Source organism: Megalobrama amblycephala, linkage group LG14 (genome assembly GCF_018812025.1).
Source record: "Megalobrama amblycephala isolate DHTTF-2021 linkage group LG14, ASM1881202v1, whole genome shotgun sequence".
NCBI classification, from domain to species: domain Eukaryota; kingdom Metazoa; phylum Chordata; class Actinopteri; order Cypriniformes; family Xenocyprididae; genus Megalobrama; species Megalobrama amblycephala.
Genome location: NC_063057.1, coordinates 48,106,705 through 48,250,883, shown reverse-complemented (window position 1 = coordinate 48,250,883; position 144,179 = coordinate 48,106,705).

Genomic DNA, 144,179 nt, shown 5'->3' with positions numbered 1-144,179 from the left:
GCCACCTAGTGGACTCTTCTGTCCTGTTTGCGGATGCGCTGTTGCATGTGCACCATCCGCGCGGTCTTGAAATTTGGGCTGCATGTGGACGGGGTGTGCGGACATCCGCGAGCCCTCTGGATGAGGAAAATTACATCATGCGGACGGTGCACTAACGCGGACAGCCAAAGTATACTTTGGGATTTATGTGTTATAGCTGTATATGTTATAGCTGTATTTTAGCAGGGTTGAAACACTATTGACCAATCAAAAGCCAGGGTTAGAACTGTCCGTTTTGTGATTCTTAACAGATTATTCAACACTACATAATATCTGTCAATTGTTAAAAATGAAAGTATGACTTATTTCCATTATACATTTAAACATGTTTATATGGAACAACTTTACACTAGGTGTACATTTGTTGCTTCATCACAAATAAATTAACGTTACCATGTTGTATGACTATGTTGTTGTAACTTTAATTATGTTAAAGTTTAAGAAAAAAGTCCCTAGTGACCCTAATTCACCCAACTACACTAAGAAACAGGGAAAGTTTATCTTTAATCCAAACATATCAGTTTGCATACATATTTCATCATGTATTGATGTGTCTTTCATTAGATGCAAGGATGTATCTTCCATTAGCTACTTATCTGTCAATCTGAATTTAGTGTTGTACATTTGCATCTTAATTTAAAATGCCTGATTAATATCTTATCTAGAGTAAAGCATGGAAATACATCCCCTTATGTCTTGATCAATCATCATTTGGATTTTAATTTAATGAAAAATTTCATTGATCTTTTTTAACAATTGATTTTGTTAGTTTGATTTGTATTAACATGCATACACAACTGAAATCTTTATCAACGTAATGTGTTCTCGAGAAGCAGTTAATCTTTCATAAAATCTTTGAGTGCAGTTTTAAACCGGTTTCAATTTGCTTTTGACTTTAATACAAACACAAATACCAAAACCTGTTCTTAACAGCATACTACCTACCATACTACTCTTACTACTGTATACATGTAATACACCAACTAGACCTGTCAATACATACAGGGTAGAGTACAGTACGGTGCAGTAGAGCACCCGTCATGAGGTCAAGCATCCCACAATGCAGTGCGGCCTAATTGAATGAGCGGAAAAAGAAGCAATATCAACTGTTATTTTTGACAACCTTTTACTTATTCATCATGCCACCTTTATTTAGATAGTGCTTTATACAATACAGATTGTTTCAAAGCAGCTTTACAGGGATAAACAGGAAAATAATGATTCAGTGATGCAAACAGAATTCAATTTTGCAGTAAAGCAGCTCTAAAAAGAAAATGTGTCATTGTTTAGCTCAGTGTTTATCCAGTTCTGTTCAATAACTTTGTAAAGAAATGAGTTAAATTCAGATTAGCAGAAAACAGCGACGTCATTGTCCAGCTCAGTTCAGCTCTCATCCATTTGTCCCAGTACAGTCAAATCAATAATATTGCTGAATATTATGTGTCCCCAATTAAGCATGCCAGAGGTGACAGTGGCAAGGAATTGGTGTAGCTCACGTCAAGTATGTACAGTACACATGAACACCTTTGTGGTTAACTGATGTGGATGCATAGATGTTTGTTTTATTGTTCAAATAATAATTTGTTTGTATTATTACTAATTTTATGATTGCCCAGGTTTCTAGAGCACACCCTTACAAACACACTCATGCACACATTCAAATATGCAAATGTATGTACAAATACAGAAATAGCCTGCATTTTTTAATTAGCAAGAATAATAACATTCCTTGAATTGAAGACTTTTCTATGTATTACCATTAATTATGTCGTCCATATATATTGTTGACGATGTATGTGTTTGAATGTTTGGAAAAGAATACTACTAGGTCTATTTCTTTAGTATATTGTATGTATAAAGTGAACATTATGCACATTATGGTACACCTGAGTGGCCTTTTATTACATGAATGTTATATTATCTGCAAGTGCTTCTTTTTTTTTTTTTTTTAAATATTCTTCTAAGTTTTGAAGTACAATACAAATGCACATTCAATACAATTAAGCACACAAGAACACATTCTATGTGAGATTTATCAGTGATATCCACAAAAATAGAAATATCCTATACATAATATTAGAACTTATAGGGTGGAGCAAATGAAATGTTACTTTTGCTCAACTAAAATTGTCAATTAAGTCAGAGTACAATGAATTAAAATTATTTGTGACAAAATATTGAATAAAATTACAATTACATAAATACTGACTACAACGTGCCAGTTCTTCAAATGTTAATTCTTATCATTTATAATAAGTATTTATAAGTATTTATAATATTTAATTTATAATAAGTTTCTTATAATTTACAATATAAGTATTTTTGAAATTGTGAAACTAAATCAATAATATCTAAAAAAAACTTTTGATTTGTATCATTATTGGTTTGTTAAGCAGAGATTGCAACACTTCCTATTAATTTGAAGTGTGTGTTGTAATGTTTATCTGCTGACCTTTCGCAGTGAGAGGTCAGGACTCTGGAGATTCTATCAGCGTGTGCTGACAGCACTGAATCCTGGGTAATGTGTTGCGCCTGTGTTGCGCGTGGAGGATGTGACATCATCGCTACCCCTGGCTTTATCTCTCAAAGTTAATCACTTTGGGAACATTCCAGGAATAACAAGTGCACCTGCACGTCTGTGTATCAATGGCAGTGTAACACGAATGTGTGTGAAAATTACTAATGTTGATGTAAAATTAAACATAATATTTTAATAAATATCTAGATATTTCAAATTGCAATAAAAAAAAGTTGAGCTACAGGTATTATTTTACTACCCCTCCCCAAACAAAAAAAAACAAAACAAAACAAACAAACAAAAAAACATAGAAAAACAAAAATCTCAAAGGAAAAAGCATACATTCACTACAAAAGTAAACAACAATATATATATGTGTGTGTGTGTGTGTGTGTGTATTGATTTGCATATAATTGATTTATGGTATATAAGTATATAATTGATTTGCATAAATCTTACTCTCAGTACAGACGCATATTTGTGTGTGTAACTCTAACCTGTGCTCATGCAGGGCCGGTAGGCTGTAATTTGCCCTCACCTGGCCCCTGCTCTGCTCCCTGTCCCCAGTCATAATTACTCTAATGGAGCAGTATGGAGCCAGGGGTCAGAGCTCCGGCCCCGGGCCCCCACCAAACAACGGGCCCTTCAGCCAGTCAGTGACAGGAGTGGACATACCTAATGGTCATGTTGACAGTCCTGTCTGTGAATGCAGTTACCTGTGTGTCTCTAGTGGACTGTCATTGTAGTCGGCAAGTAAGGTAATTTTCATATGACCTTGTATATGTGTGTGTTGTCTAGAAAGACTAAAAAAGGGTTTATTACTCTGTGGTGATGATGGATAAGGTATATTTATAGGCGTCACTTTTAATGTTGTAATTCAATAACTGCATTGCAGCTGCATTCTGAAATATTTACGTACAATGCCATTAAATTGACTAAAATGTGGAATTGCAAGATTTATAACAATAATATTTTTGCTTAAAATGATTTAACATAGTTGACATTTAGCTAACTGTTTTGAGGCACCAATTTGAGTTGTACTAGATGAACCACCCTAGATGGTAGGTTTGATTTTACTTCTAGAAATTCCCTTAAGCATCAAAAATGACATAAGAATCATCGAAAGTATTCCACATGACTTGATCTTTGTGAGAGGGACAGACCAAAATATAAGTGTGTGACACTGCTGACATTAAAGCATTTCACCTTTTTCTAGTGAAGTACGGATTAGTATGGTGAAATAAAGATGGGTATGTCCAGGTAAAAAAAAAAGAAAAAAAAAAAGTTCTTTCAAGTGACATGAACTATGGCTGCATCTCTCCAACTACAGGCTAGGCAAAAACTGCTACAGGAAAATGCGCACTGTGTTAAATAAAATTTGTGCCATTAAAAAGAATTTGCGTTAACGCATTATTAACGCGTTCATTTTAACAGTCCTCCTTATTAATAGTTAGTAAGGTAGTTGTTAACTTTAGGTATGGGGTAGGATTTGGGGATGTAGAATATGGTCATGCAGAATAAGGCATTATTCTGTGCTTTATAAGTACTAATAAACAGCCAATATGCAAGCTAATAAGCAACTAGTTAAAAGAGAGAATTGTTTCCCATACTAAAGCATTATCATAATTTCCTGTTTGGCTCTGTATGGCAACCCCTAGAACCATATGGTAAATAGTTGTGCAATTTGGCACACTAATAGACAGGAATCTCATCTTATACTATACCAATTTTGAGCTTTCTATCTCAAACTCTCTAGCGCCACCAACAGTTCAAAGTTGCACATACGCTGTAGCTAAGAACTTTTAAACCGAATGGTCTAGAAACAATAACCCAATTGACTAAAGAATATGGATGGTAATTAAATATTCTTAGCAATCTCCTTCCTCTGTCATTGACGTTTTTTGTTCATCGCTTTTCATTCTTTTACGAAAATGGTTAAAATAAAGCAGGAGGAACAAGTGGTTGAGCTTGAAGGAAAGGGAAAGGGAAAAAGCGGGAACAATAAAAGAGCGAGAGAGAAAGGGGGAGAAGGGCAACAGATTTGGTCGTGTCTGTGTGTGGATTTGCCTTTTGTTTGAAATGAAAATTCAGAGTGTTTGTAGGATTACTCTGGATTGGCAGGCCCTCAGGAGCCAACCACTTATCTGTAAAAGTATGTGTGTGTGTGTGTGTTAGTGTGTAAGTGTGTGTTCCCTGAGGAAGACAGCACTTATCTGTACAGCAGTAATGTAGAGTATGGTAATCATCTGTGAGTGTGTGTACGTACACGTGTGTGTGACACCACTGACTTTAGGGCATTTTGAAGTTTTCTAGTGATTTGCCAATGAGTCAAACAGACCTTATGAAACAGCATGGGAATGTCCAGGTAGAAACAAAACCTGAAAAGTTCTCTCAGGTGATTATTTTTGTACTGCCTCTTACACTTCATTTAGCAAACAGTACATTTTGACTCAATATTTGAGACTTTGGAAGCCCTGCCTGGAGATTATTAGATAATTGTCCTTTTATATTGCATGGATGTGTGTGTTTATTTAACATTTAGGATCAAAACTGTCCCAAGATGTTAGCTAAATATGACAAAATCTCATTTATAAAGTAAATAATATATGTACTAATTTAGTTATATTTTTAAAAATGTAATTATTTTCTAATAAAAACATACAGTATAGTCTTTGGTTTGTGAATTTATAAATAAGATTTTTTAAAAAAATCTCACGAAATCTCAACTGATGATGAGCAGCAGTAACTGTTTGTTTTTTCTTTTTTTTCATTAAAAAAGGTTTTTATATACATTTCCAATTCATCATATTACAATATGTATCACTACAAAAAAGGAAAAAAATAAAAATAAATAAAATTGTTTGTATAGATTATAATCAAATAGCCAAATCAAATTACACAAAATATTAAAAAAATGTATATGTACAATATGTAAATAATTTATTCACTAAATAATGATTTTTTTATTTTATTTTATTATACTTTTCTAATAAAAACATGGGCTTCGGTAAAAAAAAATTCTGATTTGTGAATAAAATTTCACTACAAATTGATGACAAGCAACAGTGACTGCTCAGTTTTCTATTTTATTTTTTTTCAAGGTTTTTGTATATATTTCAATTTTTATTTACATATATATATATATATATATATATATATATATATATGAGATGTTAACGATTAATCGTTGTTTTAACAAGGTTCATGCGCGTGCTGCTCAACCGCGAATCAAGTAAAGCAGACACGAGGAAAAACGGACTTGTGTTTGGGACCATTTTACACCTTCATCATGACTATAAGTTTGTGTGTGCATTCGCAGCCTTTTGTTTTGTGCAAACCCATGTTGTAATATTGTTTTTATTTTGTGTAGGCCTATCTATATCTTATTTATCTCATATAGGATGCATTTGGTTAAGAATTAATGCTGTAGTAAAGCGTGCTTGTGATCAGCTTCAGCGCATGCAGCTCAAACAGCAATGCACAGCTAATAATGATTGTGATTGGGACTGTCATTTTACATAAAATAATAATGAGAACAATATTATAATAAAACATTGTGAATTATTTGGGTTTAGTTGCCGTTTAGATGTTTCATCGTGTTGCTCCAGGAAGAATGTGTCAACAACATGACTTTCTGAATAGCATTTTTTGCAGAAATAATGTGTAATATTATGTTTATTTTGTATATATCTGATTAAACTCATATAGGATGCATTTCTTTTAGTTAAATAATGCGCTAGCAAAATGCTCCAGTTTACCGGTGTTCATTCAGTGCGCAGTAGTGCACGATTAATAATAACTATGATTGGGACTGTCAACATTAATGAGAACGTTAATTTAATAAATTGGGGTTTAGTTGCTGTTTTCAGCGTGTTGCTGTTGGCTATATGCCACTGCAGTAGACGCATATTGCAGTATTAAGGCTAGCAATTAATCGATTAATTGATCGATAATTTAAACGACGATCAATCATGGGAACTTGTGTAAATTGACATCCCTAATATATATATATATATATATATATATATATATATATATATATATATATATATATATATATATATATATATAAATATATATATTATTTTTTTCAGTTGAAAAGATCTGATTTGTGATTAAAATCTCACTACTGTATTATTACTGTACCACTTTCGACTTTTTTTACCCTGTTTAAATCCATTCCATGTCAAGTATAGGGATTGTTAATCCGTACAGACCAGACACCAACCACAGTTCAAAACGCACGTGACTCTCGGATTAAAAGATGCGAAAGAGAACTCAATTCTGAACACACACACACACACACACACACCAGAGGTCGCGTTAACCGAAAATTTTTCGTCATTTTTTTGCAGTGACGGAAAAATCTGAAGGCCGTCCGTCATTTTGACAGATTACACTGAGGCTAATGTAACATGTAACTGTAATTCCCACCCCTTTCCAGTTGGTGGTGAGTGCGCTCCAGTGTGGCAGCAGAGCGCGAGTTCAGTCTCCACAATAAAATGAAAACGATGCCTTTGATTACACACAGGCAAGCACCCAATTTAAGTCCATTTTATAATAATAAAGTTATAATATTTATACTTATGTAATTAAGTTTCTAATCCAGTTCGTTTTGTTTTAAATGGTTTGTTTTGTTATTTTCCCTGCTGAGTATCAATTTTATGGTCAACGAATGGCTTTTCTATGTTACGTGACATTGTTTCCAACACTGATTGAACTGATTAGGACGTGATACAGATTTCGGTAAGCTGCTGTGTCTTGCAACATATTTTCTGATGTTCATTCATGATTATTTCGTTCTGTAAAGTAGTAAAGAGGAAGAGATGATCGCGTTCAGTCATGATGCGTGACAAGTTTTCAAGATGAAAACTGGAAAGTGACGCATAGTCTTTGTTCAACTTTCTTTTCATAATATAAATAAATGCATAGCCTATTTGCTTATCCTGTAAGCTTGTGAATAAAAATGTGGATGAAAAAAGAAACTATTAAACATCTTATCATTAAAATCTAAAAATTAAAATGACTGCTAATAATTGGTTATGACGGAATTTTTACTATCCTGTCCGTCAAAATGACGGAAAGTGCGAAAGTCTAATGCGACCTCAGCTGTAATCCTATTTTATCTTTGCCACATATTTTTCATGCTCAAACCTACTAAATCATTTGCAACGCTCATTTTATTCTGCGTTTCAGTCAAGTGTGTCAGTTGTCGCCGATTACGACCCCCTCCAATGCATTTCTTATAGTAATATGACCCGTTGTGCTCTGTCTCACTGCCTGTGTCCACTTTTGTGTCCTTAAACATTTGTTTTTTGGGGTCGACAGCTTATAAAAACTTATTTCTGGGTTTTTTAGCTTGTTAGCTGTACACCCTGTCACACAGCACCTTTTAGGCATTGTTCTGTTTTTTGTAATGAGTCAGAAAAGACAAGAAGGCAGCCTGGAGACAGTTGGATTGTTTTTCCCCCGGTGGGCGTGGTTTTCAGATTATAATAAATGCGCTCTGTCTCTATGCTTGATCTGTTCTGTTCCGATCTGCGTCTCCTGCCGATGACGTGTTTCGCGGGGGCGTGCCCCCGTTTCTTGACTCCACCCCCAAGTTAAACCAGTGCCATAAAGAGAACCGCACAGAAAAGTGCAGCGCAAAGGAAAAACGGTATCGTGAGCGCACGCTTGACTGAAACGCAGAATAAAATGAGCGTTGCAAATGATTTAGTAGGTTTGAGCATGAAAAATATGTGGCAAAGATAAAATAGGATAACAGCTGTCATTGATTTTTGTAATTGATTATATTTTTATTTTTGCACTACGTTATTTTATTTTGCAATTTATTATTTTTGTTTGCAAAACTTATTTTTTTTCTGCTCAATACTTTATTTTTCCTTTGCAATTCTTTAGTTTTGTTTGCAAAACATTTTTTTATTGCTCAATTCTTTTTTTTTTGTGTTGCAAAACTTTATTTTTGTGCAAAGCTTTAAGGCATTAATTTGACTCCATAAGTATGTTTTTAAAGCTATTTTAAATATGAGGACTCATGAAATGTTTTCATATTTCATGTTTACGTCATAATGCTAGTGTAATACCCATGTCATTTTACAAATTTGTGTCCTCATAAATCACAAAATACGTGCACACGCAGACACACACACACAGAGATGCGCAGATGCACGTGAACACCGAATGCCGTTCTCTTCCTCTATTTGTGCCTGAATGAACACATACATGCAATAAATTGTCAAAATGCACTCAAAACATTGAGTATCCTCATAAACACAGTTGCTTATGGCTTAGGTGAACTAAACAATTAAGAAAGAAAACTGGATATGTTACAGTATATTATATCGTGTTGCCTTAATAAGTATCAAACATGATAGATGGATAGATAGACAGACAGATAGATAGATATGTACACATCTAGCATGTGTATAGGGGCAGAATGTTCTGCTGACTGTGTTCTCGTCCCCCTCATTAGCTGGATCACTGGGGGGTGATGTTGTCATTAAACATACCTGTTAAGAAGACCTGCTTATAATGTAAACACCTGCTTTCTGTCTTTCTCTTTCTGTCTCTTTAACATACACTCACTTACTCATACCTGCATTCCATATAGCTCAGCACCAGCTTTCTGAGCCATGAGTGTGTGTATGTGTGTACTTGCAACGAGTGGATAAAAGTATCCTACAATTTTAGGATTACATGCAACAACATAATAGGAGATGGCACATATAATGTTTCTATTAGGAAACAATACTAAGCCTGAAGTAATGCTTATAACACTCAAATTGCAAACTGTCACACAAGATAAGGGTTGGCTAAAGTGTAATGTTTTTAATAGACGGTTTTAGGGTTTATTGTTAATTCTTGACAAGAGGAAAGTTTCTTTTGTTATGTCAGAAGTTGTTGGGTGTTCTTTGCTTGGTTTATTAACATACAGTTATGTAGCACAGAGGATAATATTTGTAATAAACTACATTTTACAGTTTTTAAAGAAAATGTGAGTGGTACTTGCAAACCCCCTCAACAAAATGCTAGAGTTTTGTGGTTGCCAGGGTGTTGCTAACATGTTCTGAGTGGTTTCTAGGTGGTTACTTACTGGAGGTCAGAAGGACTCGCCCACAAGTCTCTATGACATTCTGCCCTCTATTGCTTGGGTCCCCCCTTCAATGTAAGTCTATATAGGGTTGATAACATGACACTTTTTCTCAGTTTTGTTAACATTCTATTTATTTGAACATTATAATAAATATTTAATTTCAGTAACCTTAACTCTTTTGGCCACCAAATCAAAGTCATGTGGGGCAACCACAACAAACAAACAAACAAACAAAGAAATAAATAATAATTAGCTATGTTTCCCCCCATTAAAATATCAGATCATTTGACTTCTTGTCAGAAAGCAAGATTAGTTCAGGTTGTAAAATGTCATGTGGTGCAACTTCCATAAAGTCAAAATCACAAAATGCAAACTTTTACTGAAAATTGCTTAAAAGTTTTTTTTTTTTTTTTTTTTTTTTTTTTTTAAGGCGCATGAAACCAACATAAATACAAAGAGTAAATTTCTAAGAACTTGTTACTTGTTTGAAAAAATGAGTTACGGTACATGCCAGATTTTAATGCTTAAGGATATGAGTTTCTTAAGAATGAGCAATAATAATGGTGCTTGAACAATGAAGCACAACTAACAAAATACACTGTAACTGACACTTTTCTAAACACACACACACACACACACACACACACACACACACACACACACACACACACACACACACACACACACACACACACACACACACACACACACACACACACACACGTCAGCGTGAATCCCAGTGGACTCTCAGCACATTTTGTTACTCCAATCACAAATTAAATCCCATTAAAATGTACAGGCCTGTTAAAGAGGGAGACAGATAAACCCACAGCTTTGAAATGTTGTATTTATTAAGATGGATGTGTGTGTGCATGAGTGTGTGTGTTTATTTCCTTGGGCTAAAGAATCCCCCCTTGTCTAGATTAACCCCCCTGCCCAGTTTTAAGGGGGTAGTATGTTAATAGAGACCCTCTGAGACTACGTGCTCTGTGCGTGTGTGTGTGTGTGTGTGTGTGAAGGGGGCAATATGGTAATGGGGGTCCCGGTGTGATTGAAATCTGTGTGTTGGAGATAACGGGTTTATGTTGGGTTACAAAACTGTCATTAGTGAAGATCACCCTTTACCAAAACTCTCTCTCTCTCTCTCTCTCTCTCTCTCTGTCTCACAAACACACACACACTTACACATGCACATCTATTATTAACATTGTACTTTTTCACCTCACCACCCTAATCACACTATCACCCTCCCCCTTTTTCCTTTTATTCAGAAATAGAAAAACTAAAACAGCTTTCTACTACTTCCTCTTATGTCACTTCCTTTTTTAGAAATTCTCTGGCAAAGTGACTTATAGAACTGGTTTAAGTTTACTTAAAAGTCAGTAGAGAGATTCTAACATTTTTTGTCCATTACAGCCACACACACACATCTGTTTTTATTTCATGTGTTTATTTCATTTTTTTATTTCATGTGTGAAACCTTCTATTAGGAAATAAATAAATAAATAAATAAATAAATAAATAAATAAATAAAGTTTATGAAATAGAAAGTTTCTGGAAGCAAATTTAATTATTGTATTTATATATTTGTGAAATAATACAATTATATACAATTATATAATTATACAATTATTATATTATTAGTAGAAATATTTATTATTATTTTAGACAATTATATCATGTGGACAAATTTTCATATGAAACTTTTTTTTTTAATTAGCACCCTGCAATCTTAGTCAATTCTTCAAACATTTTTTTATGATTAATGCATTTCTATCTACTGCTGTCAGTGGAGAATTCCTTTGCAGTTAACACTTGGAATGTATGATGTCACTATGTACTTCATCAAGTGGGCGGTGCTAGAAATAACATTAACACAATCAGTGTGAGCTGAAGTCACGACTCAAATAAACACACAGTAACCGTAACTATAATGCCATCACATGGAAAGTTTGTATTCTCCCACTCACACACACTCATATTGAGTGAGTCACAGTGTGACGTTGCATAAGAAAGTTGTTTATTTTTTTATACATACAACGATACAGCAAAAATCACTGAAAAAGAATAAGAAATTAATGAAAAGGGGGAAAAAACCCACAAGCCCAATGTAATAATGTTACCCAATACAAAATATATATACATGTGGGGCAAGCAAAGTTGTGTTCAGAATGATTTAGCAGTGTTATTTTAGTATTATTTATATAAAATAATACTAAATGTAAAGTGGTACATTTTCTCTAAGAAAATGTACCACTTTATCTTTAGCCCAGCGTCCAAACAACGTTAAAAATGTTAATAGCATTTGGTTTACAGTGTAAGTTATGGGAGTTAAGGGAGATGGACGAGAGAGAGATATGGATGAAATATGTTTGTATGAGAGAGAGAGAGAGAGGGGAGAAGAAATAATAATGGTAATTTAGGCTTGTTTGTGCTCTGTTGCACTGCAGCTCTTGGCAGGGCTAATAGCCTTTCATTACACGTTTCCTCTTTAGCCAATTAGAGCTGCCCTCTTCCTGCCTGCCTGCCTCTCAGCCAACCAACTCCACCCTTTCATCTGCGCTTTGGTCACTGACGCACGTCTAATGACACACACACACACACACACACACACACACACACACACACACACACACACACACACACACACACACACACACACACACACACACACATTCCACCTGTCTGACACACCCTGTTTCATGAACACTCTTGCTATTTTCAGAATAACATACTACCACATTTCTATTTCTGCTGTATGTAAACTGTGAACAGTATGTGAATTTGGAATACCCAAATGTCAAAATCCGAAAATGAAGTTGTTATTGTACTATATAAAATAGTTTTCATCAATTGCAAAAAATAAAATAATAAAAATTACCGTGTTGACCAACAGAATGCGGCTTGGTTTGAAAGTGTCTTCTATGTGAGCTGTACTTCATACACTATTACATGAATGTTGTATGAACATACACTATTGTATGAATTCTATTTTGTTGCACTAAATTTGTGGAAATCTACACGTGGAAATCTTTTGCCCTCAAGCGAAATTCCCAATCACATATTTAAAAGACCATTAAGTCCACGGCAATTCACCTAACTGTCAATGTGGCCGCACCTTAATACAAAAGCATGTCTCATACTATTTCATATCGACCTTTAGATGTCCTTTTTCCCTCACTTTGACACAACATGTGAACTGTTCAATATCATTGTGTGTATTTTTGGGTCAAAGACTTTGTTTTAAATAATTCTTGTTTATTTTACATTCAGCGGTTTGAAAAATGTTGCCGTTATGCCATAACCAGTTGAAAGAGTGACCTCTAGTTTTATGAACATGAAAGAAAAAGATAAAGGCAATGGTGGTAGGTAAGAGAGAAAGAGAGAGAGAGAGGGAAGGAGAAAGACAGTATCCTTTCTCTTAGTTTGACCTTCACTCTTGGTTCTTATGAAGTTATTCATCATTTACACGATGCGTGAAGTTCACCTTGTCAAAAGTACCCACCCAGCCGCTGGCACACAGTGTGTGTGTGTGTGTGTGTGTGTGTGTGTATGTGTGATGATCTGCAGGTGCATTGGAATTCATAATACAGTCACTGTAGACATATACGCGGCCCAGCACAGACTTTCCAATGCACTAAAAGAAATACTTCACACACACACACAAAAAAAATAATTTCTGTTATTATTTATTAATCCTAATCTCCTTCCAAATGTGTATGCTGTTATTTTTAATGGAACACAAAGTGAGAATTTTTTTTTCCACACACGTCTTGTACATACAATAACAGTTCATTTAAAAAAAAATATGACCAAAACAACAACACCAACAAAACAAGTAACAAAATTAGTTCACATGACTTGTGCACTATATCTCAAAATGTCTTCTTCAAACTCTTAAATGGCATTCAATTTATATATTATATGTATTCTTGTTGTTTTATGTTATTTTTTTTTTAATGTACCATTTAAAAAAAAAAAAGGCTAAAAATGTTGTGGTGTAACCATCAAGTAAAAAATAATAACATTTTCATACTCTTTAAATATATGTATAATTTTTAAAAAATTAAATTCACTAATTATTATATACGCTTATTATATATGCTTATTGTGTACTAACTGCAATACAAAGTTAGTACTAAAATTTTAAAAATGTGATGCTTTGAGCGCTGTTGAGCGGATTCGTAAACACCTGATTGGCCTTTGTGTTCACGTGCTCATCAGATATGTCTGTGATTGGCTACAATGATCAACACACAGGAGAGTTTAAAAAGGATACGGAAGTGTTTGAATTTGAAAGTGTTTTAAAAAAAAAACTGGCTGGTCCGCTGATAGATGCCTGCTTTCACGCTCCTGTGTGTATCAGAGACATATCTGATGAGCGCGTGAACACAATTGCCAATCAGAGGTGTTTACAAATCCGCTCAACAGTGCTCAAAGCATCATATTTTTACAATTTCAGTACTGACTTGGTATCGCGGTCGGTACTTTTGACAACACTATATTATGTTTGAGTCACACATGATGTTTTACAAATTGAACTAACCTGATATTTAAACCTGATACCTGATATTTAAAAAAAAAACAAAAAAAAAAACTTGTTGGTAGCACCACGATATTAATGTTTGTTAATTTCTGAGAAATAATAATACATTTCCTTATTTTAATGATTCTTTTTTTTTTTTATCACCTTCACCCCAATTTTAAGATATTTATAGAATGTTCATCATAGAAGAGGTTTAAGTTATTGTATGTAGAGTATGTGCAGTGGAGGGTACGATTTTCAGTCAACCACTTAAATTTTGCTTTGTTTCCCACACAAAATCTATTGCTTGTTTCAGAATATAGAAATTAGGGAAGTTTTATGGAGTAATCTTTGTTCTTGTATGGTCCGTTTTGGACCTTTAAAGACATAGCCACTATGAAATTTTGTTGTATAGAAATTAACTGCATGAAGATTCTTCAAAAATTGCCGTTTCCCACAGGGAAAAAAAAATACCAGCATTCGTGTTTGGAGCAACATGAGGGTGTGTTAGTAATGACAATTTTCTTTTTTTGGGACAAATATTTGTTTAACATTTATGCACAGTAACTGACAAATATACTTTTCTCCTAACCACACTTATCACGGACCAAAAAACTTTTCAAAATATGTCTTTTTCAGACATTTAAATTGAATTGAAATGATTGAAATGAAAGTGTTATAACACGAAAGCGGTTCTAAATTCAAGCTCTTTCTGTGGCTGTGCTGGTGTCAACATAGTTTATCGATGCGTGAATGCCGCTAGTGAGATTTGTGAAATCTTAGCATTCAAGTCCGAGTGTGCTTTTATTTGAATGAACATGCTTCTGAATCGTAGATATTTACAAATATAAATGCACACACACACACATGCAGGCACACAGACACACAGCTTTTCTGGCTGCTGCTCAAACATTACGACCCTCAATTCAGCCACAAAATCAGCTTTTAAAGACGGCCTTTTCAAATGGAAATATATTTGTCCGTCAAAAGGGTTTGTCTGTGTGTGTGTGTGTGAAGAGCTGGGTTAGATTTGATGGTAATCGTTTCCTCTCTCCTGTGCTTGACCTGATAAGGGTGTGAAAGCCCTACTTTTCTCCCTGTCCCCCCTTTCACCTAGCACTCCTCCTTTATTCTATATCTCATCTGCAGATTATCTTTCTCTCTCAACCAGGTATTTAAAACCCCCGAAGAGACTGGGGATTTTACATATATATATTTTTTTTTTGCTTTATTAATTTGGTTTCAATTTAATTACTTTTTTCATTTATTGTTCAATGTAATATGTTATTTTAGAAATTTAGTTTTTATAAAAATAATTTTATAAAAGTTAGTCATATACACTACAATTCAAAAGTATGGGCTCAGTAGACTTTAAAAAAAAAAAAATTAATAATTGAATACTTATATTCAGCAAAGATGCTTTAAATTGATCAAAAGTGACAGTAAAGACATTTATAGTGTACAGTGCTTCCCACACATAGCCTTTACTTGGGAGGGCCGCCCACGTATAATAACGGCCGCCCAAGTATATTCGGAGACACATTTTTGCTTTTATTATTTTTATCCTCTTATACTTTTATATCCGCGCAAGATAATGAAACCATCCGCGATCGATTAACTAGTCGTTTCGAACCTGCTCGTTATATGTGCGTCAGAACTGTTTACTCCCGCTAACATTCAAACGAGCGCTGCATTTTGCAAAGTCACAAGGGGGCGCTGTTGCGAGTTCTACAAGCTTGCGCAACAGCGCTTCAGACTGCTTCAAAGTGATTCTCAATCAATGAAATGTGCAGATTTATGCCAAGCGATTGCTAATGAACTCAAGTTGATGAATTATTACAATGTCTACTTTATATAAAATGTTTTAGACGATTGTAAGAATCTGAAGGATCAGCCTGCTATAGTACAGACATTTCAAAAAACGAGTCCTGGTGTATTTCGGGCTTGTTTATAATTAAAAGTCACACGTTAAGTTTTTTCTTTTTCTTTTGGGCATTATTGGTATTTTGATTACACAATAAATTGTATTTAATTTGATTTCCATTTAATTCATAGTAAATTAATGTAGTCTCCCCCACAGGAAGAAAACACTAAGAACATTATTTGACACATATATTATTCATTTTATAAATTTTACTAGTAAAATCTGTGTCCCATTCGCTGAGAGAGACACTATATGACAGCAAGGAGAACATAGGAAAATGTAAACCATTTAAATGCTGTAATTTTGCATAATTTACAATGCATAATAATGCATAATATTAGTATGTAATTAAATGTAATATGTTATTAATTAAAATTAATTTCAATAAATAAAAATACTGTTAAAAATCACACATTATTTGTTTGTAGTAGACCATTTTTGTGCCGTGGGTAATAGGAGGATTTTTTGCCCGGCTACCACCGCAAGTATATTTCAAACCTGTGGGAAGCACTGGTGTAACATTTGTAAATATTTCTTTATGTATGTCTGAATGTATATTATATATTAATACATTATCATATATGTTTTATTTCATAAAAGTTTTGGTAACACTTTTTAATTAAGTCACCCGGTCTCTGCATGTGCTGTTTGTTTGCGTTTCCAACATGCGCTTTGTGTTATTATTTATTTGTGTGGAGTGCGTCGCAGCAGCTCGGCTAACAAACTCCATCTCTGCATATGCTGTGAGTTTGGGTTGCTTATAACGTTCATCTGGGAAACGCAAATGCAGAACCTGATTTCACCAAGTACAACAATTTTTTTGTTGATCCTGGAACAACATTCCGATTTGAGAGACAAGTGTACAGTTTATGTCAAGTTTAGGCTTAGAACCAGAGTTAGGTGCTTCTACATCAGTGTTATTCATATGTATGTTTTGATGTTCACATGTTCATGGTCAAGAAATCACAGTGGCTGTAGCATTTCTATCATAAAGAAGTGCCCAAATATTCAAGATTAGTATAGGGAACACTTTAGTATAGGCAACACACATAAACTATTAACTATGACTCTTCCCTGAATAAACTCCTAATTTACTGCATATTAATGATTAGTAAGGTTAGGGATGTCCCGATCACGTTTTTTTGCCCTCGAGTCCGAGTCCGAGTCATTTGATTTTGAGTATCTACCGATACCGAGTCCCGATCCGATACTTCTATAATACATAAAAAAGAATAAAGAAGAGTGAAAAAACAGATCCAGGATCCAGGAACAGTGCTTTTCAGGTTTTTCAGGTATCTAACAGTAGTTTTCACGTACAGAAAATGGATAAAGTAATCAAATATAAAATATCACTGCATATTATCTTTACTGTATAAAATAAATAAAGATTAATCATTATTGAAGTTACAAAAACTATTCAGTCAAGAGCAGTGAGTGATTTCTTTGTTATTTGTTGTTTGATTCAACATTAAAAACAGGCAGCAGGAATAGTTTTTTTCCCTGTAAGACATGCACGATCCAGTACATATACTGTTACACATGTGCCTTTCTTTCTCGACTAATATACGTTCACTTAAGACATAACCGACTATGTTTGCTAGGATACTCGCTAAGACGGGCATGTTGACATAATTTCTGTATGAATTTGTCCGCTGAAGCGCAAGACTTGAAAGAGAACTTAGTATTTGCGCGCTGACTGAAATAAGCGTGTGCACGCTTCGGATGAGCGCACACAAATCTTCTCACAGCGCGCGAGCTCTCTTTCGCGTTTTGTTCTTGAAGGTTTAAATCAGCAAGGCTTAAATGAGTTAGTTTAAACACAGATAGCAGTGTGTGCTGTTCAGGTCTCACCTGCGCTCGTGCTATCAACGGCGATGACGGCGTAAATGACTGGACATTAGAGCAGACGGCACTCGCAGTTAACAGTTTACAAAGAGTGACTGTTTTGTCCACGCTTTCTGATTATTGTTGTTGTAACGTTTTGCGCATCCATCGACTGAAACATACATTATCTGAACTCTGTCTGTCTGTTTTCCACGTTGCTATTTTAAACAAACCATATTAACCAATAGATGCGTCGTCATTCAAGATGGACCGTGGTGCAAGTGCGTACCGAACCGTAAGTGGAGAACCGTACGGTTTGATTTTTTACAGAGAACCGTTACACCCCAATACATATATATCCGAGTCCTGATCGGGAGGTAACGTCCGATTGCGATCGAGTCTGAAACCACGTGATCGGGCCCGATTTCCGATCACGTGATCGGATCTGGACATCCCTAAGTAAGGTAGTTGTTAAGTTTAGGTATTGGGTAGGATAAAGAATGTAGAATAAGGTCATGCAGAATAAGGCATTAATATGTGATTAATAAGTACTAATAAATAGCCAATATTCTAGTAATATGCATGATAATAAGAACCTAGTTAAAAGACCCTAAAATAAAGTGTTACTAATTTTTTTTGGCCAATATTAAACAAGGATTTGATCATGCTAAAAAGTGTAACAACAACAATCACTTGGCCGCTGATGCCCTCTGTAGGCATTTGTTATATCACATAATGTATAGTATTATAAAAGTCATTTTGAAGGATATGGTTCACTTAGGTCTATTTTTATTACCACAAAAAAAAAAAAAATTAATTACAATTAAAAAAATAATTACTTGATTACCAAAATACTCATTGGTGACAGCACTAGATTGGTTAAAACATTTTAAAATGCACTGTGACTTATTGTGACTTTCAGTAGAATAAAAATCTATTTTTCCAGTCATATATTTTATCATTAAAGATTTCTTAAAAATAATGTTAAAATATTGTCTTGTGAATCCAGTATTGTGTATCGTCTCATCTTGTGAGTCTATCTTCGCACCCCTAATAAAACGTATTTTCCTAACAACAAAATTGTGGCCAGTGAACATGCTGAGTGGCTAATAGTATCTTGGGAAAACCACTAGCCACAGTGGCTGGTGAGCAAAAAAGTTAATGTCAAGCCCTTGTAATAATGTATTAGTAAATTTCTTATTAATTTTATATTTATGAAGGGATACTGTTAGGTTAGGGTTAGTCTGTATTCCTATAATTAGCTTTATAATATGTTTTTTTTTAGCTTAATAATTTACATAGCTAAGAAATTTTGTGTGTGCAAATTACCAAAATCTTTTTCACTTCTCACACACACAAACAGTGAGGTGTGTTTGTAGTGTGAGTGTACAAATTTGTTTCTCTCTAATTTCTTTGGATTCACAGTTTCTAAACTTTATAATTTATAAACTATAAACATTATATAATCTTCATGTCAGATCCAGACATCATGGTTTTCACTGAGCCTGCATTTAGTGAGTTGTTTAACTGGCAGAACACCAAACACACCAGTGGTTCTCACGCCTTTCTTCTTGCACTGTGTTTTGACACTGGAACATATCCTAGTTTAGCTACCCGCATACATGCAGACAGAAAGATTAATATATTAAAGATCTGTCAAACAGTATGTCAAAGGGTGCCAGTGAAGTGCATTGTCGTTTCATTTTACACAAGAAAGTAGTTTCTTCTGTGTGTTCTTTTGATTTCTTTATTATTATTATTATTATTTTTTTTTTCTTTTTATTGAAAGTCTGGTTAAGAAATAATATTTTTTATAGAAAAGGTTCAAATGGGACAAGAATTTTTTGGGGAGACAGAGAATTGGACCTCTTCTGCATGAGGGCCGCATCTAAATGTGCCTTCAACATGTGCAACATTTTGTATTATTTAAGTCTCTATGAAATCAAAAATGGATTTTTGTGGCTTTTAGGCCATGTATATTAGCTTTAAGCATAACTATATGCTAGTATACTCCTAAAAGTAAAAACTTCCATTATACAACGCCTAAATAAATAGGCAACAGAATTTTGCTTTTGGGTAAACAGACCAAAATATTGATGACTCATCTTGTATTAGAACAGACTTTTGTCCAATCAAATGCACTCTAAATAAGAATCCATTTAATACCACCTGCAACCGATAATGAAGTAGGTTCACTGATATTTAGTTATAGATAGATAAATATATTCTATGGATATATAAACTATATAAAACATGTTATATACTCTACCATTCAAAAGTTTGTGGTCAGTAAAATATATATATTTTTTAATACTATAATTCAGCAAGGATGATTAAATTGATCAAAAGTGACTGTTAAGACATTTATAATGTTGCAAAATTTCTATTCATCAAAAAATTCTGAAAAATAAAATGGTTTCAAACAAAAATATTAAGCAGCACAACTGTTTTATATATAATATGAAAATCAGCAGCAAATCAGCATATTAGAATCATTTCTGAAGGATCATGTGACACTGAAGACTGAAGTAATGATGCTAAAAATTCAGCTTTGCCATCACAAGAATACATTACATTTTCAATACATTACATTAAAATAGTAAACTAAAGTAATTTTAAATAATAATAATAATATTTAAGTATTACTGTTTTTACTGTATTATTGATCAAATACATGCAGCCTTGGTGAGCATAAGAGGTTTATTAAAAAAAACGAAAAAAAAAAAAAAACAAAACTTACCTATAGGGTCTAAAATGTGCAACAGATTTTTTTTTTTTTTTTTTTTTTTTGGGAAGATATGGGCTCATTTGTAAAATGGCCTGTAGGTGACTTTTATAAAGGCAACAGTGATATGATACCAATGTTCAATAAATTAATTACATTTATTATCAATAATAATCACAATAAACATTCCTACCACCAAGTAAAATAGTTCATTCATAATACTCACATGTATAGTTGTGTGCATATTATATATGAATTTCTATAACAACTAGTTTTCAATTAGCCTAAGGCTCTTTGATAACAATAAAAGAAAATGGACTTTTATAGCGCAGTAGTAGCTTCGTGTCCTTGCTCATTGTGCATGCTATCATCTCTCTTGTGTTTGTCTGTCCTCAAGTCTGTCTCTCTGTATCTCTCCCTCGCTGTCTCCATTTACTATTATTAATCAAATTACACCTGCTAAACTTTCTCAGCTCTCCTTTAATTCACGTCTTCTCTTTCATTTCATCGCCTCTGTCCATCCCGTCCTGTCTTTCTTCCCCTCAGCTCACACGCTCGCGTTCTCAGTTGTTAAAATAAAATGAAAATGAGAAAGTTCAGCGGAAATATTGAGGCATCAGGTTAATGAATTAATTTTTTCAATTAAGATAAAGAAGCACTTGTTCTCTTGACCTGCGGGCCATGAAGACACATCAAAGCTGTTTTGTACTTCAGAATATGCATTCATAATGGTCATGTGTTTGATTTCTCCCTCCCTCCTGCTCTCTTTCTCTCTCATTCTGTCAATGCTCGACTCGTCCCAACATTAGCCGTTCAGATATGCTATTAAAAAGAACCTCTCCAGGCCCTTTTCCCTTAAATGAACAATTGCACCATCCCAGTTCAAAGTTTACATTTCATATAGTTAAATGACTCTTCTCTATGATGTAACTAAGACAAATATGTATCTACAAATCATTTTATAGGATTAATTGCTTTTTCACACACATACATATATACCTGTTCTGTATCCATTTGCACATATTCAACGTAGTTCAAAGTTGAAACAGCCAAGGAATTACCTTGAACTGAAGAAAAGTCATTAGAAGAGCGTTTGAATATGCAAATTGCATGTGAAAATTCAGAAGCTGCTGATGTATTCTGAACGCAAAGCGCCAACTCTGCGCTTTTCTTCCTCCTATTGTTCCTCAATCAAACCTGATGGCACTTTTAATCAGGCCGTTGATCTAAATGAAACTTTTAATTAAGTCTACAATAGATTCTAGCCGCAATTTTCCAAATTCAGCAACTTGTTTAAAAACATTGCATAGCAGAGTTTGTGTACAGCAAGGACATTTTTTAAACATTTTAAACATTTTTTTAAACGTTAAAGTAAGATTATTCCCAATATCTGTTTCCCAATATCTATTGTTACCAAAAGTTGAAGTTTAATGCTAAATTACAATTGTATCCAATTTGTTCTTCAATGAAGTTGTCATTTAAGTAAATTTGGGAACTAAAGTTAAATGTTTAAAAAAAATAATGTAGATTCTTATTTTATATTCTACATTTTTTACATTTTTACATTCAACAACTTCCTTTCATTCCTTCATTAACTAACTAATGAAGGAATGAAATCAATCAATCAATCAATCAATCAATCAATCAATCAATCAATCAATCAATCACTTTAATCATGTGGACAAAAAGAGGCCACATAGAGATCTAAGATGAAACTGTTTCTTTGTATTCACTAACATTTATTGGGCACTGACAAATATTTTCTTATATATTTTATGTTGGGAGTGTAGTTCTGCTCACAGTGCATAGCATTGCATTGCCCCCTACTGAAGAATCATCAGCAGAGAATCTCTCTCTATCTCTCTGTACTCTCCATCATTCTGTCTTTCTATTTGTTTGATTTCCTTTATTAATCCTCAGAATTTTACCTTTAATCATCATACGCCTATAGCATTAGCATATTATTTTAGAAAATGGAAAATGTTAGGGTTAGTCTGTATAATTTTATATAAAACAGTGCCTGATATGTCTTCATTAGAAAAGACAGTAGGTTAATGTGTGTGTTGCTGATGTACAGGCATAAGTATTTTTTGTTACATCAAACTATACAAACTCAGTGTCGGTGTTGTTTCAGCTTCATCTTATTGCTTGAAACTGTGATAACATTTTCCTTTAATCTAATAACCCATTAGAATTACATCAGTCTTCACCCCCCATGTTTATTGCATCTATCCACTGTCTCCACCACTTATTTTATATTAAATTTTTACTAATATTATACTTCTGCATCTCAAATACCCCAAACCTCGTTGATGTCACCCACGCATTTATCGGCAGTGCCTTCTAACCCCTATGAATGCCAACAGGGACAAAAAGCAGGAAGTATTGACATTCCTCTCATAATTACACATAATGATAACAACATGAAGTTACTGAGGGGTCACGCCTGGAACATTCTCTTATTGACTTTCTCTTTTCACTTCATGGCCTTCTCTGTCACTGTCAGACTGTTGTATGTGGACATAATGAATACCATTAAAGCTTGTCTGGCAACTATTTTTAAAAATAGTATATGTGCATTTGTGGCACATGACCTCATTACATTGCATCATGTGTTAAGCTAGTGGAGTCAAGTTATCATCTTCAAAAAAATATAATTTAAAAATTATGTATTTACTACTACAACTATTTTTAATAATAATAGTAATAATAATAATAATAATATTTAGAAGGATGATATATATATATATATATATATATATATACACACTATACATATATATATATATATATATATATATATATATATATATATATATATATATATACACACTATACATATATATATATATATATATATATATATATATATATATATGTATAGTGTGTGTGTAAATATAGTAAAATAACACATTTTTATTGTCACATGAAATTGTCACATGACCTCATTTAATTGCATGATAAATTCAGCTAGTGATGTCCACTCAAAAATATTATTTTTTTAAAATTAATCTATTATTATTAGTATTAGTATTATACTTGAAATGTAACATGAAACGTTATTAGTATAATATAATAAGCACATTATTATGTATACAGTCTATTATATAATATAAAACACAACTGATATTGATATTAATGTGGTTGCTATTGAATTTGATTGGCCAGGAAGTTCAAGTCAAGTGCATTGCTTTGTGGGATACATGTATCTCATGAAGTGTGCTGTGACCCTATACTGTACAAATTATGCTAACATAGTTGCTCATCTGCATCTTAGACAGCATTTACAAATTGTGTACATACTGTATACTACTTTCTTTTGGAATAAGAAGACAGTGTGGTGTGGAAGTGTGGCATATGTTAAGTATTTAGCAGCATGCGGTCTTAACAGAATATGGACAGTGCCTGTAAGCTATTCCAAATGCCTCTGGCGTTCTGTGGGTACCCATAATGCTTTGAGGTTGTGAGTGTGCCCGTGAGGTTTTAAACGTGTCTATGAGGTATTGAGCATGCCCCTTGGCTATCCGCGTCTGCTCTGGTGCAGTCTGGTGTCTGGGCACTGAGGGGTTTTGGGCAAGCCTGATTCGAAAATCCTCGCGGTGGGCAGGTGCCAGCGAGGGTGCCAACATGGTCAGCTGCGGTCCAGAGGTAATCCACAGTGAATTCCAACAGCGGCGAGGATCACGGCGACCGCTGCCAGCATATTCTCTCTCTCTCTCTCTCTCTCTCCATCTATCAATCACTCAGTATTTCTCTCTCATTTCCCTTTCCCAACTTGCTTTTTTTATCTCCCTCTTTCCTCTCCTTATTTTCCTCTCCTTTCAGCATCTTCTATGCATTTTGTCTTTCCACTAACTCTCATCTAGTTTTCTCTCTCTTGCCCTCCTCCAATTTCTCCCTGTCTCTGGAGCGAGTCCCAGCGTGTTGGAATAGAGGAGGTGCTCCATTCAGCCGGTGAAACATTTCCTCTGCTCTCATTCCTTTGCCTTAAAACATTCAGCACTTTAACTAAAGGATTGCAGGAAGAAAGGATGAAAGAAGCAGCACGTGTCTTTCCTTTTTCTCAGAGCTGCTGTGTTCTCTGCTTCCTCCCTCTCGATTTTCCATTCCTCCCGTCGTTCACCTGGGACACAGTTCCTTTTTTCTCATGCCTGTTTTAGGGAGGTAAATTTGGATTTTGGATCTGGCCCACTGAATTAAATTTACAAAACATTCTGTAGTGTAGCACTATGTTTAGATGTAATGGATTTTTTTGAATGACCACTGTGATGGTCAAGCAGGGGGACGGGAATGTAGAGCTGTCCCGGCCCGTGACGGAGCTCTTCACCACAACCACCAACTGGTACTGTACACTTTTGGGACTATACATTTTTTGGGAACGCCATGCAGGTTCTGTTTTTTTGAACAAATGTTAAGAGAAGGACTAAGTTAGGATCTGTTCTGTCTTAGGATAAGCAAGAGACATTCCTAGTCTTATTGTGAGCGATTTATCAGTGCTTATTATAAAAGTGTTTGTCTTCTGCCTTTTATTTAGTCAATTTTTATATTCATTTATTGATATTATTATTATTATTATTATTTTAAAGGCATTGTAACACACTAACATTCAGAGTTTGAGGTCAGTAATTTATTTCTGTGATGGCAAAGCTGATTTCCTCATTACTCCAGTCTTCAATGTCGCAGACTCCTTCAGAAATCATTCTAATATTCATTTATTATTATCCTCACAGCTATGCTGCTTAGTATTGTTTGTGGAAACCTTAAAATAAGGATTCTTTGATTAAAGGTTTAGTTCACTTTCAAATGAAAATTGCCCCAAGCTTAACTCACCCTCAAACCATCCAAGGTGTATATGACTTTCGTCATTCTGATGAACACAGTCGGAGAAATATTAATAAATATCCTTACGGATTCGAGCATTGTAATGGCAGTAAGCGTTACCAAACAAGTATGAGCTGAAGAAAGTGTCTCCATCCACATCCATCCATCATAAACCTATTCCACATGGCTCCGGGGGGGTTAATAAAGGCCTTCTGAAGTTAAGCGATGCATTGGTGTAAAAAAAAAAAAATCCATATTTAACAAGTTATGGAGTAAAATATCTAGCTTCCGCCAGACCGCCTTCCATATTCAAGTATCGAAGAAAGTATAAACTGGCATTGCGTCAGTTACACTTTTTGCATAAGTTGAATAGGGAAGGCGTGGGATGTAGCGTAAGCTTTTTGAACTGCTAGAGTTTTACACTTACTTCGTGAGTAGAATACGGAAGGCAGTCTGGCTCAGAATGCATCAGGAAATTTATTAATATTTCTCTGATTGTGTTCATCAGAAAGAATAAAAGTCATATACACCTAGTAGGGCTGCACGATTTGGGGAAAATGTCATATTGCGATTATTGAGGTCAATATTGCGATTGCGATTTGCGATAGCGATATAATAAACAAATAGTATCATGAGTCATCTTGCTTGGTTCTCAATGAAAATACACACACAGATTACTGATAATGCTGAAATGTGTATTTCTCAACTCAAACTAGCAACAACAGCAAACAAATGCACAGCGTTTTCAAATTAAAATATTTTTATGAAATTAAATAACATCTTTAAATCCTCTTTCCTCTTCAACCACTACTAATCTGGGTTTATAATCTTATAGCCAAAATATCGCCATATAACAGAGGTAGCGTTTTTTCTTGCCACCAGTTCAGTGACCGTTTGCTCCGCATCCATCTTTACCCGTTCTCTGCGCTGCACACCGGAAAAGTCATGACCATGCGCGCCACACATGCCACCGCCTAAACTGAAACTGACTGGTCTTCTTTTTATTAGCGGTGTATAAAATGGGCAAACAGCTCTCAGATAATGGGTTGTTGTGTCCACACATGTATTTTTTTATTTATTTATTAACTTATTATTATTTTATTTCATAAAATCGCAGCATTTTGCGTCATATAATCGCACAAGCTTGACATCGCGATTGCGATTGCGATATGATTAATCGTGCAGCTCTAACACCTAGCATGGCGTGAGGATGGGTAAAGCTTGGGGCAGTTTTCATTTGAAAGTGAATTAATCCTTTAATAGAAAGGTCAAAAGAACAGCATTTAATTGAATATAAATGTTGTATAACAATGTAAAGGTCTTTACTGTAAATTTTGATTAATTGAATGCATCCTTGATGAATAAAAATATTCATTTCTTGAAAAAAAGGGGGAAAAAAACTGACCCCAAACTTTGAAATGGTAGTGTACATTAATTCACGAGTCACACTATCCAGTTTAACTTTTTTTAAAGTAAAAATTTGCACTTTTTTTTTTTTTTTTTGAATAAATATCTCTGAAAATTTGTGTATTGTGGCATGTTTACATCAAGTCCAATGCATATACATGAAAATAGTAAATATTCACAATTTGTTTGCACCAAAACTCTTCATGGTTTATTCAGAGTCTGATTTTTAAAAGAAAAGTGCATTATAATGCAATGGTATAAAACTTTAAGGAACTTTGTTTGCTTGTATTCTTTATTTAGTTATTTGGCAACACTAGAGTATTAACACATTTATAACACATTAGTTAATAGTTAATTAACCATTTATATTGCATTGCAATTATTGGTAGCACTTTATTTTACAGTCCTATTCCCCATGTACATACTGTGTACTTATTATAGTAATTTCAATAACTGGGTAATAACTAGGAACTAACCCTGAACCTACACCTAAACCTAACCCTAACCCTAACCCATGTAGTTACCTTATATTACCCAGTATTTTCTTAGGTAAGTACATGTAAGTGCACGTACTGTAAAATAAAGTGCAACCCAATTATTATTACAAATAACTTCAGGAAATGTTTCTTTTATAATTTACTAGCTGTAAATATAATGAGTTGGAGAGAGAGCTAGAGTTGGGGGAGTATTGATGGAATAAGATGGATGGAGTTTTGTTTGCAGTGGGTTTGTCAGTCATCCTATATAATGAAATGCTGTCGGATTCTTCAGAGATTATTGTTGGCAGTTTATAGACAGAAACCTGATCATTATTGAGTCTGGATGAGAGACCTCATGATTCACTGTGTGTGTAGACACAGTGGATGCTGTCTTGAGTTAGATTCACTTGATTTGTATACATCTTCATCCGAACACGCACACACAGTACTGCTATCTCACGAATGGATTTCATTTAACAGTATTTTAGATTTGAATTGAAAGTTAGAGCTTGAGTCATTCTCGATACGAAAACCTGATCTCTATTTTGTCATGTCTGTCCGGCATCCAAAAAAACTTGTTTATTTTGGATTTTGGACTGAGGGACCCCAGGAACCGATCTCTAAATATCCCATCAGTGAGCGTCTGACCATGATATGCTTCTATTGGCCCAGGGCATGACCTATCACATACACACACGACAAGCCCAAACACGGTGACGTAGCCCAGCTACAGGTCCGGTCTCTCGGCTTAGTCTTTTTCAATCATGGGGGGTTTGTATAAAATGTCGGCTAATGCAGTGTGTGCTGGCGCCAGCGCAGTGTGTGTATGAGCATATGAGCGTGTGTGTCAGTGGGTACGGTCGATAATGTGTTTATATAACATCCTTCACATTCCTACACTAAGAGCCTTTCCATTCTCCCACACTCCTTCAACCTAGCGAGACTCTATTCTCAAATGACACACACACAATACACACTTCATCATTACATCAACCAAGTACACACAGTCTCATTGCTATGGCACTGCTTAGTATATACATAGTGCTGTAATGCTGTATAGCTCTCACACACTTTCACTGTATTTACACTTGTGTACCTTCCAAAATGTGGTAAAATCTGTGTCGGCTCAAGAGGTGAAGACTGCTTGTTTTGTGTTTTAATCCAGCCGTTGTTCCACACATTCATCTTTGTCACATTCTTACTTTCTGCATCCTATCATCATCACCAGACAGTTCATAATGCTTTTGTTATATTTGTCTGATTTTGGCACACAAAAAACATTTTAAAAAAGAGATCCCTTCAATATCTCAATTATTAATTATAACTTGAGATGTTTCTCTTGAGAAAAAGAGAAAAGCTCAGATTTCAATATAAACTTGAACATTTTGCATAGATTTTTTTTTAAATATCACATTATTTCAGCTACTTAAGATTTCATTTATTTGTGTCTGTTTTTAATAAAATTCTTCTAAAAAGGTTAAAAGAATCATCTGAGATGAAGGTGATTCAAAGTTGAACTGTATTTTTACAATTTTTGTGTTTAAAATAAAAGATTGACGCAACATTGGCAAAACTTACCGCCATGATGCTAGGGGTGATTGCCATTCAGATTCAGAAACTATTAAAGCTCCTGAACTTTTAAACAGCATTTTAACTTGTATGCAAAAAAAATTAAGTCAAGTCAATCAAGTCCACAATTTTTTTGTTTTTTGTTTTTTTGTGGTCACATAGTGATTTCACCACTACTGACTTTCAAACCGTTCCAATGACGTAGTGATTTTTAAAATTTCAAAACATTTTTTTTTTCTGTCTAAAATGACCAAACAACACTACAGTGTTGAGGCAAAAAGTTGCAGATACACTCACACAACAAACTCAGGATCATATACTGTATGGCCTTCTTTTCCCGGATCTTTGCCGAAGGTACATTACCACACGCTCTCTGCCAGGTGCATCAAGCTGCGAGTGTCTGCGCAGCGTCAGCATGCGTTTCTCTGTGCTATGGAGAGGGTCCACTCTCTGCTGTGTGCTGGAGAGAAGGAAGAAGCTCTTTGTGGCAATGCCAGCATTCGACACCGCCTGCTTCCTGCCAACGTTTCTGCGCCATCTTGCCAGGGTTCCGCTTTCCTTTTCCAAAACGCTGCCCCATCTGTTGCTTTGCAATGGAGGTCTTGCTCTCTTTTATTCACTCCATTTCAATCCCACACTCTCTGTCTCTGGCAAGAGGAATTTTTTTGCTCCATTCTGGTTCTATGGCGGCATGGCAGTCAATGCTGACCCCATCTTAGCACTTCCTGGACTTTAGCCACAACAGAGCGGGAGCCATCTTGGATCCTTGGCAGAGACACAAAAGTTATTTTTTTCCAACATCTCAGGATAAAAATGTTTATTTTACGTGTGAAAAACACCATCTATTCTTCTGAAAGGGAATCTTTTTCTCGCTTAGCAGTGATTCATTTACCCAGAATTGCTTGTTTAGTGAACCATTTTAAAACACTCATCAGCTCTTTTATGTCATGGCTTATTTGAGTCATCTTTAGTTAGAGCAACTTTTCTGAGAGCATGAAGTCCATGTGTCATACAAAGAAGAAACTATGCTTCTGATCACAGGTCAAGAATGGTAGTTTCAACCAAATGTCTTTGTGATGCTGTTTGCAAATGTTTATTGGAACTGCGGTTTAAGGAAACAGCAAATTGTTGAACCACGTCAGTAATAAAACTTGCGACCAGTTTGCTAATGATGCTTTCAGGAAACACAGCCCTTTTTAGTTCAGGAGAGCGTTTCCTTTATACTGACATCATTTCCTGCTGAACTACTATAGTCTGATGCATCATTGGATAAATGAACTAGCTATTCACAACTATTTCCTGAAACAGTGCTATATTTGTTGCACACCTGTCATTCAAACCATGTTGGTTCAACAGTCTAGTTCACTTTAAAATGAAATGTATATGACTTTCTTCTTTCTGATGAACACAATCAGAGTTATATTTTTTAAATAACCTGATGCGTCCAAGCTTTATAATGGCAGTGAACAGGGCCAACGAGTTTGAAGCTCGAGAAAGTGCATCCATCCATCATAAACATACTCCACACAGCTCTGGGGGTTAATAAAGGCCTTCTGAAGTGAAGCAATGTGTTTGTGTAAGAAAAAATATCCATATTTAACAAGTTCTGCCAGACGGCCTTCTGTACGAAGAAAGTGTAAAGCTAGATACGTTACTTTGTAACTTTTTAAATATGTTTATTTTTCCTAAACAAACGCATCGCTTTGCTTCAGAAGGCCTCACGGAGCCGTGTGGAGTACCTTTATGTAGGGATGCGCCGATCCGATATTCAGATCGGTATCGGCTCCGATACTGCCATTTTTGCCAGATCGGGTATCGGCCGGAGTGGACCGATCCAAATCCGATACTGTGCGTGTACTATTCTGTTATTGGTAAGCTCCACAAAAGGCACAAAAACATTAAAAAGCACCATAAAGTTTCTGTGCACTATATTCCAAGTGTTCTGAAGCCATTCCATAGTTTAATTTGAGATACAGATAAATATTTAAGTCGTTAAATGAAAGTTCACGTAAATGCCTCCCTCCGCTGCGGCTGTCAGTCCTTCTCCATTCAGCATTCAGACTGCGTGTCATGTTCGGTTATGACAGTCAACACAATGAAACACTCTCCAAGATGAATCAGTGTTTCTATTATTATACTTCATCAAAATTCTCTTTGTGCTTTGAACTTTTCAATGCGGAGCGCTGTGACTCCATGATGCTTCAAGCGCATCATTCTGCACACGGGATGCGCATAAGCGCTTTGTGCCGCTCTGTATAGGAGCCGTTCATATTATAATACTTTTGCGCAATGAACGATTGTTAATGGCATTTTTTTTTCGTTCTGTCCTATCTTTCATATGTTGCTGCATCATTTTAATTTTTATATTTTAATGTTAAGACATTTAATAGCTTCGTATTTTCATATTTATTCAGAAACTTATAGGATAAACAAATAGGCCTAAGCTATGCATTTATTTATATCATGAAAAGAAGTTAAAGACTGCGTCACTTCTCAGTTTTCATCTTGAACACTTTTTGAGGATCGTGAGTGAACGCGATCATCTCTTCCTCTTAACTACTTTACAGAAGGAAATAGATATGAATGAAAATCAAAGAATATGTTGAAAGTTGCAGTAGTTTACCGAAATCTGTATCACGTCAGTTCAATCAGTGTTGTAAACAATGTCACGTATTTACCTCAGAAAAGCCATTCGTTGACAATAAACTTATAGTCAGCAGCAAGAAAAATAAAACAAACTATTTAAAACAGTGGTCTCAAACTGCCGGCCCGCGGGCCATTTACAGCCCGCCCTCCCCCTCTACCCGGCCCGCAACTGATCTATAAAATAAAACATAATCCGGCCCGCTAAATTATTATTATTATTATTCTCCAGTTGCTACCTGTCTGATATGCAAAGAAAAAGTCGCCGTTCTATGGGGGCATTCACATATCGCGTCACATAAGCGGCCGAGCCGCATTCTCCTTCTTTCCAAAGCGCTTTCGCTCCAGTGACGTCTGTCGTTGCTATGCAACCATGAGCCGCGCTCTCAACCGCGTCACTTCTATTATGAGCGCTCTTGCCCAAATTACAGTAAAAGCACTCGACTTTAAGTCACGAGTGTCGATTTAAACCACCGAAACGCGTCCGATGCAGCCATTAAACGTTACCGATGCTCAAACGGCATCTTGGACAAATGCGCTGCCAGGTGTCTGTCAAGAAACAGAAGAGTGTACAAATGTATTCAGGGATTGTATTTGTTCAGTACAGTGTTGGTCAGTGCAAAATTTGAATGTTATTTAAGCTAACATAAAGTAAGGGAAAATACTTCCACTAAATATTAAAAACTAATAATGTATGTAACAATGAGAGATTTTTATTTTTTGGCAAAATAAAGTTGATATATATATATATATATATATATATATATATATATATATATATATATATATATAGCTCCAGTTTTTTGTTTATTTCTGACCCCTCCACACCACAAGTGTTGATGGTTTTGTTCCTAAATTACTATATTTTTATATGTACCTTGTTGGATGTGAGAAGTTGCACCAGACTATTGCAATTAATAGTATATTAGGCCTAGTAGTATTATATTAGTAATAGTATTATATAATTATATTACACTCTGTAACAATGAGAGAGACACTGCTGTTTACATTTAGTATGGTAAATAGAATATTTATAGTATAGGTATAAAGATATTTTAGTAGGCAAATTTGATGTAAATGAGAAATAATGCAAAGTAAATTTTCTGAAATGTTGCGCTTTCTTGCGCTTGAATGTTAATATGGCCCTCCTATGAGGTGTCAATCACAGAAACGGCCCCCCGCCAATTTGAGTTTGAGACCCCTGATTTAAAACAAAATGGATTAGAAACTTAATTATGCAAGCATAAGTATTATAATATATAATAAAATGGAAAAAACTGGGTGCGTGTAATCAAACGCATCGTTTTCATTTTATTCTGGAGACTGAACTCGCGCTCTGCTGCCACACTGGAGCACACTCACCACCTACTGGACAAGGGTGGGAATTACAGTTACAAGCAATATCAGCCTCAGTAATCAGTCAAAATGACGGACAGGCTGCAGATTTTTTCTGTCACTGCTAAAAAAAACATCCATCAATGACGGAAAATTTTCGGTTAACGCGACCTTTGAGATTATATATACAAGCCACACTACCGCCGGTGACACTCCACGACCGCGGTGGCACGGTTGTCATGCCGACCGTCACAGCCCTATGGGAGGCATACAGTTTATTAGGTAATTTAGCACTTTTCTTATTACTTGAAGATCGGATCGGATCGGTATCGGCCGATACTGAATCCCAGGTATCGGAATCGGTATCGGAAGCGAAAAAGGCGGATCGGTGCATCCCTACCTTTATGATGGATGGATGAACTTGCTTTAGCTTCAAACTCATTGGCCCCATTTTTTGCCATTATAGGGATTGGGCTCGTCAGGATATTTATTAATATAACTCTGATTATATTCATCAGAAAGAAGTTCTTTAAGTCCACATGTCATACTAACAAAAACTATGCCTCTAAACACAGGCTGAGAGCTGTAGTTCCAAGCACACAAACACACCTTTGCAATGCTATTGTGAGTATTCATTGGAACTGAGGTTTTGGAAAACACTGAATCATTGCTTACGACATCTTGATACCATAGTTTGCTAAGGAATGGCATTTCAGAGTTGCTTTAAGGAAACGCGCCCTAGTGTGGTGTTCTGAATGGGTCCTTGGATTCGGTAAAACAATCTAACTAAGCAGAAAGATTAATTCAACAAACTGCAAACACATATCAGTGGATTGTAGGAACAAAGGGCTGATGAAGTCAAAGAGAAAGGTAGACAGAGTCAGGATTGTTCACTCACACATGCTCTAATCCTACCGATCCGCAGCAGGGTTGCGTCAGGAAACGGGATGCCAACATGCCAACCAGATCCACCTTTCATTCCCCCCTCTGATGTCTCAACAGCACTTCCCCGGATCAGTATTTCACCTGTCACATGCACAAATACACACACACGGATCCCTTCACCCCATTGTACGTGTGTATTGTACGAACATCTCTCACACACACTCCTGTCGGCGTGCCTTTTGCCCATAATGAGGTCTTATTAAGCTCCTTTGGTGTTGAGAATGGAAGTTGTCACCGGGACGCAGGTAAGCCAGCCGCCACAAAGGCCGATGTCTGACGCTAAACAAACGGCTGACATCGCTCACGGCTCTGCTCAGCCACGGTGCCAGAATGAGCGTCACTTCAAGTATTTCTGACGCGCATTTATCGTACAACAAGAAAATGTTTTGAGCTGCTGGAAAAAATGGAGTGAGAATAGAAAGGTATTTATTAGAAATCTGTTTATTCCATTATTCTGACTATATCTTATTGTCACCTTGACACGCTTAAAATTCCTGTCAGTGTTGGAGTCAAGCCCAATGAAATGACGGCGGACGGATATGTTTACCTTTCTCCAAACGCGTGGAATGAATAACCTGCGGAGGGAAAGGTGCCTTATTAAATTTGATGAGGAGAAAAGTGTCTTAACGTTTTATCAGAGACAGAGTGTATTTGTGCGCTGCTATCAGCTTCGTTACAGATGCCTCTGTATCCCACGACACACTCGTTGCACCGATAACCAGGCTTCTGCGTGTGTATGCATACATTTTTTTGTATGAAATGATGATTGTGTGGTTATTGAATCAATGTACGTGTCACAATGAGAAAAACGTGTCAGTCAGGATGATGGGTTTGTGTAAGGATGTTGATAATATATTCTGGAATAGTTTAATCCCAATTTTGATTCCCATTGTACCCAGGCAGGTAATGTATGGCTTTGATTGGAGAATTCGGATACATCTGAGGCAATTACAGGCAAATATTTAGGCAAAACTTTGATTTAATTGGAGTTTTTGTAAAAAGCACACAATTTGTGAAGATGGTAACAGTAATTAGCTGTAGTTTAATTAATGCAACTGCATTTTTCAGTTGCATGACAGTATCTCAGCAGTTTTCAGAATAATTCAATTTGATACCTACCCCCAGGTTTGATGCTGGATTCGTTTTTGTACTCTATTAATTAGGGCTGTGCTCAGAATATCGATACAACGATACATCGTCATGAACTCCTGACGATGCGCGTATCGATACAGCAGCTGCCGTATCGAGTCTGTCTTGCATTTAAATCTAGCCAATCACGTGATGTCAATTGACGCTAGCAAGCAATGCAAGCAGACATTCACGTTTCTCTGAGCTTTCATTCGTAAATAATCAGCTGTTTTATCGCGAATGTGAACAGGAAATGCGCTCTCGAACGGAGAAACACGCGATCTCCAAGTCATCGATCAAAGCGTGCTAACGTTTTAGGACAGGTCGATGGTATATAAATCATGCCCGAACGTTAGCGTTTGTCAATCAAGCCAAACCGTCCATTTAGAAACCGAGAAATTTGGAGGCCGATCTCTCAGGTTGACGCGCGAGCTGGCTTGACTTAAGTTTTCGTGAGGATATAGTTTATGGACTGTTTTGATTTCGGTAATTACATCTAGAAAGGTAAAAGCAGTGATGACATATATAATAGAGATATCTGAAAGTGAAACGAAAGTGATATTGGCCTCGTCCAGTGGGGAGGACGCACGAGAGGAGACCTGCGCATTTAATTGGTATGTGTATACTGTAATACTGCATTTACAATGCTTATAAGTGGCGTGCACTTTGATCGTGAAAGTGAAAGTGCCCTTTGCGGTCACATCGCATCATTTAAATCTTGTTAACATTAGTTATGCACTGTAAACCAACATGAACAAACAATCAACAACTGTATTTTTTAATAACTAACATTAACAAAGATGAACTAATACAGTATGTATTGCTCATGGTTAGTTCATGTTAATACATTATCTGATGTTTAATAAATGAACCTTATTGTTAAGTGTGTATTGTAAACTCATGTAGCCCATATTTTGTAGACCACGTTAATAAAAAAAATGTTGTTCTAGAACATATTTTGAGTTGATATCCAAAAAAAATCATTTTTACAGATGAGCACAAACAGGCAGTATAGACATTATTATAATATTATAGCCAATATAATTAACCAACTTAGTTTTCTAACAGTCAACTTACTGTTGCAAGTGAAATTAGTCATTGAGCTTTGTTGATATGCTTCAGTGTCACTATAATTGTCAATTCAGTTACTGAGGGAGTGACTTTAAAAGCAAGCTTTTAAAAGAAGCTTTTTTGTGACAATTTTTTATATTTAATTTAAATCATTGTTTTTTTTTAATGACAAAAACAAAATAGTTTTTCAGTTATCACGACTGTTATAACACTGGTTATTCAATAAACACATATTACTGTTACTAAACTCTGCTCAAAATAAATTTAAATTCTAAATTGAACCATATCGTGATACGTATCGTATCGTGGCTTTAGTATCGTGATGCGTATCGTATCGTGACATTGTTGGTGATACACAGCCCTACTATTAATGTGATGTACTTCTGCAACAAGATGTTCTGGAAATTCAGTGATATTCAAGAAAAAAAATCCATTTTATTTTGAAGTTTGCAGTCAAAAGTGGAGGACTATTCTCCTCCAGGACCAAATGGCCTGAAACTTTAAGGAGGGTTAAAGAATTCTGCCATTAATTACTCAACCTCATGTCTTTCCAAACTTGTAAGATTTTCGTTCATCTTTGGAACACAAATGAAGATCTTTTTGATGATATCTGACAGCTTTCTGTCCCTCCATAGACAGCTGCGCATCTACCACTTTGACAATTCAAAAAGTTCATAAAGAAATCGTAAAACCAATCCATATGAATTTAGAGGTTTAGTTCTAAATTTTCTGAAGAGACTCGATCCCATCATATAATGAAGAGATTGAATTTAGGCTTTGATTCACATATAAACATTGATCATCGAACATAAACAGAAGCTCAACCGAACTTGCTTGACGCGTGAGAAAAAACTCTTGCGGAAGCTCAGACGTGCTGCGTAACACACAAGAACGAACCTCATTGAATCTCGCACGTCAAGCGAACTTTCTTGAGCTTCCTATTACCATAACTGATGTGTGAGTTGATGAATGTTTATTTGTGAAGAAAAGCCAAAATTCAATCTGTTTTACGATTAGTTTATGAACTTTTTGAAGTGCCAAAGTGCCGTGCTTATGGAGGGACAGAAAGCTCTCAGATTTCATCAAAAATATCTTCATTTGTGTTCCGAAGATGAAAAAAAGTCTTATGAGTTTTGGAATGACATAAGCATGAGTAATGAATGACACAATTTTCATTTTTGGGTTAACTAACCCATAAACTATCTTGTTGACATCAGCTAAACCATGCACAATAGAACTAGGAATGTGCACTAAGAAAGTAACCAAACTACGGTTTCAAAGTAGCTTCTCTTACACTGGAGGTGGCCACATTTTTTTTTTAATGAAAAAGTACGGCATAATCTAAAACTTTGTTATTTTAGTTTTACAAAAACTTTAATCACACCAGCTTTTAATTCTTTAATTCCCATTCCCATTGTATGAAAGTGTTTTGGAAGCACATATGTTCACCAACACAGGCATGTAAAAAGTGGTCAAGTTGACTTTATGTAAAATGGAAAGAATTGACTGCCCACAAACTTCTCTTTATCTCAGGAAAACTTAAACTCTTAAAGATGGAAAATGAGAAATCGCACATATACACTCGTTTGACGCGCACGGTTATATCTGTGAGATGCAGCGGCCGGGATTGTGTGTATGGTATATAAAAGATTAAAGTGTGTGTATGAGGTGATGCATTGCCATTGTCAGGAAGAAATCCGGCAGGGCGGCCCACCACTATCAGCTCTGAGATGAGAGAAGTCCTTAATCCTACACACACACACACACACACACACACACACATACACACACACATACATTTACATCTGCAAACAACAAACAATACGCCCACATAATTCATACAGAGAACGACAGGAGGAGAGAGGAAGAGGAGGAACGGAACTCTATTTTTCCTGCTTCTGTCAGAGATTTACGGTTGAAGACTTTAACTTGTGATGTGCTATCACACACTTTGTGTGTGTGTGTGTTTGTAATGGAGGGAATCACTCTCTGTTATCCCCCCAAGAACAGAAACAACGGCAGAGTGCTAAAAATAAACTGTAAACAATAAACTTCATAAATCCACCTTGAACACTCTCTATGTGTAGGTCATTTTTTAAAAATCAGATTTTTACTAGATTTTTACATTTTATAAAAGAAAATATGAGTGGTTTTTGCCTATGCCAGGAAGGTATTCATTCATTCATTCATTCATATATATATATATATATATATATATATATATATATATATATATATATATATATATATATAAAACATCTTACTGACCCTTAACTTTTTAAAAACGGTTATGTATTTGATTCATGTTCAAAATCATAGTCAACTGTAGCATTAATAAATTAAAATTTTAAAATTTTAAACTGACAAATATATAGACATATTTAAAAAAAATGTTTATGTAATTCATGTTTCTACTTTTACATTTAATAATGCAATTAAAAAAAAAGTGTTGGCCAATCAGTTTTATTAATCCATTTGCTAGTTGCTTTTCTTTTTTCTTTTGACAAATGCTTTTTTTTATTCATTTGTTAGTTCATGAGTTCACACTTGGGAGCAACCGATAAACTTTCAACTGCATTTTAAGACACACCAATTTAGCACACAATAGACATTCTAGTCCAAAAATCTACATACATCACATCAGTTGAATTCTATATTAACATGCCATTGCCACATCATGACGTAATCTAATCATTTCTTTCATGGCTAATTGCATTTATTTAGATAATTTTCCTTTATTATGCATCATTCCAAACCTCTCTCTATCCTTGTTTACCCACATTGATCAGTCTTTCAACACATACACAAACCAGCCAGTCCAGATTTTCACTTTTTTCACGATGTGGGACATATTTGCCTAATATTCAAACTTTCTTATGCTTGACCTGCAGAGTACCACATGGCAACTGGTGTAAACTGAAATGCGACCAATCAGAAGATCTGATAACTAAGCCTAATCACCATCATGCCATATTATATTTACTGCAGTACATCTAATACACATATACTTAAAGGACACTCACATTTGATATACAGATCACTCACACTCAGATAAGCATGAGAGACATGAGTGCAACACACACACACACACACACACACACACACACACACACACACACACACACACACACACACACACACACACACACACACAAATACGCAGAAATGATAAGACTTCTTTAAATACACCTTGTAGATAAACACAAATACACAGGACATACCATCAGAGTGCATTAATGGTCTTCCCATTCGGTGTGAGCCTTTTTGTGTGTGTGTGTGTGTGTGTGTGTGTGTGTGTGTGTGTGTGTGTGTGTGTGTGTGTGTTATTTTAATTCCTAGTCCAGACTGCTAGCTCGACACTTCTCTAATTAAAATGTCACTAGGCTGATGATTAGAACTACCTTCTGAAGTATGAGCCCACGTTACTGTGTGTGTGTGATTATCAGCGTGTTAGTTGGGTTGATCAATGGGAAATGTATATAGATGTAATTGAATTGAATACTAATGTCTTTTCAGGATCCTACTCTACACCATGTGTGGGCTCGTTCAGTTAGTGCCCACCTAAATCTCGATGTAAATGAACATTTTCGTAAGAATTACATTGACACTTTCCCACATGTATAGTTTACAAACCAGTTCCCTGTTCCTCTAAGTGGAGCATACAGGTAGTTGGAATCTGTCAATCAGAAGATGCTACCAGAATTTTCATTGGTTGAATAGCAGTGGCCATGTCATCATACCATGAGCCTCAAAAACTCAACCTCAGGTCAAGCGTATCGTGAAATGACAGCTGGGAAATACTAACTGCCACACGTGAATGGCGGTTGTTCTACCATTAAACATTTTTAACATATTTATAAATTATTCATTTTTTACAAATATTTATATAGTAGAAATTGTATACATAAGTGTATATTTGTTGTATATAACATAGTACACACACACATGCCAAAAAAAAATAAATAAATAAAAATAAAATATATAATATATATATATATATATATATATATATATATATATATATATATATATATATATAACGAACAAGCTTATAAGAATATTCTTTTTCATGCATGGTATACGTTTTTTTATATATTTTATACTGTATTTAATATTATTAGTAGTATTACTATTGCTTTAATTATTAGTTACAATTATTTAAATATTATTTTGGTCCCCTTTAATATGTTCTTTGCCTATTTAAAAAAAAATGCAAAAATAAAACAAAAACAAAATATTACAGTAGGTACCTATTGTCTTCATGTTGTATTGCAAAACACAGTAACACTTTATTTTACAATGTCTTTGTTACACATATTACATGTACTTACTATAGTAATAACAGTAAAATATGCATAATCACAAGGTACTAACCTAAAACCGAACCCTAATCTGCCTAACTCTATATCTAAGTAAATGTTGTTAATTAATATCACTCAGTAATTATTGCTATTGAGGTGTTATACGTTAAGGATAGGGACAGGTTTGAAGGTATGGTTAGGTTTAAGTATTGGTTAAGGTGTAGGGTCAACAGTGTAATTTTAGATGTAACTACAAAAATTAATTACAGATGTGATTGCATGCAGGTATTACTAAATATAAGTACAATTTAAAACATGTATGTTTACAATAAGTACAATCTATCAAATTATTATTTTAAATGTTAGTACGTAGTATTTAAATTAAGTACTTAGTACTTAATTTAAAGGCAATCTATTATTTCTAATTATTATTACATTTTTTTAATGTCAATTGTGTACCATTTATATACAATTGGCTGGCCTTATAAAGCATCTTAAACCGTTGCTAGTGCCATGCTCTCCTGATTATAGAGAAACATATATTATTTATTTTATAATTGTCTTTAATTTAGATATTTTTATGAATTTCATATTTTTTGACTAATTTAATGTCAGAAATGCATTAATAAGCATGTAAATCGAATCACTCTCTTGTTTTGCGTTCTCCTGCTTCTGAGCCTACTCAAGATTGAGATATACTATTTAACCCAGCTTAAAACAGCAATTTATACACACAATTCAGCATAGATTGCAACATGAAGAGATTATCATTATCATTACTTTTTATGGCTGAGTAAAAAAAAAGGGATTATTCAGAGTGATCAGTGGATGAACACAGAGATAATTGAATATTAAGTACAGTGACTGATAAAGACACAGATTAACTGGCTCTGAAAATATATATATCTGAACTGTGGCATTATGTATATGAATAGTGCACATATACTGTTTATCATAAAATAAGTAGGCCAGATAACTAGGCAGCTCATTTCCACTGACCCCGGGTTGGCCGCTACAATGGTTGCAGTGTCGTGACAGTTGTGGAATGATAGTTATGTGATTTTCTACATGACTGACATGAGGTGGATGAGGGTGTATATGTGTGACAATACTTTGTGATGTATCCTTAGTAGGACAGGCTTTTACGGGTTTCAGACATATTTGGCAGTCTGACATACAACACGTGTTTGAACTTTCACAGCCACCTGTCTTCAGTACTTTACCCAAATGTCTGTCATTCCTGCTGCACATGGGGTCACAATAAGGTGATCTGTTCACTTTTACATCACTACATACAGTACATGTTTGAACATGTCTTCCTCACAAATGCAACATCTTTTTGGACATTTACTTTTCTTTCGCCTGTTTATATATGAAAACTTATATATCTATTAGGGTGATTACAAAAAAATGACACATTATGTTTTCTTTTTACTTTTCTTTTTTTTTTTTTGGAATATTTGCTATTTTCATCATACAGGAGGACAGGAAATATTAGTTGGAATAAGGTCAGGAAATGACGCAGGCTGGACTCGAACTTGTCAGCTGTAAGAGGACAATGGTTCAACTTGTCAGAGCATGTTCACTTGCCAGTACGATTTATGTTTCAAATCCTATGTTCTTTTCATATTTACTGTCTTTATGTTTAGACTCCCACAGACCAAAACAGTGTTAAATAATAATAATAATAATCATTCTGAAATTATTTTCTCTTTTTTCCCTTCTCAAATATTATTTTATAAATTATTTTAACTCTCCGTTTTATAACTAATATGACTGTTTTCCAGTATTACATATAAATATACATATACACATACCTTTTCCCTAACAGTACCTCACTGGTTTCCAATTGTTAATTTTAAAAAAAAAAACAAAAAAAACAAACAAACAAAAAACACAAATTGCTTAACTACAGATGATAGAGGTGATACTTAGTAACATTAAAAGTGTGAATTTTTTTAAGATAAATTTGTCACCAAGTACATCATTTTTGTATGTTACTGATGAAAAAAAAATGGCTGGACATTTACTTTCAGCTGTTTCCTCTTTTTCCATCTGTATATTTTATTATGTGACCTTTCCATTTGAGAGATAAAGAGAAGGGGGGTGGGGGGGATACAGAGAATAAGGAAGTGTCAGAGCCTCACAGAATAGCACAAAAAATAAACAGTTTTAGCTCAAAGGATAAAATATCTGCAGCTTAGAAGAACTAAGTCGATAGGGGAGGGGGGATAAGCCATGTAAATATTCTTCTGTTTACCTGTCTGCATGTCGCAAATTAATCACTCTCTCTCACACACACACACACACACACACACACACACACACACACACACACACACACACACACACACACACACACACAGAGTCTGTTTACCTGTCTGTGCAGTCGGCATTAATCATGGGAGTGTATGGAACAGCTTCACTGTAAACAGTTCTAAGCGCTACCAGTTGGCACCGTTTTGTTTTGGTTAGGATACAGAATGAGTGATGGGCCCTTAACACTGCACTGAGGGGCTGCCAGCCATGATGGAGGGTCGCGGGACACTAGGGTGTGTGTGTGTGTTGTGTCTGTCTTCAGATATCAGTTATTGAATCCCTACTACCCTTGAGTTCAAAAGTAATGAGCGTAGAGTATGTAATGTGTGTTTAATTGTGTGTGTTTGTGCCATGTGAAACTTTCCAGAGGAAATTTTATAGCTTTTTCATAGCTTAGGGATCTAAGGGGTACCAATTTTGGTTCAGAATTTATAATATTCAATATATTGTCCAGCCCCAGTATACAGAATAGAGTGTATAGTTAAAAGTTTTGACGATTAGTGCATAAGATGCAGGTCGTTTATCTAAAATATTAGTAAATTCTAAAGCATACAAAAAAATAATGTTTAATAATGTTAGTGTTTAGTACTGAGACAGTGAGATCTCAGTTGTGATTTTTCTTTCCAGTAGGTTTTCATATTAGCTTTTGTAAAGAAGTATGTGTGTGTGTTAAAGAGGAAGTTAAATGAAATAAAATTAAAGCTGAAATATGAAAAGAAGTCATAGAGGGCCAAGGTAGTTAGTTCTGGTTCTTTGCTTTATAAGATTCTTACCTGCTGATTACTTTACATTTAAATCATTTGAATTTGGTTCGGCTTAAATATGCTTTCATATGTAGGGGTCTGGATTACCGCTCAACATATCTTTGCAAGGGGGGCATCTTAACTCGGCTCATTATCATAGCATTTCTCCTACCTGCCTCATTAATTTCTCCTCTTTTGGGGGGCAGAATGGTTTAATTTAATATATTCTGCGCGCTTAATCAAAAGTCGCATGTACTTGCGGCTATGGAAGAGCTGGACGGATCGCAGGCCTTTTGATTTTCACAAATCCAACATCCCTCCTTGGGTTCAGTAGTGCTCATGAAAGAAAAATGCTCCGAAATCGGGAAAAAAAGATAGAGGGAGTTGAATAAGACAGGAAAGTGAAAGAAGGCTAAGTATACAAGATCACTTATTCATACTATTTTTTTTTAAACAGCGACATGCATACATAATGACCCGTTCTTTTAAGTATTTTTGAGAGAATATGCAACTTCTTTGTTTTTAATTTTTTTTTTTTATTAAACTATGATAATAAGTCATGTTCAAATGTTATTGAATGTACTTTTACTGGTATTTCTAGAATATTTTACAGGCATTTTCACTTTTTAATGCTAAGGACTTGGCATTAAAAGTGGGCTGCTCTCTTGCAAGAATTTTTGACCCCAATGAATAGCCATTTGTATTTGTAACGCCTGATCAAAAATGTGTTGTTCTTGTTCTAGATAATTAAAATTGAATAGCTAATAGTAGATATTAACATTAAATATTTCTGATTATGTGTTGTTGTATCTTGTACCTACAAGGCGAGCAGGATAACCAGTTAGTACTATGCTAAGCTAGTAGGCTTAACTTGCTAACTGAAAAAAAAAAAAAAAAATGGGGATGTGTTTATTTAACCAGTTTCGGTCATACATATGACATTTTACAGTACATCTCATTTAAAAGCCATCAAGAAATGAAAGGAGAAAAGGATGATGAGGTTAACTTTTTCTTTAAACAAAAGAACATAATCATGAGAAAAACCATTATTTCTGGCCAGTCTTTACAAAGAAGAATGTAACCGTATTAATGTCAAATTCTGTAAATGTTGACTTTTTTAAGAGGGGCAACCCTTGCTTGACAACCCCCTTCTCTAGATGATCTTTTCACTGAGAAAAATCAAGAATTTATTCACACTTGCTAAAAATATTATGTTCATCCACATTTATCCACACAACCTCATTGTCATGAGCAATGGCATTTAATTCTGGTAATAACGTTTTCACGCAGGTTCATTATTAGCATGCGTGTCGGGGGAAGTTTCTCGGGTGAAGTTTGTGAATTCCCAGGTCAGCACTTACATTAATGAGAGTGCCGCTGAGAGATTTCCGTGCCATGTTTTTTGCTAATTCCTCTCAAATTGTGACCTGTAACGTGTCTTCAACCCTCCTGTTTGAAACAGAGGCTTTTAACGCTTAGTGCATGTGATAGATGGAGCTTAGAAGGAAAAAAAAAAGACACTTCCAAAGAATGCAGATGATTAGTTTGACGAGTTGAAGAGTGGGAAAAGAAGTGTTCTGTGCTCTCATTGTGTTTAAATAACTTTAAAATGAAACTAATCCAGTGTACTCTAATTGCATGCCACCTCCCAGATGGGGACCTCTCCTCTTCAGATTCATTGTGGTACAGAATACTGCAGCAACCTCTAAGGATCCCGCATGCAGTGTTCCTGTAGATCCCATAATGAGTTTTTAAAAGATATAATAGTGCTCTATTAGAGATTCTAAAACCCTAAAAAAGAAGTTTGTCTTTGCAGGCATCAGATATTAACGTTGACTCTGGATTAAGGTTTCATTTCGTCGTCTTCGTCCATTATTCGGCCCAGTCGGCAATCTGGCAGATTGACGGGAACTTTTAATTAAACCGCAGTAATTATGGTGGAAATCTCTCATGGAAAAGAAAGACTCCAAATTCATTTCATCTGACTAATTATCACATCCTGATGTCGGCACTGCAGAAGTTCGAAGCGGCCATCTGAGACGCCAATGGCGCGATTGGGCAAGAGAGGTCAGACAATAAGAGGCCCAAAGTTCTTTGTGCAACAAAAACTCGTCGGTTCGCTGTCTTCATTAGATCTTTCGGTTCTAGCTAACACAATGAACGCAATCATCTCTTCCTGCGGTGTGGAAATGAATATCGTAAGTTGCTTTGAATTTGGCTGAGGAACAATCACACAGAGGAGATAGCTCTGTTGATTTTGCAACCGTGGCTGAGCGAGTCAGTGAATCAGAATGTTTGCTGACTCTGCCGAGAAAAGGACGCACGGGACGCTCGGTTTTCCATCTCAACCTCCCCCTCTCTCTCGCTCTCTCCTCCTGGGTTTAGGGCGAAAAGTAATATAGGAATCGCTTTAGGCGGAAAAGAGCATTGCTATTTAGGCTTAGAGGCTCAATCAGTCTGGCTGGAATGATGGCGATGGTGAGTTACCATTAGGCTGACCTGATTAGGGCCGACTTAGGCACCGCAGTCATATGTGCCATTTCCCTGATAGTGCTGGAATCTGGATTTCCCGCTTGGCTGCGTCCGTACGGCTAAACTCAGCCAAGCGCGGTGTCTCTGAGCGCGCAGAGCGGGAAGGTAATTCTCATTTCAGCCCAGTGCTCCGCACACTCGACAGAATCTCACACTACGGAAATCCGGTGTGGAGGGAAATATGACGTTTTGCCGATTTCACAGCACTTTGGTGTAATGTTCAGGCCGACATCAATAATATTGTGTTGGGTCTGGTGGGGAAGTTATCTAGAAGAACGTTAAGAACGTCTACCTGTTAATACGCTTCATAGGCATCCACTTAATGCCTGTAAACTGATGTCCATTTTGTGTTTGTGATCCTGGATGAAGTTAGAAAGAAGTTAGACAGATATCCACCGTGATGCTAAGCAGTCATGTTTGCCTTTTCACACATTTCTATGAAGTCAGAATGGTGTTTTGGGTGGTTCTCCAGAGTCTTGATGTTCTGGTTTTTAGGTATGACTACTTCAGTACCTGAAGTACTGTACCTACTAGTACCTACTTCAATGTAAATTTGAGGTATCATTTCCATTTCCATAAGCTAAATAATAGTATTAACTGCATTAGCATTATCAAACACCCCTAATAAAATGGGTAAGGAATGTGCTAAATGTGAGCAAAAATTTTTTTTAGCATGTGGTTCATTTGTTCTGCATTAGCTGAAGTTTAGGCACGTTTTGTGATATATAGTTGCACAATGTGTTTGTGAAAATTCCAGTGGTTTCATTACATATAGTGCGTCTCATATTCAGACCTGCTTCAGCATGATGGTTTCTACTGGCATTTTTTCTCTCTCTCTCTCTCTTTCTTTGTTTCTCTCTCTCTTTCTCGCAGTGGATGGTGTAATGTCAAGTTGGGCACAGAGCCCAGTTCTGCAGCAGCGATGCGTCCCGTACTGACACACGGTTACAGTTCCTCATTCAGCGCGTCCAATCCTCATTTCAGCATTATTTCATCACCTGCGTGTGTGTGTGAGCATTTAACTGTGGATGGTGACTACAGGTTTCTACCGATGAATCAGCACAAACACAATTGGTCTCTCTCTTTCACGTTCTATTCTCCCGTTCTGTCCGTCTGTCATCGGGCTTCACCCACCCTCTGAGCTGTCACTCCAGAACAGGATGCCCATTTAGGTTGGACACAATTATACACTTATGTGTGTGTGTGTAGCCCATGCATGCCGTAAGACATCGAGCAGGGACCTGGGCCAGTCGGAAATGTGATCCGCCCCATTGGCCGCCCCCTCCCGCTCCGGGTCTGCCCGTCTGGGAGAGGGGAACAGTGGGAATTCTGTGTGGCTCTGGGCAGCCGAAGCCTCTTCCCAACAATTACCTTCAATTAGGGGAGCACAGTGGCACGCAGGCAGAGAAAGGGACCCCATTAGGGGCCAGGCCAGGCGACTGGAGCCGGGCCAGCCCTACTGTCCCCCTCTGCTCTCTTACACTGCCCCGGGGCTAGGGTTACACCACACACACCCTGTCTCTCCACCCCTACCTGTCTATCTCACTTCTTCTGTCTTCCTTGTTATCCTCATCGTCCTCTTTTCCTTCTTAGGCTGTTCTTATCATTACTGACTGAAATAATATTTTAATTTTGTTGTTTAGGGGTTATAGCATCTATCCTCCTTATTACCTCACTGTGACTGGTCAGTCCAAGTTCCTGAACACTGAATAGGCATTTTTGATTTGTAAATGTGGCAGTCATATGTGATTTGATATCACAACCATTAGGATTTTAAAACACATTTGTGAGCATTAATTTGAATATATTCTGGCGGTGGACATATAAAACTCTATTTCATAAAGTATAAGAACAATCATGACATGATCCCTTTAATATACACTGATTGTCAGTTTAAAAACTAATCAGCTTGCCAAACCACCCACCTCGCCCAAGTGTGTGTTTTACCTGGAAAGAGAATCGATCAAGACTATCATGAATCTGTTGTATTCTTCGTTTATAAGTGCATGAGTAATTCAGATGGCTCTTACCTGTGCACTTATTTAACTATGATTTATGAAAGATTGCATTGTGTAACACAAATACACTCAATATATTATGAGGTCAGTGAATATGACGGCCAGTAAATCAAAATGACACCTCACTCTCTTAGTTTCCAAATCTCATTCTCATACTCTGAAAACACAGAAGAAGCTCCTTTAGCTCGCTGACTTTCAATAAATGGACATCTCAAGACAATCCGTCTTCAGGAAACCATCCCGCAGTGTCTTCCAAACACACTTGTCTTGAGAAAAAACCCCTAAGGTTTCTCTTTGCTGGTGTGTTTGGACACTTTTCCGAGACATTGTAATGTAAAAGCATAAGAACATTCTAAAAGTTCCTTTATTTAGCATAAGCATATCAAACTATGTGACTCTTAATTTAGTTTTTCATCTGAATATAAGCCAATTTGCATGCCCCCAATTCATATTACATTTTTGGAGTTCAAAATATTAGCTAACTATAAAGTAGCCGAGTTCTACCTGGATTTTCCTGTTGAATCCTGTTATGCTTTGATATTTCCACCTTTTAAAAATAATCCGTAATGACATTATAATATTAAATCACTTCAAGCAAAAGGTACTGTGCACTTATTTTACAGTTTTTATCTGTATTTTAACTTCAACTCTGTTATGGGAGAAATCTTTTTTTTTTTTTTCCCTCAGAAATATATGGTTCTTTAAAAGTACAAAAAGCACAAAGTACAAAGAGTATTGACTGTGAATGATGTGGTGTAATGAAATGGTATTCGCAGTTATTAGTTATTTTTTGAATGTGACAAAAGTTTTGAAATATCATTTAATAGCAAACTTGAATGCTATGAAGTGTTTAAAAGCAACATAAAACTGAAAGTACCAGAATTCACCCAGTTATTGAAATATGTATTTGAACTCCACTACATTCCATAACAGAATAATGTAGCACTTTTGCGGTACCGATAAGTATTGCTAGCTGTAAACACATATTAATCAGACATGTCAGCCATTAAAATACCATTGATGGCTAAAAAAAAGATGTGTGTGTGTATGTATATATATATATATATATATATATATATATATATATATATATATAATATATAAAACCTTGACCAATGGCATTGAGATTTCCTGAGAATGACCCATTTGTCTTCATTTTGCAGCCTCTGCTTGAGTTTTTCGAATTTTAATAAGAATCTTCTAAATAGATGAGTCTGTCCACTGTGAAAATAAACGCTAAGGACACATGGTTCTGTAATATGCACATGGTTTGAGAATCCATCATTGGGGTCAGCTGTCTAGACCCTTGTGGGAATTAATAGTCAATGACAGTAAAGAAGCCAGAAAAATATTTATCTGTTTTACAATGTATTACAATGCGATCTGTTTGGTTTCTATGGTTGTCATCAATATCATTTATTAAAGCTGACAGTTTGTTGTTCTAACACTGTATTTATGATTTAATTCTGCTTTTATTGCCTCACGGCAGGGTTCACCTCTCACCCTGACAGTCAGTTAATACAGATCACACACATTGAGGCAGAAGATACCGAACACACAAACACAAGCATTCTTCTGCCTTGGGAAAGCACAGGGAGTGTCTAGACAAATCAGATAAATCATACGCATTGTCATCAATAAGGTCTCTGAGAAAAAAAATGCTCTTGGAAATTAATTGCAAGTCTTATATGTAAGCTAAACAAGAGGGAAAAAACAAACTCTGTGCCCTTATGTATATCTTCCAATGGAAATACATTAATTCCATTAAACTATAAATCTGAGTTATTGCCTGCTAAAAGACACATCTTTAATTGAAAGCGCTGCCCGCCTTTCTAGTCAGAATGCCAAATGGCTTGCAGCAATACGTTTTGAGAATCTTTAAAGATGATGCCTGTGTTGACTTGAACCTGTTTAGATGTTTTCATCTATAGATGTCAATACAGTCATGCTTAAGTCATGTTATGGTTGTGTGTTTCCTTGTTGGCTTACTTAGGCAAGTAAGGCACTATTAATGTTATTATTATTGTTAGTATTTAAGGTTTGGTATTAAAACAAAACAAGTACTGAACTTGCCCGTGTTTTATGTTTGTTTTTGCTTTTGCTTTTCAAAGCGATCAGATAAAAACGACCAAAAAAATCCCATTGACTTTCTTCTAGCAACAGCCCAGAACACCCTTACAACGTGCCTAAACCTATTCAGAATACCCTAGCAACTGCATAGCAACACATTATGAACACCTTAGCAACGGCCTAGCAGCCACCCACAACACCCTAGCATCATCGCTGCAAGTTCTGAACAGGCATTTTCATCAGAAATGCAAAAATCTAGCCTAGTTTGACGTCTTTCCTTGTGAAAAAGTGCACATAATTGTATTGAATGTGCACTTTTAGTGTACTGCAAATCTTAATAGTATATTTTTCAAGAACGATCTGCAGGTAATGTAATATTAAATGAAGGCTAATTAAAGGGAGTACACTGTCATGACTTTAACACATAAGTGCACGTTGTAATAATGTCAAATTAAAAGTTTTACTTTAAAGTACATGTTGTATCTGTCAGGAGTTATTAAGTAATGAAGCACACATGACTGGAGTAGCGAACTTCATCCATCTTGTTTTCTCATTCACTTCTGTTTTCACACACATTACATCTTTTCAACAGTTCTGCCTTCACCCACAAACTCAACATATTGCCTTTTTAATGGAAGTAACAGAACATCAGAGCTGCACAAACAATGAAAACACATCCACACATCAAATCCAGAACACCACATTAGATCTAAGTGACATAGTCATTTAACCAAATAGGCTTCCAAACATGACGTTTAAGTCTAGTGGTATGAGTGTGTGTGTAGTAAGCAGTATTTTCAATTGGAATTGTTGAGATAGGAAGCATTCCATGTCTTTCCATCACTAAAAACATATGTACCTACCCCAAGTCTTGAGAGGATCAGTAAACTTTGCCCCTCTTAGGAACATACAAGGGGTTCCCTCAGTTTATCCCCCTCCTGGAAACAAGGAGTGTGAGCACTCTGCTTACTGTAGCACAAGTTTTATTTTGTGTTGCAGCCACGTAACCCTAGTCATGTTAGTTGGTGGGTTCACAGGAGCAGATGGCAAAATGGCCTGCCATAGATGAGCAGAAAGGATGAAAAACCAGTTGCAGCATGTTGAATGGCACAGTACACCTACAAGAAGTTAGTTACCACAGGTTTCCAACGCTGATGTTGCTGGATGGCCATTTGGACAGTGTGTTTGAGCACACGGTTAAACCTCTCTATTAGGGCTGGGCGATATGACGATATTATCATATATCGACGATGTCTTGGAAGTATCACGATGTCGATATTAAAAGTCAGTTACAGACGATAATCGCCAATTTATTTAGCATAGTCCCGTAGTAACATAGTCCCATATTTATTCACATGCAATAGCATAAATAAAATATTTTGTAGCCTATAGTAGCTAATTAATAGGGTTAGGAATAAAAAAAATCTATTCTGTAATCACATTTACTTATAAGGCCAGGAATCGAATAGGCCTACTCTTTATAAAATTAACATTTTGATTTTGCTTATTAACAATGTATTTTTATTTTTAAAACATTCCCGTGAACAGTTTTGTCACGCATGTGCGTGTAACAGACTATATTGGATTCGTGCATTGACATCAACCTAGGCCTACCCGCGGCGCTAATAATGTAGGCTACATTTCTGTTTAAACCGACAAGATTATTAAATTAAAATGAAAAGGCTAAATTAAATTAGAATGGATAGACTAAATGTCTATAACTCGTTAAAAATAACCACATTTGTTTTCCAGTGGTTTCGTTTTACACGCGCAAACAACAGAAAAAGAGGATTCACATTACGCACCTGCATGCAGCAAAAACTCATATAGCCTAAATATAACGAATAAATACACAAAATATATTCACTTAAACAATTAACAGATTAACAAAACGAAAGAAAAAAAACTGAAGCCATATGCTGTTTTAATTTATTAATTTTTTGCGACGCTCTCCACACAAACACGTTCAAAAGAAAACTAAGACGGAAGAAAGTGGTAGGCCTACCTGTTTTCTTTATTTTACAAAAACAAAATGTTTTGTTTTTATTTCGAGTGTACACAGATATGATTAAACTCTTTACAGTTTATGTATGACCAAAAATTAGTATTTTTAGTTGTTTTCACCAGTGTAAGGAAGCAGTTGAAGTGCACGCCGGCGCCTCGTGCGCACATGTCAATAGCACTGCTTGACATCGCAGCCTGTCCATTATCAAAATAAATGAAACATAAAATTCACAAACAACATTAGTAATTACTTATTTTTCCAAATAAATAATGTTTTTTTTATTTTTTTATTATAATTTCGTTATAAGAGGCCTGTAAGGAGGACACATCGGAGCTCTAAAACATGAGAAAAAAAATAACCTTTCCGTTTCTGGTTATGCAGAACGAATCAAACTGTTTTTAATCGCTTTTAGACAAATAACAAATACATTATAGCTTAACTAGACGTTTAAAAAACAGCGCTACGTGTTTAAAATTAAATAAATTAAACGTATCATCATGATATGTGTCCGATGTTTCTCTTCCAAAAATGAAAGCGAAACATCTGACGTCCCTTAAGAAAAAACAGGCAAGACACATTTGACATCAACAGGCATCATTCTTACAATCACCACCAGAATGTCTACCTTCACAATGAACTCCGTTAAACTCTGATCAATTCAACAATTCTCTTCACAAAATGAAATTAATTTCAAACACTTGAGCAGTGTGGAAATGATTAACATAAATCTAATGTTTTATATTAAAGCACGAACTAAGAAAAGAAAAACAAACCTTTAACCTTTAATTAAATTAAGTTTATGCCTACTGATTTGCAGGCTATTGTCAGATAAAGTGTAACCAAACTGACGTGTGTTAACAGTGCGTGTCGGCTGTGTTATCTCCAACGGGGGCGGGGCGGAAGGGGCGGGGCTCGGGTAGGCGATATTATCGGATATCGCGATATTATTTAAGGCGATTATCGTTCAAATAATTTTTACATATCGCCCAGCCCTACTCTCTATAGCACCATTACCTGCCGGATAGTAGAGAGAGGAATGATGGTGATGAATATTCCTTCATTCTAGAAAAGCAGCGAAAGCAGCAGATGTAATCTCAACACCATTATCAATAAAAATACTTAATCGATTCAGACAGAATTCGTAGTGACAGTATGAGTAAAGCAGACCTCAGGCCTTTTGTTGTAATAATCAGTTAATGTTATTGCAAACCTGCAGTTGGATGCAGTAGTGTCAAATGGCCCAACTATATCCATAGCCACTTTCTGCCATGGTCCAGCTGGCAGAAGCACTGGCTGGAGAGGAGCAGGATGTGATTTGATAGTTTTGTCATTGAGCTGACACACGTGGCATGAACGGGCAGCATCATGAACCAGAGCATCCATCTCCAACCACCAATAGAGATCACGAAGGCGTTGTTTGGTACTCACCTCTCCCTGATGTCCTTTGTGCACTATGAAGACCAGCACAGATTAAAGAGCAGCAGGTGCAATCGTCCGAGAGCTTCAGAAAACGAAGTTGTCCTTAACATACAGTTCCAGTTGCAATTTATAGTATGGCAACAACTCGATATTCAGTCCCTAGAAATGTGTGTATAAAGTTTGGTTAGAGCAAGGCAAGAAGCACATGCAGCATGAACAGCAGACAGAGAATTACAGACAGCAGATAGAAAAGGAACAAACTAATCAAATTAATCAACAGGAGAAGAAGCAGATAAAGGCAAACGTGACAGATAATCAGCAGGGGCATTTTGTATCGCCTGTACATATGATTTATCAGGAAGAAGACACGCTGAAACAGTATGATCTAAGAACAGAAAGCTGGTTTGGCAGAAGTCACTTGTCTTTATTGAGCTGCAAGCCAGCAGGTTCTAGCAGCTGTAAGACCACATGAAGTGCTTTGTCATGCATAGACATTTCATGGCTGTGGATGATAATGTAGTCAAGGTAATATTCAACCCCTGAAAAGACAGATAATGATGATGGTCATTATCCTCTGAAATGCCGCAGGTGCTGAAGCCAATCCATAAGGAACACGACAAAAACGGAACAGTCCGTTGTGAGTAATAAAGGCCATGAGGTCACAACTGCCCGCTTGAAGCAGCACTGAAAACAGTAGAACCTTTTAGAGCAGAGAGTAGTTCATCCATGGAAATAGAAAAGAGTCCACCATCACTGCTTTATTTGCCTCTCTGAGTTCAACACACATTCTAATTTTACCTGATTTTTTCTGCCTAACAACATTTGCAGAGGTATTGATGCATTCTATCACCCCAGTTGCTTGCAAGCAATTCAGTTCCTCTGACACGGAACATCCAACCTCAGTTGACTCAGCAACAGTGCACTGAAAGACTGGCACAGGAGAAGTGGGCACAGGAAGGGCATTGGGAGGCAGGACTTGATTGTTTTCAATCCTCACATGCAGACATTAGGTCCCTTCCCATGAGTGGGGTTTCCCTTCTCCACAATGAAGAACGTAGCAGGAACTGATGGTCATGTAGGGAAATGAAACCATCACCTCCTTACAGACACTTTTTAATGTATTTTTATAAACACTGTTTTAAACAATTGTAGAATAGTACTGAATGCATATTAACAGGAAAATCTTGTGAAATAAAACAATTTTAACCTTGTTACACTCACCCCCACTGATTTCACTAGATTTTGCGTAACATCATGAACAGCACACAAAAGAGTAATTCACCATCAAAAAGAAACAAAATAAAATAAAATAAAATCGTACACAAAATATTCAACTCTACAGTTAGATTACTCAGCAGTCAGGTGTAACCCCCAAACATACAGACTGAAGAAAGTCTACCAACAATATTGCTGTCCACTGAAGGACTAGGAAAGGCAAAGGTTAGCTACTCCTTTACCCAACCATAGGAAGACATGCCATATACACATCTTATCAATAGATTACATCCAAGATTGCATAATTGTCTATCTTAATAGACTACACACAAACGTGAATTATTCCTTTTTAAGGAAATTTAAAGTGAAAAACACCTGAAAAAAAAAGAAAAAAAAAAAAAAAGAAAAGAAAAAGAAAGAGTGAAAAAGAAAAAAAAATAGTCATACACGATCTCTGTATCAAGTCATTTCGTTTTCTCCAATGAGATTCACAATGAATAGGTTATACATAGTCTGAATGAGCCTATTTAACGGCTTTACCAGTCTTAACAGACTATAGCCCATTACATCTTATTCCTCTTTAAGAAAATATAAAACAGAAAATGCATCAATAGATATAGTAACCACAGAACAACAAACAAACAAAAACATCAAACAAAAACTCATACAAAATGAGTAACCATCTACCAATAACTCATAGCATCATTTAGTTTTACCCAAAAAGATTCTTAACAAATTGACTAGACATAGTCTGAATGAGCCTATTTAACGGCTTTACAAGTCTTCCATGTCTAGTACGATAACCCTCACTCTGATCAGGTCTTTTCACTGACAACTCCGTCTTTCCAGAGGTAGATGGTTGTACAGTAGGAAAAGGCTCATCAACTGGGCTTTCTTCAACTGCCTTAACCTCAGTGTTACACTCCTCACTTAAAGTGACACCCGTTACAGAATCATCCTGATTCCCATCTTGTGTATTCAGAAGGGTCACAAACACCTTTATCACAGTCCACATGGAAGTCAACATCAGCAAGAGTAACATCACACTCACTGGTAGCAGATGTGACCAACTCCCCTTCAACTTCTACACCATCACTTGCCTGAGCAGTATCCTCACACATCACATTCTGCTAATCCAATTCATCTCTGTTTGCTACAGAGCTGCTAGAGAGGTCAGCAACCCACTGAGTAGTTCTTTCTTCTGCAAGCTGCTCAAAACTAGAGTCCTCAGGTTCATCACCACTCAAACTGGATAACTGTTCCTCGACAGCGTCTGCATCAAGCAATGGCAGAAAGTCAACCGGCATAATCAGGTTCCTATGAACGGTGTTAACAACACCAGAAGGGCTTCTGAGTTTGTACGTGTTCAGCAAGGAATTTTTGTCGATCACTACATAAACTGCACTCTCCCAACGATCTGCCAGTTTCTTTTTACCTCTTTCGCCTTTGTTGGACAATAAAACTCTTTGACCAATGTCAACTGGTTGGCCCTTACTCCTTCTGTTATACATTTCTGCTTGCCTACGTTGTTGTTTTTCTGAATGTGACTGTGCAAGTTTCATAGCTTCGCAGAGGTCTCGCTTGAGTGACTGCACATACTTGTCAATGTCAACTGTTTCTTCATTCAAAAGTACAGGTTCAAAACCCTGTTGTTTCATGAACTGTACAATTATATGCAAAAGTCAAGGTGTTTAACATTTGCGGCCATCTGACTTTCGATCTGGGGGGCAGTGCACGGATCATGTTACCAAGAGTGCGGTTCATTCTCTCCACCTGGCCATTACCCATTGGGTGGTACGGTGTGGTGTGCGTCTTGTCAATACCAGCCAACTGACACAGCTCCGCAATCAACAAACTCTCAAAATTGGCACCCTGGTCAGAGTGAATGCTAACAGGAAAACCATATACGCAAAAGAAATTATTCCAAAGAACCCGTGCCACTGTCCTCGCAGATTGATTAGGACAAGGATATGCACACGCCAACTTCGTGAAATGGTCAGTGACTACTAAAACGTCAACAGACTTATTGTTGTGGTCTTCAGCTGACCAAAAGTCTATACAGACTTATTCGAGTGGTGACGAAGTGGTAATGGAAACTAATGGGGCCCTAGCCTCTGGCTCAGGAGCTTTACTCACAATGCATCTCTTACATCCTTGACATCTTTCTCCATTGTATCCCAATAAAACCTCTGTCTGGCCAATCCCAATGAGCGCTGCTGACCCTGATGGCCCGCATCATCGTGAATGCCTTTCAACACTGCCATTCGGAGCGATTCAGGTACAACATATTGGTAAGCTTTCTGTCTTGTCACTGGGTGCTTGGACACACGATACACTATCCCCAAACGTGTGGTCAGTTTACCCCACTGTCTCAATATCCTTAATGCCCCACGTGATTCATGAACTTTTTTGCGTCTAGAGGGACGACGACCGCGGTCAATAAAAAACTTGACCCGACCGACAACAGCATCATTGACTTGTTTGGTAAGAAGTTCATCATGATTGAACACGGGCACCGGATTCTGCCCCACTGCAACAAGAGATTCTAAGTACTGCACATGTGAAATAGCTCTTATAGTACCTGCATCTACCCCAATGCTTGTGTGTTTGAATGACAGCGGAAATCTCATCACTGCGCACATGTACACTTCCTGCAGTATGCACAGCTTTACTGGTAGCGTCTCCAGACTCAATCTGAGCATTCACACCCCTCATCTCAGGAAGCTCTGCCGAGAGCCGAAACATATTCTGAACATCATCCGTTTTGAAATTGGCTGCCCGCTTAAGAAGGGTAGAATAAGGAGCCCTAGTCAATCTGTGCAAAATTTTAGGCTGCACAAAAGGCTCTCTGCTGAGGGCGTCAGCCACCACGTTTTTAGTGCCTGGAATATACTGGATGTCGAAGTCAAATGGTGCCAACTGCGCCACCCAGCGCTGCTCGCAGGCATCCAGCCTGGGCTTGGTCAGTATGTACTTCAAGGGATTGTTGTCGGTCCACACAGTGAACCTATGACCACGCAACCAATGGCTGAATTTATTACAAATTGCCCATTTCATTGCAAAGAATTCAAGGCGATGCGCAGGATATTTTGCCTGAGCATGATTTAGAGATTTGCTGGCAAAAGCTATTGGTTGCGCTTTGTCACTGTTGTGATGAATTTGCGACAATACTGCACCAAGTCCAGCTGTAGACGCATCAACAGATAAAATGAACGGCTTACTAAAGTCAGGGTGAGCCAAAAGTACTTCCTCAATGAGTGCTGCTTTAAGATTCTGAAACGCCTGTTTACACTCCTGGGTCCAATCATCTGGGCCAAGTTTTCGGAACAGCAACGGCCTTTTTCTGGTTTTTGAATTACGAGGCCTTTTCTGACCACCAATCAGAGCAAACAAGGGTTTGGCCAGTACAGAACAGTTTTCAATAATATGCTGGTAGTAGATTACCATCCCTAAAAAGGAACGCAATTTGGAAGGCGATGGCGTGACACCATCTAACTCCATCAAATCAGTCTCTTCCACCTTGACTATGGCTTCCACTTTATCTGGATCCCTCGAAATTCCGTGCTGGGAAATTATATGACCCAGAAATTTAACTGAGCGCCTCAAAAACTGACATTTCGAAGGGGAAAGTTTCAAGTTATGCTCTTTCAGGCGTTGAAATACCATTTCCAATCGGGCTAAGCTTTCCTCCTCAGACTTGGCAAACACCAACAAGTCATCAAGGTAACACAGTAGACTCAAAAAGTTCTGGTCACCAAATATGGTAAGCATCATGCGCATAAATGTGGCTGGGCTATTACACAGCCCTTGTGGGAGACGATTGTATTCGTGCAATCCTAACGGTGACGAAAAAGCAGTATACTTCCTGTCAAGCTCATGGAGGGGTATGTTGTAATAGCCAGCCGTCAAGTCCATGGTGCTAAAGAACATATTTCCCCCCAACGCAGCCAGGACATCGCTCTGGTGTGGAAGCGGATGGGCGTCTTTAACAGTTCTGGCATTAAGCTATCTGAAGTCTGTGCAGATTCGTAGATCGCCGTTCTTTTTCCACACGAGAACCAAGGGAGAGGCAAATTCACTACAGGATTTACGAATTATGTCTTTTGCCTCCATCTCGTCCAAAGTCTCTTTCAATTTATGATAATGAGCAGGCGACATTCTGCGATACGGTAACCTGAATGGTCGGTCGTCTGTTAGTCTAATACGATGGCAGAAATCCCGCGCCTCACCACAATCCAGATGATGTCTCGAGAAGACAGACTCATAGGTCCCAATCAAATCAACAAGTTTCTCTTTACACTGCAAAGAAACTTCGCAGCCACCAATTGGAATGGAGCTAAGCCCTAGCTTTTCCAGCTTATCATTCACATCACAGATGTCACTGCACAAGCTTCTGGCAGTAAGGCTACCACAGGAACTGTTACTTCGCACTTTCCCCACATTCTGGTGAACAGTCAAAGTGTCAGACAACTGATCAAAGTCCTCTAAAGCCACGCAGGGGAAAACATCTGCAGTTTTTGAGTTTCTGCGAAGAGTTATTTCTGCAGTAGTGGGGTTGATAATCTTCATGGGTAGCCACCCATCTCCCCACAGTGGAGAGACTATTCGTCCAACCATTATCTGCTTGTTCACACATGGTGATGCACATGGCTCAACAAGTACCGTACTGCCAGCTGATAACACGGTACCCGTGGGTAAACGACCCCACACTAAATGTTCAGTCATATGTTGAAGTGTAACAGCATCTTTCAACTTCAAAGTTCCGACCTTATCTGGGATGGACTCCCCTCGCCATCTCTCTAGGTTAGACAGAAGACGGAGAAACTGGCTACTGTCACTCTGGCCCGGTGCATCAGGTTTAGTCATAACTCGCCAAAATCCATCATTTGACTTAAAATGTTGTATAAGTGGCTTAAGCACATTTGTACCCAAAACAACGGGATCAATCTGTCCATCAACAAACAGGACTGGGACTAAGAACTTGTACCCATAAACCTCAAGTTTCAAATCGCATAGTCCTAAAGGACTGGTTTGTTTACCCCCACAACCCACTAAAACAATATCCGCAGGGGCCAGCAAGTTTTCTGTCATCACGCCTGCTTGTTTTAACATGGGTATTATGTCAGCACTGATGGTAGTTGCCATCGACCCAGTATCCATCATTCCTTTCAACTCAATTTTGTCCTGCACTAAAATAGTAGTGTAGAACAAACTTTTACTTTGAGCGGTTCTCATGGTGTTTTGCAAGATTACTTTGCTAGACTTCGGGACATTTTCACAAAAGAAAGTATATACAGACTCAATGTCATCAGTATCAAAGGAGGTTGAACTCATGTGCCTACCATCACCCTCCTTCAGATGGAGGCTCAATAGTTTCCCTGAGAGGGCCTTTGACTGTGACCATCGACAGCAGCAGTCGAGCTGGTTGGCCTAACCTGTGATGTAGCCATCTCACACATGTCACGTGTATGTCCAGGAAGGTAGCAGGTGAAACACAATTTGTGCAATCTACAGTGAGCAACCGTGCTGTGGTCACCGCTCTGGCAGACTTTACACACCTGTGGTCTCTTAACATTCTGTTTGCGATGCACGACTGCTTTGGAGGACTGTGTGTTACATGTCAAAGCTTTCTCCAGCATATTTAGTATCCTATCTATTGTATTACTTTCACATGTTGCATGATCAGGCTCAACTGTACTCCCTGGAGCCCTAACAACTTGGGTTTTACAAGGTGGTGTACCACCCACATCAGTACTGACAGCACTAGCTGGTTGTTGTGAGAACTGACACTCATATACTTTGCGGTCTCTTACAAATTCATCCAAACGGTCCTGTACCTCTGCAGCCGTCCACTCACGCTGTGGTTTGCTCAAAAACATCACGGAGAGACCTTTATCGGGACAATTACGTATGAACATAACTGCAAGCTCCATGTCCCGATTTTGCAATGTTTTGCCCTCACTTTTAAGATGTTGTTCAGCTAAATCAGCAGCTTTGTTTAATCTGATCCAATAATCAAAAGGGCCTTCGTTATGGTATGGCTTGGTAGCGTAAAAGTCAGCCAGGGGAAGACCTGTAGATATAACACCCCCGAAATGCTGCTTGAGGATACGGAACACCATATCTACATCACCAGTCCTAGAGACTGAGGCACTGTTGCGCAACCATATCTGAATAACATCCCTTGCACGGCCCATCAATTTGTTTATGATTTCATCAATGCGCTCTTGATCAGAATAGTTCCCTTTTTCAAGGTAAGCTCTCATCAAATCTTCCCACTCAAAGACTGAGCACTTGTCTGAGCTGTCACCACGAAAGTATGGTGGCTCTTTACCACTTTTCAGTACAAGATTCATCTTTGAAGCATCAATGATGGTGGTACCACACTGATTCACATGTGAGCATCTCTGACAGTCATGACACAAGGTGGAGGTAGGTAGCTGACTGTTAGGAAATAAGCTGGCTTTAATCGACTGACTGATATCAGAGCTCAGTTGTTTTACCTGTTCACTAGATAGTGCTACAGTAGATTCTGATAAACTCGTTTCAAGTGGTGGTATATCATGAGACATTGGAGTAGAAAACCGTACTCTGTTAACATCAGAATCAATGCTATTCGTTTTCCCAGGAGTACATGGACCACTAAATGGCAAAACCCCTCTGCCTCTACCCAAATGATAGCCACCAAAATAACTGGTATCGCTGTTAGAGTGCATCATTAAGTACCATACTCCATAAAAAAATAAAATAAAAATAAAATTGTTTCCACAACTGAATAAATGATTCAGCACTTTGATTTTACATCTCTAATAAATTGACCAATTACTTAAAGCATTTAAGGCGCTATTGAATCAAATCAATGTTTGCTTATATGTCTTAATCTTGCTACGAAAATACCGTAAGCTTAGTCCACGCGTCCCCACGGTGAAGCGGTAAAACAGCAAAGTCCGACGTCTTCTACTCTCGTAACAGTTCGTGCGTCACCTCGACGAAACGGAAGAGCGGTTTAGGTTTAGTGGGGGTTGGGGGGGAGAAACCATCACCTCCTTACAGACCCTTTTTAATGTATTTTTATAAACACTGTTTTAAACAATTGTAGAATAGTACTGAATGCATATTAACAGGAAAATCTTGTGAAATAAAACAATTTTAACCTTGTTACACAATCCTGGCTGTAGGTGGCGACAGCACAGTCTTACTGATATGACATGCATAAATGCTGTCAACCACCGAATCCGAGTCAGAAGTAGATATAGTCAATGTGCTTGTAATGCTTGAAGCACAAGCTGAATATTCTGTGTAGAGTACAGTAATTAAAGGTAATTCAATGTCATGGACCTTGCACGTTTTATTGTGCTGATCGACAGTTTGGCATAATGTCCGGTCTTTTTACACTTCCTGCATGTTGCAATTGCAGCTGCAGCCATGCAGCTTGCAGCATTAGCTAAGTGTGCCTCTGATTCACATCGAAAGCATGACTTCCTCTTCCCCACCTGAGCAGAATTAAGAGGTGCATGTGATGGTTTCTCCATTGTTCTGCGTTTTACTGTGTGCTGCACCGCTTGTACGGCGGTGGTAACTTGGTGGGAATTTGAAATGGATTTAGCCCGATTGGCTGAAGATTCAATCTGGCTTGCTGTAGTAACAGCTCTGTCCAGTGTAAGATCTTTTTCTAGCAAAAGTCTCTCACATATTCATGGGCTAAGGACATTCTCTACTAACTGATCACAAATCATTTCGTCAGTACTGGCATTGAACTCATATGAAACAAGCTCTTGCAAAGCAACAACATACTGTAAAACTGTCTTGTGAGGCGCCTGACAGCGTTTACTTTTGGCATTTACTTTTGGTAGCTTATGGCATGATTCAATGCATCCTCTGCATCCTTATACATTGTACTTGTGTTAGGCAATGAGTAGAAAATCCGCTGCCCTTTTGTGCCAAGGCAGTGAAGCAGTACTGCTCTCCGTCTTTCATCCAGCCAGGCATCCCCTGTAGCATCAATAAATTGTAGGTATTTTTCAAATATCCACAGCCATGTGCTGCATGGCATATCAGGCTCATCAGGACAAGGCAGGAGAAAACTTGGGAAAGGCACATTACACCTTACAACAGCCATCTTCCAATATCTTCCAAGACCAACAATGCTGAAGAAAAAAAGCCTAATCCTTTTCGGCAGTTTGTCAGGACTTAAACTGTCAGGAGTTAAGTAATGAAGCACACAAGACAGGAGTAGTGAAATTCATCCATCTTGTTTATGTCACCAGATGAAGATAAAGACAGATGAAGGCAGATTCAAAATATTTGAAGGGTGTGGAGATGGTGCAGGGATGGCGACAGGAAATGGCAAAGGAATGCAACAGGAGATGGTGAAGGAATGGTGATGGGCGGCGTTGGACAAATGGTGGCATCTGGATGACGATGAGACCCCTGCGGCGATGATAGTGGACGTCCGATGGTACAGAGCCAGAGCCCGGAGACGACAGCCCACGGTGGAATCGAGGAAGGGAGGAGCCAATGTGGAGTAGAGGCTGATGTCAACTGGGGATTGACCAACGGAGGTGAAGTCAATGGATCCCAGGGCACAGATGGAGAGCCAGTGGAACAGAGCGACAACGCTGGCACAGGAGGCCTAGGCGATGCTGCGGCAATGAGTGTTTGAAGTGGAGCCAGAGTGCCATATGCTGTGGTGATGCCAGTGCGATGGAGGACCGAGGTATACCTAAAGGAAGGGAGGATCCCCCTGCAGCTGTAGAAGTGACGGAACAGCATAGCGGAAGATCCGCAAGACTGTGAGAGAGGTGGAGTGACGACTGATCAAGGGGGAGCTGGACGAGGGAACCCAGTGGAGTCAAAAGGCTGAGGGTGTCTGGTGGAGTCGAAGGTGGGAGGAGCCAAGGTGGAACCGACTGAGAGACTTGAGGCAGAGCCACAAGATCCTCTCGCTCAGGCACTGATGGTGGTTGCTTGACCTGAGGCTCAATGTCACAGCATGGCATTCCAGGAGATGGCAAAGGTCTGCAAACCTCCAACAGAGGCAGGGATGGAGGTTCAGAGCAAACGGATAAATCATATTTCAAACAGAACAAAGTTTATCAGCCAGTCCTCAGTCTCTATTTCCACCAGTATACCCTCAGCCACAGATGTCATGGGCTCTCATCCCTGGTCAGACTCACTGGAGGACTCCTCTTCTGGGGCGAGGGTCAGCACTGTCCACTTTTCTTCAGGCTCTTGATGACACGTTGCGGCGGCTCACACGATTCCTCCATCTCAGGTGGTGAAACATGCTCTGGGTCCGGCTGTGTTCTTGACTGGGGGTAGACACTCTCTAAACACCGAATGATGGCATCCCTCCAGTTTAGTCCAGAGGTGTCTGGGAGGTGTATGGGATGATGGTAGTTAGCCCGGATGTAGAACAAATACTTTAGGGTCTTGTTGTGGAAGGGGCTTGTGATGGCAAGACAACATAAGTTTTCAATCAGAGAAAACTTAGCTGTATAATCCATCCATTGGTCGGCTGTTCTGTCACAAAGATGAAGATGAAGACAGAAGAAAGCAGAATCCTATATAAGGTTTAATCCAAAAGCAGGCGATAAGGCGTAAGAGTGTGTCCAACAGAAACACATACAACAACTGACAACTGAAGGGTGAAACAGAGCAACTTAAATACACAGTGATAATGAGATGATAATGAACAGGCGTGGTGATTAGATGAGTGTCCATCCAACTGATGACTGGTGGGAAATTAAGACAAATAATCACATGTAACTGATGAAAACAAACTGAAAGCTATGAACAAACTATGAACAAACAAAACGTGTGAGTGCGTGTGACTGTGAATAGGTGAAGGGATTAAGCGAGTACTCAATTGCAGGAATGAATGTGCTTTTATTTAGTAAAAATTAAAACAAAAACAGACAACAAAAACTACCCTGTGGGGAAAAAAACACAACTGGCAACTGGACTGGGCAAGGCAGGACAGGATCAGGCAAGGTACACAACTGGTAACATCAGACAACGAACTGGCACAGTACTGCAAACACAAGGAGAATAAATAGGTAGCAAACAAGGCAGGTAACGAGGGAGAACAGGTGGGGCAAATGAACCAATAATCAAGTAACAAGATGAGCGGGGTCAAGACAATAGACATGAGAGGACATGGCACAAGAAAACATATGACAAGCCATGTGCTTACACCAAACATGACAAAAACATGAGCACGTGGCCAGCGAGCACAAATCACAGGCTATGTGCTCAAACAAAAAAGAGATGAATACGCAGCTAATGAGAACACTCATAAGCCGCATGTTCACACAAAACATGACAACATGAAAGCACACAGCCAGCGAAAAACACAAGCTGTGTGCTACACAGGACAATACAAAACTGAAGTGCATACGGCCCGAGCGATCTCGAAACCACACACTCACACAACAAGACAAAATGGAGCGCGAGTGTCCTAACCCCGACATAAAACCAAAATTGAACTAGACATGAGCTCCAGGATCCAAACAGCACACTCCAAACATGTAACAAGACATGCTGGCGAGAGCGCACGGCTCGAGCACACTCAAGACCGCACACTCACACAAAGACAAGACAGGAGTGTCAGGGCTCTGTCACAAAACCAAGAATAAACTAGACCGAAGTGACGGAGCCCTGACAGTGACAGTTTACTCATTCACTTCTGTTTTCACTCACATTACGTCACTTCAACAGTTGTTGAAGACTCACTTTATGTCAACAGTTCTGATGTCCCCTTTGTAAATAATAGTCAACATACAATCCTACCCATGAACAGTACATTTTAAATAAGTGTTTTAACAATCTTTTGTTGTGCTTTTAAAAAAAGTACACTTGGCTAACATATTAAAGCACATGTGAAGTACCTGATTTTAATGTTATTGTAACAGCAGTGTTATTTGATATTGCATTTAAAGTTAACATATTTTAAATCTACTAAATTGCAACTTCATTTGTTCATTTGTTCACTTGGCGGCTGCTGTGAGACACTTGTTGCACACTGCAGTAAGCTAGATCGATTTTAGAATATCATTGATAAATGCTGGGTGGCTTGTGTTGATAAATGGCATGCAATTAATTTTAAAACGTATTGCATGATGGAGACAATGCTGTATTAACCATTTGACAAAATAGTTTTTCTCTGAGGCATGGTAAAAGCATGGTACTCTCAGAAAACTAGATTTAAACAATAAGACTATGTTGAGCTATATAACAATAATTAATTTTCTGTCTTTAAATGTAACCAAACAGTTGTCAACTTGTCTAATAAAACATGTAATATATTAACCCTCTGGAGTCTGAGGCTGATTTGGGGCTTGGAGAAGTTTTGACATGCCCTGACATTTGTGCTTTTTTCAGTTGTTCATAAACATATAAATGACAAAAGTGTCATTACACTGTATTCAGCACAAACTAGGCTACAATAATATGTGAGGAACATGTATGTACATGTTTGTATTTTTGAAGGAATAATGTTTATGCGTGGTTTTTGAAAAAAACAAAAAACTTAAGTCACTGAAATAAGGCCAAAAAAAGTATATTAAATCTGTGTTCACAAGACTTTTGGGTATTGGAGGTTGTAGACTAGAGTTTTTGCTTCAGAATTATATAAAAATTATGCTGCCTACTCCTTCATATAAAACAATATATTGATTTAGTTTTTGTAAGACACTTTTTGTCAAGAAACACAGTATGCGTGGAGGTGTGAATCTGCATGAATAATGGGCCATTTACACCTGAGAAGACAAAAGAATCACATAATAATGACCTGAAATGACTTGCATATTAATGAGGCCTTTCAGTCAGGTAGGCTGTGAAAAAAACCCTCTGTAATAATGTCTCAGCTCATCATAAACAGCAATACTGTGAAATATTATTACAATTTAACCCTCAGGGGTCTGAGGATTTTTGGGGCCCTGGAGAAGTTTTGACATGCCCTGACATTTGTGCTTTTTTCAGTTGTTCATAAACATATTAATGGAAAAAGTGTCATTACACTGTATTCAGCACAAACTAGGCTACCATAATATGTGAGGAACATGTATGTACATGTTTGTGTTTTTGAAGGAATAACGTTTATGCGTGGTTATTGAAAAAACAAAAAACTTAAGTCACTGAAATAAGGCCAAAAAAAGTATATTAAATCTGTGTTCATAAGACTTCTAGGTATTGGAGGTTGTAGACTAGAGTTTTTGCTTCAGAATGAAGTAAAATTATCCTTCCTACTCCTTCATATAAAACAATAGAGAGATTTAAATTTTCTAAGACACTTTTGGTCAAGAAACACAGTATGCGAGGAGGCGGGAATCCTCATGTATAATGGGTGATTCTCACCTGAGAAGACAAAAGAATTGAATAATAATGACCTGAAATGACTTGCATATTAATGAGGCCTTTCAGTCAGGTAGGCTGTGAAAAAACCCTCTGTGATCATGCTAATAACAGGATTAAAGTCCACTCAGTACAAAAAAAAACATGATTTTTGTGATCTCATGCATGCACGTATTATTGCACATGATATGAAGAAAATTTTGTATAGGCCTATGTTAAATTACACTACCAGTCAAAAGATTGAACACATTATAATGCCATTATAATGTTTTTAAAAGAAGTCTCAAGTCTCTAACCAAATAATGGTTTTCTATTTTAATATACTTTCAAATATAATGTATTTCTGTGATGCAAAGCGTCTGAACATTCCTACCTCTAGAGCATTTCATATAGGCTACTATATTTGTTATATTATAGAGCCTAAATGTTGATGTGCAGTTGACAAACTATACATCATTAAAAAGATCTAAGACTCAAGCTTCACATTTTGACTCTTAAAATCTTATATTGACCATAATTTCTTAATATGCTTAAAAGCATACACATTTGGAGAAATATTGATGGATTCTCATATGTTTATATCAATTTTCTATACAGAGATAATATTTATTATTCTATATTTATTGTCATTACTATGAGTGCTGGATACTGTGTTTTCATCATTCATACTTGCAGCCGGAGGGCGCTCTGCCCCTTTTGTCCACAAATGCCTCAGTAAAAGAAGAGGAATATCATGTGACAATCAAGGAACTAACAGAGGCAAGAGATCGCTAAATATGGCTATTCAAAACACTTTTGAAGACAATAAATACACGATTGAGACGATGAATGCATGTATTGCCTCTGAATTTGCGTCTGAATAGCGCTCGCTCCGTGGGCGTGGCCACATTAGCGGATAATGAGCTGAATCACAGACTTCTGACATGGCTCTCTTTTCATACAGATTACATAAACACAGAAGGTTTGTTTTCGATTTGACTTACATGTTTTAAAACCTGACATCTTAACGTTTTTTTAGACATAAGTGTAATTTTTTTGTCATTAGTATTCACTAAGTTACAGTTCATTTTCTAAGAACTATCAGATTGGACTTCGTTCAGAGGGAGAGGAGAGATCACGCATCATGTTAGTTTTCTTTATTTTACAAAGAGCACAACATTTTGTTTTTACTCTGAGTGTACACAAATTTCTGTGATGCAAATTGTCTGAACAATTATGTTACCTCTATGGCATTTCATATAGGCTTTTAGCTTAAAAGCATGCACATTTGGAGAAATATTGATGGATTCTTACATATTTATGTCAATTTTCTATACTGAGAAGTAATATTTATTGTCATCACTATGAGTGCTGGATACTGTGTTTTCAATTCATACTTGTAGCCGGAGGGCGCTCTCTGTACACCTTTAGGCCACAAATTCATAAAAAGAAGAAAAGGAACTAGGAACTAACGGCATGTCTTCTAGAGATCGCTAACCATTGCTTTAACATCCAAATAAACACTTTTCAAGACAATAAATACACGATTGAGACGATGAATGCATGTATTGCCTCTGAATTTGCGTCTGAATAGCGCTGGCTCCGTGGGTGTGGCCGCATTAGCGGGTAATGAGCTGAATCACAGACTTCTGACATGGCTCTCTTTTCATACAGATTACATAAACACAGAATGTTTGTTTTCGATTTGACTTGCACGATTTAAAACCTAACATTTCAACGTTTCTTTAGACGTAAATGTCAATTTTTTGTCATTAGTATTCATAAGTTACAGTTCATTTTCTGAGAACTATCAGATTGGACTTCGTTCAGAGGGAGAGGAGAGATCACGCATCATGTTAGTTTTCTTTATTTTACAAAAAGCACAACATTGTGTTTTTACTCTGAGTGTACACAAATAAAAGAAGACATTCTATAGTTTCAATTGATATATTACTTATGTCTCTATGACAAGAAATGACGGAGTATTTTAAGTCTGTTTTGCTGCAATTTGAAAAAAAATCCTGCAAAACGCGCCAGCGCGTTTTCAGACCTCAGGGAGTTAAAGCGTCTTTGGTGTTTCCATGGTTTGTACAAAATAAAACCGGAAACCGAGGGTAATGCAGATATGACGCCATTGACAGGCGACTCCCAGCCACGTCCCGTATCCTTGATTAAAATTGCAATTTTTTTTTAATTTTTTTGATCAACTGAACAAAATATATAACACTGGCCTAGTGGTTTTTGGATATTTTACTGCAAAAATTTTACATATTGGGCCTTTAATAAAAATTTAAACTATAATAAATTTTCTTTTAATAGCAATTAATATGTAGTTGCGATTTTGAAAACATGACATTCAGTTCACACTTAAGTATATTCGGTTACACTTGATTTTAAGGTGTCTTTGTTACAGTGTAATTATACAATTAAGTACTGAATAATAATAAATAACTACATGCACTTTAGGGTTAGGATTAGGGCTTGATTTAGGGTTAGTTGCATCTAATTATGCATAATTTATAGTTATTACTACAGTAACTAGCACGTGTAACAAGTACACTGTCAAATAAATTGTTACAGTTTATTCTTTTAAAGTAAATTATTTCTATAATAAGCACTCTCTTTATAAGGATGTTAAAGGGTTCTTTTTCACAAGGCTTTTCTAGTTTTCTATGTTTCATTGATGTTTTATACTGAAATTCTAACTTCACAATGTTCTCACAGCTTGATTGTATGTGTTGAGGGAATAAAATCTCACATTGTTATGATTGTGTAAACATGGAGACAATGTATCGAGATATGAGGGTATTATCAGATTTCTCATTGTGAGGCGCTGTGTTTGACTCTATCTGTGAAGACATGCCACTGATACCCAGAAAATATCCACAAATGCTTCCGCGAGAAGCAACCTTTGAATTTTATGTGCGTGTGTGTGTACTTGACTCAGCGAGTGTGTGAGCATGGCCTTTGTGCGTGTTTGCACGCATCAGTGAGACAATGATAACATTTGTGCTGTTTCTAATTAGAAGTTAGTGAAATTGGGATCATTAGTTTTTCAATTAAATGATACAGCATTTCACAAAGCCACTGCTAACCAGTTTGTAATGAATACAGAGTTGCAGAGTTTCTTCTTTTCAGTGCAGGTTTACTTACTGCTGTTTTTAAGGTGGCAAGTATCGAAATGCTTCTGCAGATGAGACATGCAGCTTCAAATGGTTTGTGTGTATTTGTGCGTTAAGGTCTTCAATAGGGGGTTTGAGGTGGTACTGCAGGGGTTATCGAATAACACGTTTAAATTTAATATTAATAGTAATTGATTAACTTAAACTAAACAAACTTAAATTCATCTAAATGTTTTTATTGCATTTAGCTATTCTATTCTATTCTATTCTACATTAAATGTATTAAGTAAAATGATATTGTTATGTACAATTATAGCATACAATTATATACAGCATTCAGTTTTACTAGCCCTGGCTGTGTTCCAAATGGTATACTAGTATGGTATACTGGTATACATTCATACTGTATACTGCCTACTTTATATGATTTTTCCATTTTGACCATGTGAAATGGTATGCATATTATATTCTTGTCACATGGCCTCATTATGGCATCAAGCTATTCATCCAGTTACCTTGAAAATAAAAATGATTTGAATGATTTGGTATTTTTATATAATCTGATTAAATAATGAATCTAGAAGTTAATCAGTTTATACACTTCTAAAAGTCATTTTCAGTATTAACATGCTAAACATACTGTGTAGATTATACTGCTGCAACAGTAGCATATTTTTAATTTCTGTTACTGTGACTAATTTTGGCTCTCTTTTTACCTCTGTATCACAGTGATTTATTGTTTAAAACAACTTACTTAACAACTTAACAACTTTACTGTGTACAATGGAGAAACTTTTAAATCTGATGAGATTGACACACACACACACACACACACACACAAACACACAATCCATAAGTAGTACGCTAGCAGTGTGTGTCAGACTCCTGAGCGTGCTTGTGTGTGAGTGTGATAAGATCTCAATGATGTCAGGAGATTATGCTCTTAAAACCAGGACTAATTATAAGCTCTCTGCGCTAAGCACTGGAAAAGTATTAATTAAACCATCTCATTTATCAAAACCTTTTGGCACGGGGAGCGTAAAGAGAGAAAGTCAGGGAGTGTGTTTGTGAACAGCAGACAGTTCAGTTCTTCAGGCTACTTTAGCTCGCTAATGTAGCTAGCTGTCGAAACAAACCTTTTCACACAAATGATCAGCGTTAAAGTAGGCGATTGGTTTTTAGTAATCTTTCAGTTTTTACTCTCTGGAGAAAGCTTGCTGTTAGCATTAACATTCGTCTTAAAGGTTGGTTAGCAGAGGACCCACTGGATGTATATGTTTAGCAAATGTTTAGCCAATCACCTTAGCCCATTAGCGAATATGCTGCGATGTGACATCGATGGCAGCAGACAGGTAATAATTGTACATTTTATGCTTTTAAGAGTCCTCCAAAAAAGAATTGGGTGCTGATAAAACATCTACAATAATTTCTAATGAAAAATCTGCAATATGATGCTAATGTATATTAACATTATACAGTAAACAGAATTTGGTGTAGAAACAATTTTCACTCAGTAAGTGTTAGTAAGTTTCACAAATAAATCGGCAAGTAACACATTTTGAAGTAGAAAGACTGAAATAGTATGTACTTGTAAAACATACTCTAATAATACTTTATATTGACCTCCTGTGGACGGCCCTTAACTCTAAACTTTTTTAAACAAAATAGTAATTTTAATCATAAAGTTTTTTTTTGTAATAAGATAGAAGCCGTTTGCTAACTGCTAATGTGTTGCTAGCTGTTAGCACCATGGTAATATTTTCCTCCCTCTCTCTTGATCTCTTTATATTTTTGGTCAACCATCTCCTCATGTTCTACTCTCACTCTTTCTTACACAAATTCTTTTCTGAATGGTTAAAAGTTGAACTTCGCTAACATTTTGTTGGCTTTGCAATAATTATGTCCACCTTTAATCTAGCACTCATACTTTTCTAAGCTTGAACAGTAACATACTGTTTGCTCTCATGTTTTAAGCTAATTTTGAACATGAATCAGAAACGGTACATCAGAGCTTCACATCATACGTCCTATATGAGTTCTGTACACAGTGAGTCTCATTAATGAGCCGCTTGAGTTATTCTGCCTTCATTTAAAAATGCATAAATTCATGCTTTTCATATTCCGTGCTGGAATCCCATTACTCTGTGACTGTAATATTTCGGGTATTAAGCTCAGTGACTGTGCGCGGTAATGGCTGAGAGGGGCCTTGCGCGTCACCGCTTCGCGTTACGGACGATATTAATCAGGCTCTCCCCGAAGAAAAGACGAGCCGAGAAGAGAGAGAAGCAAGAAAGAGAAACATCAGAAAACCAATTCAGCGAACAAAGACCCATGTGTTCCCTGGTGGCCCGGGATCGAAGAGCAAATGAAAGAGAGGAACGAGAGACAGAAAATGAAAGAATAGAGGTTTTATCAAGGTGTTTGGTGGAAAGACTTGGAGGGGTGAGGTGGAGCCATTGTGGCGCTTTGACTGAATGAGGAAACCCCGTCAGTCAGGTCAATTCATTTTGAATCTTTTTTCTCTTTATCAGGTGGGTTTGTGAATAATTGAGATAGTAGGTAGAGGGCATTGTGTCAAGGGGTGTTCCCACTCACTAGCTCTGTGGTTGACGCCACCACACAGGTAATTTGTCTAGTGTGCGTTGAAGCAGGACTAAGAATTGGGTATAAACGGGGCCAACTGGCAATGTTTTATTGAGTTATCATCGGTTCTTAACCCTCATGTTAACCCTCAGTTTGGGGTTTTAGAGACCACTAGCCCATATTCACATCTGATTGATGGGTCATTCTTCATTTGAGGTGGCAAATGTCCCTCAACTTTTCAACAGTAGTCATAAACTTTAAAGGATTAGTTCACTTTCAAATGAAAATTTCCTGACTATTCACTCATCCCCATGTCATCCAAGATGTTTATGTCTTTATTTCTTCAGTCGAAAAGAAATTAAGGTTTTTGATGAAAACATTCCAGGATTTTTCTCCATATAGTGGACTTCAGTGGACCCCAAACAGTTGGTCAAACTGTTCAAAAGGGTCAAAATAAGGTCAAATTTACAGTTTACAGCGATCCCAGACGAGAAATAAGGGTCTTATCTAGAAAAACCATTGCTCATTTTCTAAAAAAAATAAAATGTTATACGTTTTACCCATAAATGCTCATCTTGAACTAGCTCTCTTCTTCTCTATTTGAATTCCAGCAGTATAGATGTTGCTAAGTGTAATACTGCCCTCCACAGGTCAAAGTTTGAACTAAATTGTCATATACAATAAGCTAGTGCAAGTATATAACAATTATTTCAAACTTTGACCTGTGGAGGGCAGTGTCTACACTGCCGGAATTCTAATAGAGAAGAAGAAGAATAGAGCTAGTTCAAGATGAGCATATATATATATATATATATATATATATATATATATATATATATATATATATATATATATATATATATATATATATATTATTTATTTATTTATTTATTTATTTATTTGAATGAAATGAAAATGAATGATGGTTTCTCTAGATAAGACCATTAGTCCTCGTCTGGGATTGTGTAGAACGCTTTGAAGCTGCAATGAATCTGTAATTTTGACCTTTGACCGTTTGGGGTCCATTGTCCACTATATGGAGAAAAATCCTGGAATGTTTTCATCAAAAACCTTCATTTCTTTTCGACTGAAGAAAGGACGACATGGACATCTTGGATGACATGGGGGTGAGTAAATTATCAGGAAATTTTCATTTGAAAGTGAACTCATCCTTTAAATACCAATAAATTGTTCACTTTTTTTTTTTAGTGTAAAGCAATTTGTGTGGTGTGAAAAATAAAGTGTTTACTTCAAAATCCGGACATCGCCCAGTGTAATGAAGTAAAAGTAAATTTTTTTTTTATTTTTTTTTTGTCGTCCCTCTATGAAAACATGGAATTTTATTTGGGCTACTTCAGGTTTATAAAGGGGTTTCTCAATGGAGATTTATTTATTTATTTTTTATGTGTCATATATGCGAGTAGTAACAAGCATCATTTACTCCATTACAATTACTTGTACTTTTAAGAACATATTTGAAGGTGGGTACACTAAAAAATGGTGTTGGATTTACTTTGAAACCATTTTTACTCAATAATTGCTGGTAAATTTCACAAAAAAATTAGAAAGTAACATCAAGTAATGCATTAAATAAATTTTTAATTTTAAATTAGAAAGACTGAAATGCTATTTTCTTTTGTTCAAACCTTTGTTCAAATTACAAACTTCGAAAAGTTTTTTTACTGTGTACTTTTTATTCTTACTCGAGTACAAATGACAAAATGTACTTTTATTTTGGTACACTGGTCAATGTCAATGTTCCTCTTGTTACTTTGTTGTAATGCTCTATACTCTTTTTTAGTCGATTCTTTTCAAAGCGTTGACCAAGCAATTGGCAGAATGGTAATAATTTGTTCCGTTCACATGCACTGAATTATGTGAAGTGGTTTCTCATTCATACAACAGTAACAGGAATCTTAAGAACATGAAGAAAATAAAGAGCGTTGGATAAAGTGGATATGAGCGTTTCTGAAAATGCGTATGTGAAGAGTTTTCACTCTTTCTTCTCTGTCAGTGGTCTGAAAACAGTTTTCAAGAACTTTGTTGAACAGTATGAGCATTGCAAATGTTCTGATACTCTAATCTAAAAATGTTGTTTGTTCAGTATAGTGAGAAAACATACCTGTAATACATGCTTCATTGACTTTATTTTCATTGTTTTGCTTCTTCTGAATAAGATCCAAAATAGTTGTAACCCACTATTAGTAGTCTTTTTATTGGACACTTTTTTACTCGCACTCCAAAAAAAATATTAAGCTTATTTATTTATTTTTTTATTTTTTTACTTATTTAACTGCATTGTTTAATTTCTAATAACCTCTTATAGTTTTACTTGACTAAAGTTCCCACCTCACACAATATTTGAGTCTGCTGTGTTACAAAATTTTATGAAAATATTTCATAAAATGTATATAGAATTGCCTTTTTCCAAAAGTGTTTTTGCTGAAATAATGTTACATCTTTCTTAACCATTTGAAGTACAATTCTTTTCAAAATTAACCTAATGTACTTCAAAATACAAACTAAAAGGTCCCCCAAAGGTGTATAGTGCTTTGCAAAAGAAGCAGAGGATGCCGGAATATGTGAAGGTAAAGCGAACAAGGGTTATACGACTCTCGTGTCTCTTCTGAGTAATCTGAGGAAGAAATGGAGAGGGAGATCTTGCTATCTGTGTTTCATTAATTTAACATTTTTATCATTGTGCCGAGATGCTCATCTGTCGTGTTGCGTAAATGATCATGGGAGATCGAACATGGATTATGTTCTGAAAAAGCCAGAGTGCATGCAGACCACAGGAGTGTGCGTTTATGCACAAGTTAGGCAATGTCTTATGTAGCTGAAGAACATTAATCTGATGGAATGAGGCTGATTATGCTTAAGATTGACATACGAACGTTTATACTTCTACGCACAACCCTCAATCTGTCCCTCAAGTTTCCGCCTCAACATCTCATGCCAACATCCTTGACAGGAAAACAAGCACTTTTATGACTAATAATTTTTGTACCTATAGGCTCAACAACTCTTCTGCTAAACACACACTGGTTTAATTACAAGTCACACAATTGTGTGCGCGTGTGGCTGATTTTCTAAGTTATATTTATTTTTTAGTCTCTGCAATTCTCTGTAAATTACGATGAAATGTACACCACCTCCAGCAATCCCTCTGCTTCATTTTCAAATGCTTTCTCTTTTCCAAATTAAAAAATATATATATAACACCATCCACACCTCATATGTTTTAAAAAGCCTCCAATTCATGCTGTTGATAATGCAGAAAGATTCTGCTTAATTAAACTTGTATAGGCAGAGCAAAGTTTAAAGAGAGAGGCGAAATTCACTCATGTCATGCTATGAAAATGTGCAAATTATCAAATACAAATTAATTAATGTTTTGAGCCCATGTTCAGAGCAATGAATTGCATTTAGGAAATTAAAAAGATAGGAGCTGCTCAGCCTTGCTTCACTAGTGTGTAATTTATTACTGCTAAGTTCAAAAAGCAAAATAAAACCATGTCACAAACACAGCCCGGCTAATGTCGGAATGATTTTTATAATAGCTAGACCCTAAAACACTCGTCTGCTGCGTTTTTAATTAAAAGAAAGACGCACACATGAGATCTTTGACATCTGAGGGTGAATGACCCTATAGCATACATTCTCTCCTTTCCCATTCTTTAAGCAAATTTACAATTGCTGAAATGCGCTTTTCTTAAATTGTTTTTCTAATTCTTAAAACCTGGAATAAAATATGTTCTGCAGTTTTAGCTGCTATTAGTTTTTAAAATGGCTACATTTCAACTGTGAAAGTAATAATGATGATGATGATGAACATTTTTTCTTTTATTTTAAGACAAATGTACTATTTAGTTTATTCTATCACTCATTACCCCTAAAACCACTCCCTCAGACCTATATTTCATATTTATTAAAAATAAGATAAACAAAAAATATACACGCGTACCTTCAAAATCACTTTTTAATGTCAGATATTTAAAAATAAATTTCGTATGTATGTGTGTGTGAGTGTGCGCGTGTTTGATACAATTGTATTAATACAATGTATTTGCATGAGTGTAAATTTATATGCCTTTACGATGACCCTGTCTTTACCGCAATGAAGGGCACTTTCAGAAACACTGAGTGCTTTAATCAAAGAGGACAAAGCCAGCTTAAGGGTCATCACATTTTGACCCTTGACCTGACGGAGAACCCTGCTCCTTGTTTGGTCCCTCAAGGGTCAGTTTTACTTGAACAAAGCCTATATAAACACCAGGCTGTCAGTCACTTAGCATGCAAATGCATCTCAGTGGTCTGGATGGATAAGATTTTGAGTTTTCTGAGGACACACCAACCGCATAGTCAACTGCACTGGCCTTAGCGACTTTGAGAGCTGTCACTAGATCAGCATTGTTGTATGTTGAATCCCATATCAAAATGGACACTGAGAAACCTGATCATAGATCAGCTTTCATACTGTTGTACTGGGAGTGAATGCAGGCCCACAGTTGGAGAAGCACCTGGATGGGTCAGCGTGAGGTAAAATGAAGCAGCTATGTGTTAGCGATGGGGGCGCGTGCCCTTTGCCAATGACCTGAGACTAGATTTGCATTTCCTTTTACAATGAGGAAGGGTTGAATGTATGTAGAAAAGGCCAGTGTCAGGTATCATGCAGAAAAGCACATATGCATAATGTTTAAAGGCCTGTTTGGGTCTGATGCAACTTCACAATATAAAAGTTCTAATGGTGTGTGCACACCAAAAGCGAATTTAATTATTTGCACGAGTAGATTACATACAAAGTCAGTGCAAACACGCAAATAGACGCAAATTTGTGGTGGGCGACGCGATTACCTCAAATGCGTGATATTTGCTTCAATCGCGTCTTCCACGCAAGTTGAAAAATTTCAGCTCGAGCGGAAAATTCGCATGACACATTGTTGCACAAGCCAATCAGCAAAGAGCTTATCGACACGTCCGTTTTGACACATGCGGTTGCATCAGAAAATGGAAGATAGCATTATTGTATCTGTCTGAGGGCACCCCGAAATTAATGACACAACTTTTTATTCATACAGAGACCGGGACAAAAAAGGAGATAGTTTGGAGAAAAGTAAGCAAGGAAGTTGGACTACTTGATAAGTGATAAAAATATGCATCTCAAGTAGTGCTGGAAGCGGTTTTTCCGCATTTTCCTATGAAGAAGTTCACATAGTGTGTGCCTCTGGATGGTGCTGTTGTTGATGTGCGTGAAGACATTACTCATCGTGTGATATTTTTATTTGCACGAGTGACGCGAAAAACAAGTAATCTAGAGTGAGTAACGAAATGCGAATATTCGCTTCGGTTTTCGTGCGCACACACCATAAGATACTCACAAGCAATTTTTTTGCATCAAAACTATTAATGCTAAGCCCAGTGATGATTTTCAGTAATTTTCTGTTGAGACCCGAATTAACTGAATTGGCTTCTGAAAAAAAAAAAAAGACCAAACTTAAGAATTACAAATAAATATTCAACCTACATAGCTCAATATATATTGCACAGTATGTTCACTGTATACCTTTTTATACGAAGTCTGATCCAACCTAACAACACAAAGTATAAAATATTTGGTGTATCAAAACTATCCACACCAATGTTTAAAAATGCATTTTTGTTATCTATTGCTAAATTGTTGTCTAAAAATTTACTTAAATTGACATTAAAGTAACAAGCCTTCATCTGTCTGTTCATACATTTGTGCTGAACTACATTTGGGTTTTTCTTGAACTTTTTTCACTTTATTGTCCCAGAGGTTGATATGAAACAGATTTAAATTATTTTAAGTTGTAAAACAACAACAACAAAATCAAGTCTTTTAATAAAAAAATCTATGGAACATCACCGTATAATTCTGTGTACTCAATGTCAAGGTTGATATTTCATTTTAAACTGCTGTGCAAAATAAGGCGTAAAGTGATTATTCTTCTCTTGCCTCTTGTCCCAACATATTCTCTGTCCTTTTTCAACTCTGACATACATTTGCGTTAAACTCCTTTACTTTTATCTTCCCTTTTTCATCATTTCTCCTTTACTCTTACTCACTTTCTCTTCACCCTCACTTGACAACTTCAACAGAACGGTACATCCGTGACTCACCGCGAGTCCACATCCACCATTGTTCATTGTGAATGAACGTCCATCAGAAGAGAAAAGAAAGGACTGTGTGGTAAGAATTGGACGAAGGGGAGCGCAAGTTAATTAAGAGTGTGTGAGAAACAGAGGGAGCCGTACACCTCCGTTAAAAAGACGACACACTCAGATGAGAGGATAGCGCATTAATTACTTCTCTCATTGCTACAATGGAGTCTGAGAGTTGAGAGAAGGTCATGGAGTCTTTGGCGTGGAGCACAGCTTTATTACAAGAAAGAGACAAAATGAATGGAGAGGGAATGGAAACCGGGAGACAGATTCAAAGGTGATGGGGAAAGAGAAACTATGAAATTAAACCTGTGCCAATTAAAGCACTAACCAAACAACAACAAAACAAGTGTGTGCACATTTTTAAATTTGGAATGTACTTTGGGGCCAAAATATTGAAATATATATGAATATATATGAGGTCTTTATTTACTTGTAAAACTACAAAAAGGTAAATGTTTTAGTTTAGGTTATATGCTTTTATGTACAAGCTTATAATTATAACTAGATGTATACATATTCTGAATAAATTACAATTTTGTATTTTATTTGTCGTTTAGAGTAAAAGTCACTGCCACAATGCCAGGGTGTTGCTATGCAGTTGCTAAGGCATTTCAATTGCTTTTTTGTGTATTACTAGGCCAGTATTTTGTGTGGTTCCTAAGGTGTTCAGGGTATGCAGTGTTTGGAGTGGTTGCTTGTGTGTTATGTGGTTGATAAAATTCTCTGAAATAGTTAACCCAAGCTCATTGGAAAAACGTTCCTGTGACACTTTCAAATTGAAATGTCCAGTTAGTAGAGATAAAAGTGTGTTCAGCTTTATCTGGAACAAATGAATGTGAATCTTGCAATGTTTTGGCATCATGGCAATGGCGCTAAAAGGTTAATGCTCTATCCTGTTTGAAAATTACGTACCACCTACACTAAACTCTACCCTAAACTTAACCAATAGTGTTAACTAATGAAAATGTGAGATAAAATCACATTTGCTGAAGCAACTGTGCCATTTCAGCTCGTTTCTACAAGTCTGAGAGCTCTTTTATTGTGACACGGTGCTGTACCGTGTGAGCTACTGAGCATGTTTACTACATCAGAGAAGCAATAAATATGGAGCTGGTTATGTGATGTAAACAACAAAATGAATTAGTTTGTTGTAATACTGCCACTAGTGGTAATTTAAGCTGGAAACTGAAGTGAATTGTATGTTTTTGAAGTCTTGCAACAATTTGAGTAGAGGCATGTTTTTCCAGTGAGCCTATGTTGGAAATAGTTTTTATGCATGCTGTGCAGTTTGCTGTGGTGGTTGGTCATAAAAAAAAAAGTCTATGTCAAATCTCCAATTGCTTAGAAAAGTAACAGCAAAAATTAACATTTTTGCCTTTTTGCCAACTGCCTTAGTAACAACCACTAAATGTAGCTCAATTTAAAACAGTAGTCAGTGAGAGCCGTTTAGATTTTCTCTTATCCGTGCCATATTGTATATTTCTTCAATTTTTAGTTGCTCCTGTACAAGGCAATCTGCACACAATGAAATGGAGTGTCTACTGTTTTCCCTCCACACTTCTTCCACAGGTCCCGTGAGAGAGGGGCGGGCGGCCGTGAGCCGCGTATAATTACGTAGTGGCGATGAGGCCATCTGATAGGCAGGAGAGGGGGAATACGGTGAGATAATTAACACCGATACCCAACGCAAGACCAACGCAGGCGAAAGGTGGGCTCAGAGATAAAGCGCTCATCAGAGCGCGAAACCGCCCCGTGTGCAGATAGTTCCTGGGTAAATAAACGAGACGGAGCGAAAGGGAAGGAGGAAGAGCCAAGGTTAACACAGTTTGAAATAAGGTTACGCCTCCATCAAAGAGCATTCAGATGACATTAAGAATGGGGAGGTGGGAGGTGAGCTATTTTCCAGAGCGTGTTAACTTAATGGCCTTCCAGTCGCCTCAGTGATTTGAACACTGCAGCATAGAATAGGTCTCTTTTACTAACAATTTCTAACATTCTACTGCAATCATTCAATGATTTTAGGATGACTTTTTGGTAGACACTTTTTTTTTATTTATTTTTAACAAAACTGCTAAAAGAAACAACCCTAGAAGACCCAATGACATTTTACAGGTTGTAAAGTCTCATGGGTATAACCCCCCCAAAAAACTTTCAATAATTTCAATTTAAATTCAGGGTAATTTAAAAAAAAAAAAAAAAAAAAAAAAAAACTTTTTACCTTGAAAAATATCTTTTTAAAAACTTTTTTAGAAAAGTATTAAAGGTCCCGTTCTTCGTGATCCCATGTTTCAAACTTTAGTTAGTGTGTAATGTTGCTGTTAGAGTATAAATAAAATCTGTAAAATTTTAAAGCTCAAAGTTCAATGCCAAGCGAGATATTTTATTTAACAGAAGTCGCCTACATCGAACGGCCAGTTTGGACTACATCCCTCTACTTCCTTCTGTAATGACGTCACTAAAACAGTTTTTTGACTAACCTCCGCCCACAGGAATACACAAAAAAAGGGGGCGTGGTCTTGTTGCCACAATGTAAAACTATCCACTAATCCACATGTAAAACTATGTGCAGCACACGTTATGGTAAGAGGCGTGACCTTTCCGGGCAAGGTGCGCTCTCTCTGTGGCTCTGGGTTCGCGAAGCTGCTGTCGAATCACAACACAGGAACCGCTGGCACAATCAGAACTCGTTACGTATTTCTGAAGGAGGGACTTCATAGAACAAGGAAGTCATCAGCCCGTTTTTATGACAGTGGAAACAGCGGTATACAGATAAGTAAATTATGTGAAAAATACTGTGTTTTTTTACACGCGAAACATGAACACATGTTATATTGCACACTATAAACACAATCAAAGCTTCAAAAAACCACGAAAAACGGGACCTTTAAGATTTCTACACATGATTTTTTAATTATTTATATTAGGGGTGCTGTGATATATACCGGTACTGATCGTGAATAATCGTGATATATAAAAAAGGAAATCTCATTATCGTGTTAATTACAGGTGTCGCACTATGGTGATAACCATGATATTTAAAAATGAGCTGTGCACATATGATAATATGACAAATAATCTAGCGCCATTAACTATCTGGGGTGCGTTTACCAAAAGCATTGTTAGCCAACTATTGTCGCATGTTCCATTGAACTCTGTTGGTAACAACAGAACTTTTGACCATAGTTGGCTTTGGGAAACGCACCCCTGGTAGACATACCAAAGATGCATTATTGCATCTTAATGCTGTTTGCCACCTGTCATATAACAGAAGAAGACAGCGCACAACTACCAGAGATGGCCTTTTTATTGCTTAATTATTATTCCTTAAAGAGTCTTTGCGGCAGCACTTTACAAAATGTAAGCTTGCCAGTGTGGGAGTTATTTGGATTCTGCAAAAATGTCCACAAGTGAGACTCATAGGAGTAATACAAGTTATGACATTCCAGGAAATCCCTTTTACTGTATGGACAAACATATCATCAGCTATCGGTAAGAGAATAAAATGACGTTTTGACTGATCAAACATGAAAATACTGTAATAGAATTCCTGCCTTATTCTGTGATAAGCCACATTAGTTCACAGAAGGAAGTTATTTTAAACTCTTGACTGACGCTGTAACATGAGTTTGGAGTAATACCATATCATCTTATTCTTATAAATGGTCGTACTTTGACACTGTGCTAAATGTTTTATAGCATTATAGGCCGCATTTACACAACATGGTTCAAGTGACGCAATTCCGATTTTTTTTTTTCCTCCCATGTGGCACAGGTTGGATATGACCCACGGACATGTAAGCAGGAAAAAAGCTCATTGATTACGATAATCTCAGATCGGTTTCTGGCCTCATTCATATATGAAAATAAATCTGATATGAAACGGATACGTGCATTTGTGTCTGCAATGTAAGTGGACAGATTGGATATTTCCCTGTCAATATGAGTCGAACATCATTGAAAAAGAGATGATGGCGAATGACGTAAACTCAGGTGGACACCAACCCAATCACATGAGTCTCCATCAGGTGCAATGGAGGATGAAGGATTAACCCAATGTTTTGCTGGCCTTTAAAGATGGTGTGGAAAGCAAAAGCTTGTATTATCATTTCATCTGCGTCACACCATTTTTACTTCCTTTTTGGCCTAAGCTTTTCCGGGTCGGTACTTCTACACGGGGTTGTTTCATCGAGTGTATAGTATAAATGCAGATATCAGTTGGGTTATGTCAGCTCTTAGTCTCTTAGTCTCCTCAGCAGCAGAAGATCAAACCAGGTGGCACTCCTGTCAGCTAAGAACAGGAAATTGAGGCTACAATTTGCATAGGCTCACCAAAAGGATCCATCCTGCTTTGTATCAACGATTCAGGCTGCTGGTAGCAGTGTAATGGTGTGGGCGCACTTTAGTTCTTGGCGCACTTTGGCCCCCTTAGTACCAATTGAGCATTGTTTAAACACCACAGCCTACCTGAGTATTGTTGCTGACCATGTCCATCCCTTTATGACCACAGTGTATCCATCTTCTGATGGCAACTTCAAGCAGGATAATGCACCATGAGTTCACTATACTCAAATGGCCTCCACAGTCATCAGATCTCAATCAAGCAGAGCACCTTTGGGGTGTGGTGGAATGGGAGATTTGCATCATGGATGTGCAGCTGACAATATGTACCAAAATGTCTGAGGAATGTTTCTAGTACCTTGTAGAATCTATGCCTCAATGAATTAAGACAGAACTGAGGGGGAAAGAGGGGTCCAGCACAGTACTAGCAAGGTTTACCTAATAAAGTGGCTAGTAAGTGTATATGTATGTATTTAAACTATATGAAACTGGCATGATTACAATAATATGTATATTTCAGTCCCTACCCCTCAACCAGTTTTCATATCAAGACCACTTTTGACAATCTAATTCATTCCAGAAGGAAAAACTCACTTGTTTTTCATTGAATAATCTGTGTATTTACAAATACTTCACATTATGTAAGTTAAAGGGTTGCGAATGGCACTTCATGGACGTGAGGAACACATTTACAGCGTTTACCGTATTAATTGGGTGGATAAGAGTAAATGTTAGGGCCCTATAGCAGACAACCTTCCAAGAGGCCTAGACGGTGACCTTCTAAAGAAAGAGGTCATGAAGCAGGCAAGCAAGCATTTAGAAGTGTATTTGGATTGGAGATGATGAAGATTACCCACCGTCCCTTTCCCCTTCGGTTCATGTGGGGGCCCAAGATACAAAGCTAAGATACTCTTGGGTTTGCAGATAAAGACGGCTTCTACGCCACATCCCACACAGACCTGGCACAGGGGAGATGGTTCAGATGCATTGGAACCAAAATGGTGGAAGCAATCTTATCATACTGCCGCAGAGATTAAACATTTCAACGTTACCTCCATTTTGAAAGGAATGTTGGCTTCCTCCTCGCCTGGGCGGACATGGAGATTGGTGCGGCACAGTTATTATTGATTCTGCAGTGCGCTGCGTTATGATAAGAAGGTTAACTACACCTAAGCACTCTGACAACCATTTCCACTTCGATGTTTAGCATTTGTGTATCGCAACTAGATATGGTGTAGATTTGCGATAACAACCAACATCCTTGCTCGTACGGGGATTTTGCCGAATGCTTTTTGTGGTACGCAAATTCTGGTTTCTAATACGTCAAAATGTGCCTTCTTCCTTGCGGGGGACGCATTGTGTGTGTCTTTGCACGTACCTAGATGTGTCTGGTGACGACTTCGGCCTGTTTTGGTGGGGATGTTTTGGTTTGTGTGTTTGTGTGTTTGTGTGTAAGTGAAGTCTGGCAGAAGCGTCTTTATCTAAGATGCTCCATTTGATACCCATCAGGCAGGCTGTTCCACCAGCTCACATTCCTCCAGTTTGTCTTCTCGAGTGTGTGTCTGTGCACAAGTGTGTGTCTGCTTGACCTGTGGCTTGATATCAGATATGTCTCTCTCTCTCTCTCTCTTGCAACACACTGGAGTTTTCTCTTATCACTTTCTCGGTAGCTTTCCTCTTTTTCTCCTTAAGAGTATAGAACAAACATGAAGATGTCAACCCAAATACACATAGCTGATGAACTCTCACAGACAACTGAAAACAACTACTTGTGTGAGGGAAATGCTTAAATGCTTTTGTTAAAAAACTGACTAGATGTTAAAAAGTGCCTTAGACAGCGTAGTCAGAGTATGTGCCATTTTTAATTTTATGTGAATGAAAACAAGGTATAGACTTCTCGACTGTTAGTCGTAGGTGGAACTGTTAAGGGTTATGTATGATTTTAACATATTTTCTGTAATATTTTATATTTAATATGTTCACACAAGAACAAATTTCTGTATAAGACATTTGCAAAACTATTTTTCATTGTACATAAAATGTCAATTTATTTAAATAATGTGCACAAGTTTGAAGTAAATTTACACATTCATACAGTTTGTTAATATACTAAATATTTCATATATATATAAATATTTTATATAATTATTATATGTAGTATATAATATAAATATATTTACGTTTTTAAATTGGGCCTTCATGTGACTCAAATAGTAGAGGATGACGCAGCAATGATTCAGTTGATTCTCAAGGAATACATAAAATCTATACATTGAAAAAAAATGTACAGTGCTTTGGATGAATTCTGCCAAATGCATGTCTAAAGTTGACTTTCGCTTCACCATCAAAACCAAAAAGTTTTAATTTTACCACACACCTGACTCGAAACCACCTCACAACTCTAAAGCGAGCCGGAGAGCTTCTCTTTGCTTTGCCGTATTTCATTTCTCAGTCAAGATCAGTTTGGCGGTGAATGTATTCTTATCCGATAAAAACAAATTAATTTATCAAACTGTCCTAAAATAAATGTGGTTGTCATGGCAGCGGTGACGAGCTTTGGCGAGCGGTGATGTGGAATTTATTAAAAGCAGGAGTCGGCGTCCCTGCACTTCCTCGCCTGCATTCATCTTACTGACGCAGGCATTATGACTGAGATGATAATCATAACTCTCCTGGCTTTATTGCGCTTTCCTGCAGTGTGTTGCGGTGTGGGCAGCGGTTTACCGACCAGGTGTGCCAAACTCGAATAAATAATGTTTTTGTTCCTAGATATGTAAATTAATTTATTTCAGACCGGGCGGTGATTAATCATCACAACCAATGTGTCCTTTCAGAGATGGATCCATTTAGATTAAAATGATTATTCATAGAAAATAGGAGACTGAGAAAATATGGATTGAACTCGTATCTGCTCAAATGCAGAAGGGCTTGGATGAAGTAGATGGAGTTTGACATTGATCCAGTAGTTTTCTTCAAAAATGAGCATAGTTACTAGTCTGTTGACCTTCTTGTTAAACATTAATGTGACGCCGGATATTAATCTCAGAGAGAAATATTGCAACAGTAAAGAACAGTGTTTCTATGCTAACAGAAATCACATCTGCATAAGTTGGTACTGTTAAGAGAATGGTTCACTCAGAAATGAATTGTTGTAATTATGTACTCTGTCATTCTAAACCTGTAAGATCTTTCTTTTTGGAGCACAAAAATAGAATATTTTTTAAGAATGTTCATGCTGCTCTTTTCCCTACAATGAAAACATACAGCTTCAAATTTCCAAAAAATGACCATATCGTCTCTCGAAATCCTTGTATCTCTACATTTCGTCTTCATTTCTATATTTCTTTTTTCTATATTTGACTTTTTTTTCCACAAATCATTACTATTGGTCACCCTTTACATACGTCTGTGGATTTTGCAAATATTTAACCATTGAAAAGTATTAAAAAGAGCTTGAGATATGGGCCAGATTTACTAAACAGGGTAAATTAGCAATTCCAAAAAAACGCAGATGGGAGTGGAGAATTCTGCGCATGATCCACAGATTACATTTTTTTAAGAAGACAACTGCCATGGAAACACATTCACCAAATAAATTCTTAATGCGTGTCAAAAAAAATGTGAATTTTTCTCAAGTCATGCAACTGAATAATTTGCTTGCATAAGAAAAGAAAACACATTTTTTGACATTCTGAAATACTACTAAAAATGTCATCAAATTGATTGACATTTATTACCCTCTAGAACTGTCTGATGCTGTCGCTTACCAATACTTACCAAGTACTATATTACAATTTACAAGAGCCTCAGTAGCTACAACTTTCATTTTCATTTTATTTTGCACTTATTTGCCACAGAAGTGACGGTTTTGTTTCCTTGAACATATAAGATGGAAACGCTACTTAATTCGCAAATTATTTTTTGTGTTATTCAGTTTTTTTTTTTTTTTTGCATGAATTCAGTTTGCAACTTGAATTGAAACATAGCTAATGGTGCTAAATTTGGTGCCAATGACATGTTGAAATGGCAATTTTATATAACAAGTTTTCTGCTTTCGGCTTTATATAAAATAAAGCCATAGGGATTTGGAATGACATGAGTGTGAGTAAATAATGACATGATTTTCATTTTTGGATAAAACTATTATTCATTTTAAAGATGTCTGTGAGGCTCTATAAGTGTGTTTAGATGTGTTCCTATATTTTTAGTTTTTATTTATTTTATTTTTTTAACCCAACCATAAATATAGTTGCATTCCAGAAGGTGTCTTACTTTGTTAGAAACTTTGTGTGTGTTTATTTTGTCGCACCAAGATCATCTCTCTGTAAGATGGATTAACATTGTGCTTCTCTCTGTGTGTGTATGTGATTTGCCTCCCTTTAACACAACCAGATTTCAGGCCCAGATGTGTGAGGGTCTGAAATATATCACAACACACACACCTATACTTGCATCGCATTGATATGTGTGTGTGTTTGTGTGCAAATGTGTGTTTATGTCTAAGTTTTAAGGATGTCTGCAAATAAATTGAATTTCCCATGTTAATTTATTTGTAAACAGACAGAACACACACACACACACACACACACACACACACACACACACACACACACACACACACGCACACACACACAGGTTTGTTTTGCTATCTCAGTGAGGACATTGCATTGACTTCAATTGCTCCTAAACCAACCCATCACAGAAACATGTGCACATCATTATATTTAAATAAAAACCTCTTTTGGCTGAGATAAAATTAGTGAGGACCAGTCAGTGTCCTCACTAGAGGGTTGTGAAAGTATTTCACAATATAAGTGAGGACATTTGGTCCTCACAAGAATAGTCAAAACAAGTACACACACACACACACACACACACACACACACACACACACACACACACACACACACACACACACACACACACACACACACACACACACACACACACACTGGTTTATGGGGACTTCCCATAGACATAATGATTTTTATACTGTACAAACTGTATATTACATCCCTTAACCCTAAACCTACCATCACCGAAAACTTTTTTTTTTTTTGTTAGATTTAAAAAAACAAAAAAACATCACTTAGTATGATTTCTAAGCTGTTTTCCTTATGTGGAACCCCTCAAAAATGTCCCCACTAGGTAAAAAAATACTGTTATTACTATCCTTGTTGGGACATTTGGTCCCCATAATGTAGCATTTACCAGGTATACACTCTCACACATTCATTGACCCTAGTGGGAAATCATGGTAATGGCTAATTTTCACCTGTACTAAGCATAAACCCACCCACCTGACACTGAAACAAACAAACAAACAAACGTCATCATGCATTTCTAAAAAGTACTTCAGCTAAATGCATTTAATATAAATTAAAACTTGAATACATTTTAATTTAATTGAATTAAATTATGCTAATTAGCATTAGCCCTATATGTAAAATTAATAGAAGCCTACAGTATGTCCACATTTGGCTATTTAAATGTGTGCATGTGCATGTAGTAGTGTGGGAAAGGTGTCAGTTGTAGGTCTAGTCAATGCTAGAATTATGTGTGCGTGTGTAGGAGAGCGTGTTGAAGGCGGTGAAGGAAACGTGTTAAAGGTGCAAAATCTTCTGATCTTTAGTAATTATAAGAGGCAATGAGTTTAATTCATTAACGCAAAATCATCCTCTCTCGTTTATTTCCGCCCCTTTTGTTTCACTGTCCTCTGAGACGTCCGCCCATACCTCTTTTCGCTCCTTTTCTCGCTTTTTTCTAACATTAAACTGAAATGAGTACGATCATTATCTGGCGTAATTGCGAGCTAATTATGAGTAGTAATTCTCACGTGGCTCAAGCAAAGGCTGCAAGTGAGACACTTGTGTAGATATGTAAAGTTTGTGCGAGTATCTGTGTGTCTTTGTCTAGATGAAAGAGAGAATGCGTCAGAATGCAGTTTATAATGCTACGGAAGTATGTATTCTCAGCGTTGTCTCAGCGTTGCTATAGTGGCCATTAGAGGTGGTATCAAATGGTAAGACCATGTTTATAATGTTTGTCATGGTGCTTTATGATTATCATATTCATATACAATTGTGCTCTAATCAACAAAGAATGCAGTGATGCCATCGGGGTATTGTCTAAATAAACATGGTAATGAATTTGCATTTTCTTACAAATTAAGGACACACACACACACACGTATAACAACAATTCAGGCAATTTATTTGCAAAGTGTTAATTTGGAACATTAAAAATAATAACAACAACAACATTTCCTTTTTGCAATATTTTTGAGTGTTTTTAATACAGCATTTACTTTAACTTTATTACAGTAAAAAGTGCCACATTGCAAAAACAAGCATAATGACAGTACAACATATATTACAATGATATTACTATATATATATATATATCAATAAAAATAGACTTAATTTTCTTTATTTTAGTTTTAGAGTGACATATGTTAAATCATACTTTGGACACAGGTTTTGTATGGCTTTAATTGACCCTTCGTATGCTATATTTCCAGATTGCAGGGTCAGATTAAGATTAGGTAGTTAGTTTTGTACAGGCACTTGTCCCTTTTTTCCACAGTGGGTTGGAAACAGGAGTTTCAGTTGTTTACTTTCCAACTCTACTTTCTCTTTCTGTTGCTTCCTCCATTCTCTCTCTCTCTCTCTCTGCCGTTCTCACCCCTCTTTGTCCTTTTCACTCTAAATTTCCCCTCGTTGTCTGGAGGCGTGCGTGTTGGAGAGACAGGTCTTTGGTAACGGTTACATAAAAGCCTCGGATCGGCAGCGCTTTTTCGGCATGTGACAGCAGTTGCAGCACGTTATATATCTGACAGGTGCACAGCAGGTGAGAGTCGCCCGTGGAAACAGTGTAACTAGGGGGCGGGCAGGAAGTTTAGGGATGACCACATCTCCTGGCTAGGGGCAGACAGGTCTAAACCACATGCGTTTAAGGACGTGTTTTTTTGTGGGAGGCCCAGACTTGCTTTATGTGCTGGACAGACTAAACCACACCCAGCTCTTCTGCACCGTCTGTGGGCTCAGCTCTGCATCTGAACCCCCCAGACTCAGTGCGGTGGAACGGTGGTACAACCGACTACATGTGCGTATGTGCTTTTATCAGAGCCTGCCCTCTTGTAGCAGTTGCAAAAACGCCCACACTCGACTTTTTAACCCGACACCTGCTCTGGGTTTTTTCTTTCTTTCTGTTGTTATTATATTAAACTGATATCACTAGAAACTCTGTTATTTGTGCAACATATGCAATGGATAGTTCCTGTTCTGGATGCTGACTGGTCAAAATGGTTTTCCAGCAATACAACATTCTTTAGCCGTGACTATATTTACACAAAATAGGATGGTTAATATACTTGTCCATCAATAAACTTCTTTGTTTAATGAAAAATAAGAGTGTCTTGGTTAAATAAAAGTCTAAAAAAATAGTTTAAAATGTACTATTTGTATTCATATTAGTTTAATGTTTCTATTTTTACTATCAAACATACTCTAAAATGCCATGTAGTGTAACCATCAAGTCAAAAGCAATAACATTAGACCTTAGACCTTAAATAAATATGAGTGTAAAATTATTTTTTTATAATATAAAATAATTGGGATCGTTTTGTGTGTGTGTGTGTGTGTGTTTGTAGTTACACCACATGACATTTTACAACTTGAGCTAGCCTTGACTTGTCATAAAAAAGTAAAAAAATAAATAAAATGAAATTAGATATTTTAAAGGTGCCCTAGATTCAAAAATTGAATTTACCTCGGCATAGTTAAATAACAAGAGTTCAGTACATGGAAATGACATACAGTGAGTCTCAAACTCCATTGTTTCCTCCTTCTTATATACCGTCTGGATCTGTGCACAGATGAAGCATCAGACTAGGTAAGCAAGAACAACAGTGAAAAATGGCAGATGGAGCGATAATAACTGACATGATCCATGATAACATGACATTTTTAGTGATATTCACCATTGTTTATTACTGTATTCATGGAGACAAGAGCCGTCGCTATTTTCATTTTTAAACACTTGCAGTCTGTATAATGCATAAACACAACTTCATTCTTTATAAATCTCTCCAACAATGTAGCATTAGCCGTTAGCCACAGAGCATATAGCCTCAAATTCACTCAGAATAAAACGTTAACATCCAAATAAATACTTTACTCACATAATTCGAAGCATGCATACAGCATGCATGACGAACATCTTGTAAAGATCCATTTGAGGGTTATATTAGCTGTGTGAACTTTGTAAATGCACTGTAATATAGTCGAGAGCTCGTTTGGCAGGGAGCGTGAGCATTTAAAGGGGCGGCGTCGAGTGTAAATCAGTGCATAGTTAATGATGCCCCAAAATAGGCAGTTAAAAAAATTAATTTAAAAAAAATCTATGGGGTATTTTGAGCTGAAACTTCACAGACACATTCATGAGACACCTTAGATTTATATTACATCTTGTGAAAAAGCATTCTTGGTCACCTTTAAGAGACACTGATCTGTATGGATCCTCTTAATGATATAATATCCATGTTGTTTAGTTTTTGTTGCCGCATATTGGTTGCACAGTATGACTTTATTAGCAAACCTGAACACACAGAATGATTGACAGGCAGAAAGTTTCTGATTCGCTTTTTTTTATTATTATTATTTGCTAAATAATAGGGAATTGCCACTCCATGACAATGTTTACATATTCACTGGCCACAATTTTGACTGATATCATGGGGAAAATCTGCCATATACATTGAGCATTTTTTTTAATTTTATCTGATAATTTGGCAGCAGATAAATTAGGCTGCTGTCACTTTAAGACCTGATGCACGGATCCATTACTCTGCATTCACACGGGGCGCCGGCGTTAACGCTTCTCATTTATTTTGAATGGGTGACGTCATGCGTTGCCAAACCGAATTGTGGGTTCCGTCGCATTGCTTCACTCGCATTGCAAGCGGCAGAAGTTGAAGATTTCTCAACTTTTCAAGTGCCAACGCAGGCGTCATCCAATCAGATCACCCTATGCAAATACCCTAGAGTAGACGCTAGCCAATTGCGTTCATACAACCCTAGAGCAGACGCTAGCCAATTGTGTTCATTTAAAACACCGGTGAATGAAGAACATCAAACTGGAGGAAAAATTAACAATTGCTCTGGGTAATCACCCGATTGATTAGCCAGTCAAAAGGCGCCTTTTTTTTGTGTTGTGTTGCGGTTCAAGTGGCAAGTAATGTGATTGGCTGTTGTCACTATGACAGTCACGTCAGCACCAAGCGTCAGCCATGCCCTCCGTCAAGCGTTAACGCAGACGCCCCGTGTGAATGCAGCGTTATACTGTTACATGTGCGTTTCCTTTCTCAACTGTTTACATTCACTTAAAACATAACTGACTGTGTTTCCGTGAAATCTCGCAAGACCAGCATGTTGACATTATTTTGTGTATATTTGGCTGTTTAAGCGCAATAAGCAGCGAAAAACAGACTTAGAGGCGGATTTTAGGAGTATGCATATAGGTGGCTTCCAAGTTAACAGACCAAGACTGTATGCCACATTTGGATTTCACGGTGTCTTTAAAACGATTTTCACGAGAATGGTTCATTGTATCGTTTTTTGATCACATATTGGCTTTGGCATTTACTGTACTATGTTTTTCTTACAGCCAATTTTGTGTATCATTTCCTGGTGGCAGACATATGATGTGGTAAAAGACTTCCTGAGGCCACATGCATACGCTTTGTACTGTGAGCGACGTACTTTCCGTGTGTGTGTGTGTGTGTGTGTGTGAGATCTTGACAGTCTACTACGATTTTGCACCATTTTGATTTTGAACCGGTCTGACCTCTCCTCCGATCATCAAAATGTCACCATCAAAAGAATCAGCGGTGAATTGCGCTGACAGTCCCTGTTGGAAACTTTGAGACTTCACTGCCTCCCCAAGCTGTGTTTCTTCGTATTGAGGAGGGCATAATTCTTAGAGAGTGTCTTTGATTTTTCGGTTTTTGACATGTGAGAATATATAGATGAGGTTATTGCTCATTTAGGTATACTGAGAGGTCAAATTAGCAGAAAAGTGAATACTGAGAATTCTTTGAATCTTTCTCATTTTGACTAGCCCAGGCTGACAATGCCAGATCACTCAAAGAGAGTGAGAATGGGAGTGTTTGACTCTATGAGAGTTTTTCTGTTCCCAGCTTCTCACTTAGAAAATCTGTTCTCATGGTTCCATTTTCTATAAACTTACAAAACTTATTGTTTTCATCAGCTCTTTTCATACCCCTTGCCCCAACTTAGGTCACATTTATTGAAAGCTGGGTAAAGCCACACATAAAACTAAAGTTGTGGTTCTCAATCCAGCTGGCAGCATAATAGAAAGATGATTAGTATCAGATTGAGTGTGGAAGATGAATATGAATAAAGTAGAACGTGCACTGTCCAAGTTGTGTTGTATTACTTTCTCTGTGTGTAAAGGATGAGTAAATAACAGGGTGGATGTCTAACATATGTCCAACATATGTCTAATGTATGGTTAGATTCACCATCATTTCTGAGATAAAAGGTAATTTGTGTACTATGTAGTTTATCTGATTTAGATGCATAATTTTATCATCGATTTCCTTCACAGGTAACTGTGGCATTTATGTCTGAAATGTATTTTATTTCATCTTATTTTTAATTCGATTAAAGTCATTTAAAGGGTCCTTCTCAGGTGACGTGTCATTTGTACCTGAATTTTTATTTTATTTTATTTTATTTTATTTTATTTTATTTACTTTTTTTTTTTTATTATTATTTACAGGGTCTTTCTCAAGTGATGGTGTCATTTGTGCCTGGATTTTATTTTATTTTATTTTATTTTATTTTATTTTATTTTATTTTATTTTATTTTATTTTATTTTATTTTATTTTATTTTATTTTATTTTATTTATTTTTATTTATTTTTTTATTTTTTTATATTATTATTTACAGGGTCTTTCTCAAGTGATGGTGTCATTTGTGCCTGGATTTTTATTTTATTTTATTTTATTTTATTTTATTTTATTTTATTTTATTTTATTTTATTTTATTTTATTTTATTTTATTTTATTTTATTATTTCAAAATTATTTAAAGGTTTTTTCTCAGACAATGATTCCATTTGTGCCTGAATGTTTATTTATTTTTTATTTTAAAGTTAATGTTTTAATGTGCTGTAATATTGAAAAAGTTAATGAAATTTTAGGACCACTTTGAAATTAAATTCTGATTGTTCTGAAATAAACTTGAAACTTTGAAAACAGCATAAATGACAAAAATGATTATAGTTAAAACAAGATTTTGTTATAACATTATGGTTAAAAACTGATGATCATGGATGCTGAAAATGAATCACAAGTGATACCATTTCCTGAGAATTACCCATCAACTTTTCTGTCAAATAAGCTTATAGCTCAGAAGCTGTATTCGCCTTCTACACAATATATTGTGCAAATACACTCTGCTTTGTATCTTAAAAATATTTATAAGAATATGCTTTAAAAACAATCAGGAAATGTAGGATCATATACATTTTGTATCTTTCACGGCTTCTCGTCCTGATAGTGTAGATTAAATGTACTTGTTTAAAATATTTCACAGTTGTACTTATACACCCACACACACTCTTGGTGGGTTTGCAGCTAATAGCAGTAAGATCTTTTAGGGTTTTGTGCTCAATTGCAGGAAGTCATTGTTGACCTAGTTTAGCGACATTGGTAAGATGGCTCTGCAGTCATCGGCCTTATAACCCACTGTGTGTCAGTAATTCTTTGCTTGTGTTATCATCAATAGGCCTATATCAGTGCGTTACTTAATATAGAACAATAAGAGAAATAACAATGCATTACCTTACCGAACAAAATAATTTTTTTTTAACATATTTAGCTTTAATTAAAACAAAAAATAACCCTGATTTTATAGTTTGTTACAATTAATTGACAAAATATCAGACTCTTAGTCATTTTTGACACAAACAAGCACAATGACCCATACTGCAAACACACACCTTCACACAGATACAATAAAATGCCATGATTTTGGCATCTCAGCAGATCTGAGCCATATACGCATATCAGATGTACTGCACTGGTTTTAGCGTTCAAAGGACATTACAGAGACAATCGCTGGCCTGATCTAGTGTGAATCTAAAAAAGAAGAAGAAGAGGAGCAGAAAAAGTATGATAGTCTCCAATGTTACTCACAAAAACACACATATGCAACACTATGCCAACAAGGGAATGTAGATCAGTAGATTTTCCTGGCATGCTTTTACAGTTCTGAAAAAAACAAAAAACAAAACAAAAACAAACAAACAAAAAAAACTGTGTACTTAAGGGAAATGTTCACCCCTGAAATTTCAAACTATTAAGTCCTCTTTTTTATTTAACCTTTATGCATAATTTAGATTACCATGATATCCAATAATACTCACTGTTAAAATATATATATATATATATATATATATATATATATATATATATATATATATATATATATATATATATTTAGCAGTGTAGTATAGAAAGCGTTTAAAAGTATAGAAGAAAAATCACATACTAAACTTTTCTGTGCACAGTTACACATATATCTAATTTTATTGCCATGAAAATGTAACATCTAAAAAAGACAGAAATAATGACAACAGTTCTATAGCTCAAATAATACACAAGTTTTAAAAGAAGAATTAATGTATGCGTTTTTATACAATTTTAAGATGAACATTTCTGTTTTAAATCCTTTGAAAGATTGACGCTATTGACTTCTGTACAATGTACAATGATTTTGTCCTTTGTGTGTGTGTGTGTGTGTGTGTGTGTGTGTGTGTGTGTGTGTGTGTGTGGTAAGCAACATTTTGACAAATGCTTACAGATGTGGTTACTTATATGGAAAAGGGCTGCTTGAATATTCATCAAAAATTGTCCTTTTGTGTTTCTCAGAAAAAGAAAATGAGCAATATATGAGTTTGCAACAACATGGGGGAGGGTAAATGATGCTATCCTTTTAATTCGGTGATATCCAAATGTGTGCTGCCATTTGGTGTGTGAGGTGGTCACCTTACCCCACCCTGACCCTCTCCTCTCCTCTCTGAAGGCCTGTCAGTCAGAGGAGGATCTCAGGTGTGCGCCGGTGTCGCCGTATCCCACAGGTGAGATGAATATCACTTCTTTCTCCAGTCAGGCATTGCGACTGACCCTAGCGCTCAGTGATCCCCCCCAACACACACACACACACACACACACACACAAATGGAGTCCCTATCAGGGTACGTGTAAAGATGCTTCACCCCCTCCCCGCCCCACCGGGCTGCACTCCTCGCTGCTCTTTGTCCCCGTAAATGAGCGAGAGAAACTCGAGAAACTTCTATCCGTCCTCTCTGCTCTTTCTTTTCTCTCCAAGGCAGAATCTGTCCCTCTATCAGGATCTGTTTTCTATTGACCTTTTAATTCACTTTTATTCTCCTGCCCTGTTATTTAAAGCCTTTCAGCTTCAGGATTAGAAGGTTTCAGCATTTCTTTCTCAGTTTCTAATTTGACATTTAGTCAAGACTGTGTGAAGTTTATATATATATATATATATATATATATTGTCTTTTATGGTAAATTCAAAATTTACCCCCCAAAACACCGATGTTTGCCAGCTGTTATTTCATTTTGAGCAAAAATGCATTGTTGAAAAGTACAGTAAAATAAATTGAATTAGACAGTTGCCAGTGAACTGCTACAGTGTGTACATCAATAAGAAAATACTGTGAATTTCTTGCATTATGTCATGTTTTATGTCTGGTGTCTCTGAGACCACAAAGGGAAGTAACGTACTGTTTTTCACGGATGTTTGATTGTTTGATGAATGTCATCGAATGGATATTTAGTGTATAATCAGCACTATTAAAGTTATTAAGCTTGTTATTAAGTAAAATATTAAGTATATTATTATTTTTTAATTTTATTAATATTTTAATGTTTCAAGAACATTGATTTTAGAATATATTCAAAATATTTTTAGGTTATTTTGTTTGCATCATATTTTTAACATCCCTTTCCTTTTTAAGTTCCTATGCAATAGTCATGAGGAGTAATTTGTTTTTAAAGTGTAACTATTTTATAGTATCTCAAATAATGAGTTCATACAAGCTGAATGCATAATAATTATACAATAATTATTAAAATGCTGTTTAAAAAAAAAAAAAAAAGATTTAGATAGAGTTTTGCATATCACATCAAGGACTGAAGTATTTTATGCCAGATACCCACTTTCATTTTATATACTACACTTTAAAAAGTGTCCAATTCTAAATGTATTTTAATCCATTTTTACAATGATTTTTAGTTAATTTTAATTTTAAGTATCAATATACCTGCTACAGTTATCTGACAGGATCTCAGCCACTGTTTATATCTGTCATGTGTGGAAGCCCACTCTAACCAAACTCTTTATGATAGTCATGGCAGTCTCACATACACACAGATCAGCTCAGCTGTATTCACTTAATTTAAATATTTCTCAGAAAATGACTTTTTTTGCAACTTATTGTTATTGTTTAAACCATGAATTTAAATTCTTTTATTTATATTTTTAATTTCCCATAGGTAAATCAAGCAATTCCTTTGTAAAAACCTCCACACAAGCCTGTCATCTATTAAAATGAACCGAAAACTTTGTTAAACTCTTGAAGAAGAAAAAAATAATAATAACGTTTTTAACCTGAAAGACTTTGACGAAACACTTCACTTTGCACGGTTTTGAAATTTGGGCGTATTTCACATTTTAAATAAACACAGACTTCCACAGCCTTCCTGTTAATGTAGCGATTTGCTGCAGATTATCTGATACCGTCTAATTCACACACATACACACACTGAAATGTTCGCGCACAAGAGTTGATTTCAATAGATGGAAAATAGTGTGATAGTGATCAGACGAGCTTTTGGGGTAGCGATGTGAGATATGATATGTGGTCAGGCATTTCTCAGGGCTCTTTTGCTCACATGCAGCAAAGCTATGACACACAAGTTAACCTGACGCTCACAACAAGCTTATTAAATGGCTAAAAGTAGAAATCTAGTGCACTAAATGAAAGGTTCATTATTATAGCTGACTCAGCTCTGTAATTACTAAAAATTACTTGTTGTAGGTTGACAAGCAGAATGTTTCATCATCGTAGGCCTTACCCACACGGAACATTTTGCCCAAGACGCAGCAAATTTTTTGCGACGTAACCTGTTTAAGGTAACACGCTAGTACAATCCAACGGATACGGTAAATGTTTGGTTTAATATTCCGAAAACATCCCACATATGCAAGCGTGTGTGAATGCGTACATGTTTTTGATAGGTGGTTCTGTGTCTAGGCCGACCCTGTTTAATTAATGGGTAAGAATCCCTGTCGTTTTAGCAGTAGCTCGTTAAAAGAGCATTCACCCCTCTGAAAGACAAGTCTGATTAATCCCAACTAATCCGTAGGATGACAATATCACCCCCACCCCATTTTCCCTCTCTTTCTCTCTAACTCTCTTTCCTTCCATTTGTCATTAGTGACAAATATAATGATTGCTTTTATTATAGCGATTTTAATCCTAGTCCCAACAAAATCCACTCAACAACATTCTACAGTACATTGTGTGCATATTTATTTCAGTTTCTCATTGCTATCACATGCTGATTTTTTTCTTAAATAGTAACTTAATGTGACAGGTATTAGTAACAAATAAAATGTTTACACACACACACACACACGCACACACATACATATTATATATATATATATAAATACTTGTTGCAGGTGGCTTCGGCCATTGTAGATAAACGTGTGACTACTAAGATCATCTAAATTATGTTAATGATGTAATTTCATGTGATTCTGTAATTTATTTGTGTTATGTTAAATTATTTTAACACATTAAGAATTTTAAATTAATCGCATGTGTTAACACGTTAACATTGACAGCCCTAATAATTTGTGACCCTGGACCACAAAACCAGCCGTAAGTGTCCATTTTTAACTGAATAAATAAGCTTTCCATTGATGTACGGTTTGTTAGGACAGGACGATATTTGGCCGAGATACATCTATTTGAAAATCTGGTAACTGAGAGTGCAAAAGAATCAAAATATTGAGAAAATTGCCTTTAAAGTTGTCCAAATGTCCTTAGCAATGCATATCCAATCACAAAAATTTACATTTACAAACAAATTTACAAAATATCTTCATGGAACATGATCTTTACATAATATCCTAATGATTTTTGGCATAAAAGAAAAATCGATAATTTTGTCCCATACAATGTATTGTTGCCTATTGCTACAAATATACCCATGCAAATTGTTTTGACTGGTTTTGTGGTCCAGAGTCATAGTTTATATATATGTTTGGCATGTAATTTAGACTATGTAACTGCTTGAGTTTCTCATCGTTCTAGCTTAAATGAAAATGCAACATTTGCAACCTAAATTTAAATGGACAAAGAAACAATCAATGTAATGCTCATACTTTTTAGTCAAATGTATTCTTTGAAGATTCGCTCGGAAGGGCAGGGTGTTGAAGTGTGCCACAACGGAAAATGTACTACCCGTGCCTTCAAACAGATTTTAGTACGCTGGCAGATTCAACTGATGTGCAGTTTCCTTTTAAACTTTCTTTTACAAAGTATGCTACAAAACGTAAAGCATATATTGTGGTTGTTGTGTCTGAGTTCACAGGAAAAAATGCTTTACTTACCTTACGACAAATCTTTTTTTGGACATGAGAGGTTTATCTACAAATACATTTTGTTTCCTGTGCACCTAAATAGAACGGCTGGCAGTGTGTGATTTTTTTTTTTTTTTTTTTTGATTCTGCTTGTTTTCTTTGTGTTTTGATGATAAAATAAGCGAATAAAGATATTTTAGGTTAAGCTTTTTTTTTCATGCTGAATAGTCAATCAGTACAGTAATTCTCAGTATTACTCTTCAAGTCATGCTTTTTGAAATTCTAATGAAATTAATTACTGACAAAAGGTGTTTCTGAGTATGCATGAGACATATTGTACCATAAGTAATGTTTCCTGTTTCACAAAACCTGAGATTTTGTCAGCTCGCCCTTTCCACCTTTCCACCTCATGAAGCATTAAAATATGTACTTTTTGTGAGGTTGTACTTAACCACACTTTTTTTTTTTTTTTTTTTTTGTCAAACTCACTCAACTCTTTATGTGAGACACCTTTTAAGTTATTTTATTTTCATTATTATTACTTATGTTTAAGACTTAATTATTAAATAATATGTTGCTGAACAACCCTAATGACTCAATTATAATGCAACCACTATAAATTATTCATTAAACCAGGCCTTATCTCACAGTTTTTGAAACTGATACCAGATGCAATTGTTCTGAAATTCACAGGAGGATAAATATCTGTTATGAAATGTTAAGAACCTACATTAAGTTCTTGGAGTGGCGATACTACTGCAAGTGCACAGTGTTTGTTCTCGAAGTTCCCCACCAGGTTTTGTTCATTTATTTATTTCAGAAGCAGCTAATTGTGTATAACTGACATGCATATGTTGCAATAATGTGTGGATTGTATTAAAAAAAGGATTCTGAATAATGGTGCAACTCATTTTGTAGCTTAACTTTATTAAAGAGGGTCTGCATGGTTAGCACACGATGGTGTAGATGTCCTGCTTGGCTTGCTTTACCTCCACAGATATTGAAAGCAGACATGCTGTGTGTGTGGGATCTTATCTGTGGACTGTAAACATATTTTGAGGGTTTGTGGCAAATAAAGCGATGGGCAAAATTCCAGCTTGCATTAGAGTTTGTGTGTTCACGTGTGTGTGTGAATGTGTTCACTCCTCTATTCTCTCACCAAACGCTTTTTCCTCGCGGTTACCTAAATAAGAATTACGGGAACACTTTATGTAGATGGTCCACTTTAGACATTCTACTAACTATAAGTAAATTTGTAACTACATGTAATCTTAATCTCATTAGTCGACTGTCTGATTAATATCTGCTAACACTTTTTTTTGATGCTCCCCTAACATGTCAACTTATTCTACTAACCATACAGTCTACTGCAGTCTACTAATGCTCTAATGAGAGTTAGTTGACATGTAGTTGCAAAGTTACTTATAGTTAGTAGAATGTCTAAAGTGGACTGTCGATATAAAGTGTAACCAGAATGACTTGTATCTAATTATTATCCTTCACCATTTATTTCTTGCAAAATAATACAGCACATGAATAAATACAATAAAACAAAATAATTTTGGGGAAGTCTTAAAATAATTTGGACATTTATTATGAAAGAAAAAAAAAATCTAATCTGCTTCTACTTAAGAATCTAATTCTTTAGTTTGCTTCCTAATCTAGTTGTATAATAAACCTGCAATTGTATATAATGAAAATTGCTGGCTCTTTGACATTGAAAATGTTGTTTTAAAAATGTAACTGAAATTAAAATAAAATAAGTAAATAGAAAAGAGCAAGAAAATCTGCAACAACTTTATCAGTCAAGAAAGTGTCAATAAAGTATTGCTTTGCTTCTGTGAGAAACAGCTCAGCTTTCGTGACTTTGGTTTGCACCACAAAGCTGCACGCATAGCAAAACATCGGGCCGCAGCGAAACACATTCACACACACACACACACTTTCAGAGCTAGTGTCCTTACTCCACCACATCAAGGGTCCACCTCACTAGCTGACCTTAAAGGACAATGTCTGCAACTGTCTAAAGATTTGTCCACCTTGAGATAAACACTATCTCTTTCCTTTTTTTCTCTCTTTCTGTCTTTCTCTCTTTCTCTCTCTATCTTCAATATCTGATTATCTTTGTTCTTTTATTAGCCAGGCGAGTGAGAATGGTTCGAGCTACTTGTCGCCATGGGCACTCTGATTGTATCTTTGCTATGTGGCTTTAATAACGACAAGAGAATTCATGTTATTTTCCGCTCAGATATGGCCCCACATGACGTATTCGTGTCCACTTCATATGTGGTCTTCCCAGGCAGCCTGTGACTTTAGAGACAAAGGACATATGTCATTAAAAAAATCCCAAGGCATCTAGATAGATGGACACCTTGAAACATACAGAACCATCAGATAGTCGCCAGATCTTGTCTACACCACCAGAAGTACCAGTGGGCAATCTAGATGTTAGTTTACAAATAATAAAAATAATAAAAAAAGATTCTCTGGAAAGAAAACATAGATATATATATATATTTTTTTTGTGTTTATTTGTTTATCTATTTATTACTCCATTAGACTATTTTTCTGTTTGTTTGTTCGTTTTAATGCAATTTTTATAAGGTCAGCTTGGATTAGAAAAAAAAATAGATGAATTTATTTCAACTTTACAAGATGAAGTTAGCATGGATAATAAATATTAATTAAATAAATTAAAATGCATATGTACAAAAAAGGCTTAACTGTAGATCTTCTCTAAGATAAAGATACTATTTTTGTCTGTTCTTACAAGACAAAAATAGTATGGAATAATATATACATAGAATATTTTTATACATATATTTATGCATACACTCATACACAAACATATACATTCATTAGTGCCATCTAGTGCTCAGTGACACCCTAATATCAGTACTATACATAAAGCTTCCAGTTAGAACCAAAAAGAGTTTGATGATGACATAAAAGAAAACTTTTCAGTTCTACAAGCATTATTTAGTTCTCGAAAGCATTTTGTGGATGTTACGACAGGGCCGCAAAATTGGAATCGGGATAGATTTAGGATCGTTCAAAGCTTGATTCATAAATTTCAGTTTGTGAAAGAGGAACATTGTGTAGGTGTGTTGTGGAAATCATACCATTCTCACTTTTTTGGGTGAAACAACCTGTGTTTGTGCATGTGGTTACTTGTGATGCAGTGCTGGCATTTAGTAAGGATAAAAATGAATCATGTCACTCAATACCAAGAACGGAGTGAAATGAAATATTGAAAAACATTCTTGGAGCTCAGTTAAGTCGACGTGTTTTTCTGTAACGTGGGGGAGGAAAAGTCAAAGTGAAACCTTCATCAAACAGGACAATCAGCGAGTCATTCTGATCTACTGCTTCACTTCCTCCGAGTTTGTGTGTGTGTCGTAGTCAGGAAATATCAAGGCATGTAACAGCACATATGGCACAAATATGGTACACTTTGGTGTCCCATTACTTATTTGAGGCACAAATCAGTCCCCCAGGGTCTTAATCATCTTGTTTCCAACAATTGATAATGTATAGAATTGGTATTAGTAAAAATTGTTTTTGATATTACTAGTTGTAATATTTAAATAGTAAACGCATTTGTTTTATAGTTTTTAGTTAACAATTTAATTTAAATGACCAAAAATATAATATTTAGCTATGCCCCACATTTTTTGTTCAGCCCTGTTACTGCATCCCAATGACCATGTACTGTGTGCTGCATTGTTCAAACCATTGTTATTATAAGACAAAAAATATTAAACAAGTATTTTTCCTTAATTTATCAGCAATACCAGTTTTTCCGATAACTACAAACTGACATTTGGTTGTCAACAGGGTTGAAAATTTTCCAAAACTTATCACAAATGAATACTATATTGAAAATGAAAACTATATTTTTGAATAAGTATATGTACTCTTTACTCCAATACATTTGTAATGAGAAATGCAATAGAGGGTATGCATTGACGTCACCGGAACATGCCCCCTCAGCCGGTCTGAGTAGCAACTGAGAAAACGCAAGTAAAACAAATGATTATCAGTTTAAACTAAAGGTTGAATAAGATATAGTGTTCCTTACAACTTACCAAAGATCCAGTGATCCATGGATATTGACATGCAGCCAGGAATTGTGTTTCCTGACATTTGTGCCTGACTTCGACGCTGGGGAAATACATAAAACAAATCTGCCTGTGAACGTTTTATATAAATACAATATAGGTAGGTCTAAATCCAGGTGATCACTTATATCAATGTTTTACATATCGTCATATCATTCAGCCCTAAAACTTGTATAGTTTTTGTCAGTGTTTATGTAAAAACATCCAGTTATGCAGAATACAAGATGGTAAATACATCAATATAGTTGTCAATACAATATATAACAATGGACGCTGGAAAATCACGCTGGAAACCATCTTTTTAGCACTCAGTGAGCGTAACCGCAGTCACACTGGCCAACGGTGATGTCACGTGCGTACCTTCTATTACTTGAATGAATGAATGAATGAATGGTATATTTATATAGCGCATTTTCTATACTGTACACCCAAAGCGCTTTACAATAATATCAGGGTCTCTCCTCATCCACCACAAGTGTGCAGCATCCACTTGGATGATTTCTTGTTACATTTTGCATGGCACCTAACTTTTACTGCAGCAGTTTATTTCTGCTACAAAAGAAGTGATATCGTCATCTACAGGCCATTGAAAGTACTATATCTTGAGCGTTTTGCTCTTACTCACCCAAACTAGTCAACATGGCTAATTTACATAAATGTGAGTGCATTAGCAGGTAGTTGTGTGTCGCAGGTGTTTCATATATGAGATGCAGGACATGGATGCAGGCCGAAACCAGCACGTCCAGTGCAAGTAGACTTTGACGATTTAATTTTACTTAATATGAACTTTTTGAAGGATATTGGTTTTCTTATGCCCTTTTTGAGCACTTTTAACTGAGACTTGAGTGTTTGTAGATGTTTAACTGTTGTGGCTGTTGTCAACCTTGATTTATTGCAATATTGAGGTGTTCAGTTTTATTTCCTTTTTAGAAAACAACCATTGTTTCTTGTTTTTCATTGGCATGTCTCTTAGGTGTCAAGGACTAGTGCATCTTTGAGCCTACATTCAGTACGAGTAAAATACTTAAGTACTGTTAGAATCAGATACTCTAATACTTTTACTTAAGTCGTATTGGAATTGGTGAAGTTTGGTTTTTACTCAAGTATGGTTTTCAGGTACTCTTTATACTCAATTAGTAGAATGTACCATCTCTCTCTCTTTTTTTTTTTATCTGTCTGATTCTCTTTTTTCTTCTTTCTCTGTGTCCACATTCTTCAACGGTATAGTCAGTCTCTGGTTAGGCCCGGTTCCACTGGTCCCACAGGATTTTTCGTGGTGATGGTGGTTATGTCACCACTTAGCGAAATAAGTGACACTGATGGGTTTGAAATGCACTCTGGGTCCCCATAGACCTCTCAGCCGCCCATCTACTCCCCCTCCGTGGACCTTCAAGAACCCTTGTAGCCCCTCTGTCATTCAACCGTCTGCTCGGGCTAGTGTTATGTTTCCACATGGCGAGGGGAAGGCCAAGTTCATCGTCAGGAGCACAGCTTGCGGTGTGTGCGTATGTGTGCCACATCCCGTTTGCTTTATGGTGGCCACATTACCACCATCAAAACCTCTTAATCGCATTTTAACAACTCTGGCAACACAGGCAAGATCACCTTTCATTCTGATCAGAAAACCCAACACCTTTTAAAGCAGATACATTCACCAGCATGTCTTATAAGTTTGTTACAATTTTTTTAACCCTAGAAATCCTAGAAATATATATATATATTTTAAAGTTGGGAAACAAACAAAAGATTTTAGTTCATACCCAAACTATGGAGTAGAAAGCCATTCTGTGAGGAATTTAGCCCTTATAATTAAAATGTCTTGCTCCTGATGCAGTGTTATTTTAGTATTATTTACATTCTAATTTAGTTTTGTGGTTTTGTCATTAATTTATTTTTATTTCAGTTTCTAATTTTCATTTACTTTTTTTAAGTTTAATTTTTTCATCTTTAATTTATTTTATTGTATTTTAGCTTTATTTTAATCAACGAAAATCATATCGGTGTGTCATTATGGCATCTTGATTTGTTTACATCATCAACACATACAAATAACCCACTTGCAACTGGAACGCACCATAAAAACCATTCCGAACACCTTAGTCACAGCCTGGCAACCACCCACAACACCTTGTAGAGCTTTACCATGGGAAAGGACTTCTCACATTTTGTTACTCTAAATGAAGTAGCTGCTCATTTCCCCCCAATGATCTTTGATCTTTGTGGGAAGTGACAGTCGATGGGGTCCTCAAGGGCCTGGAATCCCCGTGAGGTTAGGTGGCCTATGTGTGCCTGTCCCATATTGTCATTTTCCATTAGTGCCATTAGATACACATATTAGTGACAGAGCCATTATGAGCGGAGAGAGAGACTGACAGAGTGAGAGGGAGACATATGTGTTTAGTCTATTAAAAGAGACGGAGGGCTAGAGGCTGGGATGTGACCTCAGTATCGGCTTACACCAACACGTGAGGGCGACGTGTCACCAGGAGTCTCTTACCGCAACCTTGCAGGACCATAAGGGGTCTCCCCTTAATGCCACCCAAAGCCCCCCTGAACAGCTGCCTTGGCCTTTACATCCTGCACCACTGCAGAAGGGACTGGCCCTCAGTATCTGTTTCCTTTGAACAATATTACAGTTTAAACTACTGAATAGTGGGATATATGAATGCCCCCTTAAATATATATGAATCATTCAGACATTATTTTCTCAAAGGGATCTTTTTTTTAAAGACTTTTTTTAAAGTACATTTTGGTTTGTTCAACACAGAAATTGGACTCAGAAGCACTAATAAATATTGAAAATATTGAAATTCAGTATATTATCATCGCTGTCGGGCGGAAACCTCATATCTCCTTATATATATTTCAATCATGACAGTTCTCAGAATGAATTTAACCAGCATTTATTAATAAACATGGAATGTACATAGGCTGCTGATGCTCTGGATGAGTGAGAATGCATTAAAATACACATGAAAACAGTAAAGTGAATTTAGGCTGCTGCAAGGAAACATAGGGAGAACCCCCCAGAGCAGATCTAGGCAGGTGCTGCATGGGGAAGGTAGAGAGCAAGCGAAATCCCATGGTGCTCTGCAATAAACTGATCCGATTTGAAGTCAGGAATAAATAGGTTACGTAGACAGAACAAAACAGAGCGATCTCTTGGAAGAGTTTCATGACTGAACGATATATATATATATATATATATATATATATATATATATATATATATATATATATATATATACACACTATATTGTCAAAAGTATTGGGACACCCCTCCAAATCATTGAATTCAGGTGTTCCAATCACTTCCATGGCCACAGGTGTATAAAATCAAGCACCTAGGCATGTCAATCAAGCACCTAGACTGCTTCTACAAACATTTGTGAAAGAATGGGAGCTCAGTGAATTCAAGCATGGTACCGTGATAGGTTGCCACCTGTGCAATAAGTCCATTCATGAAATTTCCTCACTACTAAATATTCCACGGTCAACTGTTAGTGGTATAATAACAAAGTGGAAGCAATTGGGAACAACAGCAACTCAACCACAAAGTGGTAGGCCACAAAAAATCACAGAGCGGGGTCAGCGCATGCTGAGGCGCACAGTGCGCAGAAGTGGCCAACTTTCTGCAGAGTCAGTAGCTACAGACCTCCAAACTTTGTGTGGCCTTCAGATTAGCTCAAGAACAGTGCGTAGAGAGCTTCATGGAATGGGGTTCCATGGCTGAGCAGCTTCATCCAAGCCTTACGTCACCAAGTACAATGCAACGCGTCGGATGCAGTGGTGTAAAACACTGGACTCTAGAGCAGTTGAGATGTGTTTTCTGGAGTGACGAAACTCGCTTCTCTGTCTGGCAATCCGATGGACGAGTCTGGGATTGGTGGTTGCTAGGAGAACGGTACTTGCCTGACTGCATTGTGCTGAGTGTAAAGTTTGGTGGAGGGGGATTATGGTGTGGGGTTGTTTTTCAGGAGTTGGGCTTGGCCCCTTAGTTCGAGTGAAAGTGAAAAAAACTCTTAGTGCCTTTAGCATACCAAGACATTTTGGACAATTTCATGCTCCCAACTTTGTGGAAACAGTTTGGGGATGGCCCCTTCCTGTTCGAACATGACTGCGCACCAGTGCACAAAGCAAGGTCCATAAAGACATGAATGAGCGAATTTGGTGTGGAGGAACTTGACTGGCCTGCACAGAGTCCTGACCTCATCCCGATAGAACACCTTTGGGATGAATTAGAGCGGAGACTGTGAGCCAGGCCTTCTTGCCAACATCAGTGCCTGACCTCACAAATGCGCTTCTAGAAGAATGGTCAAAAATGACCTAAAACACACTCTTAAACCTTGTGGAAAGCCTAAAAGAGTTGAAGGTGTTATAGCTGCAAAGGGTGGGCCAATTCCATATTAAACCCTACAGATTAAGAATGGAATGTCATTAAAGTTCATGTGCACATAAAGGCCGGCGTCCCAAAACTTTGGGCAATATAGTGTATATGTACGTGTTCCCTAAGGCTACACTTACAAAGAAGTACTATGGTGGGCCCATGGTACAGTGACGGTATCAGCTGATGATACCATGATACTTTGATATGCATTATATTCATGTACTATGGTAATTATGTAGTACTTCATGGTTCATCAACTAATTACCATGGATATTACCATCATAATACCATTGTGAATATTATGTGGTAACACATTTAAACATATTATTGTCTTACATTTTTTTTATATTTAAAAAAATGGCATTGATTTGTAAGGGTGAGTTATCTTTTTTGTCCATGCAGGATAAGAGGGATTAAGTAAGGTGTCACACAGATGAGATAAATATGAAAAATATACACTCACTTATCCCCCAACATACACACACACACACACACACACACACACACACACACATAGTACTGAGTAACAGGATTAGGAGTGGAAACATGCAGTAGACATGAAGCCATATCTAACTTTTTTTGTCTTTCAGTCCAGTGCTGAGTGATTTTCATAGATTTCTGGCCTCTTGTGTGTGTGTGCTGTGAGTTCATGTTTAGATTAATGTTAACAAGAGGAGATTGCCCACAGTGGAACCTCAAGGATCATTTAACGGAGCTACAAACATGAATGTCTATCAGCGACTGCCTTATTCATTTAGACACACTCACAAAAACCTGATGTACAGATATATGCTTATTTATATAAGTAAATAGGTTTGATATAACAAGTCTATAGGTTTGATGGAGTTAAGATGTCCAGCCAAATGCTTTTCATTACATCTGTACTCTACATATCATCAGTACTCTAAATATTTAATTATAGTTATGACTCATACAGTAAGTTTCTGCAAAATGACATTGTTGAACCCCTGTTTCATCTTGGACAAAATTTTGAGACTAAAGGCCCGTTCACACATAACGATAACTATATTAGCATCCAACAATGGGCGATAATGTTTTGCTTATCATAAGCGCACACTACATTTACATCTTCTGCCACTTTAAATGCTCAAGCAGGTGGATTTGGATTGGCTGTCAATGTTTTTATCATTCATCAGCTGGAGAAAGTCATTCTTGGAAGTGAATCCAATGGTAATGTTAACGTTATAGTTGAATTATAGTAGAATTAGAACTGTTATTAAAACTTGATTGATATAGCCATCATTATAATTATCATTCTTGGTGTGAATGAGCCTTAATGCTGATTAAACAAACATAAATACAAAAATACAAAGGCTGGATGAATACAGCTTTGTGAGGAGATGTCCCTATTCTTTGTATATTTATATATTTGAAATAATATTATATTTGCAAAATAAAATGTTAAGGAAAATAAATGCATGAATGAGACAATTTAATATTAATACTTTAAATAATTCCTTCTAATATCACATTTAATGTAATATAGGGTTTTTCTAACATAGAAAAATGGACAATTTATCAATACATTAATTTTCTCTCATCATAACGTCTCAAATCAAGCTTGTTTCTTGAGAATATTTTTTTAATGGCCAATTAATTCACTTTCCATCCTTCCATCATTTTTGTCATATCCCTAACAAAAGTATCAGTAATACTAGTATTTAATAAATCCTGTGACTATATGATTATATAAAGCATGAAAAAGATGCTTCCTGACATTTAACTTTTTCCTTCGTTTAAATTGCAAATATAACTCTCAACAATGATTCTCAATAAAGTATTTTTAAAAATACGTAATAAAAATATAAAGTAAAAATACTATATTAAGTATTTTTAAAAAATACTTTATAAAATACTTTATTAAGTTTATTAAATTATACTTTTTCAGATCTGCATAAATTAAAAGCAATGCAAAAAATGCTACCATGATGTATACTTTACAACATAAATACTATATCTTTTATACGTATGTATGTATTACATTAATGAGAATTGGGGTAATATGCAAGAAAATCAGAGGTCAAACAAAAGAGGATACTGTTAATTTTTATTGTAAATGGATATTATTAGTAAGGGACCATTTGAATACAGATTGCCAGTGCTTATGATAATTTTTGCTCCTAATGAATAACACAATTTAACTGACAGATAATTAGAGACTTTGTCTCTCTCTGTTTTTCTCTCTCTCTTTTTCTTGCCTTCTCTTTCACTCATAATTGACTGTTCATTCAAGAATATTTACATTACTCTGAACTAAAGGTTGGAAACTCTACCCTCCTGGTATGACTGGACTCAGAGCAGTGGGAGAGACCACACTGCATACGCAGTCACACGTCGGACATGACATGCCCATTTAGCACCTTTCTGTGCAAACAGAGGTCAAAGAATGCATGTGTGTGTTTTGACTGTGCGAGACGGCTTGTTAGGGCTGTAATGTAGGTGTTGACTAGCGGATTATTCCCTGGACACACCTCCCCTTTTAGTCCGTCACCACTCATTATGACAACAATAAACCTCCGGCGGTCTTAAAGGGCCGCTGACAGCCCTGAGCTAATGACACTGTCGCTTCCACCCTGATGACTTCTACAGCTGGAGGAAACCTCCTTCCTTTCTTTCTCTCTCCGAATGCGTCTTTGAAGCGATTGTCCGAGTTCATTACTGTTCGGCGCTTTGTTTCTTTGCGTCTGCGTTAGCCATCTACGAGCGGTAAACAGATATAGCGGATTTCCAGATGTCATTCCCATGGCCTTAAGGTCTGTATCTCTATCTGAGACCCTAAACGGGAGCTCTACGGTTACAGGTCAGGGGTCGGAGTTCAGAGGGTGACGGCAGGTGACGTTGACAATGACACAGGTGCGCCATTGAGCAGTGCTCACCTGTGGATCACGCTCCTCTTTCCCTCAATTAACAGAACGCACTGACACACACGGTCATGACCACTGTGTGAACTTCATGTAGTGAGGTGATTCACTTTGCTGGGTGTGTGCGTTTGTGTGTGTGTGTCTTAGTTTTGCCCCTAATGTCGTTCAAAGCAGCAGGTGCGAAAACAGGACTAGCTTTGTGATCCTCTCTCCTTCAGCTGAATGTTATGTCTATATATATGTGTGTGCGTGAGTGTGTGCTTTAACATAGGGATCTAAAAATATTGACCCCTGTGTTTCTTACAGCCCCTCAAGTGTTTCTAGTTTGAATCAACTCAAAACGGTTAAAATATCAAATCAGTTCTCTTTTTTTGGCATATCGGTCTTTAATTGTAGCTTAATATTTGTAAACATGGACATGCATCTTAGTTCAGTGGTTTTTGGATGGCATTTTTGCCAGCTATACACTACCGTTTAAAAGTTCAAACAAAAATACACTAAAAAGTACAAAATATTTAATGTATCCAGTAAAACATAATAAATTGCATCCTTGATGAATAAAAATATTAATTCCTTTCAAAAACAAAACAAAAACAACTTTGGATTCTGTATTTTCATGTAAAAAGATCCATTTATACACTGGGAAAATATTATACAACAAAAACTAGGGCTGTCAACAAAAAAAGAAAAAAAAAGAAAAAAGAAATTACATGATTTCTATGCCCAAGACCAGCTTCCATATTCCAAAAAAAAAAAAAAAAAAAAAAAAAAAAGGCGGAACTGGTGTCGTGTCAGTTAAGCTTTTTCCATAAGTTGAATAGGTAAGGCGTAGGACTGCATTGAACTGCGAGAGTTTTACACTTTCTTCGTAAGTAGAATATGGAAGGCGGTCTGGCGGAAGCAAGATATTTTACTTCATAACCTGTTAAATATGGGTTTTTGTTTTTTACACAAATGCATCGCTTCGCTTCAGAAGGCCTTTATTAACATAACATAACATAGTTATTAGCCATGTGGAGTATGTTTATAATGGATGGATGTGGATGGAGACATTTTCTTCACCTCATACTTGTTGATCCCACTCACTCCTATTATAAAGCTCGGATGCATCAGGATATTTATTAATATATCTCTGATTGTGTTCATCAGAAAGAAGAAAGTCATATACACCTACAATGGCTTGAGGGTGAGTAAAGCTTGGGGTAATTTTCATTTGAAAGTGAACTAATCCTTTAATAGGTCAAATAAATGGTTACTGTATGTGATTATTTAAATGAATCCCCTGCACTAAACACATTTGCTAAATGTGGTTTGCAAAATGCAAATCAAATGACATACATTTCAACAGTATTTGGGTTTTCATGTTTTATGGTGACTTTCCATAGACATAATGATTTTTATACTGTACAAACTGTACATTCTCTTCCCTAAACCTACCCATCGCAGAAAACTTTCTGCATTTTTACATTTTCAAAACACATCTTTTAGTATGATTTTTTTAAGTTTTTTCCCCCATGGGGACCAAACAAATTTCCCCACATGGAAAGGATTTTGGATATTGCCATTTTGTCCCCTCCTTACCCTAACCGCACCCATCACAACTAAGTGCCTGACCCGATTCCTTACCCTAAACCCAATTATAACTATGACCCTAAAACCAAGTCTTGACCCTCAAACAGGCTTTTAAAGGGGTCTCAGAAAGTGAGGACCGGCCGAAATGTACATACTTTTCTCTCTTTGTCCTCACCCCACTGGTTTAAAACTCAAGCCGGTCCTCACAAAGATAGCTGTACATGTATGTACGCGCACACATGCGCACACACTCCTTGGAAAGGAAACAATCCCACCTGCACCTGATCTTTGCATCTGTCTCTCAAATGGTTCCTCCAGAACCCAGCCTTGACTCGTAGTTCCTCCTGGGATGAAGTCTTGTTTTGCATTTAAATTCGTTATTATTACTGGGTTTAATAAAGACCAGAATCTGAAGTTGATACATTGATAGTGTGTCCTTTAAATGACCCCCGACCTGCAACAACGCACCCCTTAAACTAACACACACACATTTTTCATTGCAATCAGGCTATATGGGAGTTAGGCCGGTGTTATGATAATGTGTGCGTGAGATTGGTTGTTCAGCTAAAATATTAAGAATGTCTGTGCATGTTGTTATATGGGCAGTCAATTCTCTGCCCTTTCTGTCTGAAATCAGATATGTTGATGAGATGAACCTGTCGTTATAGTGTTATTACATTCTACATACACTTTTAAACATTGTAATCACTCCTTGTAATCTGTATAGCTTTCGTGCATTAATATGACCAACAGACACTCAAAGTATAAATCTGGGATATTAGATTGTGAGATTGGGGTGTCTAGAGTGAACAGACATCTGAATATCTGGCCTATTACCAGAGGAAATTGTATTTCTAAGATGTTACTTTCATTGCTCATAAGACTTAAATGTCTCAGTTAAGTTATCAAGTTTATGTCCAACTTGTGTAACCTTATTTTATCTTAATAATTATAGTAATAATAATGCTTTAAAATGAAATGAAATCAAAGTAAATTAAATTGAAACATGAGATTAACATCCAAAAAATAAAACCATTTTTAAAACAAAAACACTACTACTACTACTACTACTACTACTACTACTGCTATTACTACTACTAATAAACTACTACTACTACTACTACTACTAATAATAATAATAATAACAATAACTTTTAATTTAAACTAGATTTTTTGTGAAACATGAGATTCCAGGGGTGTTTTTCTCTGGAGAAACATTTGAGAAGCCAGAGACTTAAGAAAATGTCTCCATTTAATCTCATTGCAGTCTAGGAGAAACAGTTGAGAGATTAAAGAGATCTCATTTCTGTTTTTCTTTGCTATGGGGTGGACCTGCCATCTCGAGATCTGAAGAAACTGTTTAACTCCAATCAGTCGCAATTCCACCTGCTGTAATTCCCACAGTGTCATTTCATAATCCAAATGGTCCTAATAATGGAATCTGATTGGATAACATCTTGCTTGCCTTTATTGTCAATATATTTCTCATGATGAATGATTCACTCTCAGTGCAGTAACTGTAGGTCTCTCACTCCTAAACTTACTCCCTCCCTAACATCAATAGTCAACAGAACCTGCCAAACCAAACAACTCTCAAAGCTTTACTCAGACACAGGCGCGCACACACACACATACACATACACGCACACACACACATCCTCCGACCCCTGAACGGCCCATTCTCTGTCCAAAAGAGAGCTTAAGTCCAGGGTCACTGTGAGGTTAGCACAATACAGTTGACTGGAGCCTACACACACACACACACACACACACACACGCACACACACACACACACGCACAGTCTATTAACTCTAAAAACATATGTGAGAGTAGTTATGTGCCTGAACAGCACCGTGCTCTAGTAGTCTGTTTGTTCCATTTAGATCCGAAAAATGATTAAGCTAGATTGAAGGTCAAAGGCAAGGGATATATATATATATATATATATATATATATATATATATATATATATATATATATATATATATATATATATAATGTTCCAGTCACTTCCATGGCCACACACAGGTGTATAAAACCAAGCACCTAGGCATGCAGACTGCAGACTTCTACAAACATTTGTGAAAGAATGGGTCGCTCTCAGGAGCTCAGTGAATTCAAGCATGGTACCGTGATAGGTTGCCACCTCTGTTGCCACAGAATCCTGACCTCATCCCGATAGAACACCTTTGGGATTAATTAGAGTGGAGACTGCAAGCCAGACCTTCTCATCCAACATCAGTGTCTGACCTCACAAATGCGATTCTAGAAGAATGGTCAAAAATTCCCATAAACACACTCCTAAACCTTGTGGAAAGGCTTCCCAGAAGAGTTGAAGCTGTTATAGCTGTAAAGGGTGGGCCAACTCCATATTAAACCCTACAGATTAAGAATGGGATGTCATTAAAGTTCATGTGCACATGAATGCCGGCATCCCAAAACTTTTGGCAATATAGTGTATATATGCAAAATATTAATAATAACTTTAATATTTCCAAGGAGTTGTGTGATGCTTTGAGTGGTTTAGCACATTGCTATTCTGTTATTAGCAATGTTTGGGTGATAGATTGGGAATTTTATTGAACTATTTATTCTAAGCTGTTCTGGGTGGTTGTTAAGGTGTTTCTAGGCCGTTGTTAAGGTGTTATGGTGGTTTTTAGGATATTACGATTGCCAAGGATACTATGCAATGCTAGCATGTTCTGAAAAGTTTTCACATGTTATTTGATTGCTAACATGTTCTTAATGGTTTTAGCATGATGTTAACATTCTGATTTTCCTTGTTTTTTTTCCCCCCAAACCAGCCTGCCCCACAGACGATGTATTGTTTAACTCAATCATGTAGTCACTAGTCAAGAAAAGTTTAGTTTTTTTTGGATTCATTTCAGAGTTTGTATAAATCCTAGATGGATCTGATCACGATAAACAGTAGGCCTAACGATATCTAGCAGGATATGCTACTGTACCAATGTTATGAGGTTAAGGTTATGATATAGGGTTAGTATTTGTTTCAGTGTTACATCAGCATTTAGAACTATGATTGACATGTCCAGTTCAATTTTTAGAATTGGCTCGGGCAGAGTTTGCACTGAACTGGTTTAGGGGGGAAAAATCATGCATTCTGAGTGGTTTGAGAATGTTCTCAGTGGGTTTTGCACGTGTCTGAGTGATTTCTAGCATGGTTTGGGGGTTGAGAATTGAGTTGTGTTTTTCAGTATAAATTTCTGGGTGCTCTTATGAATATGCTGCTATTCAGTTGCAAGAGTCAAAGTTTTTTTAGTGTTATGCTGTTGCAGATGTGTTCTTAATGTTTTTTCAACATCTCATTTCTGTGGTTGCATTTAAATGCTTTGAGTTATTGTCTCGATTCCCTACCAGGCAATACATTTCCAGGCAGCGTTTGTACACAGAGATACCTTCCAAAACAATTGTAAGATTTCAAACAGACTTCTGGGGCAACATAATGGTGTATTGATTTACAACCAAATAGAGAGAACTTTAGCGATAACTAAGTAATTATTTAATACAGCAATACTAATTTCTTGCTAGAAATGAAATCAAAAATGTAAAAAGTTCAAAATCATACATTTACACACAAACTAACCACCAACCTCAACCTTTAGGTGCTATTTTATTATTATTAAGTCACAGGATAGTAGAATATCATATGTGGCGAAAGATACATTTATGTTGCCTTAAAAAAAATATCAGATGAATGTATCTCAGTAGACAGGATGTGACACAATCATAGGATTCGGACGTGCCACTATCTCCGTTTAGAATGTTGTGGGTGGTTGAAAGTGAAAGTGACATGTGAAGGCCAAGTAACCAAGTAATACTCAGAATTCATCCTCTGCATTTTACCCATCCAAGTTAGTGCCCACACATTAGGAGTAGTGAGTAGTGAACACACACACCTGGAGCAGCCATTTTGCTGTGGATAATAAGTTTTTGCTTAGGGTGCAACTGAAGTATACTTCAGTTTTTTACACACAGTTGGACTAAGTACAGTATATTCCATTTAATAGCATGCACAAACATACAGTATGTGGTGCAAAAAGATTCATCCTTGTCCAGTGTCTATGATATTTCTTTCCAAATGTTATGAGAGATAAAATTGTCTTTGTACACATTTAAACTAGAATTGCTTGCATCTCTTAATCCCCTTACACAACTGCTTGTCAATGCGGGCATCTGTTATTGTTGCTGTCTCCAGTAGTTTGTTGTTGTTATTCAGTATCCTCTCTTCCTTTTTCGATGGAAAAAAGGGGCCTAGGTCAGTTTTGCCGCCTTGTGGAGAAACTAAAATTCGTGAAAAGTTTCAATAAATGCGATTTGTGTCTACTGCTGATGGCGAAATTTGCGGCACATGCACTGTACGCATACTCAAGCATATATGTAAAACCGAAGTATACTTTGGGTTTAAGTCTATTTCTCTGATACTTTGTTCTCTAGATATGCCCCGGGTCCATCATTCCAAGTAAATCCATGGATTTTTTTTCCCCCAGTAAAAGTCCCTAACTCAAAGTTTAAGAAATAGAAATAGTGATGCTAGAAAACAGTGTCTTCACATAGTCTTTCGCTCTCTCTCTCTCTCTCTCTCTCTGTCCATCTCTGTCGCCCTCCCTGTGTGCACTTCCGATCGCTCTAATGTTTTGCAGCCATTATAAATCTGGCTTTGACTTGCTAAAGCAAACAAAGCTGGAGAGAGAGTGATCCCTCAAAAACATTTTGTCAGTTCTAATTAGGGTTGAAATATGACTCAACTATCTCTCTCTCTCTCTCTCTCTCTCTCTCTCCAATATCCATTGCCCTCCCTTCTTCGTCAAAAAACTGTTAAGCGCTCAACGCTGTTTATTCATTCTTCTTTCGTCTCTCTCTTCACCCATCTCTCCATCGTATTTCTCTTCTCTTTGAACCAAACTACAAGTGATTAAAGCACAGGGGCTTCCAGAACACAAATATCTATGAGCTATGTATCCAAACGGCGAGTTAGCGTCAGGCTAACCTACTGTAGCATGTTGGCTCCTTTAAAACAGATAGCGTGTAATTGCGTGTTTGGCCCGCAGTGCTAAAGGCCCCTGTGTCTGCTTTTGTCTGTGGAAGCAAGTTTACCCCTACACTGCGATCGCATCCTACAGGCTATGCAAATCAATGATACCTACACACTTACAGCTAAACTGAAATGCAGTCTTGATGAAACGTAGCATGGTTTGTGCGAGTATGAGAGTGTGTCTTTTGGCACACATTTTTCACGCTTTATTTAGTGTTTGTTCAAAAACAAGAGGACCACCTATGAGAAACTGGGCTTCACTTCAAAGACATACAGGAAATGTTCCCAATTAAATGCCACAGAAAGATCAGAAAGGTGTTTTAAGTAAGAAAAGTTTCTTACATGGTTGATCTATGCTGAGTTTTTGAAACCTGAAGAACTATTTAGACAGGGCAAGATACTTTTCAGAAAACTTCAACTACACACAGTCCTAAATAAAGACTGTCCACTACCTGAGGTGGTAGTGCCGTCATAATAATATTTTTTATGCTATTTCTTATATTTGTTTCTTCTTTCTTCTTTTCATTGTTTTTTTTTTTTTTTTTTGTCACTGTGTCCTGGATTGAAAGTTCTTTGCTGACACATTAAAGTTTTATTTATATTTTATTTAAAATGTCTATTTTTTACTCACGTTGACTTGTTCAGTTATGCAATGTGATCTTATTATAATCATTAATTAAGTAGTGTATAATGTGTAAGACTCTGAAATGGGCAATATTAAGGTATAGGCAACTTCATTTTAAAAACATTTACAAATGTATAATTTTAAAAACATACAACATCCTTTAGTAGAATATTGAATTGATGGTATTCAAAATTGATTTATATAAATAGATGGATGGCACACCTTATATATTTATGTATAAATCACACCTTGGTGTGACGTACTCATTTATTGATTTATATGTCATACTTGTTGAGCTTTGATGATAATTAAATTCTGTCAATAAAAATTGCAAATAACTTAAAATTTGCCATTAAAATGTCCTTTAACATTTCTGAGCTCATTATTTATAAACAGGAATCTGACTATAGGATTTTGTGTTGAACATTAAAATTGATCATTTTTGGTTTTGTTCTTCCAAAGATTATTACAATTCCAGTTCTGACCAGTTTTTAGAAGAAAGTTCATAACCGTTCGTGCATCACTGAAGCTGTAGATACTTTAAGTATACATCTAGGTAACCCTAACCCCGACCCTCGTGTTTTAAAAAGCAGAGTCTGTCCAAACACAACTACAAAAACTAATGAGATAACATGTTGTGTGATCAATTCAGAACAATTAATTAATACTGTTAACTTTAATAACCAAAAAATATTAAATATTTGCAATGTTAATGACAATAGTTGGATGTTGTACCAGTTTGATTTACTGTAAAATGTAAGTAATAATGTATAGTCAGCAGGTCATTATCACAAAAAAAAAAAAAAATGCAATTAGTTTCATTACAATGATCAGATGACTGTATCTTGATTAGGGCAACAGTTAATTAAACAGTTAAATGGTAATTACAAAATTTTTGACCACTGAATGCCATGACAGACCAGTCAGAATCAAATATTCCAGAGAGTCATGTAATGTTCACCCACTTCATGACAATGAAAATGAGAGCAGGAGCCTAACAATGTGTGGCAATGTGTGTGCGTGTGTTTGTGTGTCTTTTGTTAACAGGCGGTACATGAGTTGAAGGAAAGGAGAGGTCAACTCACATTTCCTAAATGGCTTAAAAAGTGAAAAAATGTCCAAGTACCGAGTAAATGTTGAATAGCGCCCGGGGCAAAGCAAAAGAGAGACGCTAATAACTAGCACACAGTCACACGCACACAAACGCACGGTCTGACACCTCCACTCAGCACTTGAAAAGCCCCATAATGCACCATTCACGGCACCATTAGTGTAAATAAAGAGAAACGGTTTCAGTAAATATGGCTTATACGTGTGTCTGTATCACTTTTCCCAGCACAGGCCTCTGTCTAAACAAAACTTCTGTTCCATCTCCATTTTGCCCTGTGGCTAGAACGAGGGGGGTTTTTCTAGGGGGGGGGGGGGGGGGGGGGTCATAGTTGTAATCCTGCATATCAATTACAACCTCTCCTCCTCAAAAGAAACGACAGGAAAAATGGATGAGAAAAAAAGAATGAGATGGAGCCGCATGGTGAAGTTGATTTATGGTGAAAAGAGGAACTGTTTATGGACTCTCTGAAGTCAGGGAAGCTTTTAGGGGTCGGGCCCAATAGGGGGTTGTGTCAATGAAGAAAAATCTTAGTGTTATTTTTTGATCAAAATTCAGAGTGGTATTTATACTTCAAGCCTTGTTCCAGGGCTTGAGAAGTAGATGTTTGAACAGTGAGTAGGCGCCGCATCTCCTCCTACCCACACGGGAGAGGATGAAGTGGGCTGCAACCGCCTGTTCGTTCTCCGATCCTACAAACCACAATGTCAGGTCAGCCACAGTACTTAGCCGTTAAGAGAAATCGCCGCACACACATACTTGCACCCTTTTGGCCCAGACAGAAAGCTGTTTAAGTAACCTTTGACCTCTCTAATGCATTAATTAGGGTCGGGGTCACTCGTCTTGAGTGCGTGGGTGAGTGTGTATGCAAACTTTTATTTATCTTAAAATCATTTTTATCGTAGCTACACATTCAAATTTTGGGGGCTAGTGGGCGCCGACGTCTCTGAGGCATGTGACCTTATGAGATCCCTCGAATGACCTTAAATTGACCTTATTATAGCCTCTCAGTGACCTTTCTTAACCGTTAAAGGATTTTCTTCATTCATCTTTAAGCTTCCAGTAATAACCACTTAATATCCTTGTTATAACATGGTAATAATCTTTTGATAACCTGTAGATAACCTGTAAGCGACTTTCCATCCATCTGCCACTCAAATATCTTAATCACGCACTAAATTTGAAATTCTCGAAATCCTTCGAGATACGTTTTTGTCAGTGCTCCCTCAGTGTTTCCTGTCCTGTGCCATTGTAGGTCAGATGGGTGACTGACGCTTGTGTATTTAGGCTGACAAATGTTTCCAAAAAAGTTTTATGTGGTGGAGCGACAACAACCACGCACGTCAATCCTCATTACTTGGCAAACGCAGAAATAGAGCCATCGATGACTTTGCTGTTATACTGCTGTCTGCCTCAGACAGAAACAAAAACAAACAGTCAAGCCAATTAATAGTAGTCGTTCAAGGTTTCTATCGGAGGCGGTTTTGTCTATGTGATACCATCAAGACGGCGTTTGCTACCTCCCTTATTCCGATTGGCGCCTGGGTCCTGTTATGAGAATGGCTACGGAGTCCCAAGAGGGCCACTCTTTAGTGCCGTCCCCGAGGGAACTGCAAGAAACGCATTAGTAAATTAATGTCCACCCCGGGAACACTTCTCACGTTAGCAGGGTTATCCTGTTGTCCTTAGGGCCCTGGGGAGGAATTGTAAGTGGGGAGAGGGGTCAGTAATTGATAGGTCCTTTTTCGATTGCCTGCCCAACTGCAAGTCCAGTGGCGGCCAAAGAAAACTGACTTTAAATAACCATCTAAAGAAAACACCAACTTATTCACTCTGTCTTTAGCTCTCATTCTAGCCTCCTCCTCGTCTTGTCATGACAACCCCAGGTGGATGGAGTTCTTTCATTGCATGTTTCCATTTTCCGGGGACGGAGGGCGTTATATCAACACAATACAGAATGCAAGTTCAAACAACAGGAAGAGAGTTCTGAGATGGCTGTGCCGATCGGGCGAGCACCGTGAATTCTCTTTTCCATGCTAGGAAAAGGCTATTTAATTTCAGTAATGATTTTTTTGTGCTGCGGTTTGATCTGTGCAGATAGGGCAGTGTTATTGTTGGCGGGGCAGAGAGGTCCATGCGTCCATGTGTGTGTAAAGCGAGGTACATGAGACGGAGGTTGTGTTTTTTGGGAAGTACAACATGTGCTTCGGATTAAACCTGTGTTATAAGTGTTTGACATTAACATGCAGTCATTCACTGGGCAAAAGAGAGGAGAGGGAACTTTTAGAGCAATGCGGCTGTCCTAACACTTTTCATCAGAGTTCAGAGAAAGAAAAAAAAATGATAGGTGGAAAACAAGGTACAGATTGAGTCAGAGCATTTTTGCCAAGAAGTAAAATGAGTATTACTTCTTAGAATGTGTGTCGGATTGGCATTACTAACCATTAGCAATAACTCGTGACTTTATTTTATTAGCAAATTTCTGTGTGGTGTTGTTTAACGTGTGGGCCTCGCCCTCATTCACTCTGTGTTTGACTCTTTTCATCTTTCTACCCTCACAAAATATTCCCGTCTTTCTTTCTTTCTTTCTTTCTTTCTTTCTTTCTAAGAAATTAAGAAAAAATAAATAGCTAATATTCTCTCACATGAAGGAAAACAATCTTTTTTTTGCATGATGTCGTATTTAGACATGTAGACATTCATTTTTTTATTTAAATTTTTCATTATTTTTTTATTTTTCTTATTTACAAACTTGTATATTAGCAAATCCAAAAAAAAAAAAAAAATCTGTTTTTACAAAATCATTTTGGCAGCTGTGGTTGTCAGAATAATTTTGTAAAAAATACAGTCAAATTGTAAACGCATTTACAGAACAAACTGTACATTTTACAGTATAAAACTGTAATTTACAAACAAGAAAATTTGAATGTAAACCAGTAAATTCAACAATGCATACTACTACTAAAATCTGCTTTGTACCTTTAACATATTGACAACCGCGTTATAATGCAGATGGTAAAAGAGAAAGCCACATGAAGAATCAGAGTTCATCACAAGTAGCTTTTCCACGAGCTGAAGTATATACTAATATATAGAAGGTGCAAAGAGTCATTCACGCAAACACAAAATAGCATCATGGTAACCTACAACCCTTACATAATGCAATAACATTCATTAAACAACACAACAAAAATGATACGTTGGATTTACTTAACTTTTTTATGTCAACAGGTTCCACGTAACTTGGTTATGTTGCATTTAATTAACATTATTTATTTCGGTTAACTTAAATTTATTACGTAAGGTTAACTCAATGCCATTCAGTTGAATCAGGTTAACATTCTTAATTTTGTCCAAAACCATTAAGTTTAATTATCCAAAAATGAATATCAAACAGAAATTAAAACAAGTAATCCAGTTTAATTAATTTGTTTATTTAGTGAATGCATTCAAGTACAATTTTCACAACTTTTACAAAATCTGTACTCTGTAAAGACTTTTATTGTTAGGTGTTTGCCAGAAGATGGATTTATTCCATCTATGGCATACCCAAAATAGCTGTTTTTATTATTATAAACAACTTTAATTGTTGTTAGCAGGTCCTCAACCCAAGCACATGTTCTACACTTCACCACAATGGTAACCCCAAAACTATTAACATAACAGAAACTTTAACTACTAACATAATAGAACAGTAAACATTAAAACGTCTCTTTTTTTTTTTCTCATGTTGCTAAAAACTGCTTAAAATAACTCTTTATTTCAAAATTTACTCTCCCAGATCAGCCCCTTTGCAAAGCATGATGGACAGTGAAAGTCCTGTTTGATTGAGTACTGGTTGAGTTTACTTGATTGAAACATGTCATCTTAATATGAAAACATCAAGTTAAGTCAAAAAGTTATCGTTTCAAGTCAATTTAACATGAAGCAATTAAATTTGAACCAGAAACCTGATACAGTGGTGTTGAATCAAAATAAGTTGTTTAAATAAAGTGAACAGCATCAAAATCATTTTTTTGAGTGAAGAGAAGATGTAACATAAAACCCTAATGTACATAACTGATAACAAAAACTATTAAGAAAGATGATTATTTAAACAAAATACATTCAAATGTGGAGTGTCACACAGGGAATTGTGGGGATATCAGTTTACAGTTTTTGACTGTAAATTATACATTGATTTGTAAACTTTACAGCATTTTACTGTGAAAATTACATAAAATGTCTGGTAAGAGCTTTTACAGTTTCTCCCTGTATATAGTACGGGAATTTTTTTCTGTAGTGTTTTTACAATATTTTACTGTTAAAATCACATTCATTTTTTTTTACAGTGTACATTATATTACGCTATAACATTATTATTCATGCTAAACTAGTGTCGACCTAGTTTCTGAAATAACCTTTACATCCTTTGCAATGTCCTGAATTTGTCACGCCTCTGTGTAGTCTGACAAAGATAAATTTAAAATTGGTCTACTTTTGTGCTCTAACGAATCATCGCCAATATAAAAAGTTTTTTTTTTTTTTTTTCGACCATCACTTTTTCTTTCTGACTCTATATAAACTGAAAAAGCAATAGATTATGAATATTGTCTATGTACAATTGTGCGTATGTGTTTAAACATGTTCCGCCAAGGGAAAAGAAAAAGGCTGCTTTCCTCTTTTGCGGTTTATTTGTAATGTTTGTATTACGCAGTATCATGGTAGGCATTGATTAGAACACGATAACTTTTGGCTTGTGCGCTGCATCAGCACTGATTTTAGATAATGCAGGAAAGAGCCAGCACGAGCGTCTGTTTGAATGAGGGAGCACTTCAAAGCTGGTTTAAGCGGCCTGAGCTGTTTCAGTCAACACCTTTCTGTCATCCTTTTCTCCACTACATCTCTTCCTAACATTATTATCACAGCAGCGTAACTCTGATAAAACACAATGCTGGAATTTTATGCCGCTCCACGCGCCCGGCTGGCCACACACACACACTCTCAAGTAAACACGCATGAGAGTAGATCTCTCCATCTGTGTAGGTTGCTCCATATCTGTGATGGAGGAGTTATAGACTCAAGACTTGACTAACACTGAGTGCATTTATCTCTTCAGGGTTTCCCACAGGGGAATGTGGTTATGCCAAGAGATTTGGCTCCACGTATAAAAAGAACTAGCCGGTGAGGGGAAAAGACGGAGAAGGATAAAGGTGTACATGTGTAATATGTTGATGTGTAGTTGATAACTTTCCCATGTACACTTTTGTCTTATTACCAACTAAGTGACTGTTGGTACACCTGACATTTCGTGTTTGTGATTTTAAGTTTGATTTCATTCCTAAGGTTTAGCTTTCGCTTTTTTGCCTTAAATTTAACCTGTTAATATGGCAACAGACCATTGTTTAATTAGTGTTAAGTATCTATAATACTTTAACTGTAGTTTAATTTCACTTTTATAATAATCCAAACTTGTCTATAAAAAATAGGTGTTTATTTTAAAAAAAAAAACAGCAAGTTTAAACTATATATATATATGTATCACCAAAATGTGAACAGTTTAGCATTGGGATGTTTTGTCGATCTTTAATGCAGATGATTTATACATCTGCATAGGTTTTTAAACCCTAATTATTTACATGTTTTTATTTAGTAATACATGTAAGTTTACATTACTATAAAAACTTTTTAAAAATGTCTTTTTTCTCATAATGAGTATTCAGTGATCCTGATTACATTACCTATAAAAAATTTTTTAGGCTACTAGTTTTTACTATTACAGTGTGTTCCTGTTACACATATTACTTGTACACAGTAGTAAGTAATACATAATATTAGAAATGACTCCATAATATAATTATATATTAATAAAAAGTTGTTCATTATTATTACTAAGTAATTGCATATGTAATTACATTGTAGTACAAACACAACACTCTAGTGCAAAAAGTGTGAGCTGGAGTTGATATTTTGAGTCATTGTCAGTTTGTTTGTGTATGCCAGAGCAGACTCAGGCCGCAGAGATAGACGGAGGAGAGCGATCGCTCTATCTCCACTCTTTCACCAGCGCAACCTCGCTTCATTCACCCGTCCCACAGCGCGATAAACCCTCCGACAGATGCCTGCACTTATTTTCCCTCCTTTTCTTCATCTTCCAACAAGTCTTTAATACATACATATCACAGGCCGCCTCCTGAGGTTTGAAAAATGAAAACACTACTTCATCTCGCCTTCCCCTTTTTTAATATTCGGTCACAATAAATATTTCCCATTTATATGCAAATGATTATCTACTGACCAAGAATGGATGGAGCTCGTCTTGTTTTCATTGTACTCGGAGAGGTACAAGTGTCTGAGAAGGCGGACGGGGAATAGACGGAAATCAGCCGGAGTGGGAACGCCTCGCCATTTCTAGAGTAAATAATCCTGACTCGCCTTCCATTATTTTTTATGGCAGCGTTGAATGGAAGTGTATTAACTTATAAGTTATAAGTAGTTGGAAGTAAGTTACTTAAAACTGGCGGGGGGAAAGGCAAAGAAAGAAAGCTGACGCGTCGCTTAGTTGAGTTCCTCGCAAATTGCTGACATAATTACACGAATGTAATTTTTATGAGTCACGCAAATCTCGGCATTTTCAGTGAAGCAGATAATTAGACTTGGAATAAAGCGCAACTGAATAATTAATACATCAAAACTAGATGAACTTTTTCTAATTATTTTTATTTAATCTCCATTCTAATTATTGTTCGAGTCGGCTGAGCGAGATTGCTTCTCATTCAGGGGGTGAAATGCACCCTGGCTGGCGTATTCTCACCCAGTGAAATATTAACTAAGCGTGCAGAGAGGGGATCAGAGAAAAGACCCCTCCCTATGCCCACCCTCCCATGATTGAACTGTAATTTAAAATTCGCTGCTGCCAACAAACAATTTACATCTACACCTGCCATATTTCTTATTCTCCCCCACCGGTGTGCTAGGAAATGCATGACGATCAATATTTTGCCAGCTTTAAATGAGTTTGTAATTAGCCTAATGTGCTGTTCCTATGCTTTTTAAGAGTGGGATTTGTTTAGATTCAGTCTTCAAGTAAACCCGACCTGCGAGTACGCGTGCGTGCATGAGCGAACAAGTGTGTGTTGAGATGCTGACCGCAGGGGGAAATTTTCACACTTATCTTTTATGTCTCTGCTACCAGGAACTGGAGCATTTGGAAACCAGCTTTTCATCTGATAACCTTTATTGCTGAAATAAACATAATGAAAGTGTCCATGCAAACGCACCCCCGTACGCCTTAATAAACGTGAGCATGTTTTGAACCAGCGTATTCATAATCCGTGTGTATAATTTGTATACTTTCTCGCTTGCATGCTCCTCGTTCCAGGTTTATTTCCTGTGTGTCTTCCAGGTTCAAGAATTAGGCCGGGAAATAATGAAGGTAGATAATGGCTGACCTTCTGTTAACTTGGCCGATAATTGCGATGGGAAGGCTCGAATTGTGCCACGCTGGGTTCTTGCGCTGATGAGATGAACAAATAAAAAGCAGCATTTACAGGCATGAAATGAGCTAATTCTGCGCCTGCACACATTTCCACATCTCTTATTAGACTGCCGGGGTTTACTAGATTAAAATTGCAGCTTAATTAATGTACAAACACAAGATCAGATTTAATTAACATCTGATTTAATTGCTTGCCTACAATTGCTTTTCACACTGTATGCTCCAATAGAAAATGATTGCAAAATGTAATAATTATACAGACAAATATAATGAGAATGCATTCAAATGGTTTGATGTAAATCCAAGACTGATCACTTTTACTGAGAGAAGAAAAAATATCACATTTCCACAGTTTTATTAATTAATTTTGATTTTTGGGAAATAATTTGATTAAATACCCCTGATTATGTGGAATTATAAAAACAATAATATGTTTTTCATGCAACATCCAAATTGATTTGAAGAGATTTTTGCATCTTTCGTCTCTGCCTCAAACAGACCTTAAAATATAATTTGTGGTTTACTTTCATCATATATTTCATCATGTTTTTCCATTTGTAGACGTATTTCTCACTATTTGTATATTTTAATACTTAAAAAAAAAAAGTCTCAAATCTGTTGTGTGTCATTAGCTGCTTTTAAAATATGTTTTACACCGTTTTTAAAGCATTACACCATTTGCGGTTTGAGTATTATGCTGTTTGTCAGAACTCAGATCAATTCTTGAGTTTCATCTTGTATTATTTTCGAGAGGGGCAGTATAAAATGTTTGTATCACTATTGTTATCTGGAGTATCTGTTTGCTTCAGTATGTGCAGTGTTTGGCTTTTATCACTTTATGGAAATACTACCTTCTCAGGCTCCATTTCAAATGTATCTAGTGCCACCATGTGGTTTGTACAGGTACTGGATAGAGCACGTTCATCTTGTACCAGCAGTCTAAGCCCAAAGTATGAACATCAATGTACCAAATCTGCTGTTGAACAACTTTATGCATGTGTGTAGATGCGTGTTTGAATGCGTACGTGTGTGTCTTTAGTGTACCAGGACCCAGGTTGGAATGTCAGGCACGATGTGAGAAGACATAACACACGCTGATGGTGATCATTTTTTCTGTAGAAATCTTCTTTTGAGATTTGTAGTGTTGATGGAAGCAACTGAACACGCACAAAACCCTTTGGCACAGATGTGCCACATCAAAGGTTGTCCTCTTTTTGCCTTCCTGTCTCAAATGTGAACAATACATAACAGCTTAGCATTTTTCACCTCCTAGTCTTATATGTAAAGTGTCACAAGCTAAATAAGTAAAAATGAATACATGTTATATTTGTATAATATATTAAATGCATTTTATTTAAATATCTATATTCAACAAGTAATGATTAAAAAACCTATATAGTACTCTGTGTGTGAGGTAAAACATGCACATACAGTACATACGCAACAAGTGCGCTGGTTCCGCAATAGTGTTATGGTCTGACTGGCGCCAGCACGGATGATCCAGTCATGCTTGAATGAGGATCACACGTACGGGCTCCCAGCATTCACCCTGTGTGGGGTGTTTATGATTGGCCTGCTTTGCAGGTAGAGGCGGTGGCCTCATACACCTTTATTTGAACCGCTCACCACATGACCTGTGTGTGTGTTATGCAAGAAAAAAAACAGCAATGTGCCGAAGCAGACAGACAGGAGTCAGAACAGAATGGACCTGCATGTGTCTCGCACACACACACGCCGACACACACAACGCTTGGTTAAGTTTGTGTGGGAGTGTTCACAAATTCTAAACGTTTGACTGCAGCATTGAACCCTAATTCACCGGGTTACGCAGAGGGTGTGTGGGGGCGTCGACCTAGAAGTTCATTCCGGAAATACGCAGATGAAAAATTTTATTGAGAGGTTGCGCTTTCATATAAACTTCCCAGTTCCCAGTTACGTTTGAATGTCGACTTTTCTTCGTTTGTGTCTCTAAAGGAGTTTTAGGAGAAGCAACTGAACAGAGACAATTCTTGACACACAATGAGAGTATCGTCTGAGTTAGATGAGAAATGTTTGAGTTTTCGTTTGGTTACTTTGGGTAAATCCGAGAACAGTTTGAGACATTGTTGAGATTTCTTGTAATACTCTAGAGGAGATACATGTGAGAATAGTCAGGGAATATTTTTTCGCAGGAGAAATATGTGAAGCAGGTGACATAAGCAGAATGTGAAAATAAATAAAAGTCATAAATAAGAGACCACTTTAAAACAACAAAATTAAATGGAGAGCAAATGGAGTCGATGACTTCAGATTTTTTTTCTCCTGAGAAAATAGAGCTCAGTAATCTTACATCTGTCTCCTCCAGAGAAGAGATCTCAACAGTGTCTCAAACTGTGCTCTGATTTGCCAAGATATTGAATAAAATTCGAAGATCTTAGTTTGAACACAAACATTTCTCATCCAATAAAACAAGACCAAATTATTAGAGCTATGCAATCCACCTTAATTTTATTCTGTCCTCTTAAGTGCTTTTTTTATACTTTTAGGCCCGGTTTCACAGACAGGGCTTAGATTAAGCCAGGATTAGGCCTTAGTTCAATTAGGACATTCAAGTAGCTTTTATAAACATGCCTTTAAAAAAAAAAAAACCACATTACTGGTGTGCATGGGCGACATTGTAGTCATGGAATTTCCCGATTTTAACTCTGCAACAGTTTGGGGCGGTTAAGGCCAGGGTATACTTCATTTTCCGTGATCCACTTTGTCTCGCCCACAGTTGAGCGTACGAGCCTTTCAAAGTATACTCCTTTGGCAGTGAGCGCGGGAAGATGCGTTCGGCGCATGCTTACTATCAAGTGGACTTTTCAAGCACCTAAGTCACTTGCACATGCGCTGGCCTGTTGAATGCGCACCGTCACAAAAATTCGGCTGCACGTGGACGGGGTGTGCAGACATCCACAGACCCTCCTTATGGCGGAAAATTACACTGGACGGCTGAAGTATACTTTGGGCTTGAGTCTGGCTTCCACAGACAGTGTGCGTCCTGAGCGAGATCCAGCTTAATTGCAGCTGATTTTTTTCTTGCCCCCCCAACTCGAGAGTCAAATGTCGCCCATGCTGGTGTGCATCTTGAGACAAAACAATGGCATTGACATCTTTTAAGATATGCCAGTGCAGGTTGTTTTCAGTTAAACAGCTGAATAATGCATTTTAGTCTGGGACTAGGTTTAAGCCCTGTCTGTGAAACCAGCGGTTAGATACCAATATACCAATTTATTTATTAAATTCATATCAATTTAAACTCAAATATTTCTCATCATATAAAACAAGACCAAATTATCAGAGCTACGCCATTATATTCATTGAATAACAATTTATCAATTGTTAACAATTTTATTTTATTTTTTTTCTGAAGAATTTTTTGGTGAAAAATATGAGAAAGTTGGTGCTCAAGTGAAACAACCAACTTCTGAGCATTAAATGTCTCCATTTGCTCTTCATTCAGTCTCACCAATTGAGATGTTGAAAAGATCTCAATTGCGAGGCCTGCGTTTTAAGGTTTCTTAAGTTATACTAGGAATCATTCCACAGGTGAGCAGTAAATGAGAACACATCAACAGCAGATTGTTGGAAAGGAATCGTCGAAATGGAAACCGACTCAACGGGCCCTGTGACTCCAAAGTCTCAAATCAATACTTGAACTCCCCATTCGTCCCTCTCCTGAGAGAGTTGTCCTCCCTGTGTCTCTCTCTTCCTCCATCTTTCATCCCTCTATCATCAACCCACCTCACACACCCCCAACCGACCTTGTGGGGTCACCTGTCTTTGTCCGCAGAGCTCTGAGAGAGCTTTGTGCAAGTGTGTGTGTGTGTATGTGAGCTTGTGAGTGAGCGAGTGAGTGTGTGTGTCTGGGCTTCTTATCTCTCTGGGCTGCTGCCGTTTTAAATTATTCATCCCTACTGCTCCTGCACACACACACTCACACACATGCACATCTCCATCACATGCCTGCCCGCATCCGCCCGCCCGAGAGGCGGTCTCCGTGGCAACCTTATCAAAGATCGCAGATTTCAGCTCGAGAAATGAAATAAAAGGGGAAATTGGCTGCATTAGCATAAGAGGAGGAAGCCTCGAGTTGAATACACACCCCTGAAGCCGCCCCCTCCGCTTCTCCTTCGTCTTCCTCACTCTTCCTCCTCCTCCTACCCACAGTTCTTATCTTGCCTGTCTGATCGTTCTCTCACTCTTTTTCTATATATATCTTTTTTTTTAATTCCGTACCCCCCTTTCTCTCGCTTTTTGTTCCTCCCTGGCTCGGGGGGGAAGAGAGAATGAAACGAAAAAGGAAATAGATTTGGTCTGGATGACCTTTGACCCTTTCAGAGCGAGTAAACAATACGTAGTAACCTGGGAGACGGGGCATGGGGATGTCAGGGGCGATTGCTTGACAGGCAACTTGATTTCCTGTGGAACAGGGGGCTCGTTTCCTGCATTTTGCGAGGGTTTATTTTGGCAGACTTTGTCTGGTCCATAGAGACCCTCCCCTTTCTGTTTGACTTTGACCTACAGCTGTATGGAATGAAGGTTTTCCTTGTAATACCATATAAACCTGTTTCATTCTTAAATAAACGCTATCAAACATTCTTTCCTCCGGAACACCACAGCTTCTAGAACCTCTGCTCTTACCATCAGGATTGGGATCGAATGGGCAGAAATCGTTTTAAATATGAAATCAAATTTACTCTATTTATTGTCTTATTACACGTTACAGGAAAATTTGTTTGTCTCCATAACAATAACTTCTGAAACGACTTTCCTTGTTGTATGACATCATCTAGGCCATGCAGGCTATTGGATAATGTTATCCAATAGCCAAATAGCTAGTCAGACAATTTTTAAAGGGTTAGTTCACTCAAAAAATGAAATTTCTGTCATTAAGTACTCACCCTCATGTTGTTCCACACCCTTACGACCTTTGTTCATCTTCGGAACACAAATGTAGATATGTTTGATGAAATCCAAGATTTTTTTTTTTTTTTTATCCCCCATAATTACCTTCATTCAAGGTCCAGAAAGGTAGTAAAGATGTAAACAGTGAAGCACTGGACTGCGTTCACTGCATCAACTGCGTACGAGACTGACAGCGTAGAGAAGAAATTGTTGAATGAAGGTAATTTCGTTGCTTTTTTTATGGGGGATAAAAAAAACAACAACTTGGATTTCATCAAAAATATCTTAATTTCTGTTCCGAAGATGAACGAAGGTCTTACGGTTTTGGAACGACATGAGGGTGAGTAATTAATGACAGAAATTTCATTTTTGGGTGAACTAACCCTTGAAGCTGTTGTTGTAGGCCATGCCGTCTCTCTAAATCCTTGCCAATAGTTAACAGTAATTTAATGCTGGTTAAAGTGAATAAAATCGTCATAAATAGATTCACATCCTGCAGGATGTTTTTGTCTCATCGCATATTCAGTTTCACTCTGATTTTTGCATATTCAACATGAAATTTTCAATCAATTTTATGCGTTTGACGCATTTCAAAGTAAATTTATTGGCCTATGCAATCCATGGAAAAATGAGTATGTGTATTTTCTAGCACTGTTATTGTCTTTGTGAGTGTGAATGTTTGGCCTTTAGACCTGCCGCCAACCGCAGCATTATGATTTGAAGGCCACTTTACTCAGAGATACGTAATCACACCCACCCTGTGTCACTTTCATATCCCACACAGTCCTGGTTATTACTTCTGTTTGTTCATTTAACTTTTTCCAAAACCACAAGGCGGAAAATCGTATAAATCTATCTAATTATTGTCTCAATTTCCACAGAGATCATCTGTCAACATGAACTTCACAGTGCTTGCTTGAAAAAGATACTTTTGAACAGAAAGCTGAGATGTTTTTTGTCTGCTGAATGGTTTTGAAAGACATTATAGAGATGTTATTTAGAACCTATCAGTTCCAGGCCCTTTGTTGTTGGTCATAATAAAGCTCTAGCAAATGGAATTGTTTTCACAACGCCTTGGTTTTTTGTATTTGTGCGATTGTGAAAGCATTAGCGCACGTTTTAGCTTTTATTCAGCCATTTGTTTGTTTGTGTTTAGCATTTTTGAAACATCCATTCTTGCATTGCAATGGAGATTTTGCCACAGGGCCCGAGTTGTTCGACGTCAACATTTGTAGCCTTTGAACGCGCTAATCTGGTTAACACCAATTAAAGGGAAGTGCAAAGAAAATCACGCGGGGTGTTGGTCTCGTTGGTGGTCCAGAAAAGACAGTTTTGTTTTGCGACAGAGTGGTTGGAGGCCATTTTGCGTGTTTGTAACCCCCCCCCCCCCATTTCTCAGCCTACGTCTGATTTCTCATAGACATAAAAGACTGTAATGCCTCTGGGCTTTAGTCCCGCCCACTCACCGTCTACGGCGTTAGCATCCAGTGCAAAATGCTGCTTAGTGTCGAAGCTTCCGTAAATAGCCTGTAGAGATGGGGCAAAAAATGGGGTGTATGTTTGCCTGTATCTGTGTGTGTAAGGGATACAGTAAAGCCAATTGCACCAAGACCACACATTCAGCGAGCGATTCCTTCTTTGGCTCACTTAAACATTGGACACACATGCACACACACATTACATTGATGGTGGTAGCTGTAATGATGAGTGACAGCGAGAGACGGCGGACAAATGTTGATCCCCCACAATCCTCTGCAGTGCCTAACTTCCCCTCATGCTGTTGTGGCAATGTGAGCAGTGCTGGGCCCCTGATAACCGGTATGGGGCTGATGCCTCAGAGTGCGAATATACGCGGTTCCGGTCAGTGCTGAGCGTGTGCAGCGACTCTGATACTTCACTGCATCATGGGTATTTGGCCATGAACAAATTACAAGTTTGTGTGTGTTTATACAAAGCATATTTCTGCAGTCCACTTTGCAGATGTTTCTGTAATTTATATGCAAGATTTTGCAGCACAGAGTGGCTTGGGAAACTTTTATGCGGGTTCTGCAGTGAATGTGCAGAAATCTACTATATACTTTTTTTTTTTTGCTCAATTACTCGCTACATTCATTAGGCTAATGTGGTTTTGCTGACATTTGTTGATGTCTACTACCCTCATTCTATTCATTATTTGTGGCTGAAACTGTTAGCTTATGATATGAATCTGAGTTTTTTTCTGCTACTGTTTTTGTTGTGTTCTGTGGTAATTTGATTATGTTGGCTAATGTTATCTAACTAGCTTGCAAAATACAAACAAAGTATCAATCTAGCAAGAGAACCACCTAGATTCCTTCCCTTGTCAGTGCTTCCATACAAAATTTGTATAAGTATTATGAGTAATATTAGGGTTTGGTTTAGAGTTTGCAGGAAATATGCATAATACATGACACTTCAGAGGTTGATGAACTCATGAATGGATTCTCATTAAGGTCCTCATTAAGACTATACAGGTTAAGTTTGATATACTGTAAACATACATACAATTAAATATTATTAAAAATAAGTAATATATTATAATAAATTCAAAGCGATAAAGTCGTCTTAGATTTTAACTTACATATTGAAACATGGATGCAGCATCATGCAAAATTAAAAGTTTTTGGGTACAGATGCAGTCAAAAATAAAAACAACAAAACAAAGAAACAAACAGACAAACAAAAACCCTGTCAGACATGTGAATATCAGATAACATGATGGTTACCAAGATAAAGTGACTCATTTCACCTCCGTGTATGATTTTAGAAATATTTTCCAAAAGTAATATTCATTTATTTAGAGATAAAACCTTTAATGAGAGGAAAAAAGTGGATCTTAAATCTTTCCTTTCTCATAGTTGTGTGATTTATTACCACACAAGAGCTTTGCATATTTTAAAATGTTCCCTCAAAACAGTTAATCAGTTAATCTTTTTCCAAAATCATTTGTATATAGAAAAAATTACAACAACCATTTAGTGACATTTGTGTCCAAATACTATTAACCATTAGGGAAATATAGAAAGGTATAATTTATATTTCCAAAGGCAAAATGTCATAATCACACCAAATACAGTATACATACACAGATCATAAATATTCATTTGCAAAACAACAGTTTAAACAAAATAAACAGATTATCCATGTGTGATAAAGAATATACTACATATGTTATGAACAGTTATGAAATTCCAATGTTTGTGTGAAGCTACTAGATTCTTGAAAACTTGAATTCAGGAGAACAAAAGAAATGATTAAGCCCAGGGTGAAGGGGACCGGATGAACTCATAAATCTTTGCTATCTCTCTGTTTTTGTGTTTTTATCAGCAGACCCTTGTGTTTTGTTGTATGTTATTGAGACTGGACGAGACTAGGGAAAATATGTCCTGATCCGAGACCAGAGAGCAAGAGGGGGAGGAAGCTGAGAAAGATGTAGGATGAAAAATATGAAGAGTTGGTTTGATGATACTACATCATAACAAAACACAACAACTGGAAAAATGGACATAAAAGGCCTTTAGCATCAAAGATCTCTAGAGGAGAATGACCCGGTGAGATCATAAAGTAGACAGTGATGTCATATAGAGACTTTGTGTTTTGAGCCGGAGGATTATTGTGTATTAGTAGTACACTCATCTGTAATCCCTAAGGACAGTCAGAGATTATCGCAAATAATACACAGCTTGAATTATGAATATAGTACACTGTATGAATCCATGTGCATATGTTTGCTTTTGGGTATATCTCTGCTTTGTCAGTGGCTGATGTGGAGTTTTTGTACACAAAATGGTATCTGTGAGTAAATGACAAAAATGTCTCATGGTATATACAGATACAGTAAAGTTTTTTTTTTTTAAATATATGCTTTTGAACTTTCTATTAATTAAATAATTCTGAAAAAAAGTAGTTGTTATTGAAAATTCTGAAAATTGTATAGACAATTTTCTATTGTTGTTTGGACTTTTGACCAGAGGTTGCGTTAACCAAAAATTTTCCGTCATTGACAGAATGTTTTTTGCAGTGACGGAAAAATCTGAAGGCCGTCCGTCATTTTGAAAGATTACAGGCTGATGTAACTTGTAACTGTAATTCCCACCCCTGTCCACTTGGTGGTGAGTGCGCTCCAGTGTGGCAGCAGAGCACGAGTTCAGTCTCCACAATAAAATGAAAACAATGCCTTTGATTACACACAGGCAAGCACCCAATTTAAGTCTATTTTATAACAATAAAGTTATAATATTTATACTTACATAATTAAGTTTCTAATCCAGTTCGTTTTGTTTTAAATGGTTTGTTTTGTTTTTTTCCCCGCTGAGTATCAAGTTTATGGTCAACGAATGGCTTTTCTATGTTACGTGACATTGTTTCCAACGCTGATTGAACTGATTAGGACGTGATACAGATTTCGGTAAGCTGCTGTGTCTTGCAACATATTTTCTGATCTTCATTCATGATTATTTCGTTCTGTAAAGTACAGGGTTCCTACGCGGTTTGGAAAAGTATGGAAAAGTATGGAATTTGATTTGAGTAATTTCCAGGTCTGGAAAAGTATGGAAAAAAGAAATCGAGTATGGAAAAATATTTGTGTTTCCAGACTATTGTCTCTATTCAGTTTTCTAATTTATCATACCTGTAAACTAGTCACTTTACAGCGAAATAGCCCTTTTGAATCAAAATACATAATTTATGTGAATCGTGTAGATCCAAAGAGGTTTTTTTCGGGGCGAGTGTGTGTGTCTCAGCATTCTCACAAGAATCGAAAATGGGCTACTTTCCCATATGCTGGAGTGAGTCGTGATCTTTCTTGCTGCTCTGTGGCATGACAGATCACTGTAGCGCTCGTGAACCGACCATCTCTTCTGCTTTACTAGTTATAACACAAAATAAACATAAATGAACATCCGAAGGTATGTTGAAAGATACAGTACAACTTGCCGAAATCCGTATCATGTCACATGCAATCGATCAATCAGTGTTTCAACCACAGAAAGGCATCAATAAAACAGCTTGTAAAAATGTCACATTTAGCCTACCTCAGAAAAAACGTTCAATGTCCAAAAACTCATTATTCAGCTACAAAAATGAACTTTGAGCATTTTGCTAAATATATGCACTATAGGCTATTGCATAATCATTGTATTTGTACTTAACACATGCTTTAATATTGAATGTATAAATCTGTTTCATGACAGCCACCATTTAAATGTTTAAGCCTAAATAAAAAAAGAATAGAAAAATAATTGTCATTAAAAATTTATATAAATTTCCTTGTGTAATTTAAGCTTATATGTAAGTAGCTTACAATCAATTTTAACCTAATATTATAATGATGTACCAGCTGTGGTTCTCTGTGTAGTTTACAGCATTAGTTGAGAGAGATTTTTTTTCTTGAAAGGTAATCAAATCAAATCAAATCAAATCGCAAGCTTCTGAATCAAAATCACATTCAATTGTGAACTTTGTGTCAATGTTCAGCCGTACTGCCAGTTATTTATTTATTTATTTATTTATTTATTTATTTTTTACTTGAAGCAAATGTTGTTTTTTTCATTTATGTTCTTGTCAGAGAGCACCAGAATGCTTCGTTTACATGTTAAAATCACAAAAAATCTTCTCCTGGGGGAGGATGCCCCCAGACCCCCCTACGACAACTTAGTTCCTACACATCACCTTTTACACCTCTTTTGACTTTGCAGATGCTTATAAACTCATGAATTTCTAAATATATTACTGCACTTATACTGCGCTTGTGTAGGCTACCCGTAGTCTACTCTATAAAAATGCTTTGATACCAACAACAAATACCGACAACAGAGCAAACGCAGAGCAGAATGGATAAATCAGAGAACGATGTCTATGAAGTAAATGTGTCGAATTATTAGAATGTTAAACAAATTAAATATTTATGCCTACGTAGCGAGTGGTATGGTCGGAAAGGGAAACAACCTGCCACCCTGTTAAACGGGGAATATATTAGTACTTGTAGATTAATCTACAAGTCTCACAGGTATGTGGTTTTAAGAAGAGAAGGGCCTAGACGTGAATACTAAATACGAAACTTTATTTCAACAATCAAACACTAATTTAAAAATCACTAAAAGACTGTAAGACCCCTACTACAAACATGAAGCAGAGAAAACAGAGAAAAGGAGACCGAGGCTTACTAATGACAGAAAATCGTTTGGAAGGAGGTCTGGAAATTTGAGTCTGGAAAAGTATGGAATTTTGAAATGGAAAATGTGTAGGAACCCTGAAAGTAGTAAAGAGGAAGAGATGATCGCGTTCAGTCATGATCCGCGACAAGTGTTCAAGATGAAAACTGGAAAGTGACGCACAGTCTTTGTTCAACTTTCTTTTCATAATATATGTAATAATTATATAATATATTATTATATGTAATATATGTATAAATAAATGCATAGCAGGCCCATTTGCTTATCCTGTAAGCTTGTGAATAAATATGTGATGAAAAAAGAAACTATTAAACGTCTTATCATTAAAATCTAAAAATTAAAATGACTGGTAATAATTGGTCATGACGGAATTTTTACTATCCTGTCCGTCAAAACGACGGACAGTGCGAAAATCTAACACGACCTCTGCTTTTGACAAAACGAGAGAACTTGGTAACCATAAACAACTAATCTACATATTCCTCATCTTGACTTGATTAGTATATGTTCTGCTTTTGTATTTTTTTGTACATATATTTTATGTACCTTTTTTTACTATGAATGCCGTTTACACATTATTGTTGTTGTATGGCATATGTTGTCATACAGACCAGCCCTGTGAACACTTATGATACAGTATATGAGAGTGTTTCTGCTGTGGAGTTGTTGGTTTGTGATTATATTCTTAATGATATTTGTGTCATAGGAGTGTATGAGAGTTTGTGGCCATCGGCGATCCCTGTTTTTATGAGTTATACATTTACACTTCCGTGTTTTGGGAAAGTCCTATGAAGTTCAGTATGTGTGTGCGAGTGGGTGTATATCTGGGACTGGCCGTGCTGGTATGCTTCTCTTTGTTGGTAAATCACACACACACACATGGTCGGGTGGGGAGGAAGATTGTGGTTCCAGTGGGGTTTTCTTAAACAGGTTTTTCGTCCGCTCTGCTTTTAAAACTCCTCTCTCAAATTCACCCCATTCTCCACCCTCTCCTCTCTCTTCGCCCCCTCTCTACCTACTACTCTACTCTCTTTTTATACCCGACTGCTACCCTGATGCAGTCTCGTGATGCTTCCCTACCATCTTTTGGCTTCCATCTGTAAATCTAAACTGTTTCTTTATGGTGTTTTTGTTAACTTAACTAAATACTTATAAAGGGGCACACTTTTTTCGCAATTAAAAGATTTTATGTATAAGGAAGTGGAATGCACTTTTAAAACATATGTTTAAAATGATGTACAAGCGCAAAATATTAAGACTCCATTTATATCAGTAGCCTAATAAAAGTTTTTATTTTGCATGGAGGCAGACATGTTGAGATCCCATGACCAGTCAAATTCTACTAATTTTATCCCTGTAACCACCCTGTTTCTGAACACATTCATGAATAAAATAAATGGATCTTAACTGACTCTGTATATGACTTTAATAAACAAAACTTTTGTGCGATGATCAGCATCCACCCCACTAGTTGCCAGTAATGATGACTGCCATATTTAGTCATTAGCCACATTTAATGTCATTCAAGGGTTTTGTAGATTATCATCAAGAGAGAGAGAAAGTTTGATCACTTACAATGTATAACATGGCTGAAGTACAGTACTTGATCAAAACTTGCATCAACAAAAATATTAAGCACAACTGTTTTCAATGTTGATAATTAACAGTGTTTCCTAAGCACCAAATCAGCATATTAGAATGATTTCTGACAGATCATGTGACACTGAAGACTAAAATGAAATTAAAATGTAGATTCTGCTTATCTATTCATGTGTCCGCATTTTAATGTGATTTTTAAACATTCAAGTGCGAGAAGACATGAAAGAGAACTCAATTCAGTACTCACGCACTGCTCCTGAACACATCTGAAGTGCGTGCACAGAAAGCCACCTCCCATATAGTACAAGAGTACTGAATTGAGTTCCCTTCAGCGACTTCTTGCGCTTGGATGGACAAATACACAAAATGTCAAAATGCTTGCCTTGATAAGTATCCTTGTAAATTCAGCTGATTTTGTTATAAGTAGGGCTGAAAGGATTAGATGACAATGTCGAATTACAATTACATTACATAGGCTCCAAATTGGCTCAAATGCATATAAATTACAGATAGTTGTTTTCAAAAACTAAAGTGATTTTCTTGTATTATTTATTAGTTAGAATAGGTATAACTCAATATTTTAACTAATTCCAAAAGCTGAATAATCATTCATATCTTACCGATTAATCAGTGAAAATAATTGACGATTAGTTGATTAATTGTTCTAGTAATAGTTATTAATCAATTATTAAAATAATCATTTGTGGAAGCCCTTGTTATAAGTGAACGTAAACAGTTGAGAAAGAAAACAGAGGTGTATCAGTATGTTGGATCCATGCATTAGCTCTTAAAGTGACAGAAGCCTAATATTCCTGCTGCTTTTTTTGTATGTTAATGTTACAGTACCTATGGTGTATAAAGCACACGACAAGGAGATTATATCAAACAAGTCTTTTACTAGATGATCCAACTGGGGAATACAGGAACCGGAAGAACATACACCAAAACATACACAAATGATTATGCCCCCTCCCGGAAAGGCGCGTCCTCGCGGCGTAGAGAGGGAGGAAATGACGATGGGATGCAGATGACGATGTTGGAGGTGGTTCAGGAGGCGACGGCTCACCGGGAGGAGGCGGAATAAAGGAGTCCAGGGTGGTCAGGAGGTGGTGAAGGGTGGTGGTGCCTTAAAAGGGGCTGCAGGATGTTGAGCCAGGCCACAGCCAGGATGGTGCCCCACGGCGGCGTTGATGGAGGGAGGAGCCAGGGAAGGTAGAGGTAGACCGCCATGGGGAGGACCGATCAACGACGGCGAGGATGGAGCCCACCGCGTAGTTGACATGCTGAGGTGGTGGAGAGATGGTAATCCAAGCGGCCGCGACGAAGCCGCAGTGACGACCTCCGGCGATTGAGGAGGGGATCCGGAGGTCTGAGGACGCGTTGGAGTGACCGAGGGCGGAGACGGAGCCTAAGGTAGGGCGGAGCGAGCCATAGTGGAAGGGGTGGAGGACCAGAGAGCAGCGGATGGTCCGTAGGTCCGCAGCGGAGGCGCAACGATGTCTGACCCAGGTGGAGCCGAGTAATAGTTCGAAAGGCCGATTACTTCCGATCAATGGAAGGAGCGCAGGCGCAGGAGTCAGGGCGATGGATGGAGAATCTTGAACCGTCTAATGGAGGCAGCTTCGGGCTCCTTGCCCAGGAGGATAAGGTGGGAGAGGCACGCTGGACGGAAGTTGCCAGGGGACTACAGGGGCAAGGAAAGTGTCCTCTCCACACCTTATAAGTGCAAACAACTCTCGTAGCGGGGGGGTGGGCGGGGCTCACTTCCAGTCCCTCAGTCCACCAACACTCCCTCGGCGATGAGGTTCGGCCGGCTCAAACCTGGAGGTTCACGCTGCTCGGGCTCCGTGGCGATGTTACCCCCATCGCTCTTGATGCGTGGGCGGCTCGTCGCGGCGGTATCAGGCCGAAAATCCTCGCCGTCTGGGTGGTTCTGGTGGGCACTGGCTGGGGAGTGGGGCTGGCGGCAACTCCGACGGTGAACCATCCACAGGACGCCAGCACCCACTCCACATGACATAGCTCCCTCGAGGACCCTTCCGGACAGCTGTGCTCGTGTGTTGTTGTTGAGTCCAGTGCAGGAACGAGACAGAAGCGGGAAGGTGGTCTGATGTGCGAGATCCATATTCCTAAATGTCTCTCGAGGGAGCTTTTCCCTTTAAGGCACAGGAGTTGAACGGCAGGGTCATGAAAACAGGAGTGAAACACGGAAACAAAAAATGAACACGAAAACCAAAAAGTACAAATAACAAACACGTCGCTTACTGTTTCGGTCGGGTGTTCTGTTACAGTACCTATGGTGTATAAAGCACACGACGAGGAGATTATATCAAACAAGTCTTTTACTAGATGATCCAACTGGGGAATACAGGAACCGGACAGGAACATACACCAAAACATACACAAATGACACCCGACAACTAACTGAACAGATACAGGAACTTAAATAGACAGACTGATGAACTCAAATGACAAACAGCTGTGATGAATAGATTAGTGTCCATGGATACTGATTGTGGCGGGAAACTAGAACAAAGGAACATGTGACTGTGACAGTTAATCAAACAACAAAAGACAGAGAAAATCACTCGCTGATCTTGACTGAATAACTTTTGTAGCTTTATTAAAAGGATTAATCTGTATTTTATTCATAAAAAAGAAAACTATACAGTGTTATTTTACATTTGATTACATTTGATTTCGATTTCTGTAAAAAAGCAAAAGCTGCTAAATGCCACCTCAGTCAAAAATGCAATAATGATATTGAGAAAATGATATTGAGTGAATGCTCTCCGAACATAGTATACGTTCATCAAATACTTTTGCATCAAATCCGCTAAATCTCAGCTCACTCCTCATCAGTGTTGGGTGTAACGCGTTACTGTAATTAAATTACTTATCCACTGAAAAAGTAAAGTAAGGGATTACTGTTTATTTTTAGATAATTTACTTACAGTTACTTATAATGTACTTGTGTTACATACTGTAAATAGTTTCAACAGTTCTGTTGAAATCAGTATTGAATTTTAAAATCTAAATTTGTCATCTAAAGGAAAAAGTGAACGCTGCCTAAATCGTTAGCTGTAGTGCAGTTGCGAGTTCGCAACTTCGCACCAGTTGGCTGCGTAGTCGCTGTCTGAAGATGTCGGCAGAAGGGAGTGGCTGTTTTGCAGAATGGAAATATTCCAATTACTTCACTTTTTTGACACAGGAGATTACGGTAAAATATAAGCTATGTCCTAGAGAGAAAAAAAAAAAAAAGCACGTTCTCTGAGAGATGGCCTTCAGTCAGTGCGCTCTCAGCCAAAGCGAACACACATAGCCGCCTCTCGCGAGTGTCAAATTTTTGCGGTTTATTACACATAAACGTTCAAATACACGCACATTTATGTCAAAATGCCCGTCTTGGCATATATTTGCGTTGATTACGTGAATGTGAACAGCATGTATAACAGCATATTGTCTCCGTCCATTATAGTGACAGCAGTCTTTAACACATGCTATTGTCTACTTTTGTCTGTCTGTATTATAAATGATAATCAGACAACAAAAGAAAAGCTTTAATAAGGATTAATCTATATTTAATATATACAGTTATGACTATGCAGAGTTATATTATATTTGATTATTCAATTTCTGTGGTATTTTTACTTACTTTATTTACTATTAGATCTACCTGGGAAAAAAATAGCATTGTTTTATTTGTATTTTTATATATTTTTACCGTGATAGCGAATTTGGTATCGAGAGTTATGCACTTTTGGTGGTATCGGTACCGACTACTAGATTTTTGCTATAGTGACATCTCCTATTTGTTGCTAAAAATTTTATTAAGTATTAAAAAGTAAATAGAAGTATTATAGTATATGTTTCAATAAAGTTGAAATGTTTTAAAAAGCTATAAAAGGCTAAACTATTCCATGTTTGACTAAATTATTTAAAGAGTTTCCTTTCTATTGTCTATCCAGTCAATGTTTATAGGGATTTTAAGAAGTAATTAATAATAAGTTACATATTGAGTAATTAAATTACTTTTCAGACAGAGTAATTAGAAAAGTACTTTAAATACAACATTGATGATGTAATTAGTAATTAGTAATTAGTTACTTTTTTAATTAACTTACCCAACACTGCTCCTCATAGCCAGTGGCGGCAGTGCAGTATCTAAACATGATGCAACAGTGTCGAGTTTAATCTGTGTGGCAAGTAGTGATAAGGCTTTTTTTGTTTGTTTTATTAGAGCTCCTCACCCCCTGCCAAAGCAGATTGGGACAAGAGATAGATTGCTTTGGTTTA